This window comes from Schistocerca piceifrons, chromosome 11, assembly GCF_021461385.2.
Source record: "Schistocerca piceifrons isolate TAMUIC-IGC-003096 chromosome 11, iqSchPice1.1, whole genome shotgun sequence".
Lineage (NCBI taxonomy): Eukaryota > Metazoa > Arthropoda > Insecta > Orthoptera > Acrididae > Schistocerca > Schistocerca piceifrons.
Window position 1 is genome coordinate 44,874,669 of NC_060148.1, and position 144,179 is coordinate 45,018,847.

The 144,179-nt window shown below is 42.9% G+C and overlaps 1 protein-coding gene across 5 annotated transcripts; it reads right to left on the bottom strand.

The window, feature by feature from the left end:
• Positions 1–7,106: 7,106 nt before the first annotated feature.
• LOC124719965 (poly [ADP-ribose] polymerase tankyrase-1-like) lies at positions 7,107–113,665 on the bottom strand. Of its 5 annotated transcripts, none has more exons than XM_047245181.1 (5): positions 113,538–113,665; positions 70,701–71,277; positions 63,069–63,239; positions 44,411–44,563; positions 7,107–7,592 (listed from the first exon to the last, which is right to left on the bottom strand). In XM_047245181.1, the coding sequence occupies exons 2-5, from the start codon at positions 71,264–71,266 to the stop codon at positions 7,208–7,210; spliced, it is 1,275 nt and encodes a 424-aa protein (XP_047101137.1). In that variant the 5' UTR covers positions 71,267–71,277; positions 113,538–113,665; the 3' UTR covers positions 7,107–7,207. The 5 variants fall into 5 exon arrangements, with proteins under 5 accessions (XP_047101137.1, XP_047101135.1, XP_047101138.1 ...); XM_047245179.1 differs by lacking the exon at positions 113,538–113,665 and adding an exon at positions 104,910–105,078; XM_047245182.1 differs by lacking the exon at positions 113,538–113,665 and adding an exon at positions 80,887–80,997.
• Positions 113,666–144,179: the final 30,514 nt, after the last annotated feature.

The following is a 144,179-nucleotide window of genomic DNA, read 5'->3' on the forward strand; positions in this document are numbered from 1 at the left end:
AGGCACCACACGACATTCCAATTTCCACTCTCTTGAATATAGTTTGATGGCACGCATTACAAAATATACACGTTTCAATTCCACAGAGCGTATAATACGTCTTAACATTTCCTCGAACACATGTTTTATGTTTGACTTTTCAGAAAGATATGCGCTACAAGATGAACATATTTTTGAAAGTTCGATTTTTTTAGTAGTGACCCGGTTCGCAAATATCGTAGACCCTGGGCTGATGCGCTGAGCAGTCTGAATTACAGTGTGTAGTCTCCAAGTGACCCGTGTTTACATTTAGTGATTTTGCTGTTTCCCCCTCGTTTACTCTCACGTCAAATGAAAACAAAACGGATATCTGTGGCCGGGAGCTATGAAGTGAATTAAAATGTATTAACATAATTACGCATTAGTTTCAGATTTTATTTTATTTCAACTTTTCTGACAGTCAAGCATTAATCGCCTTGCCGAACAATGAAGTTATTTTTGTCGGTTTGCTAAAGAAATTAACTTTTATAAACTTTCCCCGCAGAGGCACTCAATGTATTTGAAACGAAATGTTTACACAGTACTGGGCTAGTTTCAACTGTTCGCTGCATTTCAAATGCACGTTCCTCTTCTAGCAGATACGGCATTTTGCCATAATAAAGAACCAAACATGATATAATACAGTACTGATGCTTCAAGAAAATTTACATCCCGAAAACCACACTGAAATGCTTAATATCAAGTCGAGGTCTACTTCATTGGCGATCTGGACATACGAATGTGCCCTTTAGGTATGCACTTCAAATGTGCACATTTTAATATGGTTCACGAAATTCCGATGCTCTTGCAGTATCCTCTCATGTCTTGTTTCTTTTATGACATAATGTATGATCTTTCAGGATTTTACGCGTACGTACATACGGGCTTCCTACGTCATGGTAGCTGAGCAAGCGCGGTGTTGGTTGGTTGTTTTGGAGGAAGAGACCAAACAGCGAGGTCATCGGTCTCATCGGATTAGGGAAGGATGGGGAAGGAATTCGGCCGTGCCCAGCATTTTGCCGGGAGCGATTTAGGGAAATCACGGAAAACCTAAATCAGGATGGCCGGACGCGGGATTGAACCGTCGTCCTCCCGAATGCGAGTCCAGTGTGCTACCAGTGCGCCACCTCGCTCGGTACAAGCGCGGTGTCGCCTGTTATCTGCGCTCTCTCGCAACTGTTGGAACGAACCTGTTTCTAACAGGTCGCGGGAAAATATTGCGAATGGTGGTTTGAAAAGCGTTACTTTCAAAGTAAATATCCTTTTACGTAAGTTGAATTATGTGGAAGAATGTACCATAAATTTATTAAATCGCAGAGCATTGACTCTCATTTGAAAATCAACTCGTCGATGACGAGCCATTTAGAAGAATTTCGAACCCTGAAGATCAGACATTTATGTCATTATTAAAAATTTTACTGGCACATTTGTGTGACATATCTTAAAGTGTAACACGCGCAAAAAAGATCATTACATGCGAAAGCTTAGCTTCTCTCGCAGCTTATTAACCCTAGAGACAAATATTATATGTGAAAGCTTTGCTTTTATTGTAGCAACACCATGTATATTAATTTAAACTATTAACTTTCGCTCTTTATGTGTTCGTGCTACTTAACAGTGACGTTGCTGTTGGCTGACTACATCACGTGTCCTATGCTCTGAATATCCGCTGTCGTCTGGAGGCGAGATCACGTGACATGAGCCGTGACTGGCCTACAAAAGCGCATCGCAATCTCGATTTCAATGATTCGGAAAGTAGCATGCGGTGTTTGGTGGAATTCCAGTGTATACTTTCCTAATACGAAAATACGCTGCGTACATGTTGCTGCACATCAAAGATATTTCGAAAACGTGTCTTCTACCCCAAGTTTCGTTTTCTAAAGTGCCGGGAAATTCTACGCCCGTGTATAAAACCATAACCATTAAAAGGATTGATTAGTGAAAATATACTCTCACTTAACACGGGAAACGCGTGTTTTCACCAGGGAGAAAGTGTATTTTTAACAGGGAAATCCGGGCAAATTCGGCAATTTTTTTTCCATTAGATTAGATTAGATTAGTACTTGTTCCATAGATCATGAATACGACACTTCGTAATGATGTGGAACGTGTTAGGTTAATAAAAGGTGTCTATACAAGATATTACATTTGACAAAATATTACATGACTGCATATGTTAAGGCAGAGTCGCCTTTCTGTGGGCCCCAACTCATGCGGGCATCCCATGTCATGAGCTGGCTGACCGTTTGCCTGGAGAAGCAGATACTCAACACCCCCCACCCCATTTCCTTTCACGATTCCAGCTGCGGATATGGGCATCTACGTCAAATCTCTCTTCGCCCAAAAGTGGAATACCATTTGGAGCACTACTACTCATAGCAATGAACTCCGCACAATCATGGGGTCTACTGCAGTTTGACGCTCTTCTTTCGACTCCTCTCTGACAGTCCACTATTTTACGCCGTTTACGCATTGGTCATACGCGGCTCACCCATTGTTCGCTCCATCACGACCCACCCACGCAATGTGGTTGTGGAGCCAGACTGACGATATCCCACATACTGGTGGAATGTCCCCTTCTTTCGGCCCTTCGTCTCAAGTATAGTCTTACCGATTCCTTAAATTTAATAGTGTTTTGTTGTTGTAAATTGCACATTTCCTTTGCCACTAAACTTTTTTCCCTCTCGTTTATATTTTATTGCTGCATTATCATTCTCCAGTAGCAGGATACAATAACGTTCTTTGCTAGAGAATCAATTCTGCAATCAAAACTACAAAAATTTAACTGAAAGCTAAAACAATGAAAAATTCCCGGGATTCAGAAAAATTCCAGGGTTTTTCCCGGTTTTCTCCCGGATGAAAAAATTCCCGGGTTTTTCCCGGTTGTCCCGAGTCGTATACACCCTGGTATTTCCATATCAAAATAAATTTCAACAATTTCTCAGGTACCAGCCATACACTTAAAACCAAGAGTTTAAATAAATACGAACACATTTCAAAAGATATGACGTTACTTTCGTCACCAGATGTATGCGGTGAATGCCGTTGTGTTTGGTGATGGGAAGAACGCAGACGGCTGTTTCCCCTCTGCTGAAGCGTGCCGTACCGTTGCAGTGTGCCGGAATAGCAGAGAACAACAGACGAAGGCCGTTAAAGGAGCGTTCCGAATTTTCGGCAGTCGCCGTTTTTCAGCGCGCTCTAGCGCCGTCACCGCTCGTTGTCAGAAAATCAGATCTGATTGGTGCGTTTTGTAGAAGAGTTTGGCTGCTGTAATTTTGTGCTGGGTTTTCAACTCCGAGAAACGCATAGTCTTCGTGAAACGGACGAAAATCTGAGAAAAGAGTGAAAATTTGTGAGATCTTTCGTTGTGAAACCGATCTCCTACAATGCACCAAACACGAAATTTGGATTTAGCATCACAAAACACGTAATTATAGAACCGCTGAGAAATGATGCTACGCAGTTCCGTTATGGGACAACCTCCAGTTTTCTGCGCTTCATTCAGTTGCAGAGATGAGAACAGACATACACACAACGTTGTATTTTAAGAATCTGCCAAAGGAAAGGGGTCTAAAACTAAACTATGGAATATTTGTAGTTATTTAGCTCCATTACTTTGTAGATTTTCCATTTTCTTCGATGGCGGTGCGCTCAACACCGATTATGTTAATTATTTTTCCACTTCAGCTCTAAGACATTTTTTGCACAATTGGATATCCGTTGCGCCATTTGAATTACATTACAGTTACGAAATTACGGTTGAACCTTTCTTCACCTGATTGTTCTGTAGTCTCCTAGAGATTTTCGCAACATGTAAGAACTGTTCTATAACTGGAGATGCGAGAAAAACAGAATGCTTTTCCTAATATCAGCCTTTACTGTGCAGCTGTAAGTAAACATATACAGGGCTGATAATATTTCGTAATGATTTTCTCATGTAGGGTGTGGGTCGTGCAGCACTGCATTCAGACTCAGTTCTGGAGACATATTGTGCTGGAACAGCTGGAGGCTGTTAACCACAGACGTATCAGTAAAAATACAAAAGGTAGAAATCACCCCAAAACCAATAACATACCAGCAAACATTTCAAATATGAAACGATGTAAACAATCATGGTGGCAAGGTGGACAATGTGTTTTGCATTACAGCACAGCACTGTAGCCATCAACGCAGCGCGCAAAATCACAGTAAATTCTCCAGTTCCTGCATGGTGAGTCGTTTTAAGTATTTTACTCGTAGTGTGTGAGCGCGTCGCACCAGGGAGTGTGCTGACATGTGTAGCTGTGAGTAATTCATGAAAGGGTGTGTTGCTGTTGTGGCTTAGTGAAGCACAGTTATACTTGGAACCTTTCTCTCATTTGTCAGTCGATAACTTCAGTTCCTCTTTTTTGGTTTTTGAGAGTTCTGTCGTTATACTAATACTAAATAGGTTGCAGAAGAAACGAAGCTTCCGTTCTCAGAGGTAGGCCAACATATTTAATTACCATTGCCCACTGTCAGATAGTGTAATTGTCAGGATATATCTGTGAAAGTACATCACTTCAGAGGTTTCAAATCGGTAGATGATCTGAGACAGGTGTTACCTTGTGAGTTTTGGAACAGTTTTAACACAAAGTTGGATGCGTAAAATTTTGTGTTCATTTGCTCTGTAATTACCATAAAACTGCTGGTTCAGTGATTCTTTGCGAGGCTGAAGATAAACATTAACAACATTCAGGGCCAACATTTTAACCCGAGTCATTTGTTTGCAATCAAATAGCACTTGTAAGTTTCATTGAAAACGCCATGCTCTCTCGCAGGAGAGTTGTTTGACGTGGTGGCTAGACTGGATTTCGCATCGTGTAGCGTGTGCTTCACATACTTCCGATCAAAATTAAATTTTAAAACAGTTCTGCTGCCCTGCTCTGAGATTAACCTATTTACATATCAGCATAAATTTTGCCAATTTCTCAGGCAGCAACCAGACATTTACATACACCAGTTTAAAGAGGAAGTGAATACCGCCGTGTTTGACGATGCGAGGAAAGGGGACGGAGTTCTGGGCTGTTCCCCTCTGCTGTAGCGTGCTGTGCCGTTCCAGTGAGCCGCAGTAGCAGGCAGCACCAGGTGGAGGGCGTCAGGCGCGTGCCGAACTTTGGGCGAGATGCATAACATGGCTCTCTGTTACCTCCATAAAGAGCGTTTAATATCACGGCGGAGGCGTGTAAGATTGTGTCTGATATGGAAGTCATAGTTGCACACCCAGCAACGAAACGTCAGCTTACATGTGCCACATGTGGGGAAGACGTGGCAAAAAGAAGCACTCGAGTTAACTGCGATACTTCCCCATGACGTTTCTCCTCTGTCTCCAGTACAACTGCTGTTTCTAAGAAACTCATTTAAAATGAAAGTGGCAGCTATGGAAAGTTTTAAAAGAAAATATCGGCAACGAGAGGGTCTGTGTGGGTAGGTGCCACGCATCCATTTGCCGAGGATTTGCCATGATTACAATGGGCGGTTGAACTTGCTAATAACCTGGACTGCGGGAGCAACACATTGAACTAAGGAGCATTAATAAGTATTTGAAATTATTGGCTGCAATAAACATACGTAAAGTTGTACTTCAAACCGGAGAAACATATTTGAAGTAGTAGTAAGAAGAGTCTCGCGGAAGAATTAAATCAGCTGAAAAATGTTGGGATACTGTTTACACATGAAGTTGCAAAGTAGCAGAAAATATTGGAATATCACCTGAACTGAATGTAATGATTGATGGCGGAGAGAAGCGGCACGGCAGAAGAAAACGCTTTGTTGATGAAGCAGCAGGGGACGATTTAAACCATAGCTCCGAGGAACAGTTTTCAGCTAAATGTTTGCCACGTTATTACACAGCTGTAGGGAACTTGACTGTACCGCGTGCAGCCACACGCAACACGGACACATTCCATTTCCCGTGGAACTACGTAAGCGAAAACGATTCTCCTGTCCAAGAGCTTGTGGGAAACGACGAATCTTGCTACAGTGTAGACGTGAACAACGAAGGTCTCGAAGAAGAAATTTTACTGTTGAAAAGATTCGTGAAGGCAATGTTGTGTCTGAGCATTTCTTCTGCACCTTGTCAGTAGTCCTTGTGAGTGAAGTGTGAGTGACGGCCTCACGGACTGTTCTGCCGTTTGCCTGCTGGCGCCTCACAAGCAGAGAGGCCGCTGACAGTTGTGGCAGGAGCCACGGAGTGGCGGGGAGCGGCGAGCTGCGTCAGCTGCGGCCGCAGGGAGTGAAGTGAGGCGACAGCAGCTGAGTTGACAGGCGTATACACTCTCCACTACACTTATTTACTCGATGTACGAGTGAAGGTAAGTGTAATTTTATTACCTATAGTTGCACGACTTGCGTCACCGTCTCAGCTGTGCCGTTGTGACCGATGAGTGCGGAGACTCGTGTGCGTCGTCGCGAAACTGCTTCCGTGTGCTGAAACTCGGGCCTCTGTGTTCTGCCTCCAATACAACTAGAATTGCTTTGCTCGTTGCAATCTTTAACGTCAAGTAGAGACAACAGTACCAGATAGAGAGGATTTCCTTCACATTTTGTATGCGTGTCATGTTGTGGTCTAATTGTGTTTAGTTAAATGTAGACTGACTGTATGGTTCCAGATGATAGTCGCATTATGTAGTGTGAATACTGCTACTACCATCTCATTGTTGTTGAACACAACAGGTACGGTAGAGTAGAATGTTTGCTGACTATGGAGAAGTAAATCGAGTCTGATATCAGGAGCGAAAATTCTGGTGATAGAACTGATAGAGCGTTAATCTCGGTATGTTGCAAATTAGAATAGTCTGATGTAGCACCTTGTAGACTGGTGTGAAATACTTTTCAGCGATCAGATATTATAGAGCAGTTGTGTTTGTTCACAATGAACTGATGACTTTTGCCATGTTTAGTCTGGAAGTTTTACTCGAGACATTTTTGTTTAGAGGAGGATTGTCCGTTGTTACCTGAATTATTTTGCTGTTATCTGGCGTTGTCTGGGTTTTGTTACAACGTTCCTTAGAGTATGTGTGTGCTGTATGTTACTTGGTGAGGGCTGAAATTAGTGAGTCACAATAGGATTGAGTTTTTTGCATTTTTATTTAAAAACTTATGAATGTTACTCTCGTACAAATTCTTTCAGTTCCTGTTTTTTTGCACAGAGTTCGCTGGACGGGCTGCCTCATGACAGCATCTCCACCAGCCGCCTGTGGTTGTTCTGCCTGGCGAGGGCCAGCGCTGTCCGCCCATCACCAGCTCTGGCCCCCCTGTCGGCCCCCGCGGCGAGGAGCGCAGCCGCCACTTGTGCGTGGCCACTGTGTGCCGCCCAGTGCAGCGGCGTCCGCCGATCATCATCCCTGGCGTCCACCGCCGCCCCCGCCCCCACCAGCAGCCGCGCCGCCTCGACGTCTCCCCTCCACGCTGCCCAGTGCAGGGCGGTGAACTCCCTCCACTCGCCCCTCGCCCCCGGGTCGGCCCCTGCGTCGATCAGCGCCCTCAGCTGCCCCACTGCCCCCAGCTGAGCCGCCTGGACCAGCCTCCTGTCCCTCTCCTCTGCAGAGGGGCTCCTGCACAAAACACACAAACTGCCACTCTCTGCTACAAACACACAACACACAGAACGAGGAGAACAGCCACACGAGGAAACAACTGTTGCGAATACAAATCTGTCCTGAAACAAACCTACCATATTCCCCCTTCCACAGTACAAAGCAGTGCGCATTTGTGTATATGTATTAAATTACAGCAAATCTGTTCTCTCCCCCTCATAAGAAAATCTTCATTCATCGTCCATTACAAATAGCATTATACAACCTCTGAAAGAATTACATTCTGACATTTTGTCGCACTCATTCCTGCGAGTCAGCTCCTTCGCTCTCGGGACGCTACACCTAACCACTCGCTCACCTCCACCACAGGACAGGCTTCTTGCAGCTGACACTGGTCTCTGTCTGCAGCTTCACTGCCAGACGTCACACACAAGAAGAATCCCCTCGCCTGGTTTTCAAACACACTTTCCTGCTATGCAGGCAAAAAAATTTCACTGCAGTTACCGGCAGTTTTCTTCATTCAGCCTCACCAAACACTGAAACTTTCTGACACACAGACAACAATTTATTCAAAACATATGAGAGATAAACACCAACTCGGCAACACCACCCCCATAAAAAACTGTGTGTGTGTGTGACATTTTATGGCCTCATAGCATACGCACATGTATTTAACATGTGCTATCATGCTCAAAATCATCTGAACGACCTCAGTTGTCGTCCATCTTAATGTTTTCCCGGCGTAAGGACTGTTCCATAAAGTTTCTGGCGTGCAGCCGCATGAATTCAGTGGTTCGGTCCTCGGGTTTAAAAGGACGGACCAAGTGCGGCAGCGTCAGTCACCTCGGCTCACTCTGGGGATGGCGGGACGGTGTTCGGCCGAAATATTAGGAGAAGAGGCTGAGTTTATGCGGCTGCAGGCCAGAAACTTTATGGAACCATCTGAATTGTGCTTCGCCTGATTTGTAATCAGTCCTCGTAACATTGTTCCTCTGCTCTGTTTTCGGTGCAGTCTTTGCCTGTACAAAATGTTCACTGCATGAGGCCACAAGGGACAACTGCTCTGTGTGATTATCAGCTTACATGCAAACTGACACTTCGATGCTGCAAATACCAGGAAACGTGTTATTGGACATTGCACTACCATTACGCTTGCATATTCAAACTTATTGTAATAAATGAAACCTCAGAAAGCAGCATCCTCCTTTAAATGACACGACAAAAGTTTTCTTACTGCGCTACTATCCGGGAATGCAATCTAACAAGTAAAGACGAAATATCTCAAGTATGGTTTCAGTCACAAGTAACAAACAGTGTGCAAGCTGAAACTTGAAATGATCTGCCATAAAGTATTGTGTTTCCCGGAGATTCGATAGCAGCACTTAATCGGATGGTTAACTAAGCACAATGAAACGTCAGAAATCGTCGTTTTTAACCAGCAATGAGATGACAAACTGAAACCAGGAGACGAAAGTGTTTTCGGTTATGCGCACTCAAACTCAGTACCTATCGACACTGACCTCTAGTCACGCGTAGACGTTCTACACTGATTTACTTCATTAGCAGCGAAATGTGCGCATGTCTGTATTGTAAATACAATGATGAAAATTTTCTGCCGACTAGGAATGGAACCCTAGACACACCGTTGTTGACTACATACAAAGATACCTCGACTGTACTATATTCTCTTTCACCAGTAGCTAGGAGTGGCATGTTTCAAACTGACACGACAGGACGAAAAGCTGCCCGTGTGACTTGGGACTCGAAACCAGTACCACTATTAATGTTAACAAAGCCCAGAGAATCGGTAAAATCAGAATAATTTCTCAGATGTATTTTGCTGTGCTCATGTTGCAACTTAAAGTGACATGCCAGGATTCGAACCCAGGGATGTGTCTTTTGTGAACGTCTTTACGACTTTGCAGACAACCAGAGACGATGAAGCAGTGGAAATGCATCATCTGAAAGTGATCAAACGTGACAAAAAGGGAGATCCGAGTTCGAATTCCAGTCCATCGTCAATATTTTCCACGTCTCAGGCTCGAATACAGTAAGAGTCAAGTGCGCTGCGGCCTTGTACAGCAATTGGCTCATTGATTTAAAAAAGATATCGCTTAAGAAAGGTGACTGGTGACAGAGTTTCGACCCGGCGTGACTTCCGCCTCTGTCAGGGCCCAACCTGTAGCGACTCTTCTCCAGGCTACCAGAGGTGGCAGAGATGCTGCTTATGCTTGTTAAAAATGATTGCCGGATGTGAGAAACGAACCCAGACCTTCAGCATATGTAGCAAGAATCATTTCAACTTTTTTTTAACTAGCAACTATTACCACGAATTAAAATTCATGCGAGTTGCGGTATTCGAATCCACTACATGCAGACTAGAAACTCGCGCCCTTAACCCCTTTTCTTTCATTTAATTTTTTAACCATTCCGAGGTCTGGCCACGACGCCTCCCCCATACCTGTCACCGAGTCGCTGCGCTATTTTCGCGCATAATTTTTTTATTTTTTTTCATTTCTAATTTTTTTTATTGTTAGCACTTCATCTGAAAGACCGTGTTTGCACACAAACTAACTCAGCTGAGAGCGACGCCTTCCAAGCTCTGTGTTAACGATGGTCTGCTTTCCGATTTATTTCTCAACATCTTGTAACTCGCCCAATGCCTCTGTTCCCGAGGCTCCTTTGGAAAGTTGGTCTTCTGCCACCCCTGAGTACTGCACGCGCTGGAAGCTCCGTGTTGCGATTCCTGATACAGCGGGTGACGATGAACGTAACGGAGAACAGCAGAAATCAGCGCAGTCGCTTCTCGTTAAAAGGAGTTTCGACATACGGAACGAAGTGAAATAAAGTGTCCTAAAAAGTACCACGTGTTCTGTCGTGAGGACCAGCTTTTCCTCCGAGATTCCTTCAACACAAAATAGAGTGCTTCTGACATGTATTTCAAATTAGATTTCTGTTTCCTTAAAAATAAATAAGTCAGTAAGAAACACCGTTTAACACAAAAGAGCTTAAGGACGATACATTATGATGTTCTTGCGTTCACGCCTTTTTCTGTTCACTTTGCACACTGCTCCACGTAACTGTGTGCACTGAAGCATGTTGCGGGGTTCCTCTCGCAGTTTCCCGCCTCAGCGACGCACACGCCGCCCCGTGGCCCGCTTGTGGCCGGCGTGCGTGCGGCGACCCACCCAGCGCCCGCCCGTCCCGCTTCCCTCTGCTGGCAGGCGGTGCGTTGTCTGTCCTCTTAGCCAGTTTACAGCATTCCTTCATTCACGCGGCACGTCGCTACGATTCAAAACAATTGGAAGGCAAGGTACTGGGAGTAGAGTTCGTGCTATTGTGGCTAACAATTATGTCATAACTCACCAGATGCCCTTCACTTGAGCGCGTACCAACCTCGCCTGCTGTCAGGTCGTAGTTCTCTCACGTGCTGCCGACCACCCAGGTGGGCTGCCTCAAGTCTCGCTTCGGTTGCTACTTTCCTGTTTACTGCCCTCTACCGAGTAGTTTTCACCCTCGTTGGTAGGTGAGGGGTGCCGACGTTTGTCCAGATGGCCCTCCAGCCGTAGTGCGGCTACTTTTGTACAGTCACGTTTCCGCTTTTGCTTCTCATTAATTCCACGTACATGTTCCTGACTTTTACCATATTCGACGGCCAACTCTGGTTTGCGTATAACTGAGTTGGAATCAAAATTGTTCAAAACGATAAAAGCCATTGGCGACGTGCCGTACATCTGTGGGTGGATTCCAGACAGTGGGAGTAATTTCGTCTGGTAAGTGCGGCGTGAGGGCCGTGTGTGTGTCTTCTTCCGCATCTAGTGTGTCGAACACACGAATATAGTTTCTCACTTTCTCCCAAAGTCGGCGATATTTAATCTCCCCCTCCCCCCTCCCCGTTGCCGCCTGAGATGGTCAACGTGTCAAACTTTATCTTAAAAATATTACCACGAGTTAGAAAATGTCTCGTAGCTGACAGAAATCTTGCTGCTGTTTCACGTGGTATGGGTAAAACATGTGGCACGCAGTTGACTTTAGAGACCATGTACATATGCGCAAAGTGTGCCCTTTGGATGTCGTCAAGCCTTCTCTATGTTCTTTGACTCCAACTGGCACGCTGGCAAGCACTTTCTTAGAGTTTGCAGCTGCAGTACGATTTACGTTAGACCTGTAGTCCAGAGCCAGAACTTGGACTGAGGTCTCGCGTCTTTCGCAAAGATATTCCGCACCCCACATTCATGATGTGTGCTTTAGTGTTGCTTAGCTTTGAACCTGACGCAAGTTGGTATTTGTTGGTGACCTGCAATGCCTTCTGCGACTCGCTCTCGCCGGAGATCACGACACCCCGTCACCTGTGTACGCCCTACACACGATATTCTGGCGACATGTGTGTGTGTGTGTGTGTGTGTGTGTGTGTGTGTGTGTGTGTGTGTGCGTGTGCGTGCGTGCAGCCCTCGTAGCTGTTTCTGCAGAGCGGCTAGCAGGGCCTCAGCGGCAGTGGCGAACGAGGCCCTCCACACAGGACCACCTCGGCGCACACAACTCTTGAGTGCGAGCTGCCTGGTTAGCTGACCACTCACTGATCATGACTTGCAAACTGCTGTTCTTCAACATTATACCAATTACCTTGACAAAATATTGCAGAAAATCCAGTACGGTCATTGTTTCAAGAAGGCACTGGTGACTCTCCCTATCGAAAGCATTCCCGAAATCGAGCGACATTACGGCGCACTAGAGCGTGACAACATGTGCCGCAGCTACCATGTCGCTATATTCACGGACAGTCTGAATACTTTATCTGCCTCTACCCACCGTAGTTCGATACGGGCCAGTCACCTCATGCATTATCATTTTCACTCTCCAGCAAGAACGCGCACCATTAATTTTGCAACCACCATTCAGGACAATAACTCATCTCAAGTGTCCCTTTAGTCAGCCATAGTGCCAGCAGTGCTAGTGTTTTCAATACAGTCCTTAGACAGGTAGTGCTTTTTTATTGTTTTCTACAAGAAGTGTGTGGTAACCACAGTTAACTAGTAGCCGCCTTTAGTGAATTAGCAGTCTAGTTAAAAGTTGATTAACTCTCTACAGTAAATTGATTCCTTAGGACGGATAGGATGTGTGACTGCTGTGTACGGACGCAGGGGGAGCTGGCCACTGTTTGCGAACAGCTGAGGGTGTTGATGGCCGCGGTCAGCCGTCTTCAGGCTGCTGCCTCGGAGTGTAGCGGCAGTGGGGAGTCTGGTGCGTCGCAAGGTACACCCCAGGTGTTACATGCGTCACCCACTGTCCCTGCTGTCGAGACATCTTCGCGGGTACCGGGCGCGGTTGGGCCACCCTCTCCCCGAGGGGAGTGGCGGGTTCAGCGGCGTTCGCGGCGCACGAGGCGGAGGGTCAATGTGGAGGCTGGCCGTGTGGCATCGCCCGCTCTGCCTGTGAGTGGACATGTGGCCGCTCCTTCAGCAAGGTCCGAGCAGGCACACGGGGGGAGGGGTTTATTAGTTGTTGGGAGCTCCAACGTTAGGCGGGTGATGGAGCCCCTTCGGTAAATAGCGAAAAAGTCGGGGAAGAAGGCCAGTGTTCACTCTGTCTGCTTGCCTGGGGGTCTCATCCGAGATGTGGAGGAGGCCCTACCGGCGGCGATAGAGAGCACTGGGTGCACCCGACTGCAAACTGTTGCTCATATCGGCACCAATGACTCCTGCCGTCTGGGTTCAGAGGTCATCCTCAGTTCGTACAGGCGGTTGACAGAGTTGGTGAAGGCAGAAAGCCTCGCTCGCGGGGTGGAATCTAAGCCAACTATTTGTAGTATCGTTCCCAGAACCGATCGCGGTCCTCTGGTTTGGAGCCGAGTGGAAGGCTTAAACCAGAGGCTCAGACGATTCTGCGGAGATCTGGGGTGCAAATTTCCCGACCTCCGCTATCGGGTGGAGAAATGTAGGGTCCCCCTGAATAGGTCAGGCGTGAGGAAGCGGCTACAAGGGTAGCGGAGTACGTGTGGAGTGCACATGTGTGTTTTTTAGGTTAGAGAATTCCCTCCCTAGGCCCGACAAGGCCCCTCTTGAGACGCGACAAGGTAGTAGTAGGCAAAACGCAACGGGGAATAACAATATTAATAAGCTATTAGTAAACTGCAGGAGCGTCTATACAAAGGTCCCGGAACTGCTCTAATTAATAAACGGTCACAATGCCCACATAGTACTAGGGACAGAAAGGTGGCTGAAACCAAATGTAAACAGTAATGAAACTCAGATAGGAATGTATACCGCAGAGACAGGCTGGACAGTGAAAGTGGAGGCGTGTTTATAGCGATAAGAAGTGAAATACTATCGAAGGAAATTGACGGAGATCCGAAATTTGAAATAATTTGGGTGAAGGTCACGGTTAAAGCAGGCTCAGACATGGTAATTGGATGTCTCTATAGGCCCCCTGGCTCAGCAGCTGTTGTGGCTGAGCACCTGAAGGATAATTTGGAAAATATTTCGAGTAGATTTCCCCACCATGTTATAGTTCTGGGTGGAAATTTTAATTTGCCGGATATAGACTGGGAGACTGAAATGTTCATAACGGGTGGCACGGACAAAGAATCCAGTGAAATTTTTTCAAGTGCTTTATCTGAAAAGTATCTTGAGCAGTTAAACAGAGAACCGACTCGTGGCGATAACATATTGGACCTTCTGGTGACAAACAGACCCGAACTATTTGAAACAGTTAACGCAGAACAGGGAATCAACTATCATAAACTGGTTACTGCATCGATGATTTCAGCCGTAAATAGAAATATTAAAAAAGGTAGGAAGATTTTTCTGTTTAGCAAAAGTGACAAAAAGCAGATTTCAGAGTACCTGACGGCTCAACACAAAACTTTTGATTTAAGTACAGACAGTGTTGCGGATCAGTGGACAAAGTTCAAAACCATCGTACAATATGCGTTAGATGAGTATGTGCCAAGCAAGATCGTAACAAATGGGAAAGAGCCACCGCGGTACCACAACCGAGTTAGAAAACTGCTGCGGAAACAAAGGGAACTTCACAGCAAACACAAACATAGCCAACACCTTGCAGACAAACAAAAATTACGCGAAGCGCAATGTAATGTGAGGAGGGCCATGCGAGAGGCGTTCAATGAATTCGAAAGTAAAGTTCTATGTACTGACTTGGCAGAAAATCCTAAGAAATTTTGGTCTTGTGTCAAAGCGGTAGGTGGATCAAAACAAAATGTCCAGACACTCTGCGACCAAAATGGTTCTGAAACAGAGGATGGCAGACTAAAGGCCGAAATACTAAATCTCTTTTTCCAAACCTGTTTCACAAAGGAAGAATGCACTGTAGTTCCTTCTCTAGATTGTCGCACAGATGACAAAATGGTAGATATCGAAATAAACGACAGAGGGATAGAGAAACAATTGAAATCGCTCAAAAGAGGAAAGGCCGCCGGACCTGATGGGATACCAGTTCGATTTTACACAGAGTACGCGAAGGAACTTGCCCCCCTTCTTGCAGCGGTGTACCGTAGGTCTCTAGAAGAGCGTAGCGTTCCAAAGGATTGGAAAAGGGCACACGTCATCCCCGTTTTCAAGAAGGGACGTCGAACAGATGTGCAGAACTATAGATCTATATCCCTAACGTCGATCAGTTGTAGAATTTTGGAACACGTATTATGTTCGAGTATAATGACTTTCTGGAGACTAGAAATCTACTGTGTAGGAATCAGCATGGGTTTCGAAAAAGACGATCGTGTGAAACCCAGCTCGCGCCATTAGTCCACGAGACTCAAGAGGGCCATAGACACAGGTTCCCACGTAGATGCCGTGTTTCTTGACTTACGCAAGGCGTTCGATACAGTTCCCCACAGTCGTTTAATGAACAAAGTAAGAGCATATGGACTATCAGACCAATTGTGTGACTGGATTGAAGAGTTCCTAGGTAACAGAACGCAGCATGTCGTTCTCAATGGAGAGAAGTCTTCCGAAGTAAGAGTGATTTCAGGTGTGCCGCAGGGGAGTGTCGTAGGACCGTTGCTGTTCACAATATACTTAAATGACCTTGTGGATGACATCCGAAGTTCACTGAGGCTTTTTGAGGATGATGCTGTGGTATATCGAGAGGCTGGAACGACGGAAAATTGTACTGAAATGCAGGAGGATCTGCAGCGAATTGATGCATGGTGTAGGGAATGGCAATCTTATCTCAATGTAGACAAGTGTAATGTGCTGCTAATACACAGAAAGAAAAATCCCATATTATTTAGCTACAATATAGCAACTCAGGAACTGGAACCAGTTAATTCCATAAATTATCTGGGAGTACGCATTAGGAGTGATTTAAAATGGAATAATCATATAAAGTTGATCGTCGATAAAGCAGATGCCAGACTGAGATTCATTGGAAGAATCCTAAGGAAACGCAATCCGAAAACAAAGGAAGTAGGTTACAGTACGCTTGTTCGCCCACTGCTTGAATACTGCTCAGCAGTGTGGGATTCGTACCAGATAGGGTTGATAGAAGAGAGAGAGAAGATCCAAAGGAGAGCAGCGCGCTTCGTTACAGGATCACTTAGTAATCGCGAAAGCGTTACGGAGATGATAGATAAACTCCAGTGGAAGACTCTGCAGGAGAGACGCTCAGTAGCTCGGTACGGGCTTTTGTTGTAGTTTCGAGAACATACCTTCATCGAGGAGTCAAACAGAATATTGCTCCCTCCTACGTCTCGTGAAGAGACGGTGAGGATAAAAACAGAGAGATTAGAGCCCACACAGAGACATACCGACAATCCTCCTTTACACGAACAATACGAGACTGGAATAGAAGGGAGAACCGATAGAGGTACTCACGGTACCCTCCGCCACATCATCTAACTTAAAACTAACTTACGCTAAGGTCGACACACACGCCCATACCAGAGGGAGGACTCGAACCTCCGACGGGGGCAGCCGCGCAGACCGCGCGGCGAACGGTGGAAAGTATCAACACAAAGGCATCAGACGTGACGAAAAGGGAGATCCGAGTTCAAATCTCAGTCCAGCACCGATATTTTGCACATCTCATGCCGAAATAAAATAAGATTCAGCTGCCCAGTGATCTTGCACGATGAGTGGCACATTCATCAAAAAACACTCTCGCGTAAGAAAGGTTACTGGTGACTGACTTTCAACCTGGCATGGTTAGGTCTCTGTCATGGCCCACCCTAGAAGGACTCTCGCGCAACAAGTAGCAAAGTGACGTCTCATATGTCCGTTTGGAAATTTCGACGTGTTATTCCGATCCGAGGTTAAACACGTCGACTGAAGAAGTTGCTGGCTCATCTGGAATAGGAGAAGAAATTCCTGAAGAGTCCGTTCATAGTGACCTATCAAAATTACGATTGAAGGGCGCAGTGGTGTATTATGAAAAGCTGTTGACGGAAAATATTTTAATTGCATCGACATCTTCGGAAGAAATCTCTCACGATGCTATGTTATTGGCCGGAGAACTTTATAATAATACACTGGAACTTTTGGGCGCAGAAACATTCGTAACTGAAGAGGAATTAATTGACGCTCATGAGGATTGCGAAGAATGTGAGGAGAACGACGAACAGTTCGAAGTGCCACAAAATGATTCGTCTCCAGACGAATATAAACAGTCACCGAAAAGATTTAAAGGTAACATGATTCCCTTTGCCTACAAAGTCAAAGTCGTGAATATTGCTAAAGCGCACCTCACGTGGTCCTTGGCGACATTGCAAAAAAAGCCAATTGATGCGAAAAGAATATCTTTCACAATGGAAGACAAATTTATCCATTCGCGTACCACCACTTTTAAAATCTGAGGCGATAGATTCGTGGACCTACGACCGTTTTGTGGAAGCAAGACAGCAACATCAGCAAGTTGCGACAATGGACATTAGCTGCGGCTGCACAATTCGTCGATTTCAAATTCAAGGCGTCTGATCGATAGGTCACGGCATTTAAACAGAAGCACAGAATTTCACAACGCAAGCTCACGAAACTGGTTTCGAAAAAAGAAGCGGCGTCAATGGAGGCCATCCAGGCGTCTGCGGATGCCTTTCGTCGGCAGACGTGCCGGTTAATCCCTCAATACCACGACGAGGATTATGCGATAAATACTGACCAAACAGGTAAATACATGTTTTGTGCGTACAAAATGTTTTTACCGATGTAAAATATATCAATTCAAATTTAATTATAGAAAAATATATTTACATACACATTCGAATATTGTTTAATATTAAAAATACTATTGTTTTAGGATACCAATATCAATCTCACTGAAAAAGTAAAACAGTTTTCGTGAAAAAGTCGGATTTGAATGAAGTGACGCATTCGTACACCGCACAATATTCAATAACATTATCCGGAAAACTGCTCCCACATGTCTTCATATGCTTACAAGAAGCGACCGGTCATTTCGGACCTCGTATTCACTAATTAATAGATGGCTATGGCAATACTTATACGAACGTCATCGTAACCATCGCAGTCCGGAAAAGGAACAACAGTTTTATACATGGATTTTTTCCGCAAATGTTTAAAATCTTTCGTCGGGGAGAGTAAATATTTGCTTCTCATTGACTCTTGGGGAGGTCAAACGATTCCGGAGACATATGATGCAATTTTTCAAGGTGACGGAAATATGCCAACTTGGTCTCTGAAAGTCATACCTCAAAAATGCACTTCTTTGGTGCAACCTTGTGATGTTTACTTTTACAGGCAAGTTAAAAATTTCGTAAACCGCTTGCAAAATTGCAGCGCATTGTAACAGGAGAATCGTGAAATTAATTCCCGGGAAGATTGCATCAAAATTCATTCTATAATTCTCCATCAATCATCGTCACCAATATTCCGAGACATGATTCAGTATGACTGGTTTGCCTCAAAATTATCAGAAACTAGGAACATTTTCGTAAATATTAATGGGGCATGTTTTTGTACAGATTTATTGCGAACGCCCGTTTTTATATGTTGCGCAAGATGTCGCAAAAATTACTGCTTTGTTTGTTTTTACGATAATTACCACTGCGGTTCTTGTTTATAATTATTATATGTATAAAAATTGAATTTTTCCCAATCGACTGTTATTCTGATTAAAAAACCAATGTTTCTCCTCATATACTTTACAACAGAAAATGGAAAACCCACCGCCATGATTTGTGTTGTTGGACAAAAAGAAAGAAATGACATAGGTGAGGTGACAGATAATTGCAGTCATAAATTACAGTGATCGAAGAATGAGTCTTTAGCAGTAGCACACATTTAGCACCTTCACTGTTACCTTCAGCTGGCGGCAGTTCAGCACGCACATTTTCTTCTTTTGCAGCCTGAGGTTCCTCATCATAATTTCCCGGACCCAAATTAATCATTCAGTAAATCCTTGACGTGTGTTCCTTCCAGGGTAAATTATGTGGACAGAGGAGCAGTCCCGAACAGCGACATCGCAAAATCCTTCACTGCCTTGTTATGTTTGTCAGTTCCAGCCTTCTAAACGCATCCTTGGGGAGTCAAGATCTTCCTTCATATCAGACACCAGATGTTTGGCGTCACATTCTTGTATCTGCTGTACTACTGATTTATTTTTCATGTGCGACTTGCAGGTGAGGTTGGGAACGTGAACCCAACCCATTCCCTCTCTACTAGGAATCCAGTTCCTAACCAATACCCATTCTTTTGAAGACAATTCGGAGCATGTTGCCACATTTCTTATTGTGATTCTGATATTTCAGTATTTTCTCGAATTCATTTTCCGTATTTTCATGCTTCCGTCTTTCAGCTAAAATCACCTTTGCTGTAACTTTTTTGGAGTTTAAAAGCTTTTTGCTGAGATAACTTAGTTCAATATTATACTCCCGAATGTGTTTTAGCTTAAAACTTATTTTTTGTATATTTATCGGCGGCTCTACACTTTCTGGCCTGACAATGTCTTATAGTTTCGCTGTAGTGCACCCTGGATCGTTACACATTATGCCCCATGTTCGTTTAACATACAATGCCATCGCTTTAAACTTTATGTCAGACCCATTACTCCATTGCTTGGATCCAAAACTGCTGTCTTCACCGGCACTCGAAACAATTCCCCTATCCACAAGAACTTTGCTAAAGTGGACATGATCGCCTTCTCCACCATTGATGGAATGGGGAGAACCTGTGCTATGTAGTAGGCATTGGATAAAATATACGTGTTGATAAACAGTATTCTCTTGAACTGGTCTATGCTACGTTGACAGTTTTCAATCAAAGCTCCCTTGATTTTTCTTGCCACCTCCCGCCAACTTATTGCGATCATTTTTAAAAGGGAAGTTGTCAATGCTATTCCAAGGGCTTTGCTTTCATTAACATGGTTCGCCCACTCAATGCGCAAGTTAGCAAGCCGCTTTATATCTAGAAATTTACTTTTGTTTCCATTTACCCTCGGCACCTGATGCGGAACAGTATTTTGCAAGTACCATCTCTAGTTGCGTCACATCTGTTTGGTCTCTGATGATTACGCCTGCATCGTCAGCGTAAGCGCCTACCACGGTCTTTGTTCCTTGAAAGGTAATGCCTATCAGCCTGTGCTGTAGCTGTCTCAGGGGAGGTTCCAGCGGTATAACGAACAGGAGCATGGATAAGGGGCTTCCTTGGGTAACACCCCTTTTTATTTCAATTTTTTTTGTCAGTTGACAGCTAACAGAGATTTGTGCAGTAACGCCCATAGCCACGTTCTCGGGGATGTCGATGGTTTTTGGCAGGAAGTCCATTCGACGCATTGTCTCTATCAGGTATTTGTGATTAATTTGATCAAATGCCTTATGGACGTCTATGAAAAGCAGTCCACATTTTATGTTACTTGCCTGCGCTAGCGCAATGGCATCGCGACACAAAGCCGCAGTTTGTAAAATCGTCCTTCTGAAAGCACAAGTCTGCTGTTGTCCTATGATGTCGGCGGTGCATGGTGTAAAGCGCTTGTTAATTACTCGAGCTATAATTCTATAATCCGAATTTAAAAGCGAAATCGGCCGTAGGTTACTTATTTTTTTGCAGCCTGTGTTCTTCGGGATCAACACGATTTTGCATTGTTTCAACTCTGCAGGCACTGGCTTCCCCTGTAAGACTTCATTGACAATTTCGGTGAACTTTCTCCTATTAGGGTCCAAAATCGTTTATAGAATTCAATGGGCAGTCTGTCAGGTCCTGGAGATTTCCTAGCGGGGGAGCTGCACACGATTTCCAATACATCTTCCTTGGTGATGTCCGAAGAAATGTTATCATCATCTCCTTGCGATATTCGTGGAAGATATGCACCAAAGAGCTCATCGTATTCTTCTTCGTTTGTTTCCCCTGACGCAGTGGCTGAGACTGTTCTGCGACCTTGTGGGCTGCAGATTCCTCGACTTGCGCCATAGGGTGGTGGGGTTTCGGGTTCCGCTGGATAGGTCAGGAGTCCACTACACGCAACAAGCGGCTACACGGGTAGCAGGGGTTGTGTGGCGTGGGCTGGGCGGTTTTTTAGGTTAGATGGCCTCGGGCAAGTACAGAAAGGGCAACAGCCTCAACGGGTGCGGGGCAAAGTCAGAACATGCGGGGACCAAGCAGCAATCGGTATTGTAGTTGTAAACTGTCGAAGCTGCGTTGGTAAAGTACCGGAACTTCAAGCGCTGATAGAAAGCACTGAAGCTGAAATCGTTATAGGTACAGAAAGCTGGCTGAAGCCAGAGATAAATTCTGCCGAAATTTTTACAAAGGTACAGACGGTGTTTAGAAAGGATAGATTGCATGCAACCGGTGGTGGAGTGTTCGTCGCTGTTAGTAGTAGTTTATCCTGTAGTGAAGTAGAAGTGGATAGTTCCTGTGAATTATTATGGGTGGAGGTTACACTCAACAACCGAGCTAGGTTAATAATTGGCTCCTTTTACCGACCCCCCGACTCAGCAGCATTAGTGGCAGAACAACTGAGAGAAAATTTGGAATACATTTCACATAAATTTTCTCAGCATGTTATAGTCTTAGGTGGAGATTTCAATTTACCAGATATAGACTGGGACACTCAGATGTTTAGGACGGGTGGTAGGGACAGAGCATCGAGTGACATTATACTGAGTGCACTATCCGAAAATTACCTCGAGCAATTAAACAGAGAACCGACTCGTGGAGATAACATCTTGGACCTACTGGTAACAAACAGACCCGAACTTTTCGACTCTGTAAGTGCAGAACAGGGAATCAGTGATCATAAGGCCGTTGCAGCATCCCTGAATTTGGAAGTTAATAGGAATATAAAAAAAGGGCGGAAGGTTTATCTGTTTAGCAAGAGTAATAGAAGGCAGATTTCAGACCACCTAACAGATCAAAACGAAAATTTCTGTTCCGACACTGACAATGTTGAGTGTTTATGGAAAAAGTTCAAGGCAATCGTAAAATGCGTTTTAGACAGGTATGTGCCGAGTAAAACTGTGAGGGACGGGAAAAACCCACCGTGGTACAACAACAAAGTTAGGAAACTACTGCGAAAGCAAAGAGAGCTTCACTGCAAGTTTAAACGCAGCCAAAACCTCTCAGACAAACAGAAGCTAAACGATGTCAAAGTTAGCGTAAGGAGGGCTATGCGTGAAGCGTTCGGTGAATTCGAAAGTAAAATTCTATGTACCGACTTGACAGAAAATCCTAGGAAGTTCTGGTCTTACGTTAAATCAGTAAGTGGCTCGAAACAGCATATCCAGACACTCCGGGATGATGATGGCATTGAAACAGAGGATGACAAGCGTAAAGCTGAAATACTAAACACCTTTTTCCAAAGCTGTTTCACAGAGGAAGACCGCACTGCAGTTCCTTCTCTAAATCCTCGCACAAACGAAAAAATGGCTGACATCGAAATAAGTGTCCAAGGAATAGAAAAGCAACTGGAATCACTCAACAGAGGAAAGTCCACTGGACCTGACGGGATACCAATTCGATTCTACACAGAGTACGCGAAAGAACTTGCCCCCCTTCTAACAGCCGTGTACCGCAAGTCTCTAGAGGAACGGAAGGTTCCAAATGATTGGAAAAGAGCACAGGTAGTCCCAGTCTTCAAGAAGGGTCGTCGAGCAGATGCGCAAAACTATAGACCTATATCTCTGACGTCGATCTGTTGTAGAATTTTAGAACATGTTTTTTGCTCGAATATCATGTCGTTTTTGGAAACTCAGAATCTACTATGTAGGAATCAACATGGATTCCGGAAACAGCGATCGTGTGAGACCCAACTCGCTTTATTTGTTCATGAGACCCAGAAAATATTAGATACAGGCTCCCAGGTAGATGCTATTTTTCTTGACTTCCGGAAGGCGTTCGATACAGTTCCGCACTGTCGCCTGATAAACAAAGTAAGAGCCTACGGAATATCAGACCAGCTGTGTGGCTGGATTGAAGAGTTTTTAGCAAACAGAACGCAGCATGTTGTTATCAACGGAGAGACGTCTACAGACGTTAAAGTAACCTCTGGTGTGCCACAGGGGAGTGTTATGGGACCATTGCTTTTCACAATATATATAAATGACCTAGTAGATAGTGTCGGAAGTTCCATGCGGCTTTTCGCGGATGATGCTGTAGTATACAGAGAAGTTGCAGCATTAGAAAATTGTAGCGAAATGCAGGAAGATCTGCAGCGGATAGGCACTTGGTGCAGGGAGTGGCAACTGACCCTTAACATAGACAAATGTAATGTATTGCGAATACATAGAAAGAAGGATCCTTTATTGTATGATTATATGATAGCGGAACAAACACTGGTAGCAGTTACTTCTGTAAAATATCTGGGAGTATGCGTGCGGAACGATTTGAAGTGGAATGATCATATAAAATTAATTGTTGGTAAGGCGGGTACCAGGTTGAGATTCATTGGGAGAGTCCTTAGAAAATGTAGTCCATCAACAAAGGAGGTGGCTTACAAAACACTCGTTCGACCTATACTTGAGTATTGCTCATCAGTGTGGGATCCGTACCAGATCGGGTTGACGGAGGAGATAGAGAAGATCCAAAGAAGAGCGGCGCGTTTCGTCACAGGGTTATTTGGTAACCGTGATAGCGTTACGGAGATGTTTAACAAACTCAAGTGGCGGACTCTGCAAGAGAGGCGCTCTGCTTCGCGGTGTAGCTTGCTCGCCAGGTTTCGAGAGGGTGCGTTTCTGGATGAGGTATCGAATATATTGCTTCCCCCTACTTATACCTCTCGAGGAGATCACGAATGTAAAATTAGAGAGATTAGAGCGCGCACAGAGGCTTTCAGACAGTCGTTCTTCCCGCGAACCATACGCGACTGGAACAGGAAAGGGAGGTAATGACAGTGGCACGTAAAGTGCCCTCCGCCACACACCGTTGGGTGGCTTGCGGAGTATAAATGTAGATGTAGATGTAGAACAGAAGCGCCACAGCGCGCCCGGTCAGGGCGGCCGCAAAAGCCGCTATTCTGGTCCCAGACAAACGAAACTTTTGTGTAATTGCTTGCCGAAAGGCTATGAACGATAATGGACACCGCCCAAAGTACAACTGTCCGTAATATAAATATATTTTTAAATTATTTAGCAGTGCGAACCAAACTGCGATCTCTGTTTACGTTGCTACGCAGAGATACGATCTACGATACGGGGCTCACTGATTTCGCTTTGAGTACTAAAAACGCAACGGAATTGCCCATTGCTCTGCTTCTTTCGATGCGTTGTATTTACATTTGACTTTTTTTCCTGGAAGGGCAATCGGAAGTTTGCGTCAATGACAGAGTTACCGCCACAATCTTATCTTTACGGATACAGACTAACATCGAATTTACTTGCGTTATTGCAGTGCCTGTAGTATTCCGAATTACGATGCAAAGTTCCTGTGCACCTCCGAAGGAACGGGCGAAGCGGCGACTACAGGTGCTATGAAATACGAGAAACGCTTCCGCAGTCGCGAATACGGACAACCATCAGATGTACAGTGGAATGACGACAGTGAAAGTTCGTGTCGGACCGGGACTCGAAGCCGTGTTTCCCGCTTATCGCGACCGGTCGCAATATCGTATTTATTTGCCGACATCAGGCAAACGACTTGCAGGTAAAATGCCTCACCTGTACAGATGTACGAGTACACGCTGTAGCCGCCGTAGTGCCTGTTCCACTGGAGACGCAAGCATATGCAGCGGAACTTCGCACTGGCCGGCCGAAGTGGCCGCGCGGTTCTGGCGCTGCAGTCTGGAGCCGCGAGACCGCTACGGTCGCAGGTTCGAATCCTGCCTCGGGCATGGATGTGTGTGATGTCCTTAGGTTAGTTAGGTTTAACTAGTTCTAAGTTCTAGGGGACTAATGACCTCAGCAGTTGAGTCCCATAGTGCTCAGAGCCATTTGAACCATTTGAACCAACTTCGCACTGTGATTCGGAATAACACGGGCTCTGCAGTGTCGTATTCAGTATATTGTACAACAAGTACGTTTAGGTGAAACTTACACCAGTTGTCTTAGTAATGTTACTGGAACCTGAATAAGCGTTACTAATCCGTACAAATATAAAAATACCAGTTATTGCTATTATACACGCGTGCCCTAATTGCTTTGTACATTAGCATTTGCAACGACAGAGTCCAATGTTATTTACACTAATGGGAAACATCTAATATTTTCTGGAATGAAACATTTTGTGAAGATCACATCAACAGCTATAAATTGTTTGCAGGCACGTGTTTGAGATGGACAATGTTATGTAGAAATTGCCCCCACAAATCAAAATCTTTGAGTGCAACTGTGTCAAACACAAGAAAAAATTGTATTTGGTAATGCAAGCTGCCAGTCCTACCTCGTACATTATGTTCGAACTTCGCCCAACGCAGTGCTGTGAGTATGTACTAACTTTAGAGTGTCTTTGGTCCTTGCGGGAGAGTTTAAAATTTCAACTTTCCCCGGCGCTAGCGGCAACAATCATTCGCTGAGGTAGCGACAAAGGTCTGTGGGCTGCATTACACGGGGAATTAACGGAAAAGTCAACTCGGCTTCTGCATTAATACCACGTGAATTTGTGATTGATCTCTGAATGTGCTCACAATCAGTAATGTGTCAGTATTCAAGTATGGTGCTGGTTTCGTGATTTTGTAGATGGTGTGCTGGCTTTCTAGTGACATGGCGGAATGAAATGAAATGATCATTTGGCATTGTCGGGCGGGAGGCCCCACGCGTGGGAGTTCGGCCGCCGTATTGCAAATCCTTTTCAGTTGACGCCAATGATGATGACATGATGATGGACACACAACATCGTCTCGAGGAAGAGAAAATCCCTGGCCTCGTCGAAAACCAAACCCGGGACTCCGAGCGCGGGAACCGAGAACACTACGGCAAGACCACGAGCTGCTGACGCTTGGCGGAATACAGGCGGACGCCCGGGTTGGCGGTCATTCAGTGATAATGCATAACGTACCTAAGAAATGAATAATTTAAGCAGTGCTGGTGGAGCGAGGTTTGCAATCCGACAACATTATAAAGAGCGCGGAAGAAGAGTTTGACGAAAAGTGTAGGGTGGATGGACAGCATGAAACATAGGAATTTGAGTATAGCAACTGCGGGATCGCAACAGCTTATTTTCGGCGCTACCGGAGCATAATCTAAAACTGTCCCGTGGACCTCTTTACTCAAAATAAAAGGTAATTCCCATAAAATGTATGCATAAACACAGTCTTTGGACTAACCAGCTGTCACGATGTGAACAAGATAAACTGAAAGCATCACATTCACATGTATCGTACTTTGGACTTCTTCAGAAATGAAAACAGTCACACGACCATGTGTCATGTATTAAAAAGGTCAAAGTGGAAATGAGTGTGCAGACATGCGGATGTGCTGATCATGTGCGCACATGTGCGGCAGCAAACTACAGTCACATCTGTTATTAGACGTGTGTCCTAAATGAACGGCGGCGGCTCCACTTCCCTGTTTATGTGGTACAAGCAACACGGCAACACACCCAGTCCCGTTTACCCCTGGTGTCCAAAACCTTGACAGAAGTACTGAGAAATGGCAGGTACTGCGAAAAAGCAAAGGACTCACCTCAGGGCGAGTGGCGGACTGCAACGCATTCGCGTCTCTCTAGGCGGAGGGCCAATGTGGAGGCTGGCCGGCTGGCCTCGCCCGTTCGTCCTGTCAGTGGGCAGGCGGCCGCTCCTTCAGCAGGGCCCGAGCAGCCACACGGGGGCAAAGGCTTGCTGGTTATTGGGAGCTCCAACGTTAAGCGGGTAATGGAGCCCCTTAGGGAAGCAGCGTACAGGGCTGCAAAGAATTCCAACGTGCACTCTGTTTGTCTGCCGGGGGGCCTCATCCGAGATGTGGAGGCGGCCTTGTCTGCGGCTATCGAGCGTACGGGGCGCAGTTGCCTGCAAGTAGTTGCTCACGTTGGCACCAATGATGCCTGTCGCTAGGGTTCTGAGACGATCCTCAGTTCGTACGGGCGGCTGGCGGATTTGGTGAAGACCGCTGGCCTCGCACGCGGGGTGCAAGCGGAGCTCTCTATTTGCAGCGTCGTTCCCAGAGTAGAATGGGGTCCATTTGTTTGCAGCCGAGTGGAGGGTCTCAACCAGAGGCTTCGTTGACTCTGTGACGGTCTTGGCTGCAGATTTCTAGATTTCCACTTTTGGGTGGGGAATTTTAGGACGCCCCTAGATAGGTCAGGGGTGCACTGCACAAAGGAAGCGGCTACTCGGGTAGCAGAGTACTTGTGGCATGCACATGGGTTTTGTTTAGGCTAGACAGTAGTGTGAGGTGTCCTGATGAACGCTCACCAGTCGACGTGCAGGCAGAGAAATCAGGACGCGCTCTGTGTAAAGACACTTCAGCTATCAAGATATCGGCAGTAAGTTTTCAGAGTGTTCAGAATAAAGTTCCTGAATTTACTGCCCTCCAGGAAGTGTGTGGCGCGCAAATTATTCTCGGGGTTGAGACCTGGCTGAACCCCAAGACAGGAAGTTCTGAAATATTTAGTGAGGGTTGAAACGTGTATCGGAAAGACAGATTAGACACCATACTAGGTGGTGTCTTCAATGCAGTTGACAAAAATATTGTGTCTACTGAGGTCGAAGTAGAGTTTGATAGTGAAGTTACTGGACACGTTTAACAGGGCTAGGGGAAATTAAGGTAATTGTGGGGTGTTATTACCGGCCACCAGGTCCCACCGTAACAGTTCTAGAATCATTCAAAGGGAGTCTACATTCTGTATCGCAGAAGTACCCGGATCATGCAATATTAGTCGGAGGCGACTTCAACCTACGTAGTATAGACTGGGATCTCTATGGATTCATTACAGGTGGTACAGACAAGCCGTCGCATGAATTACTTTTCAACACATTATCCAAAAACTGTCTTGAGCAGCTGAATCGACAGCCAACGCGTAATGGAAATATTTTAGATCTGGTAGCCACAAACAGACCAGACCTTATCTATGGTGTCAGTGTTGAGACAGGGATTAGTGATCATGATGTTGTCATTACGACTATGGTTACGAAAGTTAAAAAGTCCGTCAAGAAGGCTAGCAGAGTATTCTTACTAGAAAGAGCAGATAAGCAGTTGTTAGCATCCCACTTAGTAAATGAATCGACTTCATTGACTTCCGGTACGATGGACGTGGAAGTATTACGGGCAAATTTTAAACACATTATAAATCACGCATTGGACAAGTATGTGCCGAAAATGTGGGTTACGGACGGGAAAGACCCACCGTGGTTTAACAGCGCAATTCGGAGAATGCTCAGGAAGCAAAGGCAGTTGCACTCACGGTGCAAGAAAGATCGGGAGAATGAGGACAGGCAAAAGTTATTAGAGATTCGCGCTGCTGTAAAAAGAGCGGTGCGCGAAGCATTCAACCACTACCACCGTCATACCTCAGCAAAAGATCTTGCTGAAAACCCAAGGAAATTCTGGTCTTACGTAAAATCGGTAAGCGTGTCGTAGGCTTCCATCCAGTCACTCACTGATCAGTCTGGCCTGACAACCGAAGACAGCAAAACGAAAGCTGAAATTTTAAATTTAGCATTTGAGAAATCTTTCACGCAGGAGGATCGTACAAACATACCACCGTTTGAGTCTCGTACAGATTCCCATATGGAGGACATAGTGATAGACATCCCTGGGGTTGTGAAGCAGCTGAATGGGTTGAAAATAAATAAATCGCCAGGTCCTGATGGGATTCCAATTTGGTTCTACAGAGAGTACTCTACTGCATTGGCTCCTTACTTAGCTTGCTTTTATCGCAAATCTCCTGCCCAACGTAAAGTCCCGGGCGACTGGAAAAAAAGAGTATGTGTCGCCTTTATGTAAGAAGGGTAGAAGGGCAGATCCTCAAAATTGCAGACCAATATCCGTAACGTCGGTTTATTGCAGGATTCTCGAACATATTCTCAGTTCGAATATAATGAATTTCCTTGAGACAGAGAAGTTGCTCTCCATGAATCAGCACGGCTTTAGAAAGCACCGCTCCTGCAAAACGCAACTTGGGCTTTTTTCACATGATATCATGCGAACCATAGATGAAGGGTATCAGACGGATGCCATATTCCTTGACTTTGGGAAAGCGTTTGTCTCGGTGCCCCACTGCAGACTCCTAACTAAGGTATGAGGATATGGGATTGGTCTCGAAGACTTCTTAAATAATAGAACCCAGTACATTGCCCTCGATGGTGAGTGTTCATCGGAGGTGAGGGTATCATCTGGAGTGCCCCAGGGAAGTGTGGTAGGTCCGCTGTTGTTTTTTGTCTACATAAATGATCTTTTGGATAGGGTGGATAGCAATGTGTGTCTGTTTGCTGATGATGCTGTGGTGTACGGGGAGGTGTCGTCGTTGAGTGACTGTAGGAGGATACAAGATGACTTGGACAGGATTCGTGACTGGCGCAAAGAATGGCAGCTAACTCTAAATATAGATAAATGTAAATTAATACAGATGAATAGGAAAAAGAATCCTGTAACGTTTGAATACTCCATTAGTAGCACAGCGCTTGACACAGTCACGTCGATTAAATATTTGGGCGTAACATTGCAGAGCGATATGAAGTGGGACAAGCATGTAATGGCAGTTGTGCGGATGGTCATCTTCGGTTCATCGGTAGAATTTTGGGATGATGTGGTTCATCTGTAAGGGAGACCACTTATAGAACGCTGGTGCGACCTATTCTTGAGTACTGCTCGAGCGTTTGGGATCCCTAACAGGTCGGATTGAGGGAGAACATAGAAGCAATTCAGAGGCGGGCTGCTGGATTTGTTACTGGTAGGTGTGATCATCACGTGAGTGTTACGGAAATGCTTCAGGAACTCGGGTGTGAGTCTCTAGAGGAAAGGAGGCGTTCTTTTCGTGAATCGCTAGGAAATTTAGAGAACCAGCATTTGAGGCTGACTACAGTACAATATTACTGCCGCCAACTTATATTTCGCGGAAAGACCACAAAGGTAAGATAAGAGAGATTAGGGCTCATACAGAGGCATATAGGCAGTCATTTTTCCCTCATTCTGTTTAGGAGTGGAACAGGGAGAGCAGATGCCAGTTGTGGTATGAGGTACCCTCCGCCACACACCGTATGGTGGATTGCGGAGTATGTATGTAGATGTAGATGTAGATCTATGTTCTCAGTTGTTTAAAAATGACTGGGTACTGCAGTTCTTTTTTGTAGCCATTGGTGAAAACTCAGTGTGTGCTGTGCCACCGAATAATAGGCAGCCAGCGTAAGCTTTCAATTGAAAGACACTACAATACATATCACAAAGACGAGTGTAGTGTACTCGACAGTGAAGAACGGCAAGCAAAATTAAATGTCCTTAAGAAAATGGATGAGACACATCAACTCAATTTTACAGTACGTCGGAGTAACTGATACTTACGGTATATTGATATATTGATAATTTTTACTTATAGACCGTCTGACAGCAATTGAATAAAACACAATTTTAGTGCCATACGCGTTTCACCTTAATTTTCTGCAAGGCATCATCAGTGGCGTGGAATATGTACATATGATTGCTATTTTATTTACATTTTTGTCACTGTGCCTATAGGTTATAAACAGTTCTGGTGGTTGCTATTTCCTATTAATTACTAATGTTTTGAACTGTACTTACAGTTTGCATGGACAATTTCTTACAGGCAATACAGCACATAAAATTCAACAAAACATGCAAAAAGAACGATTTAATTCCAAGTTACATTAATGTAAAGGTTAAAAACAGTTCTACAGTGGCACAAAAGTCGAAATCATTTGCAGAACGATCTTGGTTACTACATGAAATTAAGATGCTCTATTCGAAAAAACAGCACCTAAACATGATGCTCTATGAGACTCATCTAGAATTGGCAAAAAACGTAGGAAACACCGCAGTTTTCATGGCACTAGTAGAAAAAACTAAACACAACAAATACAAAAACAAATATAAACAGAAGATAATGAAACTAACAGTAGAAAAGACGCAAAAATACATTTACATTTTAAATGTGAAACCACATGAACACCAACACACATTCCATCCACGCTTAGTTAACCTAACAGAGACAGAACTACACGAAAATGAAAAAATGCTCATGGAAAAAGGTTTGAAACACTGCACCAATAGCAAAGTGAACAATCAATACATAGAAAATCTCATAGTAGAAACTGAACACATCCTTACACGTGAAGAACAACAAAATAATTGTGAAATAAACATAGGACTGACAAGAGAACTAGTAAAAGAAGAAATAAAAGGCATAATAAAACAAACACAGCACACACACAATAAGAACAACCACACAGAAGCAGCCACTATGAAAAGGTTAAAACAAAAGTTAACAAACAATAACGTATTAATAACAAGAGCAGACAAGGGAAATGTAACAGTACTAATGGATAAAGAGCAATACATCACAAAAACCAAGGAATATATAAACACCAATGCCATACGAAAACTGAAGTCAGATCCAACTACATGGTTCCAGGCAAATGTGAAACGAACACTGAAAAACATTGAACACACACTCACAGACAAACAGAAATACTACTTAACACAGAAAAACCCACAAGCACCAACACTCCACAGTCAACCGAAAGTACATAAAGACGGAATGCCAATGAGAGCTGTTATCAACTTCAAGAAAGCCCCAACACACCACATAGCCAAACACCTCCAAAAGTTAGGTACAAAACACTATAAAGTAGAAAACAACAGAACAGTGATAAACACAGGAAACCTAATAGAAAACATACAAAACATACAGGTACCACACACAGCATCACTGATTTCATTCGATATAGAAAATATGTATACCTCCATCCCTATCACAGAAACAATAGAAATCACAGAACAAAACCTCTCATCCCACAGCAACCTCACCACAGACGCAATAAAAGAAATAACAGATATGCTCAGACTGGCAACTGAACAAAACTACTTTCAGTTTGAGAAAGAATATTATCTACAAACTGATGGACTGCCCATGGGATCCCCAATATCAGGAACACTAGCAAACATTTTCATCAGTCACCTAGAAAATGAGATATTTGAAAAGATAACCACAAATGAAAGTGTCAAAATCATATATTGGTACAGATACGTGGATGTCATTATTTGTCTGGTAGATGAGCCAAGTGAAAAAATAGATGAACTCCATTCGGAAATAAACAAAGCTCATCAGAACATAAAATTCACACTTGAAAAAGAAAATCAAATAAATTTCTTTGACATTACAATTAAAAAAGAAAATGGCAAACATACATTTAAGATCTTTAGAAAACCAACAGCCACAGAAACAATAATACATTCCACATCCAACCACCCCCACAGCCAGAAACTTGCAGCACTAAGACACATGTTACATAGATTAAAGAGAATCCCACTCAGCAAGAGAAACTATGAACAAGAAATGAGTACAATCATACAAATAGCTAGGAACAACGGGTATGACACACATGTGGTACACAGGCTCAATAAAAAAATAAAAACACAAATAAAAAACAAACACAACATTTCCAGAATACAAAATAACTTACGAGCTGAAAACTTACAAACACACTCAACAAACACACACAATAACAACACCACACAGAAAAGAACCAGATGGTACACCATGACCTACACACATAAACTAACACACAGAGTTGCAAACATCCTAAAGAGACAGGGCTTCAAAATAGCGTATAAGCCTTCAATCACGCCTAAACCAGCCAGCTACCAAGAGGGACAAATTCCAACAATCAGGAATATATAAACTTGAATGTCAAAGTTGTGATGCAGTATACACAGGCATGACATGCAGGAATTTTGAAACAAGATACAAAGAACATATCAGATGTTGGAAGTATGAAACAAACCATTCCACATTTGCAGAACATTTAAAACACTACAATCATCATCCTACAAACATGGAACAAGAAATGAAAATAATGAGAATAAGCAACCATGACAAACATCTTATACAAACACAAGAAAACTTCCACATCCAGAAAGCCATAGCAGAAAACAAACATTTGATAAATGAACAAACACACATCAGCACCGGCTCCCTACTACACTTAATAAAGGAAATAACATTACACTTAATAAAGGAAATAACATAAAACACACAGCACAAAAAAATAAAATAAAATTAATATCACATACACACACACACACACACACACACACACACACACAAACACATACACAAACGCACGCCCAAATGCGTACACGAACAGACCACAGATACTTCAATAATTACACTCATAAGTTTCGATCTTTGGCAAAAACATTTGACAGTTGGCAACAGAAACCAAAACATTGCATTAAAACAAACATTCAGTGGATAGTGCTGTGGAATGTGGAAAAAACCGCAAATTGGCATTCATAAGAAGAAGAACAACACCAAATATGTAACAGGAGAGTAATGCGTAAGAAATTGTCCACGCAACCTGTAAGTACAGATCAAAACATTACTACTTAATAGGAAATAGCAACCACCAGAACTGTTTATAACCTATAGGCACAGTGACAAAAATGTAAATTAAATAGCTAACATATGTACATATTCCTGGCCACTGATAACGCCTTGCACAAAATAAACTCAAAACGCGTATGGCACTAAAATTGTGTTTTATTCAGTTGCTGTCAGACGGTCCATAAGTAAAAATTATCAATATACCGTAATATTACACGCAACTGAGGAAGACAGGACTACAAAAGTTGAAGATGTCAATATAACTGACACTTCTTAGTTTCTTGTGTTACATTTATGTCTACTTTACTGTATGCTGTACAATGTACTGTTTCCAATTTTCCAGAATGACAACCACACTAAATCTTCACTGCAAGCAAGTTTTAGAATCGCATTAAGAATTGGGCAATCTGGGAAACCCTTTTACGAAGGGGAGTTTGTGAAAGGGTGTCTGATGCTGCAGAACTTGTGTGCCCCACAAACGTTAGCAGGTTTCAAGAAATCAGTCTATCCAAGCAAACAGTGACAAGACGTATCAGTGCTATGGCCGGCGATGTGCACAGGCAGCTAATAAATAGGGCAAAAGACTTTGTTGCTCTCCCTGTTGCGCTCGATGAAGCAACAGATCTTACACAGGGTGTATACAGGGACAAGGAAAAAAAATTCCCGGATTATTCCCGGATTTCTCCCGGATATCCCGTTTAAAAAATATGCTTTTTCCCGGGCGACCTACTGTCACTTAGCACAGAAAAAGTTCCCTCGGAACTGTAAAACTTATCAATCCTTTGAATGGTTAACGTTTTATATAATCGCGTAGAACTTCCCGGAAAAAAAAGAAAAGCCGGAGCAGAGAAGTTTTGGAAAGACCTTTGATTTGCAGCAACATATACGCAGCATATTTTCGTATTACGAAAGTGTAAATTCGAGTTGCACCAAACACAGCTTGTTAGTTTCCGGAGCGTTGCAACCGAAGTTGTGATGTCCTTTTGTAAGCGAGTCATATCTCGAGCCACGAGATCTCGCCAGCCGATGACAGCAGCTATTCAGAGCGTAGGGCACGTGTTATAGTCAGCCAGTAGCAAGATTACTGGTTACATAGCGCGAACACACAAGAGGAAAAGTTAACGGTTTACATTAATGTACACAGTACCGTATATCTACAAGAAAAGCTAAGTTTTCACGTGTAATATTGGTCTTTTTTTGGTGTGATATACTTTAAGATACATCACACAAATGTGCCAGTAAATTTAAAATTGTGACATAAATGCCTCGGCTCGAAATTCTTGAAGTGGCTGGTCCTCAAACTGTTCAGTTTCAAACACTCTGTGATTTAGATATCCATCCCACTTTCACACACGTAACATAATTCATCTTGCGTAAAAAGAAATTTACTTTGAAAGTAACGCTTTTCTAACCACCGTTCGCAATACTGTTAGTTATAGGTTCGATTTACCAGTTGCCAGAGAGCGCCAAAAACGAATTATTGTGCGTGTGCAACTGCAGTGGTGTAGCAAGCCCGCATGTTCGTGTGTATAAAGCACTAAGAGAGCTTACACTACACCATAAAAGAAACAGGGCATCAGAGGATACTCCAAAAGGCATCAAAATTTCGTGAATCATACTAAAATGCATAATTCGGCTTGAAGTGCACATTGGTTTTTTCCAGATTCACAATGAAGTAGGTCTCATCTGATATTAAGCTTTTCAGTGTGGTTTTTGGGATGTAAATTTTCTTGGAGTACCAGTACTCTACGATCTCATGTTTGGTTCTTTATTATGGCATAATGCCATACATGGCAGAAGATAATAACATGCACTTGAAATTCACCGAACAGTTGGAAGTACCCAAAATTGTTAAATTAAACACTTCGTTTCAAATAAAATGATTGCCTCAGCGGAATTTCTTTAGCAAACTTGCAAAAATAACTTCATTCTTCTGCAAGGCGATTAATGCTTGACTGCTACTAACTTGGAAAGAAAATAAAATCAGAAACTGAAATTAATAATATATTTTTGCCCTCTGTAATTATGTGAATGCATTTTAATTCACTTGATAGCTCCCGGTCACAGAAATCCGTTTTGTTTTCATTTGACGTGGGAGCTGTACACGAAGAGAAGCAAAGCAGCGGAATCACTTAACGTAAACACGGGTCACGTGGAGACTAACCCCCTCCCCACTACAACTCAGACAACTCTGTGCAAGCGCGAATCTGGCAGCTAGGGCGCGCGAGAAAAATTTTTCTCGTTTGCATCTGGGTGCTTGCTGCTACTACCGATGCAGCTAACAGCCAAACTTCAAGAAGCGGGAAGCGAGAGAAGGTACTGCTTATACGCGAGTCAAATGCGCATGCGCAACAGACCGCTGGCAACTGGTCAAACGAACCTAATGTGAACAGTTGTGACGTCATGCTCATAGCAAGCAGTTTATTGTTACGAAGAATTACAGTCTGCGCCCTACGGCCTTTAACATATTTTTACTATCTGTAGACGCTTGTGCGTGCACGGTGTTTTGTTGTCGTAAAATGCACATTTCCTTTGCCACTACAGTTTTATTTTTTTCCCTCTCGTTTATATTTTATTGCTGCAGTATCATTCTCCAGTAGCAGGATACAATAACATTCTTTGCTAGAGAATCAATTCTGCAGTCAAAACTACAAAAATGTAACTGAAAGCTAAAACAATGAAAAATTCCCGGTTTTCTCCCGGATGAAAAAATTCCCGGGTTTTTCCCGGAATTCCCGGTTGTCCCGGGTCGTATACACCATGTTACAGATACAACCAATGTTGTGATATACATACGAGGTGTCGATAATGCACTTTGTGTAACAGAGGACGTTTTGGACTTAGTACCTTTGAAAGGAACTACTACAGGTGCGGACTTACTCCAAGCTGTCGAGCAAGCGATTGATGGTGTCGGTATGGATTGGAATTGGTGAGTCTCAGTGACCACAGATGGAGCACCATCAATGCAAGGCCATTGGAGAGGACTCATAGCACGAATGCGCCAAAAGCTAGGGTGCACAAATGAGACATATGGATTCACTACATTCTGCATCGAGAGGCGCTTTGTGCAAAATCAGTAACTTTAGCAAACGTCATGCAAATTGTTGTGCATACTGTAAACTACCTGAAGACACATGGGCATACACATCGCCAGTTTCGGCGGTTCTTGGAGGAATTAGGAGCGGAGTACGGTGACATAGCTTACTATACTGAAGTACGCTGGATCAGTTGAGGTAAAATACTGAAAATATTTTTTGATTTACGTTTGATCATAGCAACATTCTTACATGAGAAGGGAAAAAGTAAACCTATGTTGGAAGACCCTTGTTGGATATCAGACCTTGCATATATTGTGGACTCTCATGAACAGCCTAAACGTCAGCTTGCAAGGTAAAAATAATTTAATTTCTGACATGTTGGAAAAAGCAAATGCCTTTGAAAGGAAGCTTGCGCTTTGGGAGCGCCAGCTAATGACAGAAAACACTGCACATTTCCCGACTCTTGGACTGGTCCATGAAAGTGCTAGATTTCAAGAATACATATCAATAATTGAAAAAATTAAGGAACAATTTCGAGCACAATTTGCAGATGATACGAGTGTCTCCTGCCATTAGCCTCTTTGCTAGACCATTGTCGTCATCAGTTGAAGATGCTCCGAATGTTCTACAGATGGAACTGATCGACCTACAGTGCAATACAAGACTGAAGGACAAGTTCTTTGCAGTGAGAAGTTGAAAAGAAATCTACGAAAATCTTTCACAACAAGAATTTCCACGCCTGCATAAAGATGCCGCAAGACTTATGTCCATGTTCGGGTTGACATATGTTTGTGAAAGGTTTTTCTGGGTGATGAAAATGAATAAATCAAGGTTTCTATCAAGCATAAGTGATGAAAATCTTCACAACTGCTTGCGTTCGTCAATGAGCTGATCTTTTATGCCCGATATTAACTATATCATTTCTCATGACCAGTGATAAATGTGTTTGGATTTATTCCTTTCATAATAAAAAATTATTGTTTACTAACTGTGCATTATTGCATCATTCTGCTCCATGGTACATTATTATCAGGAAAATTGCTCATTAAACCAATTGTTCGAATGTATACTTACATTTAGTGGGTGTAACTGAGGGCGCCGAGAATTAGTTATAGGAAACCTTGCATTAGTTTGATGTTATTTGAAATCATGAATAAGGTTTGCTGTAAGTCGCTAACTACTCTCTTTCTTAAATACTAGATCAAAAACATTACGCATATTTGCGTGCCGTCAGTCAAGCTGCCTTAATAAAAACACACGGTTGTTAACTGTATTACTTGTCTTACTGGGTTAAAGTGGTAACGTAAAAGTAGACGTCTCAATGAGTAGACTGTGACAGTATATTAAATGTTTAATACGCGAAATACCTTCCCATGGTTGGCTTGCAAGCTGTGGAAAGAGCACTAGAATGCGCTGGTACAGAGTACCCCAGCAAGTGGATAAAGCGACATCTGTGCATAGAAACGTGCACTGCATGAACGCTGGCGGCTGCGGCATGCACGCTGTGACCCAGAAGTTGCACATGTGCAGGAGCACAGCACGCGTGTAGAATTTGTGGCCAGCCCTGAGAAAGCAGAATTTATTACTATCTTAGAAAGCGACAGTAGATCATTTTCGGTTAACCCGGACTGGCTCAAAATTTTGGATACTGTATTGCAGCTATGGATCATGATCCATTCTTTGTGGAACCGAATTTGGTACCTTTTTCTAAGAAACAGGCCGTGCAGAATGAAACAGATAAGATTATGGAATGAGGAGTGATATAACACAGTAACAGCGAATATATCAGTCCACTTACCATTGTAAACAAGGATGGAGGAGTACATGTTGCCACTGATGCACAAACTCCAAACAAAGTAAAAAGAGAGGTGGACAGGCCTGAAAATCTGGACAAAATGTTGCAAAAATTTCATAATGAGGTATTTAACCAGCTTCAACATGACTGCTGGCTATTGCCAAATCCCATTAAGTCTAGAATCGCATGGATATAAAGCAATCCTGTTTACCGGGAAATGTTATCGATACAAAGAAGTTCCATTTTGACTGAATACCTTTCTGGCAGTGTTTAATTGAGCTCTGGACTTTGTGTTAGGGGAGGAGTTGAGTTCCAGGTTAACTATTTATGTAGATGATTTATTTATCTCCAATGAAAACTGGCAAAAAAGTTCCAAATTGTTGCTTTTCAAGCAGGAGGCATCACTTTAAAATTATAGAAATGTAAACGTGTAAAATTAGAAATTAAATTCTTGAGCCATATAATTACTACTACCGGCATTAATAAGGACCTCGAGAAAGCTACGTGCCTTAGAAAAATTTCCCCCACCAAAAAATAGGAAACAGTTGTAAGCCTTTTTAGGTTGGTGTGGATTTTACAGAAAATTTGTTAAGGGGCAACCCTTCAATAATCCACACTTGAACAATCTATAAAAAGATTTAGTGCTTTTGTTTGGACAGACGAGAGTCGGCAGGATTGTGAATCATTAAAGATTAAAATTTGACATGATAATGTTTTACATCACCCAGTACTGTCAGAGACTTTCAATATGAATACTGACACTAGCACCTATGGGATTGTATTGAACTTTTCCAGGAGATAAATGGTACAGGAAATTTAGCTCATAGAACTATAGCTTTTGCCAGCAGGGCATTGACAGGAAACAAAAGGAACTTCACCATATCAGAGGAGGTAGCCTTGGCCATATTATGGGACCTCAAGAAATTTATAGATACCCTGTACTGAAAGGGCTACAAGCAAATGTTGCCAAATTGAAAACAAATGGGGAATGCTTTAAATACAGAATGGGCAGCATAGAAGACTTGCCAAAGTGGGGCAAAAAAACTATATCTGTAATAGACTGCCAAAACCCAAAATGGGCAGCCAATTGATTAATGTAATATGTAATTTGTTAATGTTGTCAAATGCAGTGCAAGTTGCTATTGCAGGTAGCAAAATTATTTTATTTTCATATCTGTTAGTGTTGTATGTGTTTTGCTACAGTTTTCAAAGAGGGACTGTGTTTCAAATAAAGGCAGTAAGAAAAGAATAGTAGGTTCAGTTTAAATTTGTTTGTTTATGTAAATATCAAAGAATGGACTACTATTATTAGAATCAGCATTGATAGTTTCCTCCTTCGTAAATTCAAAATCATGCTATGGGATGTGTTGCATGTACAATGTCAGATTGCTTGTGATATATGTAGGGGGTATAGTTGTATCTGTATACCTACATTTCTTGAATGCTTACAACATGCTACTGAATATTCTTGACAATACAGATAAATTTTGCTTACTACTCAACTTACTGTTTCACAAAATGAGAGTCAGATGTGACAGGTGTACATAATTGAATAACGTTGCTTTTTTGTTTTGGTAATTAAGTGTATAGTGTTTTAATGTGTTTTGCAATGTATTCTTTTCATGCTCAGGTCTGGATGAAGTGATTATTATTTTCGACTGTTTGGTACAATTAAGGTGTTATTGATGTTTGCCTAGCAGGAATCTTCAGTGAACCATGGGGCATATGTAACATCCATTTTTGACCTACTTTCTATTGATATTTCTATTTGTAGAGTTGCTTATGTGGAGTGCTGTATCTGTCATATGTAGAGTGTTTTATCTGTCATGGAAATTCTTTGATAATGTATACATATTTCAGTTATGTGAACTTTTGGAACAAAGTTTAAATTAAGCTTGTTAATGTAAATAACTACTGGAATGATTATTATGTAATGCACTGTAAATGACTTGGTCCATATTTAGGGAATGCAGGGTTGAATGTAAAAAATGTGGGGAATCCCTGCAGCTACAGAAGTAGCCTGCAGAATGGAAAAGGTGTCGTTCACGCAAGCGGCAACTTGTCACTTGCGACGGCTAAGGAGTCTGGCTTGAGCAGTGCTGTGGTTAATATCTCACTAGCAGTAGCGGAACATTGTGGCTCATATTCTTGCAGTTTTGAGGCAGAGGAGCTGAGAGCGTTATTTATGCACCTTTGATTCTGCATTTGGTGATATCATGTATAATGGCACGGTTTTCAGCCCTGCAAAAATATAATTCAGAAGATCTATAACAGGGCGAGGCCAACAGTACTGCCATGACTACATCGCCGTCATGTTAACAGCCACTGTAAATCACGCCACCAGTGCCACAAGCCTTCCACCAAAATGTTTATATTTGGCACTCTGTAAATGGACCAGGTATTTGTGAAATTGGTTGATTTTAATAATAATCGTGGTATTGCTAAAAGCTATATCTTGCACCTGTGATTATCCCAAATCACAAACCTCACCAGGAATCCTATCCTAGTGAATTTAATTCCGAGTGTGCTAATTTATTATGAAAAGACTATTCAGCAGCTGTAAAAATAGTTGTGATTGCTTTCTAATGTGTGGAGTTGTGTTTAAAGTTCAGTTTTATAGTTTGAGAAATACTACACTGCCAGTGCATTTTTAAATCTATCTGCAATCATTTTCTTAAATAATTTGCCTTACTTAAAAAGGTACCAGTAAATAGTAAAGTTATTAGTTAAAAGAATAATTATATTGAATAGAAGTAAAAAAGATTATTAGTTATGCACTTTGATCAGAATTACAAAGCTTTATCACTGTTCATTTTATGAGTAGGTGTTTGAACTTTAATTTAATATTGTGTTGGCATTTGCACAGTCAACCATATTTTGAGAAGGTTAAAAGACTGCTTTTCAAAGCACATTTGTTATTTGAAGAGTTATAGTTTGTTGTGCTTCACTTAATAAATAATTATTCATGACAATACTCACCATTTCCCATACACACTTGTGTTGTTTTGTTAATGAGCATGGTTCATCAAACCATTAAAGTTTAATAGCCCTCATGTGCTAGGCTAGTTGGTTAATGAAGCAAAACAAAGGTCCCTCCAGAGCCACTGTAGCCAGATTTGCTTTCTGTTTAATTGCTTCAAACTGGGCTCAAGAAAGAAATATTTACTGTGTTAGCTATTTTAATGCAAGCTGGTTCATGTAATGGCATAGAGAAACTCTACTAAGCAATGATGTTATAGAGTATGATCATAATAAACCCCGATTTAAAATCAGAATCATTTCATGCTCTGCCCTGTTTAGTAATGCTATTAGTATCATGTGTGTTGGTGACTGGTTGTATTAACTGCTGCATCGAGTTCATTCAAGGTACATCGTCTTGACTTCCAAGTTAGTACTACATTTATCTGCAAGATTAGGTTACTGTGTTGTAGTGCAAACAGATGTCAAGAAAGAGTTTAGTAGGTGTTAAGGAAAGTTAGGTTAGCCCTAGCGCTGCCTTGAGCTTTATTACATTGTTTGACAAAAATGCCTAATTAGGCTGGCAACTGATATTAATATGTAATATTACGACTTGTTTTTGTGCTGGAGAACATCTGTTCCTCACCCACCTGTTTAGTGTTAGTTATACTCTCATGGAGTGTTTTGGAAATGAATCCCAGTCAAACAGATTGTTTGTACTGTTCCCATTAGGTTATCTGACGTCACAACTTTCTCAAAAATTCCTCATAGAGGTTTAATGTAATCACTGACTGCCATTTATGGTGGTCTGTGTTACCATTACAAGCACTCCCTTTGGAGGAGCCCTCCTGCACCATTCCACAACATGTGGATGGCTGACTTGCTGCAAGCCTGTGCCCTGTGTTCTGTGACATTTGTATGGCTGCTTCGGTATCTTGGCATTTTCAGCTCTTAAGGAGGGAGGCAGAGCTTTAGTTGGTAAAGACATTTCCAGCTGGAGTACATCACAACCAGACACACATTATAGAATCAGGTATTGGATTTTAAGGTGTACCCAGGACCAGATGTACAGTCAGATCACAATTTAGTTATGACAATGAGTGAAGTAAATTTTAAGAGAGTTGTTACGTGAATTCAGTGTGTAAATAAATAGGATATTGAAGTACACAGGAATGGAATGTGAATTTTAACTTCTATGAGGCTCTAGATAATGTGATAATGAATGGCGATCAAACGAATTTTCACGTTCGTCTATATAATCGATGAGAGACAATTCATAACAACAGACAGCCAGAAAAAGACATCCAAACACTACAGAAGTGACCAAGTGCTGGTAAGTGTGATAGCTTATGCACAATGAGCTAAACAGTTCATGAATCCAACTTACTGACAAAAATAACAACATCCAGAAGCATGGAAGACAAAGCTGATGATCTGTTTGAGGATGCTAAATTTGGAGTAATGGATCCAGGGAGGTCAACTTGACCTTCAACCTCATAGTGGCAGGAATGTGTGAGAAAAATCAAGAGGTATTTATTGGATTTGTAGATCTTTGCATGACATTTGACAGCATGAAATAGTGAATTTTTTTTCTCTAAAAGGTACGTATGTGGTACAACAGATAACATAGAATATGAGCAATAATCAACAAGAATTGGTACTCTGAATCAAAGATGATTAAAGATAAAGATGCAGGTAGTCTCCACAAATGTTCAGATGAACACTGAAGAATCATTGGTGGAATTGAAGAAACTTCCAGGAATTTAATTAAAACTGAAGGTGAAAACGATTTTGTTTAATAAAATTCACTGGTGATATTTCTGTGTTCACTGAAAGTCCGAATGAATCACCAGAGTTGATGAATGTAATAAACAGTTGAATGAACACTAAATCAGGATTAATGAATGGAAGAAAGAGGAAAGTATTGCGGAGTAGCAGAAATAACATTGGTGGCAATGTTTACATCGGAATTAAGGACCACGCAGTAGACTGCTTGTAGTGACTATTACACATGAAGCTAAATTACACTGAGTGACAGAGCGTGGTTGTTATAAGGAGTAATGTTGCATGGGAAAGCAGGAGATTCCTTGTAAAACAAAGTTACTAATACCAAGGATAGGCCTTAATTTGTATTGGATGTCCCTTAATGTATGTCTGGAGCACAGTACTGCATAAAAATTAATTGTGGATTATGGAAAAAAACAAGAGGGGAATCGGAGCATTCTAAATTCGGTGCTGTAGAAGGGTGTTTAAACTAGGTGAACTCTTAACAGAAGAACTGTGGAATGTCTGTGCAGAACGGGTGACGATAGTGTGGTATGTGGAAAACTGTGACAAGTACGATGGTCAGCACAGTAAGTTATATTTGAAGGCATCAGGGAATAACTGCTGTGGCACTAGAGGTAGTTGTTAAGGTTAAAAACTGAAGGGAAAGACAGACAGAGGAACGCATACCACAAATGACTGGATTCTGGGTGCTCATGGCACTGTAAATCTGTTGCTCACACAGACAGACATTGTCAACAGGAGGCAGAGTTTCTGTTTTGCATGTCTGTGGTTACTGGAACTGGCTGTTACAGCAGTGGGGCAACCAAGGTGGACCACACCCTGACAAGCTAGGCTCTGCTGATGTTTGCTTCTGGTTGGTGCTTGCAGAGAGTATTTTTGTTACTAACAGAAACTTTATAGCAAATTATTGGGTTGTTTTTCCTGTCTCATTCCTGACGAGGACCAAAAATGGTCTCATAAATGTGTGTCTATGTGTGACCTCTGCTAGACCATTCCAATACATCCAAAGTAACATACAATTATCTCATTTGACATAGTGTTACACATTCAGTGCACTCATACTCCACCTGCCACAAAATTTTCTGTGGATGACATTGCATGAATTGTTGTTGGCATTGGTTCGCTGATCTTGATGAAAATAAGTCACTGAACTGTTGACAATAGCTATTTTCTCTACCAACCTATTCTTAATTAACCTCTCTCCCATGATACTATGATCTAGTCCTGAGGATACCACCCATGAATGTATGTTCTGATGCTTTTCAGTATTTATGTCTGATCTACCATATAATGGTGTGTGTGTGTGTGTGTGTGTGTGTGTGTGTGTGTGTGTGTGTGTGTGTGCGCGCTGAGGGAACTCACCGCATTTGAGAGACAGTGGCCTCATCAGGTGGAGGAGTCGTGGGCCGCGCAGCAGCAGGTGTCTGGCGAGGTGCGCTGGCAGAGGTGGCGGCAGCGACGGAGGTGGTTGTGGTGCCGGTGGTGGTGGTCCTCGGCTCTGTAACGACTGGTGCACTGCACACACAGAGAGGCAGGGTGTGAGCTGGCTGGCATTTCCTCGAGGGGATGAGGGGGTGCCTCCCTATGGCCACTGTGTGATTTCAAGTTGTAGCATTCGCACTGCAAGTAATAGGTGAAAAGCAATTATGATTTTTAGCATTTGTGCATGCAATGTCAACAATAACAATTGGTGCCGGTTACGACTCTGAATCAGGCACAGAAACTACGGTTTTTTCTAATGTGTGAAGGGCTACGCTCAGCTGATGTCGATAAACAATAACCTTCATCTAATTGTCGGTTATTATGCATATTTTAGACGGAACTGATACTAGTATTGAAATAACAGGTGATCGAGACGTCTGCGGTTATCATTCTGTTCAGAGGTCAGTGAGACAGAAATTATGTGGGTGTAACTGAGGGCACTGAGAATTAGTTATAGGAAACCTTGCATTAGTTTAATGTTATTTGAAATCGTGAATAAGGTTCGCTGGAAGTCACTAACTGCTCTCTTTCTTAAATACTAGATCAAAAACATTACGCATATTTGCGTGCCGTCAGTCAAGCTGCCTTAATAAAAACCCACGGTTGTTAACTGTATTACTTGTCTTACTGGGTTAAACTGGTAACGTAAAAGTAGACGTCTCAATGAGTAGACTGTGACAGTATATTAAATGTTTAATACGCGAAATACCTTCCCATGGTTGGCTTGCAAGCTGTGGAAAGAGCACTAGAATGCGCTGGTACAGAGTACCCCAGCAAGTGGATAAAGCGACATCTGTGCATTGAAACGTGCACTACATGAATGCTGACGGCTGCGGCATACACGCTGTGACCCAGAAGTTGCACATGTGCAGGAGCACCGCACGTGTGCAGAATTTCTGGCCGGCCCTGAGAAAGCGGAATTTATTACTATCTTAGAAAGCAACAGTAGATCATTTTCGGTTAACCCGGACTGGCTCAAAATTTTGGATACTGTATTGCAGCTCTGGATCATGATCCATTCTTTGTGGAACCGTATTTGGTACCTTTTTCTAAGAAACAGGCCGTGCAGAATGAAACAGATAAGATTATGGAATGAGGAGTGATATAACACAGTAACAGCGAATATATCAGTCCACTTATCATTGTAAACAAGGATGGAGGAGTACATGTGGCCATTGATGCACAAACTCTGAACAAAGTAAAAAGAGAGGTGCACAGGCCTGAAAATCTGGACAAAATGTTGCAAAAATTTCATAATGAGGTATTTAACCAGCTTCAACATGACTGCTGGCTATTGCCAAATCCCATTAAGTCTAGAATCGCATGGATATAAAGCAATCCTGTTTACCGGGGAATTGTTATCGATACAAAGTAGTTCCATTTGGACTGAATACCTCTCTGGCAGTGTTTATTAGAGCTCTGGACTGTGTTAGGAGAGGAGTTGAGTTCCAGGTTAACTATTTATGTAGATGATTTATTTATCTCCAATGAAAACTGGCAAAAAAGCTCCAAACTGTTGCTTTTCAAGCAGGAGGCATCACTTTAAAATTATAGTGAATGTGAACTTGTAAAATTAGAAATTAAATTCTTGAGCCATATAATTACTACTACCGGCATTAATAAGGACCTCGAGAAAGCTACGTGCCTTAGAAAAATTTCCCCCACCAAAGAATAGGAAACAGTTGTAAGCCTTTTTAGGTTGGTGTGGATTTTGCAGAAAATTTGTTAAGGGGAAACCCTTGAATAATCCACACTTGAACAATCTATAAAAAGATTTAGTGCTTTTGTTTGGACAGATGGGAGTCAGCAGGATTGTGAATCCTTAAAGATTAAACTTTGACATGATAATGTTTTACATCACCCAGTACTGTCAGAGACTTTCAATATGAATACTGACAGTAGCACCTATGGGATTGGTATTGAAATTTTCCAGGAGATAAATGGTACAGGAAATTTAGCTCATAGAACTATAGCTTTTTGCCATTGACAGGAAACAAAAGGAACCATACCATATCAGAGGAGGTAGCCTTGGCCATATTATGGGACCTAAAGAAATTTATAGATTGGTGGGGTTTTAAGATCATCACACATTGACCATAAAGCTCAAACATTCCTTAAAGAATAAGAATAAGAATCTTTACTAGCCGTTCAGTATTTTCTTATACAATGGGCTTCGTCAGTAAGTTCAATTACAGTATAGAGATGGTTATATTCTCATAACAATGTACATATAAATCATGTGAAATTTAGCGTAGTACAATAGCACACATTTGGAATTTTATATATTATTAATTTTACAATGAAAAGGAAAGCATTAGACAGATTTATATTAAGCAGGGAGTATTCATGTTGATGACACTATGTCATTATCATATACATGTTGATAACACTATGTCATTATCCTAAGCTATTGATACAAATTTAGGTCCTACTACAGGCAGAGGTACCTTTCTCTATGTTAAAACAGCAAATCTTCCATATTACATTCTTTAAATTCATCAACTGAGTAAAATGCTTTACCTTTGAGCCATTGACCCAATGTTGTCTTAAATTTACTTTTAGATACTGTTTGTACAATTTTAGGGAGCATATTAAACAGTTCGAGGCCTACATATTTATAACTATTATGTACCTTAGACAGTCTAGAGTATGGCAGATCAATTGTGTGGTTTCGTCTTGTATTGTGGGTGTGGACAGATGACCTAAGGGGATATTGAGCTATGTTTTCTTTTACGTGTAGTAAGCAATAATAGATGTACAAACAAGGAACTGTCACGATGTTAAGTTTTTTGAAATGTTCCCTGCACATATCCCTGGGAGATAAACCCACTACACATCGAAGAGCTTTTTTTTGCCATCTGAAAATTGATATTGAACTGGGAGAATTTCCCCAAAGCAAAATACCATAAGAAAGATGGGGGTGGATATAAGCAAAATATGAATGCAGCAGTAAGTTTTGGCTGACATTACTCCTAAGCTTATAAAGTAGGAACATAGCACGTGCAAGTTTAGAACAGACGGATGTGATATGTTTATCCCAGCTAAGTTTCTGGTCAATCATCATTCCTAGCAGTTTAACGGACTTATTTTCTTTGTTTGTTACCTTCAAATTAAAGAATATTTCCTCAGTTTTTGTTTCATTTATGAATAGGGAGTTTGCACTAAACCAATGAACTGATTTTTCAAATATTATATTATTTTTTTCTCGTACAGATTCAAGAGTCTGTCCTGAATTGATAAAAGTTGTATCGTCTGCATAGAGGACTGTTTTACAGGGTAAATACTGTGGCATATCATTAACATACACTACAAACAGGAAGGGCCCAAGTATGGAGCCCTGTGGCACACCTCTTTTTATTGTTTGTGGGTTTGACAGCTGCCCATTTACACTAACAAATTGTACTCTGTTGCTTAAGTAGGATTCTAATAATTTCAGGGTGTCTTCTTCCATGCCGTAGTGTCTTAATTTCATGATCAAAGTACTATGAGATACAGTGTCAAATGCTTTACTCAGGTCTAGGAGAGTAGCACATGAGATTAATTTATTTTCAAAGCCATCATATATATCACTAACAATATTTTCAACTGCTTTAACTGTGGATAGTTTAGACCTGAATCCATACTGTGAGTTACTTAACAAATTATTCCTCTCAAAATAGTGATTCATTTGTTGGTGAACACAGTCTTCGATTATTTTAGATATTATTGGGATTAATGAGATAGGGCGATAGTTACTTGGATTTGATTTATCTCCTTTCTTAAATATGGGAATAGTTACTGCTATTTTCAAACAGTCGGGGAAAATCCCTTGCTGTAATATATGGTTGTTGCCTTCTAAATGGCAGGCTCACCCAATGGGTTTTATACCTGCAACAATTTAATTATGAAATCTGCTATGTAAAGGGTACAAAAAATTATGTGGCAATGAATTGTCCCAATGGTACAGATGAAGTACCCAAGGAATGCAATGGAGATGGAACTTTCCAAATTAATTACATGAAGAAGATCAGGCAAAAATGAATTTGAACAGATTTGCAAAACCAAGCGATATCATCAAAATGAGCAACCAAATTGGAAGAAATCTGTATAAGTAAATTTTGATTTTTAAAACTATCTTGTATAAGAGGAAAGGCTTCATTACTGAAGAATGGATGGTGTGTTGGCCTACCCAATTTGATACAGATGTCAGATTATTTTCACTAGCATTGGGCCAAAGGAGTGTCTAGATAAATTGGCTAGTGTTATAGTGATTGCCAATAGTATGAGTCTAAAGGTAATTGAACGTATTAGGTCTTGTGACATCTGCCAGGGAGCTAAGGTAACCAATAGAACTAATCAAGGTCCAATGCAGAACACGTTACCTAAAGATACCATGGATATACTGCCTGTGGACCTGTATGGACCCCTCCCCACAACTTCTGGTAATTGTAAATGTATTTTAGTGATTTCGGAAGTATTTTCTAAATTTATAAAATTGTATCTCCTGAAAAAGGTGACAGCAATGTCAGTATTCGATAGGGTGATTCAGTATTTAAGACCATTGGAAAACCCAGTGCAGTACTGCCCAATAATGGCCCCAATTTATTTTCAAAACCTGGCAAGATGGAATGGAGCAGAATGGTGTAGAAACTAAATATATTAATGAAGACCTTGCCTCATGGGTTTACTGAGTTCACACCTGGGGAAATTCTGCTCAGTACTAAGAGCAAATGTTTAAATGCGGAAAAACTAGAGTTCCCACCGTTTACAGATTTGGGATTAGCCCAGAAGAAAGAATTGGTAAAAGAAAAAACAAAGCCGAAACGAGATCTAAAACGCACAATAGCAACCTGAAGTTTGCCATGTTCAAAATTGGAGACTGTTTTTCTGAAGACCCATGAATAATCAAGTGAACTTAACCACAAAATTTCTAAATTTATGTATATATAATGGGCCATTCACAGTACAAGACACACCTCACAACAATGCCTACTATTTAATCTACCCAGAGTCGAAGAAGCTCCTTGGTGTCCATAATGTAGTGGATCTCAAACTGTATGTACCTAGGAATGAATAAATGAAGAAATCATACCAGACTAAAAATGTATATTATGCTGTAGATGAAATAATGTATCTATCTTATGAAGCTACTATACTGTATTTAACTGTAATTTATGTTCTTATAAAAATGCTGTTACCTATGTAAAATTGCTGTTACTACCTTAGAAGTTCCAGATTCTAAAACCTGTTGTAAAATATGTGATACCCTGTACTGAAAGGGCTACAAGCAAATGTTGCCAAATTGATAAGGAATGTGGAATGCCTTAAATACAGAACGGGCAGCATAGAAAACTTGCCAAACTGGGGAAAAAAACTATGTCTGTAATAGACTGCCAAAACCCAAAATGGGCAGCCAATTGATTAATGTGATATGTAATTTGTTAATGTTGTCAAATGCAGTGCAAGATGCTATTGCAGGTAGCAAAATTATTTTATTTTCATATCTGTTAGTGTTGTATGTGTTTTGCTACAGTTTTCAAAGAGGGACTGTGTTTCAAATAAAGGCAGTAAGAAAAGAATAGTAGGTTCAGTTTAAATTTGTTTGTTTACATAAATATCAAAGAATAGACTAGTATTACAATCAGCATTGATAGTTTCCTCCTTTGTAAATTCGAAATCATGCTATAGGATGTGTTGCATGTACAATGTCAAATTGCTTGTGATATATGTAGGGGGTATACTTGTATGTGTATGCCTACATTTCTTGAATGCTTACAACATGCTACTGAATATTCTTGACAATACAGATAAATTTTGCTTACTACTCAACTTACTGTTTCACAAAATGAGAATCAGATGTGACAGCTGTACATAATTGAATAATGTTGCTTATATCTTGTTTTGGTAATCAAGTGTATACAAAGTATAGTGTATTAATGTGTTTTGCAATGTATTCTTTTCATGCTCAACTCTGGATGAAGTGATTATTATTTTCGACTGCTTGGTACCATTAAGGTGTTATTGATGTTTGCCTAGCAGGAATCTTCAGTGAACCCTGGGGCATATGTAACATCCATTTTTGACCTACTTTGTATTGATATTTCTATTTGTAGAGTTGCTTATGTAGAGTGCTGTATCTGTCGTATGTAGAGTGTTTTGCCTGTCACGGAAATTCTTTGACAATGCATACATATTTCAGTTATGTTAACTTTTTGAACAATGTTCAATTTATGCTTAGGAATGTAAATAACTACTGGAATGATTGTTATATAATGTACTGTAAATGACTTGGTCCATAGTTAGGGAACGCAGGGTTGAATGTAAAAGATGTGGGGAAGCCCTACAGCTACGGAAGTAGCCTGGCGGAAAGGAAAAGGAGTGGTTAGCGCAAGCTGAAATGTGTCCTTTGCAACGGGTAAGGAATGAGGCCTTACCAGTGCTGTGGTTAACATCTCGCTAGCAGTAGCGGAACATTGTAGTTCATATTCTTGGAGTGTTGAGGCAGAGGAACTTAAGAGTGTTATATATGGACCTCGGATGCTGCATTTGGTGATACCATTATCATGGCATTGTTTTTGGCCGTGCAAAAATATAATTCAGAAGATCTATAACAGGGCGAGGCCAACAGTACTGCCATGACTACATCACTGCCATATTAACAGCCACTGCAAATCAGGCCACCAGTGACACCAGCTTTCCACCAAATTGTTTATATTTGGCACTGTAAATGAACTAGGTATTTGTGAAATTTGGTTGATTTTAATAACAATCGTGGTGTTGCTAAAATCTCTATATTACACCTGTGATTATCCCAAATCACAAACCTTGAGAATCCTATCCTAGTGAATTTAATTCCGAGTGTACTAATTTATTATGAAAAGACTATTAAGCAGCCGTAAAAATAGTTGGGATTGCTTTCTAATGTGTGGAGTTATTGTGTTTCAAGTTCAGTTTAATAATTTGAGAAATACACCACTTCCAGTGCATTTTTAAATCGATCTGCATTACTTTTCTTAAATACTTTGCCTTACTTAAAAGCTGTCCAAAAATAGTAAAGTTGTTAGTTAAAAGAATAATAATACTGATTAGAAGTGAAAAAGATTATTAATTGTTGCATTTATGCACTTTAATCAGAATTACAAAGTTTTATTACTGTTCATTCCATGAGAAGGTGTTTGAACTTGAATTTAATGCTGTTGGCATTTGCCCAGCCAACTATATTTTGAGAAGGTTAAAAGACTACTTTTCAAAGCACATTTGTTATTTGAGGAGTTTGTTGTGCTTCACTTAATAAATAATTATTCATGACAATACTCACCATTTTCCATACACACTTGTGAAGATTTGTTAATGAGCATGGCTGTTCAAACCATGAAACTAAGGCCCTCATGTACTAAACTAGTTAGTTAATGAAGCAAAGCAAAGGTCCCTCCACAGCCAATGTAGTTAGATTTGCATTCTGTTTAATTGCTTCAAACTGGGCTCAATAAAGAAATATTTACTGCATTAGCTACTTAAATGCGAGCTGGGTAACGTAAAGGTATAGAGACCGTGTACTAGCAATGATGTTATATGGTATGATCATAATAGACCTCCTGATTTAAATCAATCATTTCATGCTCTGCCCTGTTTAGTATTGCTATTAGTTTCATGTGTGTTGGTGACTGGTTCTAGTAACTGCTGCATCTAGTTCATTCAAGGCAGGGCTTAACTTTTAAACTTTTAGGTGCCGTAAGGCGCCCCCTTTTACCACTCCCCACTGGCCACAGAGAGAGACTTGTGGTAAGACTTACAATGAGAAATTCTTTCTTAAATACAGTTCTGAAATTCAGGTTTTTAAACCATAATATCTTATAATCAAAAACATAACACCACAAGGTGCCACCATCTGCCGTATCAGTGTCACTTTGCTCCATAGTTCTGCTTCACACGTATTGGCACCAAGTCATACTCACGGCATCACGTTTTCAAATGCTGCCAGCCACAAAGTTCAAACAGTTTTTTGGTAGCTGCTCTATGAACGTGTGTTCAGTATTTATCAACAAGGCATTTAGCAGTTAATGACTGAGATATTCCTGCTCCATCTGGGTCTAGTACAATTTCGATTTCCCACGTCTTCACGCAACGTTAATTCTGTGAGCATTTGGTACCATAGCAGCCGATCATTGCGTCGCGCCTGAGTTGATAACAATGCAAGATAAAGTTAAAACATTCCCCCTCCCCCTTCCTCGCCCTGAGGCTGCCGTAATCTTCCTCCTCTCCTCCCCACATCATGTTACACTGCCATGGGGAAAGACTATATGTAATGTTCTTCAGTCAGATTTTGTCACTTGAAACTTTCATGATAGTGAGTGAAAAAGAAATCACAAGTTTTATTTATACAGGTAATAAATAAATTCCCTTCTGAATGTAAAATGTAACTAATAGATTAAGAAATATCTATGACTTAACTTTTGCACTTGTAAAATAATTAAGTAGTTCCTATGTTACTAGCCAAAGAGAAAGGTCTTTACCATTTAATTAACATGAGACTCTACGTGTAAAAATTGAACTGAAAAACCACTATTGTTCCCAGAATGAGATTTCCACTCTGCGGCAGAGTGTGCGCTGATATGAAACTTCCTGGCAGATTAAAACTGTCTGCCAGACCGAGACTCGAACACGGGACCTTTGCTTTACGTGGGCAAGTGTTCTTTATGTTATACTAATCAGGAAATGATAAACTCATCATAGAGATGACAGATTTGTTCTTTTCCATAAGCCCATACTGTATTAACTGAGAGAAACATATTTCATGAGTAGCCACTCCAAACTGAATATTTATTTATTAAACCACAAACAATCAAAAGGGACCTGTTATTATAAATGTTAACACATTTGCTGCAGTCTGACCAAAAAATGTTTTACATGTAGAATACATCTTGTAGGAAAAGCAATCAATGCATTTGGCATCGGGAGAGAATTATTACAACAATAAACATGCACTTATATTAAAATCAGCTTCACAGTGAAGTCGACCATTTCAGTCAAAGTCGCACTTATAACCATCATCCATCTTTGGTGAATATTTTACAAAAATGTCAAAGCTTCTTGAGTTCCATTATAGCTCTGTTAAAATTACTTTTTCATTTCCAATAACATACTGTGTATATAAAAAAATTAGTTTGTACATTAAACCAATATTTAACGAATTTTACTTCAGCAGGCTGCGCGAAGATGTTATACTGTTTCAAGCAGCAGTTCATAACTTCAAGAATCCCACATCTCAGTAGAATTTTAGCTCGATTTGCCGTTCAACAATTAAACCTCTAATGACCAATAAACTGAATCGGTCGGATTGAGTATTGATCCGTTAACTCATTTATGATAAAATTACAAATGATTCCAAATCAAGAATACCACATTAATAATAAATTGTACCGAGCGTTAATTTTGAGATTACAGTTTTGTTCAAATGGCTCTGAGCACTATGGGACTTCACATCTGTGGTCATCAGTCCCCTAGAACTTAGAACTACTTAAACCTAACTAACATAAGGACATCACACACATCCATGCCCGAGGCAGGATTCGAACCTGTGACCGTAGCAGTCGCGCGGTTTCGGACTGAGCGCCTAGAACCGCTAGACCACCGCGGCCGGCGACAGTTTTGTAGTTGAAATATGAATTTAATTTCCCTTCACTCATAAAATAACAAGTCCTGTCAACATGTAGTATATATCTTTGACCTAAGGGTATACAACTTTGTTTAAATATTTCCCTTTAAATTTTATTACACTTTCAACATAGCGTATTAACTTAAAATGACAAACATCTGTTATCCTGACAAAAGTCAGTGGCATATGAGCAGTCAGTTTATACAGAATATACATTGTGTATTTATTGTTAAAAAGTACCTTTTTAGGATGTATTATTAACTGAACTCATAGTTTTAACTAAGTTCATACTCAGTGGCTCAAATAAAGGAAGAAAAAGTAAGCACTGTGAAATTATTTCAAACACAATCAATGGAGATGGATTACGAAAAACATTTCCATAATACAGAATTATCCTCATTATACACTTTATCACTTCGTGCTTTTGACTGTGTAGCAAGTGCAGAATGATATCCCTTCACCATCCAAGACGCCCATTTTCATATCTAGCTACAGGTGGTCCCAGAAGTCTCATGCGTAATGAACTACAAACAGTGCTGATGTAGAGTGAAGATCTAGTGGTGTCATAATTAAGTTCATTGCAGAAATGCCACGTTCACACTTTGCAATCGACACTGCAATGCTGTTTATTATTGATACAAAATTTTTGAACATTGGTGGCTGTACACGAACAGTTGGCATTTCTCCGCTTAGTACTGGTTTCAGACCCTGTTTGTACTCCCTGAAGTTCTTCATTATTTCAGAGGGCTATTAATCTTAAATCTTTCACACATTCGAAAAATCTCATTTTCTCCATAAGTGATCGATATGTTTTTAGGCCACAATTTCAGGTGAATGGCCTTCATGTAGTTCATATCATCATCGTAGCTTTCAGATGCATTCACTGTTGATAGCAACCTGGATCACAAATTATTTGCCAAGCTGCGATTAAACTGTTCATCAGGAATCTTAGAAATAATTGTTCTTTGAGAAAGTTTAACACATTGAAAGTTCATATTTTCCAGTGCAATGTTAGCTACATTTGCATGTTGTCCCATTGCATCAAACAGACTTTCAAACATTTTTAATAAAAGTGTAATGTCGTTGTGAGCTTGAGCAAGGTTAACACTTGATCTTTGAAGCTGTAGGGATAGATCGGCCAACTCTTCTAAGGCATCAGAGATTACAGCTAGGTTGGAGACGAAAGTTGTAGATGACAATGTATTACAAAGCCCTTTGTAAGAAGACCGTTGTTTTGAGTCTCGTTTCGTGTCCTCTGATACTTCTAAAAAATGACTGTACAGAGCCCTGCAATCTTTCCACACAGCTTTTACTGCCAATAAACTGGAGGCCACCCAACGAGTGTCAAAACAAATGACTAATTTTTAAAATTCTTGCTCCAAACCTTTAGCAGCAACTGCCAACTCACTGCTGTTTTTCGGAGAGCAGCTGAAGATATTTCTAACTTTATCCATGAATATTTTAAAGTGATTAATTCCCACCACTTCTTCTATCGTGTTGTGCATGGTGAGTTCTGAACGATGATTCAAACAATGCCAGATGAATAAGTTTGGAAACATCAGCTTTGCAAGGTCAGACTTTTTTCCTAACACGACAGAAGCTCCATCGCAAGTCAAAGCGATTAAATGGTCTTTCAAAAACTCACAGCCTAGTCCTAGTGATTCTAACTGCTTTAAAAGTTCTTTCAAGATGTCAGATGCTGTTGTGTCATTTAGCTCAAAAAGTCTCAAAGAAATAGTCATGGCGTTTTCCCTTTTAACAATACAAGTATACAATCAAAGCTTTTTTGTGTGAAAGAGAAGTGGCTTTATCCAAAAGAAGTGAAAATTTGGAGTCACTTTTTACTAAATTATTTATTAGATCTGATGTCATCTGGTCAGAAATATGAATCACTATATCAGATCAAGAACATTTGAACATAGTATTCGGCCCATATCCAAACCATTTTTAATTTGGAGATCTATTTCTGTCTCAAACTCATAAAACGGTCTATTTAACTTTGCTTGCTTATAAGATGTCCAAAAACACGCTCAGTAACAACTTCTTGTCCCTTTACCTAGTGTAGATACATTTCTACAAACTTGGCCTTTTTTTAATAATTAACCACAGGTTTTTAGCTTTATAATCTGTAAATTGTTCGACAGACCGACAATCTGGCTTTTCATCATCATTCCAATTATGGATACTGTCTATAGATGTTTTGTCTGTATCCATATCCACCAACTTATAGAAATTTTCATTTTGCAACAATGACATAGGAGAAGGATTGTTTGCTTTGTTGTTTGCATCTTCTTCTCCAGCCACAGCTGACGTCATGGATTCTACACCTAAACTGTAGTTTTCATTGCTCTCACTAATGTTGTGTCTTTTAGGTTTAAAGAAGTCTCTAATTTTTGTAGAGATATACATTACTATTAAACTCTCCTGTCCACTCAGTCACAATGTGTAAATAAACACTACAAACAAACCGGAACAATGCTGTCGGTTCTGAGCAGAACAACAACTGAACTGCAAGCGATTGACCTACATAGAGTGACTGAGTAATATCGTTGAACTTGAATTCCTAAAGTGCCTGTTGGATTGTCTGTTGGCTTTTCTGTGAGACAGCAATGGCTAACAAGGTAAACTGATTCAAACTGAAAAAGCCGTAGACACGGCCTGTCTGAATCGTGGACTACAAAGACTGAATTCACAAACAGACATACAGATAGGCAATTGTAACGTGAGAACCACTTATGGGATTTACATGTTTCTTTCTTTAACTCACAGACATATTCATTTACTATCTATTAGTATATATTTCGCTACTTTAGGTAGCACAAGAAATAAGCTGTGGCTATAATAGTAAGTCAAGGCACAAAAAAGTCGGCTGCCTTCGTGCTCTTTTACAGTACGCTGCTTAAACTATTAGATCAAAATCATTTGATTTTTTAATGAATTGTAGACCTCAAAAACAACCACGAAAAGTCAACAAGAGCATATGTTTGTCTTTCACTGTTGAGTCACACTCACACTTTTTCTGCTTTGTGGGTGCTGAAACAGGTGATTTCAGAAGACAAAAATCATAATTATTCTTCAACCTTAATCTTTTATTTAGGTACATCTTTTTGAGCTCTACAGTTTGGTACTACATAACGTGATGTAATTCTTATGGACTACATAATGTATTTCAAGAGAGCATGCTGGTGGAAAACATTTTTACTTCAATAGCTGATGACATTTAAACGGCTGAACAGACTTTCAGAAATATAGCTAAGAACCGTCCTGATTAAACCAGCTGTCAAGTAAAAAAAACGGGTTTAAAATTGGAACTTTCGTTTGAGAACTATGTTGGGGCAGACAGACAGACTTATGGGTCAAACATACACATATCTGTTCTGCATTGGGAGTTCAAACAAGGGTGCAGATAAAGACTGAAAGGTCAAGAGTACCGTGGACAAAGGGGCGTATCAGCTCGAAAGACTACCAACTTTTAGTCATGTTTGCTCCATACGTACATTTGATTTTTAGCTGTGACATAAATTGCAACATGGAATGACATGATTTCGTGAAAGCACATTATAAACACGTTCACATTCAATAATGGCTTACATTATTTATTTCTCATTGACACACATGAGACATTGCCTTGCTACGACATCGCTGAGGTTGTTGGCAGTTGTAAACAAAAGGCGATATGTACCAATCACAACTTTGGAATGATACTCCACTTATCTTAGGTATGCTGTACATACGCGCGCGCGCACACACACACACACACACACACACACACACACACACACACACACACACACACACAGTACCTCCTGCCCATCACATCATATTGGCGACCCATTGTCATGTTCACTTGTTCTGGTGCAGCAGAAAATTATAGTTACATTTTGATTTAATACTATTTCAAATCTCCAGTGCTGTACTGTAAAAAAGGGAAAAGAGAGAGAATTAGAAGATAGAGTGTTTCTGGGAGTTGCCAGAACGCGTTCTGACCGAAATTAAGCCCGGATTCAAGGTACGTGTTGTTGTGAGGCATATGCTACTGTTTGCTATCTCATTGGCCATTTGTTTGACTTCCAAATTAGTACTACATTTATCTGCAAGGCTACGTTACTCTGTTGTAATGTGAACACATATAAAGAAAGAGTTTTGAGTGTGTGTGTCAAGGAAAGTTAGGTTTGCCTTAGCACTGCCTTCTGCTTTATAACATTGTTTGACAAGAATTCCTGATTAGGCTGGTGACTAATATTAACACATAACTAATATGTAATTAATAAGACTTGCTTTTGTGCTGGAGAACATCTGTTCCTCACTCAAATGTTTAGTGTTTGTTATACTCCGATGGGGTGTTTCGGAAACGAATCCCAGTCTGTTTGTTCTGTTCCCATTAGGTTATCTCACGGTCACAACTTTCTCAAAAATTCCTCAGAGAGGTTTAATGTAATCACCGACTGCCATTTATGGTGGTCGGTGTTACCATTACAAGCACTCCCTTTGAAAGAGCGCTCCTGAACCATTCCACCACACGTGGATGGCTGACTTGCTGCAAGGCTATGCCCTGTGTTCTGTGACATTTGTGCGGTTGCTTCGGTATCTCAGCATTTTCAGCTCTTAAGGAGGGAGGCAGAGCTTTAGCTGGTAAAGACATTTCCAGCTGGAGTACATCACAACCAGACACACACTCTGGAATCAGGTACTGAATTGTAAGGTGTATCCGGGAACAGATGTGCACTCAGATCACAATTCAGTTATGATAATCGCTGGTAGATCATCAGCAGTCGGCTTATCTTTGGTGCGTCCCCGGGCATGAGCATCTTTGCATTTTCGGCTGGGGCGCGCAGGACGGCGAAAGGCAGTCGTTTGGGGCGGCCGGTGAGACTGGCGGAGTTGTGGCTAGGGCATAAGCACATGTGTGATGTCTGTTACGCTGGGGCTGTTTGTGAATAGTGAAACTTCTGCGGCGATTACTGGTTGCCTGGAAGGCATTTTGTATAAATTGTGCCAAGCCTCACAGTGAGAGAGGAGTCCGGAGTTGGTGTCGGCCTATATGTTTGTACAAATTGAGGTGCCTGTGTGAGAAGCACGGCGTAGGGCTGTCGGTTGCTTCGTCCTTCTGGGAGCCACCGCAAGCAGATGTTCGCTCGGAAAGTGTACAGTTTGTGGTGAGCATAGTGTGAACAAGTTCTCGTGGGATGTGCTCCCGGCCTGACTCTTGGCCTATGTTATTTGTGGGCGCCGACCCCTTGTCTGTTACTGCTTTCGGGTGTCTAAGATTTCACAGCAAAACTGTGATTTTGGGGCATTCTGTGTTTCTGGCTCAGCCTCCACCTAGAAAGGGGAAAGATTTGGAATTCCTTAATGCTGTAGTTTAAACATATAAAAATATTGTATTTTATTCCTGTTTAATGTCAGACAGATTCAAATGTAACTTCATTTATGTATTTGAAATAAATGTGTTGGATTGACCTTAATGAATTATGTGCAATCGAAGTAAGGGACCCAGTCCTTCATTAGTGCTTAACAGTGGCGTGTGGTCCGGGTTGTGACACCTGTGCTCGGACCAGTTAGTGAACTAAATTTTAAGAGAATTTTTATGAGAATTCAGTGTGTAAATAATAGGATACTGAAGTACACAGGAATGAAATGGGAATTTTAACTTCTTTGAGGCTCTAGACAATGCAATAATAAATGGCAATCACGTGAATATTCACATTTGTCTGCACAGTCCATGAGACAGGAGTCATAACAACAGACTGCCAGAGAAGCACCATCCAGGCACTACAGAAGCAACCAAGCGCCTATAAGTGCAATAGCTAAACAGCTCATGAATAGAACTTATTGAAAAAATAACAACAACATGCAGAAGAATGGAAGACAAAGGTGACAATCTGTTTGAGAAAACTGAATTTGGAGTAAAGATGCAGGGATAGTGGAAGGGATGTTCAAGAAAAATCAAGAGATCTTTATTGGATTTGCAGATCTTTACATGACATTTGACAGCATGAAACAGTGAAAGTGCATGAAATTTTTTTAAAAGGTACATATAAGATCTATGGAACAGCAGGTAACATAGAATATGTACAATAATCAACAAGAATTGGTATTCTGAATTAAAGATGGTTAAAGATAAGGATGCAGGAAATCTCCACAAATGTTCAGATGAACACCGAAGAATCACTGGTGGAACTGAAGAAACTTATAGCAATTTAATTAAAACTGAAGGTGAAAAGGATTTCCTTGATAAAATTCACTGGTGATATTTCTGTGTTCACTGAAAGTCAGACTGAATCACCAGAGTTGGTGCATGTAATAAACAGTTGAATGAGTGCCAAATCAGGATTAATGAATGGAAGAAAGAGGAAAGGATTGGGGTGTGGCAGAAGTAACATTGGTGGCAAAGTTTACAGAATTAAGGACCACACAGTAGACCACTTGTAGGGACTCTGGTACACTTGATGCTAATTTACACTGAGGGTCAAAGCACGGTTGTTATAAGGAGTAATGTAGCATGGAATAACAGGAGATTCCTCGCAAAACAAAGTTACTAATATCAAAGATAGGCCTTAATTTGTGTTAGACATACCTGAATGTATGCTTGGAGCACAGTACTGCATAAAAATTCATCATGGATTATGGAAAAACAAGAGGGGAATCGGAGCATTGTAAATGCGGTGCTATTGATGGATGTTTAAACTAGGTGAACTTACAACAGAAGAACTGTGGAACATCTCTGCAAAATAGGTGAGGATAGTGTGATATGTGGAAAACTGCGACAAGTACGAGGGTCAGCAGAGTAAGTTATAGTTGAAGGCATCAGGGAATAACCGCTGTGGAACTAGAGGTGGTTGCTGAGGTTAAAAACTGTAGGGAAAGACAGAGATAGGAATGAATACCTTAAATGACTGGACTCTAGGTGCTCATGGGGCTGCAAATCTGTTGCTCACACAGACAGACACATTGTCAACAGAAGGCAGAGTTTCCCCTTTGCATGTCTGTGGTTACCAAGACTGGCTGTTACAGCAGACTACAGTGGGGCAACCAAGGTGCTCCACACCCTGGCAAGCTGAGGCTCTGCTGGCATTTGCTTCTGTTTGGTGATTGCCGAGTATATTTCTTGTTACTAACAGAAACTATAGCAAATTATTGGGTTCTTTCTCCTCTCTCATTCCTGACAAGCACCAAAAATGGTCTCATAAATGTGTGTGTATGAGTCTGACCTCTACTAGACCATTACAATACATCTAAAGTAATAGACATTTATCTCACTGACAGTTTACACATTCAGTGCACTCATACTCTCCCCATTACTCAATTTTCAGGGCATGACATTGTCTGAATTATTGAAACTTCCTGGCAGATTAAAACTGTGTGCCGGACCGAGACTCGAACTCGGGACCTTCGCCTCTCGCAGGCAAGTGCTCTACCAATTGAGCTACCCGAGCACGACTCTCATTCTGGAAACATCCCCCAGGCTGTGGCTAAGCCGTGTCTCCGCAATATCCTTTCTTTCAGGAGTGATAGTTCTGCAAGGTTCGCAGGAGAGCTTCTGTAATGTTTGGAGGGTATGAGCCGAGGTACTGGCAAAAGTAAAGCTGTGAGGACTGGGCTTGACTCGTGCTCGGGTAGCTCAGTTGGTAGAGCACTTGCCCACGAAAGGCAAAGGTCCCGAGTTCGAATCTCAGTCCAGCAGACAGTTTTAATGTGCCAGGAAATTTCATATCAGCGCACACTCTGCTGCAGAGTGAAAATCTCAGTCTGAATTATTGTTGGCATTGGTTTGCTGGTCTTGATGAATAAGACACTGAACTGTTGTTCCATAAAAACACGGGAGAACTGCCGGATATCAGTAACTTCCTGCCACGATATTTCGGCGCAGAGTCTTCTGGCCATCTTCAGGTGAATGCCACTGTAGTAGTACTGGCGAGTACGCACTGAGCTCCGCTATTTAAAGCCTTCTGAGGTGACATTGCGCATGCGCTGCTCAGTGTGCGAGTTCATAACGGCTCCGTGCGCTGCGCCTCGCGCCCTCCACTGCGAAAGCCTGGCGTATCAGTGTCAGGTCGATTTCCATCTTTATGCAGATAACTACGTCGACTACGAAGTTTCTCTATAACAGGATTCCAAGCAGAGTTCAGCTGATAACCGCTATCTCGATTGATGAGAGTCTCGTTGTCAGACAATCTTATTTCCACAGATTCATTGATAATTGAGCTCCAAAAGTTTGATGTATGGGCCAAAATTTTTGTGTCGTTGTAATTCATGGAATGGTCTGTGGAAATACAATGTTTGGCGATTGCGGACTTGGTGGGTTGGAGAAGGCGAGTATGCCGTTGGTGTTCCACAATGCGTTCCTGCACAGTTCGTGTTGTTTGCCCTATATATGATTTGCCGCATTCACACGGAATTTTGTAAACACCTGGTTTACGCAGGCCCAGGTCGTCTTTAACGGATCCCACCAGTGATGAAATTTTGGAAGGAGGGCGAAAGATGACTCTCACTTGATACTTTCTCAATATTCTGCCTATCTGTGAAGAAATATTCCCAATAAATTTCATTCTGCGCCAAAATATCGTGGCAGGAAGTTACTGATATCCGGCAGATCTCCCGTGTTTATATGGAACAATCAGTACGCCGGGAAAGCTTTAAACATCACTGAACTGTTGACAATAACTATTTTTCCTACCAACCTATTCTTAACTAACCTCTCTTCCATGGTACTATGATCTAGTCGTGGGGATACCACCTCTGACTGTATGTTTTGATTTTATTCCCAGTTCACTTTGCTGACCCTCATTAAGTCTAGACTGAGCATTTACAATTTGCTTTTCAGTATTTATATCTTATCTACCATATAATGCTGTGTGTGTGTGTGTGTGTGTGTGTGTGTGTGTGTGTGTTGAGGGAACTCACCGCATTCGAGAGACAGTGGCCTCATCAGGTGGAGGAGTCGTGGGCCGCGCAGCAGCAGGTGTCTGGTGAGGTGCGCTGGCAGAGGTGGCGGTGGCAGCGGTGGTGGTGGCGGTTCTCGTTGTGGTTGTGGTGCTGGCGGTGGTGGTTCTCGGCTCTGTAATGACTGGTGCACTGCACACACAGAGAGGCAGGGTGTGAGTTGGCTGGGCGTGTCCTCGTGGGGATGTGGAGGTGGCTCACCATGGCCAGCACTGCTGAGGGACCGGACCATCCACACAGGGGATAGGGCTCCAGTTAATACAAATGAATTACCAGTAAGCTAAGCTAATAACAATCAGTCGTACCATCTGAGCTTTCCATGGCAGTCGCTCAACCCCATACAACAGGTAGTTCAAATCTAGGTGCAGCCAGAAGGTACATACAACGCCCAATACTTGCACAAAACATAATTACAGAATTACTGGACATGTTAGCTCAGGTGCTATCGCCATCAAAACTATCCAAACGGCCTGAATTCCACTCCACCTAAATTGTATGATGATGATGAAGTGCCATATTCCTCGACAGAGTGTAGGGGAACGACGAATGCACCCACATAATGTTACTGTCTTGCAGTTCCTCTGATCTCTTTTCGATATGGACATTTCACTCTACAAAATGATTACTACAAGACCCCACTTGAAGCAACTGATTTGTAACACTGAGTCCACAATCAGACTAATATCACGATAGTGTGAATATCGAAACCTGTTATAGTTAGATGGCAGCTTGTAAACTCAAGTTTATTGCAATAAATGACTTTTTGGAAACTAAGTTTCAACTTGAAATTAAGTGACGAAAACATTTGTATTAAGACTACCATCCAGGATTCGAATTGAGCACCTATTGTCTCTGTTAACTAAGTACGAAAGATCTTAAATATCATTTCAACCACAGGTAAGCATGTGTGTGTGGGTGCATGTTGAAATGACTTGGCATTGTGTTTGATGATTCAAACCTAGCAACTAATAGGATTGTTAACTAAGTGCAATAATACATTACATATGCAAATATAGCAAAATGAGAATCTGAACTGTCGAAAAAAAGTATTTTGTTCTTTTACTGGGATCTGAATCCACCACCTCTCATTGTTTTCTAACCACAAATACATGTTAAACATCTGCTTAGTTTAGCTGTAGCAGGATGTGCCCATATATGAACTGGAAATAACCTAACGGAACATTCTGTGTAGGTTGGGAATCTATCCCCGCGTGCTGCATGCACCATCGTTGTTGACTGCACACAAGATGATAATGATTATCGAATTCTTTTTCGCCACTTGCTACGAGGTACATGTTTTAACTTTTCAAGCAATCATTTAAAGTTTTGTGTGACAGACTTGAAATCGACACCAGGCATCATAGTTGACAAGACATGCAGAGGCGATAAAAATCTAAATTGCTTTTCTCCTCTGGTTTTATGTACACGACACAATGAAAATCTTTGCAGACAATCATGAATACAATGGATGCTAATAACTATGGACATATCCGTGGGAAGAATTTCTTAACACAAAAGAGCTTCATTACACCAGATGTGTACTGTTACATTCTGAGGACTCACATTAGCCTTTGATTTTACGTTTTTTTGTCAGGACCAAACATTTTTGTTTTATGAAGGTAAAGCCAAATAGTTCCTGTTTTAAGTTTTCCTTTATTTTCTTAAACTAAGCAATGCAAATACTGTGACCTTTCCTTTGAAATGGCACTATCTATTTCCTTTCTAACATTTGAGAGCTGTAGATTCTACTTTGTCTCTAATGGTCTTGCAGTCGATGGGATGTTTGACACTTAATTACTTCTTTCTTTCTTCAACATTTCCTATTGAATTAAGGTGCCGCATGATGGCTAATTGGTCACATTTCATGACATTTGGCAGTAATCGATTGAGCCATACTGGTAAACCACCACATCAAAACTAACCAATTGAAAATGAGAAAATTATTTCCTGACGTAATTTCTTTGACACACTTACCACATACGCGCACAAAATAATACAACAAAACAAACACATTTCCAGAATACAAAAGGACTCACAAGCTGAAAACTTACAAACACACTCAACAAACACACACTGAGAGCACCACACAGAAAAGAACCAGATGGTACACCATGACCTACACACATAAACTAACACACACAAGCAGAGCCAAAATAAAAAAAATACCACACACACACACACACACACACACACACACACACACACACACACACACACACAAACGTGTACACAAACAGATAAACCAAAACATTGCATTGAAACAATCTTTCAGTTCATAGTGCTGTGGAGTGTGGGAAAAAACTGCAAATTGGCATTCATAAGAAGAACAACACCAAAAATGCAATGGGAGTGTAATATGTAAGAAATTGTCCACACAACCTGTAAGTACAGTTCAAAACATTACTACTTAACAGGAAATACCAACCACCAGAACTGTTTATAACCTATAGGCACAGTGACAAAAATGTAAATTAAATAGCTAACATATGTACATATTCCAGGCCACTGATAACGCCTTGCACAAAATAAACTCAAAACGTGTATGGCAGTAAAATTGTGTTTTATTCAGTTGCTGTCAGATGGTCCATAAGTAAAAATTATCAATATACTGTGACGCACAAAATACTTCATGCACAATTTTCGAAGGTTTAAACAACAATCCTCATGACCTTCAAGAGTACAATATTCAATAAGTCACTCCATGAATACTTTATAGCTACAAATAAAAAATTATGATTGATAAATATACTTATTCCAACCTGCATGACAACATGTCAGACAAAAGTCTATGATATTATGCATGAATCTACCTGTTTCAGTTAAATTATGGGTGGTCCTTTTAGGCTACATGCATCAATGTAGTATGCTTCATGAGGAAAATTTATGGACTTTCTTACGCACTTGCACGGTACATTTTTAGGCCTCCTTTTTCCACATGGAATTTATATGGAGGGATTATCTGTGCTACATGAGCTACATTTACTAAAGACAAGCCTCGTCTTTGCCAAGATTGATGGTGTTAATAATAAGAGAAGAAATTCTAATAATGCATCTCTTCTTTTAGTAAAATTATAAGCCTCTATCACAATAATAAAGAACTAGAAAATAATTAACGTTCCTTGACACAATGGCACTCTACTGCAGTTATAAATGTGACAATGGAGAACATTCTGGAAGTTTGATTGATACTTGTTGCTGAGTTTGTTTTGTACGATCTAGTGTTGGTGTAAAACTCTTACAAGATCACAGCAGCTCAGGTGGGAAAAAACACTTCCTGCAGAAATTTCTGTAGCCTACAATAATGCCAGTAGTGCAGCTGACAATTATGTGATATTATTTCAGTGATTACAAAAACAACTCTAAAGTACATATTAGGTAGCTGAGGCAACTAGTGACCATTGATATGGATTAACAAGGAAAAGAATGTTTTGTAAAGGCTGTAATGAACCTCCAGGGAAACGGAACGCTCATCCAGTGACGAGCATCCTTCGTTAACAGCAAAACAGTGGCACTGCATTGAAAGTAGTTTGGTGGTCTGTTAAAATTGCTCTGGCTTCATTTGCTTAAGCTCTATATTCGAGTCACTGATCAGCCAAACACTTGACTAGTATTAACAGACCCTCTTTGCCTCCGGTGACTTCTGTTTAACAACATAAGGTTCCACTTTCCTTCCTAATCTACAATAAAGCCGACGCTCCTTCACTACCTGCTGGAGGAGAGTCGGTGTATGTTGGGCCATGACAGAGGCAGACGTCCAGCTAGTGGAAGCTCACCATTAACCTTTCTTGCACCAGAAATTTTATTTCATCCCTGAAACAATTGTCATGTAAAGTCACAGCACACTTATTTGAACTTGTAATGTTGAAAATGTTGGTGCTGAACTGGGAATCTAACTTGGATATCTCTTTCTGCCATCTTTAACACTTTTCTGACAATACAGTTCCATCGTTTTGTTGAGTCCCCAACATTCCACAGTTTTCCAGGTTTCAATGAAAGGGGAAGGTCTGGTTTTAAATACTGGTTGGGTACAAAAATTTTCGCTGTGTGATTTCACGTTGTAGCATTCGCACTGCAAATAACATGTGGAAAGCAATTACGATTTTTAGCATTTGTGCATGCTAACATCAACAATAACAATTGGTGCCAATTTTGACTATGAAACAGGCAGAGAACTTTTTATCCTATCATTTCAGATTTATAAATTCCACTCCTAGTGGCTGGTGGAAAAGTATTTGACAGGTGTGTAGCCAGTGGTGATAGCACATACAGGGTTAAGAGTCCCAGTCAGCACAGAACTTTTCCTCGCATAATTTCTAGTTCAGACATGAGCATATCTCACTGGTGGTGAAATGAACTGACATTGTGTATCTATATGTGGCTAGAAAACAACATGATACATGCTGGGTTCGAAATGCAGCAGGGGAATACTTTGTTGTATAATCATTTCAGTTTCATCATCCCTCTAGCGGTGAAAAATTTTGATAGATAAAATTATAACAGTTTATTGTGCTTCATTCACAATCCCTGCCCAAAACAAAACTTTATGCCCCATCATATCAAGTCTGAAAAAGTGCATATGATGTTACATGCGGTTAAAATGATAGTTAAGATCTGTAGTGACCGGATTGGAGTCCTGGATCCCAGTCCAATACAAAAGCATGTAGTTTGAAGCTGAATCTTGCTTTTTGAAATCTCATTTATTGTAATTCACTTCAGTTTACAAGCACTGAGGACCGTCATCTCTGATAAAGGGTTTTCTGATATTTACATTACTGTGGTATTGGTTTTCATATGGACGATAATAGACGAAGTGCAAGAAAGTTATGTGCCTGCATACAAACCAGGTGGAACGCAGTTCAGGAAATTTGGCTGCTTCTGAGCATGGTAACACACGCATATAAATTTGACAGGCACGACACTCGTCTGATTGTCAAACATTTCGTATTGTAATTAATGTGATACTTTGATCATCAGACATCGTTCAAAGCCTGTCTTAAAACTGGTCTTTGAAAGGTACAGCTAATGAAATGGTTTACAGCGTGTTTCAAATTGAGCTGGAGAAGGAAATCAGTACAGCGGGCAGTAAGGCACGGTGAAACTCGTGATTTGACAACAGAAAGAGGCTGTGGGTGTGCAACAGTTACATGTCATAACAGTATTACCACATTCATCTAAATTTCATTAATTAAATACGGTTGACAGGAATTTAAGTATTTTTCAAGTGAGCATCCTCACAGTGTAAGCACACATGAAACCATGGGGTAGTTAAAGTAAGCTGTGTCATTCCCCAGTGATGGAAAACACACACACTAATGTGTGTGTGGGGGGGGGGGGGGGGGTGGTTGATGAGCAATGTTTGTGATTGATGATGTAAGTTGTGCTGTAAACTTGCTACTGAAATAAAATTAAGTTTGTCCTCCACAAACAGTAGGTATGAATGGTAAATTCCGTGAGAATCTGAAGTCTATCTAGAAGGGCTGGCATGGGTACAAGGGGGAGTAGGATGAACATGGGATAGTGAGACATCCTCCCCAAAAAATGGGAAAACACTGTATGAAGTAAAAAATAATTCTGCTTACATGTGGTTTTATACGTCTTATTTTAATTATTAAAATCATATGTACCTGTGGTGTATAAAATTTGTGTGTAATACTATGTATAATTTTGAGAGGCTGGGGGGGGGGGGGGGGTGTCAAGTGGAATCAGTGAAAGACAGAGGCAGTTCCAGAACCAAACATTGTATATCTGTCTGTAACTGACACCCAATAGTGTGGGAAGTATGAGGCAGTGAACTAGGTGAAGATCACGACAAGAATCTATTATACATCATCAAGAGAATTTTTAAAATGTACAGAAAGATAACTGTTAGTAAAAAGATTCCCGTTAACAAAAATTTTTTCAAACATAAGAGCTCGAGTCATTTCCCACAGCGTGCATAACGAGTTTGGAATAATGTAATGTTTTACATTTTTTTCAAGAATGTAAATAACAATTGTAATACGTTTATTGCTTGAACAATGAATTTTGATGTTAATCTTTATAGAATAAAAGAGAAAGACACTGAATGATTTACAACACTGGCTCTATGTTCATTACAATTGGTTCAGGGAATGCACAGTGTCATCTCGAACACAAGATTTCCAATATGTCAAATAGCACATAAAATACTACATAAGTATTAAAATCTAAATGAAAAATAAATGATCATTTATCAGTGTTAGTGGCTATTAGACTCGTATGAACATATGTAACTGTAAGATGGTGCAGAAAAATGGTAACTCTGGTCGCACAGACACTTTAATGGTCACAGACTATCAGAGTTGGAACAGCAACAATGGATGGGACAGATAATGTCATAAGGTGTGCCACAGGAGAATGGAAGCCTGTAGTGTTCACTGGGTGGCTATAGTGAAGCCATAGATCCACTGAAACACACCCACACAGGGTGGACACCTGTTCATCGAATACACAGTAAGGCACGGTATTCTGTGTGTCACAGAAGGGAACGTATCCAAGCACTGCGTGAGCTTTACGTAATGCTGAGTACAGAGGTGAACAAAGCGAGGTGGGAAGACTCAACTTTATGGGACCAGCTGGAACTGCTGCTAGGTCTGGCCTGTGATCCTGCGAGGTGGTCTCAGGCTGCAAGAGGTGTGAGCAGTCAGCCACTGGGGCACCGATGCTTACTTCACCTGGTTTTCTGAACATCCTCCGTACAAGCCCTCACAGCAGAGCATTCTTTTATATTTTGTGCCTTTAGAGCAATTAACATCTTCCGTGTACTATCTGGATTTGGAGAGAACTAAGAATTATCTTGGGATAGTTACTGGCATATGGCTTGCACGTGGAAAGAAAGTGACCGACAACTACGTAAGAGCCAAAGCTGTAATACTAAGGTGTGAATAGTGATTACTCCGATAATCTGCTTTTATACAAGACGAAACTTCCACAGGTCAACATCAGCCATCTAAATTTGTAAAAATGTTACCACCATCCTCTATAATCATTCTGCAGTACACTACCTTGCTCGAGGTGTCGATTGTAAGTGACTTTGTCATCATCTTCATGCAGTGTGGCACTATTCAAAGGTGTCATCAGCCACAGAGGCAATGGACAACTTTAGAGACCACTTCATGGGAACAGGCCTACAGCAACCAGTACAGGCTGCCGGTTGCAAACTACACCCATCACTGTGTCTGAGCCTATGCTGGGCAATACAGCTTTGTGTCCACAGCAGTCTGCCTCGTGCTCTATTCACACAGTGAGTGTACCCTCTGTCATGACAGTTGATGCTAAAACCTAAACAACCACTTTCTGTATACATGTAGTTTAATATAATACCCACAAACTGGCTCTTTGATGGTTTTTGTTAGCTAACATACCTGGTAATGAACACTGTTCAGTTTAGGGGTTCACTGAAACTGCTACACGAGGGTAATGATAGCATTGTGAGCTATCGTGAAATGACTGTCTACGATGGTGTATTTTACAGCAGACACACATCTGCGAAAATTCAGTGGGAAAAATTATACAGTTGGAAATACACACACCTAGAACCGAGAGACACGAATGAGTTGGTTGTCTCACACTTACCTGGTTTGTGGTGGTGGATCGTACAGCAACCGGCTCACTTCGATCAAGTCTTTAGGTTGATGAAGCATCGCATCTGCCCACCCCTGAGTGGCCATCACCTCGTGGGTACGAGCCTTAATAAATTCGATGGCGGCTCGCCTGAGGTCACTGCAGGAGTGGCGGACTGCGAGGGCGGCCGCGGCCGCCGCGGTCTCCACGGTCAGCTGAGCTGCCACCTGCCGCTCGCACTCCGCCTTCAGCCCCGACGCCCCATACTTATCCGCTGCAGTCAGCAGCTGGGGGGCCGTGCCGGGCCGCTGGGGGGCCCGCTGGGTGTACAGGTAGGAGACCAGCTGCCTCAGCACCGGGCCCCCGATGTCGGCAATCCTCACCACGCCGCTGCTGGCCTCGAGGGTGTCGTGGGCGAACATGGCCGCAAATACGGGGCTCCTGTCCGCGAGGACGGCCCTGTGCACCACCAGCCGAGTGTCACCTGCCTCGAGTATCACCATGGCGTCGTCCCCGACGTCCAGCAGGTCCCCCAGGTCGACAGCCACCGTCTCTGTGATGTCCTTAACTGCTTCCATTGCGGACGATTCTGAAACACGGCAACACGGAGCAGCCGTTTCAGCATACAGGTGACTGACAATACTTCTACGAGTGACAGCCACATCTGTTTCCAGCGACAGTTGATAAATACAGGGTGAGTCACCTAACGTTACCGCTGGATATATTTCGTAAACCACATCAAATACTGACGAACCGATTCCACAGACCGAACGTGAGGAGAGGGGCTAGTGTAATTGGTTACCACAAACCATAAAAAAATGCACGGAAGTATGTTTTTTAACATAAAACTACATTTTTTAGTTGGAACCCCGTTGGTTTTGTTAGCACATTTGAACATACAAACAAATACGTAATCAGTGCCGTTTGTTGCATTCTAAAATGTTAATTACATCCGGAGATATTGTAACCTAAACTTGACGCTTTAGTACCACTCCAATGCTGTTCGATCGTGTGTATCGGAGAGCACCGAATTACGTAGGGATCCAAAGGGAACAGTGATGGACCTTAGGTACAGAAGAGACTGGAACAGCACATTATGTCCACATGCTAACACCTTTTTACTGGTCTTTTTCACTGACGCACATGTACATTACCATGAGGGGTGAGGTACACGTACACACGTGGTTTCCGTTTTCAATTACGCAGTGGAATAGAGCGTGTCCCGACATGTCAGGCCAATAGATGTTCACTGTGGTGGCCATCATTTGCTGCACACAATTGCAATCTCTGGCGTAATGAATGTCGTACACGCCGCAGTACATCTGGTGTAATGCCGCCGCAGGCTGCCACAATACGTTGTTTCATATCCTCTGGGGTTGTAGGCACATCACGGTACACATTCATCTTTAACGTACCCCACAGAAAGTAGTCCAGAGGTGTAAGATCAGGAGAACATTTTCATTTATGACATCGGTAGCACCTATCATCACAGTGGGTAACGCAAAGTTGTTCAATGCGCTAACAGTTTCGCAAACCGTCGACTTTTACACGCATGTTCGGCACAAACTGTTCTCCTGGTTTTCTGACGACCGACTTTCTCTCTCGTGGTATTAATCGTGTTTCGACGTCTGAGCTCCTGGTTCGGTTCTCGCCTGATTGGTTCGTGACTGCAGTCCAGAAAGGACTGCCGCTTCGATCGGGTGGTCTGTACGACCGGCAGAAACCTTTTTGTACTAACTTAATCAGATTTTTACGTTTTGCACAAACTGCAACACCGTTACAGGTTTTCACGCTAATTAAGGCCGTGTAAGCATGGTCTCTTCCGAATGTAGTTTTGACCAAAATGCGATGCCGGTAGCTGGAGTCCAGAGTTTTTCTTTATCGTGCCTTTTGCGTTGCTCTGCAGATATTTCCATAGCAAGTTTGAAACGCGTACGTTTCATAGGCAGCGATGGCGAGCCACAGAATCTCTGACCAGAGAGCATGTAGTCAGTGCAGTTGCGAGAGAGTAATAGCGCGCGAGAGTTCAGTTCTGCTGCGAGGCAGTAGTGGTACGTAGCGAGTCGCGAGAGCATGTAGTTGCTGTTGCGAGTTAGCAGTTGTGTGTGAGGAGTCGGCGGGCGTCGACATGGCTCTATGGTCGAGATTCAGGACGAGGTAAATTTTTTAAATAAGGTAATGAAGCAGCTTTGCGCACATCTGATAATGTAATGGATCTTAAGTGTAATTAATTTGTTCAAGAATCGCCCCAATAATAATTTTGTTTTCAGACCAAGCATTTTAACAAAACAAAGAATCCCTTTTTGAAATAATATTTTCCTTGCATTTCCTTAAAGAAAAGTCTCCCTTAAATTAAAAAAATATATATATATATTTGCGATGCATTTCCTCCAAGCTATGCGAAAAATAAGAGCAGATGCAGTATTACTGAGGTAAGAATTTGAGTTTAATCAGGGCCTAAAGATCGACATTTCGGTCTATTTGTGTTTTCATTGTCACTGAGATTTCATTTTTTATTGAATTCATATCAGCTGAGATTTCATTCATTTTTTGTTGAATTGACTTAACATTTTTGTGGGGAGGTTACACTTTGCTCCATTTATATTTAAACATTGTCTTTCAAATGTCACGGGGGAGGTTACAAGTTTCATACCGTGACAAATATTTCTTTATACCTAACCCAGAGGTGAAACAGCAACTTTCATAAATGCAGCTTTGAAACTTTTTAATGCAATGAAATATTTTCTTAAGAATTTTCATCCCCTATTCCACTCCTTTAGGGGTTGAATTTCGAGAAACACTCAAACACGTATTTTTTTATTTTCTGACTGAGAAATCAAACACTAGTTTTTGTAGTTCTAGCTCCAAAATTACCTTAATAGAGACATTTCTCAAAAATCCTTCATCCCAATTTCACCCCCTTATGGTTGAAATTTCGCGCAATCTTCTTACACGCACCTCCTGGAGATTTCCAGTTTCGGTTTGGGCTGGGCGATGATGGGTCAGACGGGCAGGACATTCCCTTTTATGGAGAGAGATTATTAATTAATAATCATACAGTAATTTTTGCTCACGAATTGACCTGGTGACCGATCTCGAGTTATTTTCCGTCTAAGCTTATGGCTGATGCCGTTTATTTATTCCATACTTTTATCTTTCGTTACTGTGTAAAACCAGTCGCACAGTAACAATTCGTTTACAAGTGTATCTGGATTTTTTCGTATTTTCATTATTCCTCGGAACATACGCGTTCCCAAAGTAACTGGGAAAATTAGGCGCACGCCTCATGTAAACATCCTAATTAAACGGAAGTCCAGCTCCGTTATAACTTGCGTAGTTACAGTTTAGCGCAAGCCGCACCTCGACACATGTTCAGTCATTCTGCGTATATTTCGGGTGACCTAACACAGTTATACAACCGCTGTGAAGAACCGTAACCGAACTACACTCCTGGAAATGGAAAAAAGAACACATTGACATCGGTGTGTCAGACCCACCATACTTGCTCCGGACACTGCGAGAGGGCTGTACAAGCAATGACCACACGCACGGCACAGCGGACACACCAGGAACCGCGGTGTTGGCCGTCGAATGGCGCTAGCTGCGCAGCATTTGTGCACCGCCGTCGTCAGTGTCCGCCTGTTTGCCGTGGCATACGGAGCTCCATCGCAGTCTTTAACACTGGTAGCATGCCGCGACAGCGTGGACGTGAACCGTATGTGCAGTTGACGGACTTTGAGCGAGGGCGTATAGTGGGCATGCGGGAGGCCGGGAGGACGTACCGCCGAATTGCTCAACACGTGGGGCGTGAGGTCCCCACAGTACATCGATGTTGTCGCCAGTGGTCGGCGGAAGGTGCACGTGCCCGTCGACCTGGGACCGGACCGCAGCGACGCACGGATGCACGCCAAGACCGTAGGATCCTACGCAGTGCCGTAGGGGACCGCACCGCCACTTCCCAGCAAATTAGGGACACTGTTGCTCCTGGGGTATCGGCGAGGACCATTCGCAACCGTCTCCATGAAGCTGGGCTACGGTCCCGCACACCGTTAGGCCGTCTTCCGCTCACGCCCCAACATCGTGCAGCCTGCCTCCAGTGGTGTCGCGACAGGCGTGAATGGAGGGACGAATGGGGACGTGTCGTCTTCAGCGATGAGAGTCGCTTCTGCCTCGGTGCCAATGATGGTCGTATGCGTGTTTGGCGCCGTGCAGGTGAGCACCACAATCAGGACTGCATACGACCGAGGCACACAGGGCCAACACCCGCCATCATGGTGTGGGGAGCGATCTCCTACACTGGCCGTACACCACTGGTGATCGTCGAGGGGACACTGAATAGTGCACGGTACATCCAAACCGTCATCGAACCCATCGTTCTACCATTCCTAGACCGGCAAGGGAACGTGCTGTTCCAACAGGACAATGCACGTCCGCATGTATCCCGTGCCACCCAACGTGCTCTAGAAGGTGTAAGTCAACTACCCTGGCCAGCAAGATCTCCGGATCTGTCCCCCACTGAGCATGTTTGGGACTGGATGAAGCGTCGTCTCACGCGGTCTGCACGTCCAGCACGAACGCTGGTCCAACTGAGGCGCCAGGTGGAAATGGCATGGCAAGCCGTCCCACAGGACTACATCCAGCATCTCTACAATCGTCTCCATGGGAGAATAGCAGCCTGCATTGCTGCGAAAGGTGGATATACACTGTACTAGTGCCGACATTGTGCATGCTCTGTTGCCTGTGTCTATGTGTCTGTGGTTCTGTCAGTGTGATCATGTGATGTATCTGACCCCAGAAATGTGTCAATAAAGTTTCCCCTTCCTGGGACAATAAATTCACGGTGTTCTTATTTCAATTTCCAGGAGTGTATGTGTGGCATCTGGAGCAGAGAACAAGTTTTCCAAGCATTTCTCAAGAGAACTTTCAGGGATTAACGATCTCTAAAACGTCGCTGCACTGCTGTTACGGTTTTCCGGCAGTGTCAGACGGCGTGCATCGCGTCAGCCCAGAGGGAGCGGCAGGGCAGCCGGCTGTGCTGGGGGCGGAGCCTGTGCGCATGCGCAGCGCCGGTCAGCTGGCTCGCCAAAAGGAGTCAGGCATCACGTACCGCTCATGGATCGCATCGGATTTATTTCAGCCACAGACGACACGAAAAGAAGTTTCATCGACATGGACTTTTAGTAACTTCCAATTTGGGTAGAAAATTCGACGTTGGCTACATAGATTTTATTTCTCATTTTATTATTTGTTGTTATGCAGGAAAGCTCCCGAACCAGATACGCATGTTGAATGCGACATTACACAAGTAAAGGCAGCAGAATGGGCGTTCTGTTCCTACTTGTCTGCGTTACTTGATGCACTGTTTTGTTTTTTTTACATCTTCACTCCCCTCCCACACACACACACACACACACACACACACACACACACACAAAATGCGACACTGTAGTTCATCTCATATCTGATACCCGTTGTCAATATTTCGAAATTCTGCCGTCCGTTACCGCTTTAACACACAGCATGTGACACAGCGTGTCCTACAGAGACTGGCATTCACGATTTGTGCAGCAGTTTCCGCAGTCCATGGTCTCGTGGTTAGTGTCCCAAGTTCGATTCCCGACCGAGTCGGTGTTTTCCCTCTCTACGGGTCTCGGTGTTTGTTCAGCCACAATCATTGCCGGTCGGTTTCACCGCCGCGCAAACCGACAAATTCGAGTGAAACAGGTGGTCTTTCTCCTAACGGCCGAGCAACCCCAAACGGGATCATCTCCCGGTCAGTTCACTTCATTTTTAGGGTTCCAGGCTAGGCGCAAATTGAGACGCATATAGCGCGTGTGGCGCGACGCAGCGCAGCGCGCATTTTCTTAACTTCAGGTTCAAATGGGGCCGCGCAAACTGCGACGCGACGCGACTGGGACGCGACGCGCGGCGTTGTGGTTGCGGCACAGTTTCTGGCGACGCGCGTCACGCGAGCACCGCGGGTGGTGGTGAGGGGGGGGGGGGGGAGGAAGGCAGTCCTGCCGTGTGCTCACCCCGGCATGGCGCGTATGGGCGGTGGAAGTATTGCCCGTCCGAAAAATACAGCCTTATGGTAAACCGAATTTTATTAACACTGAGTAGTGTTTCGTCTTTCGCCGTTCAAGAGCTCCATCTATTTACGTTACTCCATAATAGTTTTCAGTTGCAAATATCTCTACAGTTCTTTTGGTTTGTTTCTTCTTTTGTCAAGAACAATGGACAGTTCAGTAACTGGTGAGCCCTTATCCACTGGCATTATTATCTTCTGCCTCGCCATGTTTTCAGGTCGTAAGAAGGGACAGACGATTCATCCTGAGAGTAGCGAATAAGGAACTAAGGAACAATTATAAAATCAAGTGATTTAGAAACGAGGCAGGAAATTAAAATAAGGGTATCTACTTGCTGCCTGTAATGCTGACGTATCTCTACGATCTGCTGCAAGAAGTCGAAAAGGCGTTATTTCCACAGGTATGACCTCTTTGTGCTTCTGATAAAACGTCGAAGATATGAAGTACGTAGCTTTGACTGTCGTTACTTGGATATAGGTGTAATAAGAGACATTATAGTATGTACCTGTGGACATTACATGTCCACTGCAAGCTAGAAACACTCGAAAAGCAGTCAGAAATAACAATGTTTCAATTGGCTCGCCAAGATGAGAAACAGCATTGCAATTGTTGCATGCGCATTATTCAGCATTAATAAACTAATTATACAAATGAAAAAATGGTATTATTACGAAAGTAGGAATATCCTAAAAGAGTGTGGCGCTTAGATATATTTAATTTGTTGAAATGTACTGCTGACAAACGGAGATCTACTTTCATGACAATGTTCTTCTAACTGCAGCTCACCAGGCACACATGGCCAGCGTCTGCATTCCTGTCGCCCGTATTATCCTCCGCTGCTGGCAATACACTGACCAGTGTGTTGTGCGACAGATCAATTCTTTCCTTTTCTCAGTAACAACTATTTCATTCGCGATCACACAGTTTGCCCAGCCGTAGGTGAGTAACCAGCATCCGGCAGGTGCGTGTTATTCCGCCTGAAGGAACGGTCGTCATTATTTTACTAATGCTCAGACAAGAGAAGGAATAAAATCCTTTGGTAAGTTTCCATTGCAGTCGCTCAGTGTTAAAAATACGATGGGTTACGGGCATTCGACCAAAACTCCAACAGAATTGGCAATTAATTTTTGTGTGAAACTTCCTGGCAGATTAAAACTGTGTGCCCGACCGAGACTCGAACTCGGGACCTTTGCCTTTCGTGGGCAAGTGCTCTGCGCACACTCCGCTGCAGAGTGAAAATCTTATTCTGGAAACATCCCCCAGGCTGTGGCTAAGCCATGTCTCCGCTATATCCTTTCTTTCGGGAGTGCTAGTTCTGCAAGGTTCGCAGGAGAGCTTCTGTAAAGTTTGGAAGGTAGGAGACGAGATTCTGGCAGAAGTAAAGCTGTGAGTACCGGGCGTGAGTCGTGCTTCGGTAGCTCTGATGGTGGAACACTTGCCCGCGAAAGGCAAAGGTCCCAAGTTCGAGTCTCGGTCGGGCACACAGTTGTAATCTGCCAGGAAGTTTCAAAAATTCAACATGTTGGCTAAATTTCAAACGCAACAACATATGGTGTAACCAAACGCAAAATCGTAGCGACCCTTATTTTTCATTGCAGGCTTTTCGAATTTTGCGTAGCGTCTTACTATAATGTGTATACCGCAATAAGTATGACCATTAGCGAGATGACGGGCACTTGGCCACGAAGCTGCCATATAACGCTACAAGCAAGTAAAAAATGAAATAATGTTACTGAGTAGTTTCTGTAAAATCGTTTGAGAAAGAGTTCAGTGTGCGCGCGCTTCGTTTCTGTCAGCGTGGAGCGCCGTCAGCCGGCGCGTGCAAAACACGTGCACGCGTCTCGACCTGCGCTGGACACGCGCGCCACGCGTGATTCGTGCGCGTCGCGCTGTAGCGTCGTGTCGCGCCTAGGCCTAAAGACGGCCCTTCCTCAGCAGGGCGGGCTGGCACCAGCGGGGCTCTGGTGGGAGTGCCGTGGACTCGGTGGCGGCAGGAACGCACTGCGGAAGCGTGGAGCAGGAAGGAGGACGCTGAACGCCAATCGACGAACCACACTCACCACAAAACCGTACAATTTGTGTTGTCAAAGTACGCCAGCATGTCAACAATTATATTATTTATACGAACTGAAGGAAACTGTTGTTCCACCTGTAAACCGTAAATTTTAAGTGGTCCCAGTGTTTCCTGTTACGAATGTACCGGTATACTCTCATCTGCATAATTGTTAATTCGTTACATCGCCCTTTACCCGTAGCAATCAAATCTAAACATGAAGTACTAAAAACTAATATTGCGATGCATAATGTAGCAGGAATGAGTTACTACCTGCATCTTCAAACCTAAGGCCACTTTACGGTGTGTGGTGGAGGGTATTTCGTGCACCGAGGCCATTCTACTCTGCGCCTCGCTGGCTTCCCGCCCACCCCCGCCGACTATCACCAGCGTGACGGCGTGACGTCACCTCCCGCCGCTGCCGACCCTGAACTGGCGACACGCGCTTATCTGCACCCACCGCGCGGACGCCCGCTTCCTGCCGACAAACCGCAGTGCCGCAGTGCAAGCGTGTCTCCTCGACGCTTTCAGGCCTGCAGCGAAATGAGCGAGACGAGAAAATTCGAGAAACTGCAGCCTACACACGGCCAGCCACGTACCACTCGCGAGCGGCACAGCCAAGGCGGATGGGAGCAGTCAGTGGTACCAGAGTACCCTCTGCCACACACTGCCACGCGGCTTGCCGGCACGTACATACAGACTTAGGTGCTGGACTTGCAAGTTTGCTGAAAGTCCTACAGCGGCATGAGGTACAGTGCAGAGGTCTCACAACCAGTATAAACCCCACGCCACGCCCGATTCTGTCAAGACTACAACTCGCACTTATACTACACGTGTAATCTATTACTTTACAAATGCGCCACTGTCTCGAATATTTGACGTTATGCATGGAAGCGAGAGAAACTTTTGTGAAGGTTTGAGATAATGTTCAAACTTTGTTGCAAGTTGCCAAGTGGTGTCATTCCCAGACAATGGATGAACGTATCGTGGGTTATTTGGGCTCCACGACATGCGATGGCAGTCTCCGTATCTGTCTCGTTCAGCGAAATACTTGTCTCGCTGTAAGAGGGCTTTAAACACAAGTTTGTACCTCTTAGCGAGCAGTTTACGACATAACTTTTAAATTCGCCCGATAACAGCGTGAAATACTGAGAATAAAATTTTTGTTGCCTCCAGAAGTCGTTTGAGGCGCCTTACTTAACGCCGTAGGTTCACCTACGTGATATTTGTAAGAGGCTTGTACAAACGACGTGGGCCATTTCTAGTTTCATGTAGGCTTGTCCATAGAAACGAATTTTATTTAGTCAAGACGGAGTCCGAAGTATCCTACTTACTTCACCAGAGTACTTTCAGCCACAGTTTCACTTCTAAACATGGAATAAAATTTCCAGAGTGAAATTTTCGCTCTGCAGCGGAGTGTGCACTGATATTGAACTTCTTGGAAGATTAAAACTGGGTGCCCGACCGAGGCTCGAACTCCCGACCTTTGCCTTTCGCGAGCAAGTGCTCTACCACTTTTTTTTTGCATTTTGTTCGTTGTTGATCGTTGTGTACGTCACTACGTCACATGACATTCGGTCAGGTTCGTTTGTTGATCCTTGGACTCAGTTTTTTTTATTGCAGAGGCTAAACAGCTCTCTGACCGAACACGCTGAGCTACCGTGCCGGCTTACCTGAGCTACCGAAGCACAACTCAAAACACCTCCTCACAGCTCTACTTCCGCAGCAGAGCACTTGCCCGCGAAAGGCAAATGACCCGAGTTCTCGACTCTCGGCCCGGCACACAGTTTTAATCTGCCAGGAAGTTGCGTGCAATAAAATTTGTTTCGCGAGAGGCCGTGTCTGAGGTAACAAGTGATTTTCTTTCATTTCTATTCTGTCAGTTAGTAGCAAGCTGAGTTTGTTCTACCTAAATGAGATGTGGAATGCATGTTCCTGCCTTTTCAGATCACTACAACGAAAAAATTTGTTTGTTTTGAGATTAAACTGAGTACATACTGTCAATTGTAACAGCTGTCTGTACTTTGCCGCTATTTATACTGAATTCAACTATTAGTACCGGCATCAGTTGCAACATTTTTTGCAAACAAATCTTGCACTCTTCAGACAGCACGGGGCGACTGCGCGCCGTCCCCGCCTGCTGCTGCGCCCACACGCACACTCGGCCGCCCTGCCGTGGGAAAGCGACTGAGCGCCGCCTCGCTGTCCCACAGGGGCAGCGGCTCTCAGGTCACGTGACCCCCCCTCCGCCGGCAGCAACGAAAGCCGCAAGCCACGACCTTGGCGCTTCGTGGCAGCGTTTCATTGCTTTTTCCGAGAAGCGAGCACACGCAACGCTTACTGCGACAGAACGCTGCCTAACGAATAAACAACTCCGTCGCTCGCTTCTCCCTACGTCATCGCCTGTATTTTCCGTAGTTATTTTGATTTCAGTCTTAACCGAGAAGCTCATAGGTCACAAGTACATAACGTAATTAATTCGCATGATCTGGCCATTCATCTTATAGTGTTTCAGTTGACTGCCTGCTGCCCTGGTGTCCATGCAAGAGCTTAAAATTTTCTGTCTGCTCCTATGTACTGCGCCAAGTACGACGGTCGAAATGTTTATTTTGCAGCAGCAGTTTTTGCAGTAAGCGGTAGTAATTTTTAACAGTTCGTAATAAGAGAGTGTCATCTGTGCTGTGACTGGCTGAGGCGGAACACACTGAGCAGTCGCCGTATCCGGTTTCATACTATCCACGCTTTGGTACCACATTTGCTCACTTTGTATTGAAACTTACGTGCAAAGCAAAAAAGTCCACCGAACACTCGATATACCTGCGGAATTTCTTACAATACAACGGCGCAAAATAACGCAATACCAAAACGTCATCCCCGTAAGCTGCAGTTACTTTAGGGTCAAATACAAAGTTTAGTTTCCGCCGCTTCAGTGTAAGGCCAACACTGTGGATCACCGCACAAAACTGTTGACGTCATAGTAGTTTTGTACACTCCTGTCTGAAAAATTTCGTTCCAGAAAAGCCACGTTCATAAACTTTTGCATCAACTGGAAACACTGTACTATTCGTCATGTAAAGGGTGGGTACTGCATCTCATAATGCGAGAGAAGACCCTACCACACCAATTACTACACTTTTTTCAAGACCTTCCCACTGACCTCTGCTCGTGTTGAGACAGTATCTGACTGCCGTGTCCTCTACAGAGTCCTGACTACTGGACCGACGTAAGGGGTCGTGGGTTCTCTCCCAGCAGTTGCTTTCCCGCTCAGAAATCCGCGCCCCGCCGTGTTGTGTCAGAACGTGGCGGTATCTGCTGGACCGCGGCCGCACAGGACGGGCCTGGGAATTATTTTTGCATTCTTCATTATTATTCACTATCGTTGTTGGTTCGAGTATATAGCTTTGCTGCCACTCGTTCTCGGCCGACGATAAACTGCTACAAAGATAACATCAAATAAAAATTTGATTAATAAAAAGATAAAAAATCAGCTCCTTATTCTCATATCAAGTAGACAGACTTTCACCCCAATCAATTCTGAGACTGCGTACTTCCGCAGGTGATGTACATCGAAGATACCCCTAAAATATAGATACGCTTCTCGTCCAATTTCGCATCAAGAACTTACTTACATTTCACCATGCAATATGCAACAAAGTTTTCCAGATGAATCATTCATATAATTAATGCCACACAACGTTTTCACCGTGTACATGATTACGGCGCGATTCACTCTTAAGAGCCTGGCAGAAGGTTCATCGAATTACCCTGCGACTAATTCTTTCCCGTTATACTTTCCCAAGAGCGCACGAGAGAAATGCACACTTCAAGACGTTCCACGACAACTTTAATTCTCTTGTTTTATTGCGATGGTCTTTTCACTCCATGCAGCGAAATATTCTGGTATTGGCAGGACAAAACTGGTGACTGAAATTTCGTGAAAAGATCTCGCCCCGACGACATGGCCTTTCACTTATTGTCATCGCAACTCGCGTGTCATATCCGTGGCACTTTCTCCCCTACTTAGTAATAAAACAAAACAAACTGTCCTCCTTTGGACTTTTTCGATGTTCTCAGTCAATCGCATCTGGTAAGCACCCCTTCTCCACAGCAAACATTCCGAACGAGGACACGTCAAGGGATCACCAATTTAGTAGCGTGGTGTCGGCCGTCTCTCCAGTAGCTCTATTGTATCTACTAAGTGTTCTGCCAATAAAATGCGCTCTTTGCTTCGCCTTCACAACAACATTTTCTGTGTGTTCTTTCAAATTTAAGTTGTCCGTAATGGTAATTTCAGTCGGTTTTGCATATAGCTTAACATGTCATTATGTAGGATCAGTTGCCAGTATCCGTACAAACAAGTCACCGTCTCCAAATCATTTTGCATTTGGTTTCGATGTTCTGCTGACCTTACCTGCCGGTAAATGTCATCATTTTATACAGTCTAAAATGGCTGCTCAGATTATCTAGTAAAGCAATTACGTACGTCAGGAACGGCAGAGGACCTTCAACACTTCCTCGGAGCACCATAGATGCACCTTCTGTTTTACTCGATGACTTTCCTCGAATGACTACGAACTGCGACCTTTCTGCGAGGAAATGACGAATCCAGTCGCACAACTGGGAAGGCACTCCCTGGACACGCCGTTTCAAATGGTTCAAATGCCTCTAAGCACTATGGGACTTAACATCGGAGGTCATCAGTGCCCTAGACTTAGAACTACTTAAACCTAACTAACCTAAGGCCATCACGCACATCCGTGCCCGATGCAGGATTCGAACCTGCGACCGTAGCAGCAACGCGGTTCCGGACTGAAGTGCCTAGAACCGATCGGCCACAGAGGCCGGCGACACGCAGTTCGATTACAAGTTGCATGTGAGGACCGCTGTCATGAGCCTTCTCGAAATTCATAAATATGGAATAGATTTGAGATCCTCTGTCGACAACGCTCATTATTTGGTGTGAAAAAAGAGCTAGTTGTGCTTCACAAGAAATTTTTTCTGAACAAATCGCTTTCTTTGAGGTAACTCATTTTCGAACAGGGTATATCTTCCGAAATTATTCTGCAGATTGATTCCAGTGATGTGAGGCTGTCTTTCATCGCATTACTCCTATTTCCTTTCTTGAGTATTGGTGTGACCCGTGCGACTTTCCTGTCTTTAGCTACGGATGTTTCTTCGTGTGAGTGGTTGTACGGGGTCCATCAGACGAGCCTTGATGCTGACTATTTACTTTAGTAAAGTAGAATGTTCAACAAGTAGAAGATTAATCACCTCTGAAGTATCACTGCACTGTTGTGTTCCACAACAACGTCTGAAGCAAGAGATCAAACTGGTAACTGTATCTTTCAGCATCACTCAGTACGGCTGTAAATACGCATACAGAGGCCGGCAGGTTACGTGGGGGCTCAGCATGTAAATACCACCAGCGGCTGTCTTGAGCTCCAGTGGGCAGAGTTCGGCAGTACTGTGCGACACGGCTCCGGCACGGCTGCGCCGGCCAGAGTGGTGAGGGAGGAGGGCCGACACGCGCCGTGGCTCCGCACCAGCGTTAGGAGGCAAACACAGCTCCACTGCAAAACTACGCGCGGCCAAAACCCCACAGCAGAACTAAATTAGAGTAAGGAGAGCCTTATGTGCAGCATTCTACGAATTCAGAAGTCAAATCCTGTCTACCAACTTCACAGGATGTACTGGTACCAGGAAGTTTTAGTCCCACTTTAAGTGAATAAATAGGTCGAAAACATCTGTCCACTCCAACCCCCGTTTTTACACTTCCCTCCACTACTAAGTTGGGGATCCTTGCTGTCTGAGAATGTGTCCTGTCAACTGATGCCTTCTTCTAGTCAGGTTGTGTCACAAATTTCTTTGCGCGGCAATTCTATTCAGTATCTCATTACTTACGTGATCTACACATCAATTCTTGTGCATTCTTCTGTAGCACTGCAATCTAAAACCTTTGTTCCTTTCCTGTCTGAATTTTTTATCGTCGACATTTCACTTCCAGAAAAGGCTACACACTAATACTGTCAGGAAAGACTTCTTAATATTTAAATTTATACTCGAATTTTAAACATTTCTCTTTTTCGGAAACGCTTTTCTCGCCCTTACCAGTGTGCATTTTATATCTTCTCTACTGTGTCTACCATCAGTTAAGCATAACTAGCAAAGGTCACCTACTACTTTTAGCGTCTCTTTTCCTAATCTAATTTCGTCAGAATCGCCTAATATAATCTGGCTACATTATATCGCTTTTGTTGATGATCTTGTATCTTCCTCCACGACACTGTCCATTACGTTTAACTGCTCTTCCAATTCCTCAGAAAACCTCAAAAACTTGGATTACAGAGAAAAGCCCCAAATACTAAACGTCCTTTTCCAAAACTGTTTCACTGACGAATATTGGTCCGTAGTTCCGCCTTTAATAATCGCACAAACGTCAAAATAGCAGATATCGAAAGATGCGACCATGTGATAGAAAACCAAGTGGAATCGCACGAGAAAGTGCTACTGCGGTTTTTCTGAGAACTGTCTTGAGCCGCTATTTCGGGAACCCACACACATTGGGAATGTTTTAGACGATGAAACTACAAAGTGACCTGACTTCATAGATATTGTAACTACATGGACAGGAATTGATGATCTCTGTTTCAACGTAGGGACGATGGTTACTGAAGCTAATACATGCTTCACGAAGCCTAGGAGAATATCTATGATGGATATAGTAGATAAGCAGGTATTAGTATCTTAAGACAATGAATAGGCATCATTTAATTTCGATGTGATGGACGTGAAGGAATTATGGACAAGGTGTAAAATAATTGGAAATTGCGCTCTGAAGCAGTACGAGCCGAGTGAGTGGATTAAGGGCAGTTTAATCACAAAATTGCGGAAAACCCAAAGCATACAACTTCCATGTCATAACTCAGTTTGCCAAGTACCTGAGAAAATTCTAATCCCACGGCACAGCTGGGGTGTGATCCAAAAGGAGAAAGTAACCTACTTCCAGCCGCTTTACGGTGTGTGGTGGAGGGTACTTGCAGCACCAGGGCCTTTCTGCGCTCCGCCGGCGCGCCGCCTTGTCTGCCGCACATTCCCCTTCCCCACTACTGCCAGTACTTTTCCGCGGGTGTGGCCGCACTGCGTCAGCTGCTCGGGGAAGTCCCGGCCTCTGTGCAGCCCGGGCTGGCCGCAGCGGACGCAGATGTCTCCACCGGCGGCAGACCGCTCTCTCCCGGCGGCTGTGCTGTGTGCCTCCCCAGTGTCCAGGCTTGCAGACACAGTGTTTACTTCCGCGCCTGTCTGTCAACAGGACGCCAGCCGCACCCGAGTTGTGTCGTTTGTGCCCCGAAAGAGGCTTCCAGCGCGGAACCTTCACTCTTGCCAGCTGAGCTAGCCGCCCACGCCTTACGACACAACTTTAAACATGTCCAGATACGCAAGCTTCATCTGTCGTGCGTCACGAAATTAAAATGTCAACAAGTTTTACAACAGTATACGCAACCCTGCAGCGTTCACGGTTCATTCTGTTACCTCCTTTACACGGAAGATATGCAAGCGTCACATCTGACACAATAAAAAAGCTTACAAAACTGCAATTTGTGATGTTTTTCCGATAGACAATCTGTTTGCGTGTGAGAAACATAACCTCAGTAGAAACGTTACCACCGATCTGTGGTTCATCTAGCTTGGAAAGAGTTTTACATTTATTGTGAAATTTATTCCCATTTCGCGAATCCGAATTGACGACCGCTATTTGCGAAACATTAAACGTTTTGCCGGAGCGGGACTCGAACCCGAATCCCGCACAAACTTCCATGTGCCACAAACGGCTCACGTAAATCCAGATTCGTGAAATGCGAATCCATTTCGCTTTATTTACGCAGCTGTAATCGTGAGACGAGAGTGTATGCATCTCCCAAGGGCAGTGTAATGTGATACAGAGATGGTATTGACACAGCCATTGTAACCATCGAGTTCTATTTGTTTCAGAATATCTAGGCGTTACTTTAGCTCGATTAAGGATCTAGTTGAATACACTGGAATATGCAGTTGGAACTATCGTGCATTGACGGAGACGGAGACTATTGGGTTAAGATTTCCCACAGCAGTCTTGTGAGGGCGCGAACAAGCGCATACATCTGTGACGTGGCCCACTTATACTTCGATAATGATTTGTCTCTACTTCGAAATTACGCTGTCTGCTTCGCGAGCGGTAGTTTCAACTCTCATTCCTTGCACAGAAGGACGCAGATTTCATTTCCATTCCGAGCTTAGTAGCAAACTGCACTCGTGAATGACGTCAGCAGGGCAGTGTCGTACACATTGATGTCTTCTAATGTCACTTAAACGATGTGAAAACGGCGTCTTCCTTACAGGTAAAACACAGCACATGTCGATAATTTTGAAATTCGTCTCTGCTTGTACGTATTTAAACTGATGTCTGCATGTAACTGCCGAAAACAGGAATCACGTTTTTGTGAATAAAGTTAACACACTAGAGAGAACAAGACGGGCTGCATGTCGTACAGAGAAATGTGCCCGCCGATATGCAGCATGTGACACCGTAGCTCTAATGCTCTACTGATTCATTTTGCCTTTTGTTTCATTTAATGTCACATCGTTGAGTTTCTGTAAATGATGTTTGATTGAATCGATGGCAAAATTGTATAGTCCTTTCTTTGTAAAAACTCTGATGTCATGGTTTGATTCTATGCAATGTAGTGTATCTATCATTTAAATTCTTTGTCTCCTTCGGAGGGAGACGAAACTTAATGTATATAATTGTAATTTTGTTTAAATAATTTTTTGTAGAAATGTCAATATATGCTAATGTTCTGTTTTTTTTTAAACGTTTTTTTGCTGTTACGTAAACTGCTGACCCTCACTTAGGGTTCTTAAGTTATTTCATATGCAAAAAGTGTTGTGGTTCCCCTCGGGAACGGAACTTTGTAGCACGCGCTAAACGTGGTGGGCATGGACAGAAAGGTGGAACCAAGAGTCAGTCGGGGCCGAGCTACCAAACTGTCAACTGCTCACGTAAAAGTTGTGTACTGTGCTGGTACCGAGAGAGGCTTTCCGTGGCGCTTTCCAATGCCTCGGATGGGTGGATAAAGAGCTGGAACTATTCTTGAATTGATATCTATCATCGCCACCAAGAAATGACAGAGTCCAGCAGTTCTACCTGCAAATCCACCTACCTACATGCAATCGCCACCACATTGCGCAGCCACTGAAAAGGAACCAAGGAATAGTAGAAGTGTATGGTGAAGGATCAGCTCATTGGATGTTTTAGTGTGGACTTATACTCTAACTCTTATACCTACCTTGATTTTTTTATCCTTAGTCACACAACCACTTAGGGTCCTTCCCATGCTAAAGTGATTACCGAGTGTCTTTATTGAAAGAACATTAAAGCTCAGTGTTTGAGCAGAACTGAGTAATATAGTAAATAATGCTTGCTGAAAATAATTTCTCTATTAAAACTGCTTATTAAAATTTTATTGCCAACTTCTAAAGTGAAAGTCCTCAAAACTGAGGCTTATGAAGTTTGCTTAGTAAATGATGACAGTGCAGTCTGTTGAAAATCAAAGGCGAGCTATTGTCTTATAACCACATCGAGTTGTGTTCTACTGCAGTAAGAGTTGAGAAGTAATACTATTGGAGGTTTACATGTTCATACTTGTTAAGGCCTTGTTTCTTTAGTGTATTGAAATTGTGTTTAGTATGCACTCAAAGTAGTTTCTACTATTCTTGCTATTCAAGTGAAATTCTGTACAATATTGGGTTCCTCTTGTGTATTGAAAGTGACCATTAATGGTGTAACAGGAGCAACAGTTTGTCTATTGTGCTCATGCTAGATAACGATTCATAGAAAGTCCACTATCTATTAAAACAATTTCTTTGTTCAAAAGACAGTGAGGAGTAATCTGTTAGTTAATTCCATTTAATTTTCATTTTAAGTAGAAAGGTGCTTAGTAGCGAAAGACTTAATCTACGCAGAGTAACTAAATTTGCTGTGGACCATATCCATATTTCATGTCGGATAGGAGTTTGTTTGAAAAGTAATATTAAACCTATGTCCAATTTATGATTCTACAGTGAATATTAGTAGTAACGATATTGAGAGCACTAAGTCTTCAAGGTAATAGTGTGTTTTGTTATCTGTTATATTTGTGCAAATAGTTTGTTCTGATTTGGTAGCTCCAGCCTTAACGTGAACATGCTGTATTCAGGTTCCAGAGTTCATTGCAGTCACGTGTGGCGAAGTATAGACCGTTTTCTTTATTCTTTGAACAGTGTAGATCGGTAAGATATTGTTTGTTACTGTTTAAATATTTACGTACTTTTGTGTTTCACTTCCGATAAACCACCTCCGTTAGGTACAACACGGTCAACATAACAAAATTCCTGTCAGAAGGTAACACTGCTCTTCTGCTTTATACTATAATTGCGTGAATAAAAATAATTTCATCATACGAACTGCGTCCAGTTTTGAGGTTATGGTATAACAGTAGGTGTATTTGACAGAAGTGTTATACGTGGCTTTTCCGGGACAGGACTATTTGCTCTTTTGGGGCATAGTACGTAATATACCAAATTTTGTATCTGATTGCACACGCTACGTACAACCGGTTGCAGTGTTACAAGCAGCCTGTGTCGGCAGCTTCGGCAGCGTTTGGTCTGGACTGGGGATACGCCGCGACGCTGCAGAAACAGTCTGTGTGTGCCTCGCGCCGCCCTGTACGACCGAAGGTGTACCACGTGTGGAGCAGCCGCCAACGGCACTCTTAAACCTCAACTCCAGAAAGTAAGTTGCTTATATATGAACGCTAATGAAGAAGAGATGATATAATGTTTTCCTAACAGAATATATGAATCAAAATCAACTGACAAAGTATTCTACATCTACATTTATACTCCGCAAGCCACCCAACGGTGTGTGGCGGAGGGCACTTTACGCGCCACTGTCATTACCTCCCTTTCATGTTCCAGTCGTGTATGGTTCGCGGGAAGAACGACTGTCTGAAAGCCTCCGTGCGCGCTCTAATCTCTCTAATTTTACATTCGTGATCTCCTCGGGAGGTATAAGTAGGGGGGAAAATATATTCGATACCTCATCCAGAAACGCACTTTCTCGAAACCTGGCGAGCAAGCTACACCGCGATGCAGAGCGCCTCTCTTGCAGAGTCTGCCACTTGAGTTTGTTAAACATCTCCGTAACGCTATCACGGTTACCAAATAACCCTGTGACAAAACGCGCCGCTCTTCTTTGGATCTTCTCTATCTCCTCCGTCAACCCGATCTGGTACGGATCCCACACTGATGCGCAATACTCAAGTACAGGTCGAACGAGTGTTTTGTAAGCCACCTACTTTGTTGATGGACTACATTTTCTAAGGACTCTCCCAATGAATCTCAACCTGGTACCCGCCTTACCAACAATTAATTTTATATGATCATTCCACTTCAAATCGTTCCGCACGCATACTCCCAGATATTTTACAGAAGTAACTGCTACCAGTGTTTGTTCTGCTATCATATAATCATACAATAAACTGACAACTGACAAAGTATTCTACATCTACATTTATACTCCGCAAGCCACCCAACGGTGTGTGGCGGAGGGCACTTTACGTGCCACTGTCATTACTGTATTGGCGCATTTGTGGACGTCACGGACACACGCACTCTGAGAAGAGAGATTGGCCAATGGCGAGTGTCTCAGAAACAGCCGTTCAGCAGCGATCCGGTAACATTCTCGCTCGCCACCCTGTCGTGACACGGGAATATTACTATCCGTGAGTTCAGCAGCGCAATTCGCCTGGAAGGGCTGAACAAACTGGCACTCGCCACCCCACTGCGTGGTTCGGCCTCTGCCAGCCCGACTGCCGTCCCTCCACTCCTGAGGGCGTCGAGCGGCTCCCACTCCCTCTCTCCCTCCCTCCCTCCCTCAGCACGTCTCTGCGCTCAGCGTCCCGGGCAGTTTCCCCGTCGGCGCTATGCGAAACGGCGTTTTACCGCAGGGGAAGCTGTTAGGGCGTAGGCGGGAGCGCGCGCATTTCCCGCCGCGGGTAAATCGTTCGTACGAACCGCTGTTCCACAGGACACTTTCTCCCGGCAGAAAACGCGCGGATTTTCGGTGGCACAACCGCTCGACCGCGGCTGCTCGCGCACCGACTGTCAGCCTGCTGTGTGGAGCGGGGCAGGGTGGACGGCGACGTCGTTTGGCTGTCGCTGTACGCACTTCCGGTTCTGAAACTATACTGCTGCTCGAGCAAGAAGAGGAGGAGGACACCAAAATTTTCGACGAAGAAATGGCTGCAAAGAAGAGAGGAGAGTCTCTCAAATTACCTAAGAATGGATGGAGAAACTTACCAGCACTTGCTCCCCCTTCGTGAGCCCTTTACTACAAAGACAGGAGACACAGATGGGGAGAGCTGCGGCACCGCATGAGAAATCAGCACCAACATTAAGATACTTAGCTACTGGCCCTACATACCGTCATCTGCAGCATAGTGTTGCTATTTCACAACTGGGTCTCTCGAAAATTATGCCAGATACTTGTGCCGCAATTTTGTATGCTTTGATAAATGAACACATGGAGGTAGGTTGTAAATTTAAAAAAAGTTGACGTTATATGTAGCTGTGTTTTTCCTTCCTATGTTACAGTTCCCAAGGTCTCAAGAGGGAGGGATTTACAATGCAAAACAGTTCCGAAATGTCTCGATCATATCGACGGCGAACACGTGCGCGTTTATCCTCCCTGCTCCTGGAGAGTGGTAACTACAATGGCTACTGCAACATGGTGCTGCTTGCAACAGTAAACGCAAATTACGAGTTCACTATGGAGGCTTTGGAACCAATGACGGGATACCTGATGGTGGCGTTGTGCGAAACAGTATTTTGCAACAAACCGAAGAAAAGTAAGTTAAGAATACCGTGTGAATCTTGTGTCATAGGTCACAAACTGCCGTATGTTTTTGCAGGAGAGATGCCTTCTGCGTAAGGCACGATTTTATTGATCCCTATAGTCTCAAGGTACTAAATCCTGAGAAGGTGGTTTGCTATTATCCCCTATCCCGTTGTCGAAGAACTGTGGAGAACGTGTTTCCGACTCTCTCTCTCTTCCACATTCCAGTCCTTTAAAAAGTGATACAGAAAATATGCAGAATGCGGCGCCTGGCTGCTGTGTACTCTGTAACTACTTACGACGAAGATGCGGCCAGCTCTACGCACCACCAAGCACGTTTTACGCACAAAACCCGGAGGACGGTGCTTTTGCTGAAGTAGAGGTACCATGTTCTGAATATTGCCACGATTGGATGTGGGGAGCAGACTGGGCAGTCGCTGGGTTTATCTACCTGTTTGCGAAGCTATAATTTCGTATTTAATACTTCTGTTAGTCTCACTTGCGTATTACGACGATATGCAGTTTAACTTGTACACGACATTTCTGAACTCTTCAAAACGGGTAATTTTCATTACTTTTTGTCTTGCGTATGTCTCAAGATATGTAATGTCAGCGGCTGCCCATGTTTCCAAAACAGTGACTGACCATCAACGGTTAAGCCTTAGAGGGCTAAAAAAAATTTGCTATAGATTTCTATCGAACATATGTAGCAAATATGTGCCCAAATGTTTTAATTCTGACGCCATTCAGTCTCTTCAGGAAAACTAATAACAGAGTAGTCTACGCCTAATCTTGCCGTTATTGCACTGGGAATGACAATTCTACCGTCGTTGTAGGCTCGACGTGAAAATTTACACTGCTCTTTAATCGTGTCATTTGAACCTCAAGTAAAGAAGTTTGTGAGTGACAGCGTCACAGTCGTCCATTCTTTCCTAACAAAGGACGCTATTAACGCCGAAGCACGATTGCGGCAAATTTTTTGCACAAAAAGCCACACAGAACTCGAGGCGTTTCGGAGATATCCCTTGTGCTTTGCTTTGTCAACACGCCTTGGACTTCTCACGCAAATTTTAACACGAGAACAGCCAAAACAAAGCACTGCAGCGTTGCATAGTACAAAAAAAGTGTGTCTAATAGCTTCCCTTTCATCAGCTAATCTCAAAGCAGGAGACGTGACGTCACAGATGGAAAGAGAAGTATGCAATATTTGATTTCACGAAGCAAAACATCACGACAAAACTTCGAGAATCCGCCTGCTGCTAATCCAGCCTTCGCCTCAGTCTAACCGAGGTGCAGGGGAGCGCAGCAGGTCTCTCACTCACCACAGCCTTAGTTACATAAAATTGTGAAAATACTGAAATGAAGAAGGTTGTATACATAGAAGAATCCTGGAGATACTAGAAGGTATCAGATAGATTATATAATGGTAAGACAGAGACTTAGGAACCAGGTTTTAAACTGTAAGACATTTCCAGGAGCAGTTGTGGACTCTGACCGTAAGCTATTGGTTATGAACTATAGATTAAAACTGAAGAAACTGCAGAAAGGTAGGAATTTAAGGAGATGGGACCTGCATAAACCGACTAAACCAGATGTTGCAGACAGTTTCTGGGAGAGCATAAGGGAACAAAGACAGGAATGGGGGAAAGATATACAGTAGAAGAAGAATGGGTAGCTCTGAGGGATGAAGTAGTGAAGGCAGCAGAGGACCAAGCAGGTAAAAAGACGAGGGTTAGTGGAAAACCTTGAGTAACAGAAGAAATATTGAACTGATGAAAGGAGAAAATATAAAAATGCAGTAAATGAAGCAGGCAAAAAGGAATACAAATGTCTCAAAAATGAGATCCACAGGAAGTGCAAAATGGCTAAGCAGGGATGGCTAGAGGACAAATGTAAGGATGTAGAGGCTTATCTCACGAGGGGTAAGATAGACACTGCCTACAGGAAAATTAAAGAGACCTCTGGAGAAAAGAGAACCACTTGTATGAACATCAACAGCTCAGGTGGAAACCCAGTTCTAAGCAAAGAGGTGAAAGCAGGAAGGTGGAAGGAGTATATAGAGGGTCTATACGTACTTGAGGACAATATTCTGGAAATAGAAGAGAATGTAGATGAAGACGAAATGGGAGATACAATACTGCGTGAAGAGTTTGACAGAGCACTGAAAGACCTAACTCGAAACAAGGCCCCGGGAGTAGACAACATTCCATTATAACGATTGACGGCCTTGGGAGAGCCAGTCCTGACAAAACTCTACCATCTGGTGAGCAAGATGTACGAGCCAGGCGAAATACCGTCAGACTTCAAGAAGAATATAATAATTACAATTCCAAAGAATGCAGCTGTTGACATGTGAAAATTACCGAACTATCAGTTTAATAAGTCACAGCTGCAAAATACTAACGCGAATTCTTTACAGACGAATGGAAAAACTGGTAGAAGCCAACCTCGGGGAAGATCAGTTTGGATTCCGTAGAAATGTTGGAACATGTGAGGCAATACTGACCTTATGACTTATTTTAGAAGCTAGATTAAGAAAAGGCAAACCTACGGTTCTAGCATTTGTAGACTTACAGAAAGACTTTGACAATGTTGGCTGGTATACTCTCTTTCAAATTCTAAAGGTGGCAGGGGTAAAATACAGGGAGCGGAAGGCTATTTACAATTTATACAGAAATCAGATGGCAGTTATAAGAGTCGAGGGGCCTGAAAGGGAATCAGTGGTTGGGAAGGGAGTGAGACAGGGTTGTAGCCTCTCCCCAATGTTATTCAATCTGTATATTGAGCAAGCAGTAAAGGAAACAAAAGGAAAATTCGGAGTAGGTATTAAAATCCATGGAGAATAAACAAAATCTTTGAGGTTCGCCGATGACGTAGTAAATCTGTCACAGACAGCAAAGGACATGGAAGAGCAGTTTAATGGAATGGACAGTGTCTTGAAGGGAGGATATAAGATGAACATCAACAAAAGCAAAACAAGGATAATGGAAAGTAGTCGAATTAAGTCAGGTGATGCTGAGGGAATCGGATTAGGAAATGAGACACTTAAAGTAGTAAAGGAGCAAAATAACTGATGATGGTCGAAGTAGAGAGGATATAAAATGTAGACTGGCAATGGCAAGGAGAGCGTTTCTGAAGAAGAGAAATTTGTTAACATCGAGTATAGTTTTAAGTGTCAGGAAGTCGTTTGTCAAAGTATTTGTATGGAGTGTAGCCATGTATGGAAGTGAAACATGGATGATAAGCAGTATGGACAAGAAGAGAACAGAAGCTTTCGAAATGTGGTGCTACAGAAGAATGCTGAAGATTAGATGGGTAGATCACGTAACTAATGAGGAGGCATTGAATAGTATTGGGGAGAAGAGAAGTTTGTGGCAGAACTTGACCAGAAGAAGGGATCAGTTGGTAGGACATGTTCTGAGACATCGAGGATGGAGGATATTAGTGTTTAACGTCCCGTCGATGACGAGGTCATTAGAGACGGAGCGCAAGCTCGGGTGAGGGAAGGATGGGGAAGGAAATCGGCCGTGCCCTTTCAAAGGAACCATCCCGGCATTTGCCTGAAGCGATTTAGGGAAATCACGGAAAACCTAAATCAGGATGGCCGGAGACGGGATTGAACCGTCGTCCTCCCGAATGCGAGTCCAGTGTGCTGAGACATCGAGGTATCACCAATTTAGTGTTGGAGGGCAGCGTGTAGGGTAAAAATCGTACAGGGACACCAAGAGATGAATACACTAAGCAGATTCAGAAGGATGTAGGTTGCAGTAGGTACTGGGAGATGAAGAAGCTTGCACAGGATAGAGTAGCATGGAGAGCTGCATGAAACTGTGTGTGTGTGTGTGTGTGTGTGTGTGTGTGTGTGTGTGTGTGTGTGTCCGCGCCAGCCCACAGACAACTTTTACTATATCTAAACAGGAACGAAAAATTTATACAATTACTGTTGTCAAATTATGCCAACATGTACACTTCTGTATGATTTATACAAGCTGAAGGAAACGTTCTTCCTGTGGCGTACACATTTTACGCCCCAGTGTTTTCCGTATCAGCGTGAAACATCTTTCAAACGATATGAACCACACTAAATGCACCGCCATTAATGTACCTGTATACCCTCATGTGCATAACCGTAATACGTTATAGTGCTCTTTTCCAACACACTTCTCATGTATGAATCAAATCTAAACGTAAGCACCACAAAATTAATGTCTTGATGGGGCATGCAGTAAAACTAAGTAACCACCTACAGATTCAAACCTCACACGACTTTGCGGAATATGGAGGAAGGTACTTTGTTCACCGAAGCCGTTCATCGCTGCGCCGTGACGTCAGTCTCGCTGCTGCCCCCCCCCCCCCCCCCCCTCTTCCTACCACTGTGTTTCCCACTGCAGCCGGTTTCCACCAGCCTCGCCGCGTGACGTCACACGCTGACCCTGGACTGGCGACTCGGGAGTTGTCTGCACTGCGCGGACGCCCGCTTCCTGCCCACAAACCGCTGTTCCGCAGCGCCAGCGCGTCTCCTCGAAGCTTCCAGGCTTGCAGCGAAATCACGACGACGAGAAAAATCTAGAAACTGCGGCCAATAAAGACGCCTTACCGAAGATCACTCTACCCACGCGCCATTCGTGGGCGGAAGAGGAACCTAAATTTTTCCTGTCTGTTCCCTTGTGCTGCGCCGAGTACGCTGGCCAGAACTTATTTTGTGGCGGCTGTTTTTCTTGCAGTAACCCTTATATATTAGGGCTGGTCACTTTCAACAGTTCCCAGTAAGTGGCTGTTGTCTGCGCTCTGATTCGCTGATGCAGAGGAGACTGACCGGTCGCCGTATTCGGTTTTACACTACCGGAGCACTGGTGCCCCATTTTGTGGCTTTGTATTGAACAAAGAGCAAGGAAAAAATCCCTCTAAATCTCGTAGTTACAGGTACGAATTCTTACAATATAACCGCGCAGAATATCGCTATATGACGTCATCCCCGCAAGCTGCACTTACTTTAGGTTCAAATACCAAGTTTAATTTCTGACGCTTCAAACTAAGCACAGTAAGAAACTAACTACAGTAAGGTGCGAACTGTGAATCACCACACAAAATCTATCAAGAGTTGACGCCATCGTTTTGTTTAGTCCTGTCTCAAATATTTCGGTCGAGAAAAGTCACGCTAATAAATCTTTGCGTGAGTTTATAAAAAACTGCACCGTTCATCATGTAATGAATATATTTTTAAAGCACCTACATGAAAGAGACTACAAAGATGGTAGTAATTCTCTTTTAGCCAATTTAGAGACTAACCGTCCATGGATATAATTTTCATGTTTTATGTTCATCTAGGTGGTAACGATTATTCGCATATTTTTATGTAAATAACTAAAAAGAGGAAATTATTTGTACACGCAATAAGTGTAAAGAAATACGCAATACTAATTTCTGTAGGAGAAAAAGAAAGAGAAACAGCTGTTTGAAACTGACAGATAAGGGGACTGAAATCCCTGACTTGCCGGTCGTCTTGTTTCCTTGGAGTTGGCAAAATTTACACGACAGAAGAAAGAAGGCACGAAGGTCGGGGGCATATTTAGATAAACAGTAAGGAGAACGACATTTGGTATCAGCAGATATGACCAAGTATTAAGCATTTTAATCGTCAATAAACGAGAGACGGAATTATTCGTGAGTGGTAACGAAAATTCATTGTATCAGCTGTGCAACTCAAGAGACAAGCAAAGGTCCTGCAGTGCTTTATAGAGGGCGTTACTTCACCTACTGTGGCATTTCGTAACTTGTAATCGCAGTTTTACGTGCGGAAAGGAACGGCGCTTCAGTGATACTATAAATTAAGTAAGGGTAGGTAGGGTGTGAATTACAAGTTAATGAACAGCAACACTGACAGCTCACCATACACTAGGTATTTACGCGTTAGAAAGCACTTGTGTATAAATTTCTCAGCATTATTTTGAAAGAAGAATAAAGCCACTGGTGCAGTGGTTTTCCGTACTTGGCTCTCCACATAACGAACTTCTACATCCAATTTTAGAATTCAAACACTTACACTCGACGTATTAACGATACCTGCGTCTTTGTATACGTCAGTTACACGCGGAACTGCATCGGTAACATGTACGTACATAATTAAATTGTGTACCAGAGAGGAGTAATATGGGTGCAATATAAGTAGACACATACTCTTCATTTACGTACATTATCTTTCGCTGCTTACGGAAAGATTCCCGACACTAAGGTACACAGTGTATGTACTGGGATTAAAGTCAGCACGTGAAGTGTAACCAAGCGTGTTCAGAAAGTACCAGATTCTGTGAATTAAATATTAGGCGCTGCAGTGATTAATTGTAAGGGCACAGAAGTACTTTGATGGTTAACATTTCACACGTGTTCCTGGAGACACATTACGTGTACAGATATTACGTACGTTATTGAAATAATTCGTAAATGCAATATTGTCAACCAGACTGACTAAGAATTTAAAGACTTCCTGGCCCTGTGTAAAATGAGCAAGGGGACCGAGACCACGAGTTGGGCTGCTCAGCACCGTACTGGTGCAGAAACTAAAGACGACAGGTAAAAGGCCAAACACAGGGCTACCAACAACGATTCACTCGTTTCCAGAATTCGAATTTTTCCGAAGTTAAGTGTACGAATATGATTGCATGCCATTACGAATTCAGCGCCTTGCCAAAATGCCGACAAGGCAAGGGAAGACTTTTCGTGTGTTGGAACATGCGAGGTATTTGACCAAATGTGGCAGCTGCAAAAAACCGTGTAAGGGGGTGGGGGCTGAACGAGATTTTTGTACGCGGTCCACACAAGTCAACAGCACGCAGAAGCCACGAACTCTGGAACACCGCAGCAAAGTGTGTGGAAGACAGTGCGTCGGCGGTTACACTCCAAACCGTACCGTCTGGATCCGTTATAACAATTAAAAGCGGACTGTTACGGCAGGCGCCTTCAGATTTGCGCCACATTGCAGGGATCAATTGAGGATGGACATTTCGCCCCCACGCTGATATTCAGCGACAAAGCAACTAACACTTTACTGAGAAAGTTTATCTCCGCAATGTGAGAGTGTGCCGTACTGAAAAACCTCACGTAATTTCGGCGCATGAAGGAGATTCGCCGAGGGTTAATGTATCCTGGGCTGTGTGACAGGCGAAGCTGAATGGGCCGTTTTAATACTGTGAGACAACTGTGGCGGGTACATCTTATCTCGATATGTTGCAGTTGTGGTTGTTTCGACTACTCATTCCTTCAGGGAGCATCGATGTTTGTTGCTACCTAAACGACGAAATTTCGCATCGCTGGATTGGCCGTAGGCGGTTAACGCAAGTACTGATCAGCTTGCAAAAGCACTTAACAATGGATGCTTGAAAATCTGAAACTGGTCACGGGTTTGTGTAATTAAACTGTGTGTGTGTGTGTGTCGTAATTGCGGTTGGCTCCTATATTGAAGTTATAATGTTTATAATTCTACTACAGCCCTATTTCTCTAAATGTTTATTTTCGAAAATTTAGCGATTAAAATAGGGTTTCATTGCGCTGTGGCTGTCTCAAATGAACTTGAAATATTAGCAGAAGGCCACTCCATCACTGACTACACAAAGTAGAGGCCATACTGGATGTTACCGAGAACTCGCGTCACAGGTATGTATGCACGATGATCTTCAGAGCCATTTTGTTTCTCTTTAGACCACTCGGCCAATGGGCTTGCGAAAATTTGAAAGGGCGCGAAACACAGGAACGTAACAGTGAGACGCAGTACAAAAAACAGACAAAAAAACACCGTGGACGGCAGAGAGCGCGGTCTGCGCCCGTCCGGACAGTGTTGGCTGCCGCTGTCTGCCGTGCTCACGTGTCGGCTGGCCGGCCGGCTGCACAGGTGTGGACCTGACCTGCCCCCACACCGGGGGCAAGCGGCGCCCAGCACCGAACCTGCCGATTCCTACTGTGCGTCACCAAAACGGACATACGACACTCTTAGAAAGCTAACATGCGCGAAATACGTGCCACACAAAAATTGTTACTGTAACATTCCATTTCTTTGGCTCCGCTGACTGACAACCATACTGTAACCTGACAACCTGTACCAGAACTCTGGCCAAGCAACGGATCACTTTTCCACCACAACACTTTACAGAAAATAATATAGCAGCCACGCGTTCTGCTGTATCCGTGAGTGTGTGTGACGTCACGCAGCACACCATTGCGCCACGGGTCAATGTCGACGGCCGCCATCAGCAGCTGCGAGCTGCTCCAGGTTAGGCAGCCGCCTGTACTGGAAATACGGCTACTTGCAGAGCCTTGATGCTTTGAGAAAAGTTAAACACACGACGGAAGTCTGAGAAAACTGCAGATTTTTTTAACTGATTAACTACTGAATGGTCTATCACCAAATGGACCACCAAGGCGACAGCGAAATTTTCGCGAACCGTTTTTTTTTCTCCGTCTGAGACATTCAAGTACCAGGTGCTCGTAAGTAAAATGCAGCTACTGACCGAAGTCCACTGTGGTCTGTGAGTATGGTAAGGCAGCGAAACACTGTAGACGTGCTAATGCGTTAACGCGAAACCAGTTGGCGCCGGAGGAAATCAATTCCAATGTTGGTTAGCAGGTGCGAATCTGTCACTGTGCAACACCTCGCGGGAGTCTCCGGTGCTCACACTGAACAAGTTCTGCAAGTGGCGGTTAATAATATCGACATTCTGCCTTTCTCACTTGTTTGTCCCTTCCTGTCCACATTCCGTTCGCAATCCATTAGATATGGGAACATTTCTTTCCAGTGTAAATCGGTTCCGCAAGGGCGCATTAGCATACCAAGTTTCGCCGCCATACAGCAGTTACAGCCCACGATGGACCTCTGTGAGTGGCTCAACTTCAGATTACAAGCACACAGTGGTACAGCGAATGACGGACATTTTCCACGCCGGACATTTGCCACACTTGCCCCTTCGCCAGGTAGCTTGACTAGCGATCCCTCAGGTTAGGGACGCCCTTCCTCGTACTACTTCTGTCCGCTTTCAAACCGGCGTCTTCCCATCTTACTCGATGCAACCAGTACGTAAGGGGGAAATACAGAGCTGCTTCTCCGAAATCGAAACATTTACAACATTTGGGAAACGAAAGCAATACCGACGACTAAGTCGGTATGTGATTAGTTGTGCCAAGTATAAATACAGATCCCTCTATCTGTACGGGCCGGCCGGTGTGGCCGTGCGGTTAAAGGCGCTCCAGTCTGGAACCGCGTGACCGGTACAGTCGCAGGTTCGAATCCTGCCTCGGGCATGGATGTGTGTGATGTCCTTAGCTTAGTTAGGTTTAATTAGTTCCAAGTTCTAGGGGACTGATGACCACAGATGTTAAGTCCCATAGTGCTCAGAGCCATTTGAACCATTTTTTTTTTGTCTGTACGGTAGCTTCCTTTCACGCTTACTTATTGAGATAGAAACAGTCTATTGCCATGGGAACAACAAGAACGGAAAGATGTAAAAGGGAGTGCGAATGTACGCTAATCATTTCTTTTTGGTCACTGCAATGTGCCTACTTTAATTACTACAACTGCATGCCCAAAAGACAATAAGGAAAGAAGAAATGGGTATGTGAACGTTTGACAACAAGAACGACATACTCCATATTAATTTACTCTCTAAAATCCGGTATCTCTTGCGGCGAAACATTAGTTAATAAAGTGTAGCGGGACAATGTTCAAAACATGACTGAAAATACGCTACTAAATAGACATAAGAACTTCTATGATGACATGTCATCTAAAGTCTACGTACATTTTGAAAAATGTTAGAAATAAAGAACTGTAGTAATACAGAATGCTATGCTTTTAACGTACGTTGTTCTACATTGTTTAGCTCTGGTATTTACAGAGTCACAGAGAAAACATCCTAGGTTTTGGAGGGAAAAACCTTAATTGTAATGATCTACACTAGAGCAGAAACAAGAAGCACAACGTAAGCAAAAATAATGTAATGCCTGTTCCAACTCACAAGTGACATTGAAGCAGATAGTTCCTGTCACTTAGGGTGGGCAGCGGTTATATTCGACAACCTGAATAAATTAATAACTGGCTCCTTTTACCGACCCCCGGTCTCATATGAAACAGTTGCTGGACAGTTCAAAGACAACTTGAGCCTCATCACAAAGAGGTACGCTACTCATACAATTATAGTTGGTAGCGACTTCAATCTACCTTCCATATGTTGTCAAAAGTTCATTTTCAGACCCTATACAAAACAACTTCTGTAATTGTTCTAAATGGTCTCTCTAAATTATTTTGAACAATTACTTCACGAGACCATTCATATTGGAAATGGTTACGAAAACACACTTGACCTCTTAGCCACAAATAATCACGACCGATACAGGGATTAGTGAACACAGTCGTAGCGAGGATCAAGTCCATAACAAAGAAATTCACCAAAACTAAACGCGAAATATATCTATTTATAAAAGCTGCTAAAAATTCGGTAGACTTCTTTCTAAGAGACACTCCCCAATCCTTGCAAACTATGTAAGTGAAGACAATATGAGGCTTAAAGTTCAAAGAAATGTTATCAACAGCACTCGAGAGATTCGTACCAAATAAATTAATAAGAGACGGAACTGATACCCCATGGTACACAAAACACGACAGAAAGCTGCCGCCGGAGCACCGAAAAAGGCAAGTATAATTTAGACGAACGCAAAATCTCCAAGATTGGTGAAGTTTTACTGAGGCTCGAAATTTGGTGCGAATTTCAATGCAAGATGCATTTAATAGTTTCCACAACGAAAGTATCTCTAGAAATGTGGCGCGAAATCCAAAGAGATTCTGGTCCTATTTTAAGTAAATCGGCGGAAAGGCTCAGTGAGTAGCTTTACTACGCGGCGGGTGAGGGGGAGGAGGAGGGGGGGGGGAGACAAGTGACCCAACCCTTCGGAGCAGCTAAAATCGTGGCGAATGTCCGCACACCGGTACAGCACGGTTCCTCCTGCACGCAGGTTACCCTCAGCCGCGTGTCAGGGCGACACCTCGCCACGGTCTCCACGTTGAGTCACGTTTACTGCCGGCCGAAGTATCATGTGAGACACCACAGTGAGAAATTTTATGCAGCTATCACATATTTTACTGGTGGACAGAACACCTAATGAATTGAAAGCACCCGGAAACACTGTGCACATTCCCAAGTCACGAGTGACCTTACTCCATTATTATTGGATATCTGTGTGCGAGCTAAAGAGCTGATTCCACACAATCGCGATTAAATGGAGGCCTTTTTAGGAAACTGTTTTGGCTGCCGCTACTGTCCATCCGTGAACGCCACAATTTTCTACAATTCAGCAAATCTTATCTATACGTTTTGAACAGGTCTTTAATACGGCGTGCATCAATTGCGTTGTATATTTTGTGAGTACAAATACGAAAATCACCACACACAGTTCCATGTCACAGAAGTGAAGGGCATTTACAGCACTGATTCCGGGTTGCTTTTTATACATAAAATTCGTGCAACTTTTATCAAATCATCGTGTCCCTCACGTGTGACGACAGTCACTTTTCCGTGACGTCACGCGTTCTGTGCTGCCATTGGATAAGAGGAGCACGCTAAACAGTCATCGTGTTGATCTACCTGTCTACGACGATAAAATTGTCAATTTTATGGTTTTGGTATTCAAATTTGCGTTTTACGACGATGTGCAGTCTGACTGACACATGGCATTTCTGAACTCTTCAAGACGGGTCGTCTTCAGTACTTTGTCATGCCAAAGGGTCTGTAAATGCGACATCAGTGACCACCCATGATTATGAAACTGTGACTTACCATCAATAACGGGTGAGGCTTCTGTAACAGTATCTGGCTAAACGAAATAATGTTTACTGTAGGTTTCTGTCAAACATAGTTAGCAAATGCCCCCACAAACGTTATAATTTTGACGTGATTCAGCCCTCTGACGGAAACTAACAACAAATCTACCTCGATTCTCGCAACTGTCGCACTGGAAATGGCACAAATTAAATCTAGGTTCTGCCGCCATTAGTGCCTGCACATAGAAATCTACACTGCACTTTAATCGTGTAATTTGAACGTGAAATGAAGAAGCTGGTAAGTGACGGCGTCAGAATCACCGACATTCACTCCTCCCTCACATAATACACGACTGAAGCGCAGGCCGCACAGAACACGGCGCGCCTCACTGATGGCTGACGCGTCGCTTTGTCGACACACCGGGCTCTCTCATCAGGCAAATGGTAACACGAGAACAGCCAAACAAAGCGATGCAGCGTTGCAGAGTGCTAAAAAAATTTCATCAGCAAATCACAAACGAGGAGACGTGACAGAGCGATAAAAAATACGAAATGTTTATTTCGTGAAGCACAAACATTACGATAAATTCTGAAGAATTTGCCAACTACTACGCAAATGGTCGCCTGTTTTGTGGCCGGGTAGGGGGGGGGGGGGGGGGGGTAGCGGAAAAATCTCTCCACTTTTTGTAGTCTCGCGTGCAGTTTCTTGGAAGTCGGTAACTGCCCTCATTCTGAAATACTGTCTGACTAAAGATCCGCGTATTTCAGCGCCCTTAGTCACGTTACCTCGCGACGCGCAATGTTTCCAACTGCGGTACTTCTCTTACTGTGTGAAAGCCGTAATTTAAGATTATACTTCCGAATCACGACATTTTAGATGTCTGAATTCGGCCACATTACGCGAAACATTAAAAAATAAATTTCTGCCACGCCTGCAAGCCGCTACACGCCTTGTCGCATTAAAACTCGCTTACTCCAAAGTTCTGCGTTTGATGGTTTTCGTAAAATTGCGTCTTACGAACTTAAGAACGCGAGGTTTTCATTTTAAATACCTGTGCTACGTGAATTCTGGGGAAATCGACAGTGGCAGATCGGAACACTAGCCGACTGAATGTAGCGTTATTTTCCATTCGTTCTAAGATATTCTCGCTCAAGTTTTCCCAGACTGGAGCAAGGCCATAAGTAACGACCAATGAATCACTGAACAGTCAAAACGGTAATTTAACACACTGTTAGCCACCCCTTTGTTCGTAGCGGCCGTAATTTTTCAAAGTAAGACAAAGTATTAGACAAGAGCAGTAAGTGAGATACGCGACAAAAACCACACAAAAGCGTGCAGAACATCCGCCGCTCCCATAAATTCCTGCCTTACCTTTCTGAGGTATTCCCGTGCAGACACAAGATACACAAGCTATGTCTCGGTAGGCAGGACAACGTCGCACGCTGCTTCCCTCCAGGCTGCTGCGTCTCAACTGGACCGCGCACACAGCCGGCTGCCCACCCCCCACCCCCAGCGCTGACGTCATGGGGCAGCGTTGCCAGCTCGCGCGGCAGGCGAGGGAACGGCTGCAGCAGGGCGTCTACGTCTGTGTCGGCACTGCACGCAGACTGAATGCACATTTAACAGCACATGACGATTCTTGCTGCACGAATTTCGTGAAAGAAAATACGGACCAGTACTCTACGAGATGTGTCCACACTAGGAATAAGAAAATACCGCACCTGTTGCTACCGCTGCCCATCTTCTTTGACCGAGGACGAAGGTGCCGGATAAACCACTAATCAAAATGCAGTACGCGTAAAATACGTGTAGTAACAAGGACTATTTAGTTTGTTTCCATCACAGCACATTCATACACTTCACCAAATCACAAACTGCCCTTTCAGTCGCAGCTGCAGAAACGTGTCAGCACACCCTGCCTTCCAAGCAACGACGTGGGAGGGAAACAAAGGTCAGTGTTGTGTTCTGCCTCTGTACTGGGAGTAGAGAGAGTCCCGTGAAACTACGGCACAGGTCGAAGCCAGTGTGTGGCGTTGCTAGGACACTCGGTGGGGAGTCTTGTTTTACGGCACATCGTTGTGCCCTAGCAGTGTTAGATTTTAAATTGGAAGGCATGATATATACGGCAAAGTGCGTTGAATGTATTGCAAATGTGGACATCGGACTATAGTCCGTTCATCACAATAAACTTCATGTAAACATTACACTATGTACTCTTCCGCGTTTGCTGGAACCTCATTAGATTTAGTTTCAGGTGGAGCGGAAACCAAGCGGTCAGAAGTGCAATCAAGTACGATGATGAGGGTTCGTTTTATGCTGTGCCTATCGACTTGTGCTGTAATACGGGGCAACAGCTTTACCGGCGCGTTTGGCTCTGACAGCGCTGGCCGGGCAAGTGGTCCAGCTAACGTGCACTGGTGTGAGCAGTGGCGGTTCAGGCGTAGAAAGAGACGAGCAGAGGACAACACAGCTTTGGATGTGAATTTTTAAACAGAAGGAAATAATATATGCTGAAACTCGGGTGAATTTCTCCTCAGGTGACCGGACGGAAAGTATAACATGCCATCGACATTAGCGAACATAGTATTTTAATTAAAAGCAGAAGTGATGAAAATTCGTGACTAACGAGGGTAATTTTTCTACATGAGCTGTGTGTGGCGTAAAAGCGCACTGTAGCAGCGCAATGTAGTAAAATACGTAAGCCACTGAAGGTATCGGAGTCAGTTGTCTGGTAATCTCTGAACTCCTACCACATCGGCCACCGCTGAACACACTTCAGTACAGCTAGGTTGATAACGAGTCTATCAGAGACAGAACCCCCAAGCCACAAAAATGTCCACATTTCCTCCTCCTCCTCCTCCTCTTTCGTGACGTGCTGTTCTGCAGTTCGCCATCGTTTGGCAGTGGCGTGTCACAAAGCTTCGCGCATTAGTTGCAGTACGTTTGACAGCGTAGTGTCTTGTTATTTCTCGCGACAAATCCCTTAACTTGGCTCCATATCAATTCTGCTGGGTTTAGACTGCAGTGTTACGACCACAACTCTAAAAATAATCCATTTGTACAGCGTGCTCGACGCCGTGAAAATTGTCTTCCATCTTTCTGCGACATTTATCACTCTGGCTCATGTGAGACCACATCTGTCCTACAAAACAATGGGCATATTCAAACAGTACTTTTTAATTTCTCTCCAAAAAATTTAATCACTTAATGTTTTATCTTCAGCCATCTTTTGCAATCTTTTATAATATATCTCTAATTAAGAATGTATGAAAACCAGAAATTTTCGTGTGATATGTAATTGTAAACTACAAGATGTGCATTTTTTTAAACATTGGTGATGCACAAGTTAATTGCCATATATGGCTCAAAACCATATCAACCAAAACCACTAAAAATATACGCAAAATATATCTATTTAAAACAGTAGATAAAAATTCGCTTGATGCCTTCCTAAGAGTGTCTCCATTCCTCCCAAGCTAATTATGTAAGTGTAGACCAGATATGGCTCAAATTCAAAGATACAGTATCGACAGCAATAGATTCATACCATCTAAGTTAATAAGAGACGGGACTGATCCACGATGGTACACAAAACGTCAGATCGCTGTTGCATAAGCAACGAAAAACGCATGCCAAATTCAGAGGAACGCACAATCCCCAAGACTGGCTAAGTTTCACGGAAGCTCGAAATTTAGTGCGGACGTCTATGCGAGATGCTTTTTGTTGTGGATTGGCAGGTGAGCCAACCCACGAAGTTTCGAGGAAGCCGAAAGGCACGCGTTTAAGCTAACGCAGGCTGGCGTGAGGTCTGGAACAGGACAAGGAAATTAGAAAAACTCACTCAGATGGTGGAATACTTAACTTTAATCCATTAATGTTGAACGTAGCTCTTGTCTGTACATTACTTACAATATCAATAGTAACTGAACATGGCGCCTTGCTAGGTCGTAGCAAGTGACGTAGCTGAAGGCTATGCTAAGCTGTCGTCTCTGCAAATGAGAACGTATGTAGACAGTGAACCATCGCTAGCAAAGTCGGTTGTACCACTGGTGTGAGTGCTAGGAAGCCTCTCTAGACCTGCCGTGTGGCGGCGCTCGGTCTGCAATCACTGATAGTGGCGACACGCGGGTTCGACATATACTACCGGACCGCGGCCGATTTAAAGGCTACCACCTAGCAAGTGTGGTGTCCGCCGGTGACACCACACTTTTGATAGTTTCCACAATGAAATATTGTCTCAAAATATGTTAGAAAACCCAAAGAGATTCTGGTCGTATGTAAAGTACACCAGTGGCAAAAAAGTCAAAACCGTCACTGCGCGTTAGGGATGGAAAAGTTACCGATGATGGTGCCACTGAAGAACCACAGCAGCTGTTAGCATGAGTGACATAAAAGTAGGTATCTTAGGTGTTGCGACAACTCAAATCACTCAAGAAAGGCAATTCTTCCGGTCCAGATGGTATACCAATCAGGTTCCTTTCAGAGTATACAGACAATACCGCCTTTCTTGGCAATCACATACAACTGCTCACTTGACGAAAGGTCTGTTCCTGAAGACTGGAAAGTAGCACAGGTCATACAAATACTCAAGAAAGGAAATAGGAGTAATCCATTTAATTACAGACCCATATCACTGACCTCAATTTGCAGGAGGATTCTGGAGCACATACTGTACTTTAACATTATGACTCACCTTGAAGAAAATGACTTATTGATACATAACCAACGCGGATTCAGAAAATATAGTTCTTGTGCAACACAGCTAGCTCTTTATTCAGATGAAGTAATGAGTGCTGTCGACAAGGGATGTCAGATCGATTCCATATTCCTAGATTTCCAGAAGGCTTTCGATACCGTTCCTCACAAGCGACTATTAATCAAATTGCGTGCATATGGAGTATCGTCTCAGTTGTGTGATTGGGTTCGTGATTTCCTCTCCGAGAGAGGTCACAGTTCGTGGCGATAGACGGTAAATCATCGAGTAGAACAGAAGTGATATCAGGCGTTCCGCAAGGTAGTTTCATAGGCCCTCTGCTGCTCCTGATTTACCTACATGATCTAGGAGATGTCTGAGCAGCCCCCTTAGATTGTCTGCAGATGACGCTGTAATTTACAGTCTAGTAAAGTCTTTAGACGATCAATTCCAACTACAAAATGACCTAGAGAGAATTTCTGTATGGTGCGAAAAGTGGCAATTGGCACTAAGCAAAAGAAAAGTGCGAGGTCATCCACATGGGTACTAAAAGAAATCCGAGTAATTTTGGGTATACGATAAATCGCACAAATCTTAGGGCTGTCAATTCGACTAAATACCTAGGAATTACAATTACGAGCAACTTAAATTGGAAAGAACACATAGATAATATTGTGGGGAAGGCGAAACAAAGACTGCGCTTTGTTCGCAGAACACTAAAGAGACAGCCTACATCACACTTGTCCATCCTCTGCTGGAATATTGCTGCGCGGTACGGGATCCTTACCAGGTAGGTTTGAGGGAGGACATCGAAAAAGTTCAAAGAAGGGCAGCTCATTTCGTGTTATCGTGAAATAGGGGTGAGAGTGTAACTGATATGATACGCGAGTTGGGCTGAGAGTCACTGAATCAAAGGCAGTCTTGATTGAGGAGAGATCTATTTACGAAATTTCAATCTCCAACTTTCTCTCCCGATGTGTAAATATTTTGTCGACACCCAACTACGTAGGAAGAAATGATCATGATAATAAAATAAGAGAAATCAGAGCTCGAACGAAAAGATATAGGTGTTCCTTTTTCCCACGCGCCATTCGAGAGTGGAATGGTAGAGTAGTAGTAGTAGTAGTAGTAGTATTAAAACGGTTCGATGAACCCTCTGCCAGGCACTTAAGTGTGAATTGCAGAGTAACCATATAGATGTATATGTAGATGTGATGAGTTTCATATTTAAATGCTTTAGGTATTCAAACCAAACAAAGAAAATTACGCACCACGTGGAGCGTAGAACCACCGCCTGCCGGCACACACGATGGTCAGTCTACGACCCTGTCTATCACGCCACGCATACAGTTAACACCTCCCTTATTTCTGATACATAGTCCTACTCGAAAAAAGTCAAAAGCTGATTTTTGTCTGTAATCTTGTGAAGAACATTAACTACTTGTTTCTCGCCATTAACGGTGTTCCACGCGCGCGTTTCACTACGAAGCAGGAAGCAGTGTCGTCCATTTTCGCGGTACGTATGAACAGCGAGACAATCAGAGCACAAGTACTGGTTACAGAGACACTGTGACTGTACACAATTTTTAAGATAAAAGTTACGTAGGTAAAGTGCGATTAAGATAGACGTTGATGGCTGTTAATACGTCAGAATGACAGGTTCTTCCGCACTGACATAGTAATAAGCTACCGAACACCTAAGTTGGACCTACTTCCAAGAGCGGAGCACCACCAGTGGTAAGAGAGCTACGGCTGATGACCAGCCAGCGCGCTTGTGTTTGTTTACATCTGGTTTGCTCTTTATGGTTAAGTACATGCTACATACGAACCCCGTACCCCCACCATTATTTTCGCATTCACGTTTATTCTCTTATCCGTCCCTCAACCGTATCATCTTATTCCACACCAACCTACACCTCTTTCTGTGCTACAGAGTACTGAAAGCTTGTTCCCAACAAATAAGTAGGATTCTCAGCCACATATGAATTTTTCCAGATGGACTGAAATACGCTGTTGTTCAACAACGGCATAAAAAAGGGGATAGGTCTGATGCTAACAACTACCACCCAGTCTTAGTTCTGACATATTTATCCAAAATTCTTGAAAAAGTCATGCATTCAGGAGCAGAATCTCTTATCTGTAAAAATGGCGAACTAATTAAATGTCAATTTGGTTTTCAGAAAGACTCTTCAACAGAAAATGCTATATATGTGCTTTCACTGATCAAATATTAAATGCACTGAATAACCGAACTTCATCCATTGGAATATTTTGTGACCTCTCAAAGGCTTTTGATGGTGTGAATCATGAATTTCTTCTAGACAAGCTTAAGTATTGTGGCATGAGTGGGACAGTGCACAAATGGTTTAATTCATATTTAACTGGAAGAAATCAGAAGTACAAATAGTCTGCGAAAATACATACATTAATGACTCGCCACTCTATATTCATGAAGATGCAAAGCTAGTTCTTTTTGCTAATGATACAAGTACAGTAATCACACTCAAGGAAATTGTAAATAATATCTTTCACAAAATTACTAAGTGGTTCTCTGCAAGTGGACACTTATTAAATTTTGAGAAAAAACAGTGAATATAATTCTGTGCAGTAAATGGCACAACACTGATAAATATAGGCTATGAACGCAAGTCTGTTGCTAAGGCAGGGTATTCAAAATTTCTGGATGTGTACACTGATGAGAAATTGAATTTGAAGAAACATCAATGATCTGCTGAAATAGTTAGGTTGAGCTACTTACGCTACTGCTGTTATTGCAAAATATTGGTGATGAACATAATTAAATTAGCCTACTATGCCTATTTTCATTCACTGCTTACACATGGTATCGTATTTGGGGGCAATTCGTCACTAAGAGGAAAAGTATTCATGGCACAGAAGGGTGTGATCAGGCTAACAGCTGGAGCCCACCAAAGATCACCTTGTGGACATTTATTCGATGAACTTGAGATATTCACAGTACCTTCGATGTACATATCTTCATTTATGAAATTTGTCATTAATGACCCACCCCAATTCAAAAGTAACAGCGAAGTGCATAGCTACAACACTAGAAAAAACCATTATCTTCACTACTCTGGATTAAATCTCACTTTGTCACAAAAAGGTGTGAACTATGTTGCCACAAAAATATTTGGTCATTTGCCAAATAGCATTAAAAATCCGGCAGATATCTAACCAACATTTAAAAGAAAATTATGGAAATACGGAAGCGTCCAATCCCGCCCGTCTGCTTTGACCCATGACGTCACAAATACGGCGGAAACGACCATAAACCACGATTCCAATATGGCGCGTATAAAGTCGCTATGTACACATTATGAGGACGAAAATACATCGAAAAACACACACACACACACTTTGCATAAGAAGCGTAATGACACTAACGGGACAAGCGCGGGAAATGGGGTGTTTTGGGTGGGGGGCAAACTAAATATAAACAAATTTAGACGCCCACCCCCATACAAAACCACACACAATATCATCTGGAATCGGACAGTTCCCTTGACCTTACTGAACATATGAATCTTTAGACATTAAGTATTAACTATAAAAACATTTACTATTTTGTGTAAAGAAAACTTATGTTCAAGTGACACATTCCACATCATTACGAAATGTATTAATGCTCTATGCAACAAGGATCAATGTATGTATGTATCTATGGATGAGGACCAACTTATCAACACAACCCATATTTCAGGGAGGTGGCTATCTTATCAGCCCTTCTTTGTGGAAGTTTGTCTACAACCACCTGCATTGCTATTTTTCATTTCCTTACACAAAAGACGATTAAATTACTCCCAACGTGTTAATGACAAGAGATCCGCTTGCTGTGATATAAACTGTGTATTCCTTCCTCTACGCAACAGCAACACACTTTATACTGTAGGCAACTACAGATGTAACAATGCGTTCTTCTTAAAGCCGCAACAGTTGAATAATTCTTTATTTGTCCTAATAAAGTATTACTCAGGAGCACCCGTTTGGTTTGACAGGAACATGTATGTGAATCTTCAGTTTCTCTCAACTTATTTTTTGATGGAACAGTCCACAGGTGAACTGCCTGTTCGTAGTGTCCAGCGTGCACGCTATGAACCGAAAGTACAGCTATGGACTGTTCCATCAAGAATATATGTAACAGTCGAGTTCTGCAGTGAGATTTGTAACTGATACTCTGTATCTTGATATCGTTCTGAGCACTGACAAACACTTATCAGAAAGGATTCTGAGGGTGGCTGGTTTTACTGCCAAAGTGTTTCAGTACTGGTCCTTTACGTGGGGCACTGCTTCACACATCCAGATACCCCCTTAGCAGAGAACCGACTACTTTTTTGGTAAGTGTACAGAACAGTCACTGCCTGGAGATGCACGATTATTAACAGAAGTGAAGACTAAGCCTGTAATGCCGGGAATTTCGACAACATTTCTAGCAAGAGGATCAATTTTAGGTCAACGTAATAACTCATTAATTTCTGTACTAACACATATAGTCTTACTGACTACCCAACAGACTACCTTGTCACCAAAAACATTACTCTAGAAAAGTGAAGATATCGAAATTCAATGGAACAGCGTTCTGTATTAAAACACATTTGCGTGACTTAACGTGCTGGCGATTGCTAATGCAGGACTGGGGGAAAGAAGCTAACAGATCAGTTGTACTAAATTCGGCAGTTTTCGTGGAGCTGACTGCTTCGGGAATACCGGATTCAATGCTCCACTATGGAACTGTCAAAATGAGTCTCACTTGGTTTGATTTCAAACCATTAGCAATAGGATCAGACTGTCCCTAGGTCTACGCACTATCCTGACGTAAAGTAATTGTTTAGTTCCTCATTAGTCGAAGTTGCCATAGCATCTTATCTACTTGCAGAAGCAGTGTTCCGTCATTCTGTTCTGTTATTCCTAAGACGCACAATAATTCTTTTATGGATCACATGTGTACAAATACGAACCTGTATTTCGGGAAAAAAAATTCAACAAAATGGCGCGAATACGAGTACAAATCTCGTCCGAGCCTATGCTTTTCACTCATGCCTAAAGTCCGTAGAATTGCAGAATTAATAGGAATGTCGGTAGGACTTTAAAATAACAAGATTTGTAATACGAAATTCGTTAGTATTTTGAGAGCGTAATAACCGAACGCGGTTTGCTTTATAAGCGATAGTCTCCATAGTGAACGTAAATGAAACCTTACAGCTACCGTGACTTTGCAAAAACAAACCAAAAGAAAACAAACAAAATAATTCAACACTACAGGAACGCATGAAAACAGTCGTCCTTACCTTATTAAGGGTGTGGGTGTAGCAGAAGAAATTCTCGGCGCAGAGACAGCAGCACGAAACCCCAACGCAGAACGTCACACTGGACACGACTCGCTACAAATGCGACAGACGCCTGCGCTTTTTTTGGCACGCAGTCAGTGCTGCCAACGGCTGCGAGGCCGGCAGGTACCAACTGCAGTCTGCTACGGGGGCCTCACACAGGGGGCAGCGCTTCCAGGGACCCCGCGCAGAACATGCGAATGTAATACGAAGACTGTCGTCCTAATTTTGTTATTGCGGACAAGCTGAAAAAAATAAAGTAACATGTTTCTGAATGTACTTTTAACGTAATGTAATCCAATTCTACGCTCACTGTGACACTGCTGTGGCCACTTGAGTACCTCTCACAAGGGAACCTCCCCATCGCACCCCCCTCAGATTTAGTTATAGGTTGGCCCAGTGGATAGGCCTTGAAAAACTGAACTCAAATCAATCGAGAAAACAGGCAGAAGTTGTATGGAACTATGAAAAAAATAAGCAAAATATACAAACTGAGTAGTCCATGCGCAAGATAGGCAACATCAAGGAGAGTGTGAGCCCAGGGGCGCTGTGGTACCGTGGTAGTTCCGCTTGGGACGCGACAGCGATCGGACGTGTCGGTACTTCCGCGTAGTCGTAGCGCCGCAAGCCGTGTTTATAATAATTCTTGGATTGTGACCTGTGATATTCTCAGTGCTTCTTCACTACCGTCGTACACAAGCTTCTTAATTTACTCACAGCGGTCCCGACCGCGCATATAGTGCAGTTATGGCTCCCAGTGTACCACGTAAAAATACCCTGTGTTTTGCATTTGAGAAATCTTCCAGGAATGTGCAACCGAGTTCTCTAGAAATCCATGACTGGATAGTAGATATTATTGGCATCACATCCGATCAGGTCCACACAGCATATTATGACATGGCGGAATACTGTTTCTTTGTGAAGTTTTTAGACAAGATACAACTGGAGAAAATTTTGGTGAATACTGGTGGGAAAGCAGAGTTCCGACATCGTGATCAGTCGGTGAGTACAGTTTCAATAACTAACGCTGACTTTGAGTATAAACAAGTGCGAGTGTTCAATTTGCCACCTGAGGTTGAGAATTGTTTTCTTAGAGATGTCCTCGCCAAATACGGTGACATCCGACAGATTAGAAACGAAAAATGGTCGAGCCGTCACAAACTCCAATGTTATAGTGGGATTCGCTCAGTTGACATGGCCGTTAGAGTCAATATCCCATCCTATATAATGGTTTGTGGTTATAAGGCTCATGTCATTTACGAGGGGCAAGAAGGTACTTGTTTCATCTGTAACACGAGTGGCCATTTGCGAGAGGATTGCCCACGGCGAGTTGTCGTACTTCGAAACAATCTGCAACAACGACAGAGATTAACATTGGCTGATGTCCTAACTCATAATCAGACGCCTTCTGTGACTGACTCCCAACCGAGTGCATCTGTGTCAGAGGACAACGATCTCGGCAACGGCACCTTCCCACCCTTGCCTCAAAAACCCGTGGCCAGTCACCCCTTAGCCACCGGTGTTGCATTATCTGTCGGTAACAAACGACGACGTACTATAAGTGACGGTAGTGGTTCCGGCGAACAGGCAGTAAAAAATCAAACCGATGACGCGGAGCCACGGGCCTCCACACAGGACACGCATGTGTCGGATGGCTCAGTTACGACCCGCCAAATTCCCATTCAACCGCCCGACGCAGGAACCGTCAATACGAGTGCAGCCGAGTGTTTACAGCAATCCGTTCCGATGCCGCTTGCCGACTCGCCGCAGGTGGCCAACACACAAGAGGCGGCAGTCAGTCAAATGCAACTCGTAAACAGGGCGGATGAAGCACGCGGTGTAGAGCATACCATAAACAGCCGCCACCTCGAAACTGCTTCCACACAACACGGGGGGGGGGGGGGGGGGGTTAGCGTGAGCAGCTGCGGACTGAGAGGTCCTTGGTTCAAGTCTTCCCTCGAGTGAAAAGTTTAGTTTTTTTTATTTTCAGGCAATTATTATCTGTCCGTCCGATGCGACGTAACTGCGCCGTAGTATGGGGACGCTACACCTAAACAAACATCGAAACACACGACGTCAGTCGACTACTGCGCACGGAGGAGAGAGTATTCCTGCTAACGAGGCTCCCTGGCTGGCAGCTGACTGTTCGCTACTTTGGACGGGAGTGCATTAAATACGTGAGATGTATTCCGTGGGCAATATGAATTCAGCGATTATAGCTCCCGACTTCAATAACAATCGCACGGTTTTGCGGTGCGGTCGCAAAACACAGACACTAAACTTATTACAGTGAACAGAGACTTCAATGAACGAACGGACAGGTCATAACTTTGCGAAAATAAAAAAGTAAACTTTTCACTCGAGGGAAGACTTGAACCAAGGACCTCTCGACCGGCAGCTGCTCACGCTAACCACAGGACCACGGCGCTCCTGAGCTCAGATGCTCCTTGTTGTTGCCTATCTTACACATGGACTACTCAGTTTGTATATTTTGTTTATTTTTTTTCATAGTTCCACACAACTTCTTCTTGTTTCCTCGATTGATCTGTGTTCAGTTTTTCAAGGTCTATCCACTGTGCCAACTTATAACTAAATCTGGGGGGGGGGGGGGGGGTGAGATTGGGAGGTTCCCTTGTCAGAAAATTATGCCCGCACCGGAGTCGAGGGAACCAGGGTTTTTAAGATACCGACGCGCTACAGTACCGTTTATTGTCAACACATGGCTGTTACCCATGCATATATTCGGTTCATTGCTTCTCAGCCCCTGTCCGCGCCATTCCTACTCATTGCTGTGGATAACAATGAAGCATTACATCCCACTCGTCAGCCGGTTGTTTCCCCACAGAATGATTGTTTTATTGTTGTCAGTTGAAACATATGCCTGCCGTACTTTCCCACTTCACGTGTTGTGTGTGCACTGTGTGTGAAGATACAGTGTTTTTCCCTGTCCTGTGGAGTTCAAAGTGCCAACAGGGAAACCTTTCCTGAAAGGGACAGATTTAAAAAATACGATTCACGTGCTCAAAAGATCAAGAAAAAGCTACAACTGAACAGTTTTTCAACTCACAAGAAGGCGCTTCCGAAAAATTTCTCCGACCAACAACGTCAGACAGTGAGACTTAAGCGTGCTTAAAAGGCCATGTCCTTAACAGCAGCCTCTCATCGTGTGGTGCTCCAGATGCAAGTGAACACAAGCACTGGAATACGGACCTCCCGCTGTCCCACATGCGGGTAGGCCTGCTACTAGCAGTTGTGAAGCAATCACGAGTTTGGACCCAGGCACTTGGCCTAATAGCTCAACATCCACAATGACAAGTGAAATTTTACATAAAGGCCCTACTAAAATTGTAAGTTTTGAGTATCCTTTAAACGAGAATGGAGGAAAATTTTCAACTCATTTTTAACATAAGAAGTTTACCAAATTGAGAAAAACAATGATCGTAAATGGCTTATGTATTCGAAACCTACCAACAACGTTCTTTGTTTTTATTGTAAACATATGCGATCTCCTTCAAGCAAGCTATCAGGCGATGGACTCTGTGGCTGGGTTCATTTAGGAAATCGGATTCAAGAGCGTGAACAATAATTTAACAACATAAACAGTACAAGAAACTGGATAGAATGCGAGGTAATTTGAAACAACAAAGTGTTATTGATCATACTGACCTTGAACTACTGGAAAAAGAGAAAGAACATTAGCGTCAGTTTCTAAAATAAATTATACTCACCCTCAGGTACCTAGCTCAAAGTAATATTGCCGTAAAGGGAGGCAGCGACAAGCTGTATCAAGGAAATAATGGTACTTTTCTTGGTTTGATCGAAAGACAGCAGAATTTGACCCTGTTTTGCAGCAACATTAGAGGTGGCTAAAGGCTCAAGTAAGTCATGACCATTTTCTTGGAAAAAAACATTCAAAATGAACTCATAAATTTGCTTGCCAACAAAGTAAAAAACAGCAGTGTTAATTCTGTAATCGAAAGTAAATATTTTTCTGACGTGCTTGATTGTACTCCTGGTACATGCCACAAGGAACAAATGACATTGATTGTTAGGTCTCTAAATTTATCAGAAGACGCAGCAACTGTAGAAGATCACTTCCTCGGCTTCCTGAACGTCACTTCAACAACAGGAGAAAGTTTTACTGAAACAGTTTTGTCGAAATTAGATAAACTAGGGCTCGATATTCATGATTGCAGAGGTCAAAGTTATCGGATATGAAAGGTTATCGAAGTGGTGTTCAAGCCAGAATATTAAGGTGCAGCCAAGAGCATTTTATATGCCATGTGACAGCCACAGTCTTGTGTTATCAGATGCGGCGGAATCTACTGCACAAAAGCAATCAGATTTTCTGGTGTAATTCAAAGGATATACATTATTTTCAGTGCATCCACTCAGAGATGGGAAATCTTATTGCGCAGGGCGCCAACTTTAACAGCGATGAATCTTTCAGATTCAGAGTAGGGTGTAGAGTGTCAAAGCTGTTAAAGTGCCAGGCGAGAGAAGTCAGAGGCGCCCTGCCTGAGGTGAGCGACAGCGCTGTTGAAACGAAAACAAAGAGCGGAGCTCACTCGCCTGCTGTGGACGATTTGAAAAGCTTCGAGTTTATTGTAGGCGTTGTCGTATTGTATGGTCTTCTCTTTGCCATTAGCACAACAATTAAGGCAGTTCCAGAAGCAAACGTTGACGTGAAAGTGGCAACTAAATCCCTCGAAAGTGTAATTACGTTTATTGGGAATTTCTGCAAAGGAGGTTTCGTTAATGTGCAGTTAATAGCGAAAGAGATACCTGAAACTTCGCAGACTTGACCAAAATTTGGAGAAAGGAGAACTGGCAAGAAGGCGAAGCAATTTGATTATGAAGGTAACGACATGGTTTGCACATCTCAACGTACAGAGGAGAAACATAGAATCGATTTTCTCTACCCTGCCGTTGAGACAGTGTTAAAAAGTTAGAAAGAGGGGTTTGGCCAACTGGCTAAGCATTCCAAAACACTCGTTTTTTGTTTTATCCAAACGGTTTAAAATACATACAGGACGAAGAACTGAGGATATTATCTAAAAACCTTGAGAAAGAGCTAAGTGTAAACACAAATTGTGAAAGTTCGAAAGACATCGTTGCTTCATCTCTTTTGACAGACATTAATGTGCTCTGAGAAATGGTGCCCGATGACGTGAAAACTCCTACGTTAATACTGAAATACTCGACTGACACTGCAAACCCGTTTCGCGGCGTTTATATCGCCCACAGAATTTAGCCAGCCGTGCCAGGAACTGTCGCCTCCGCTGAAACAAGCTTTCCACGTTCAGAGCTCGTCAAGAATTATTTCCGAAGCAGCATGACGGGCATGTTGTCAATAGAACACGGCGTGGTTCCAAAACTGAGTTCTTAAGATACAAGCCATGAATTTGCTCTTCAAAAAGCGAGGAAAAGATGTTTTGTGTATACCCTTTGTGTTTATAACCTACAACTCACTCAAATTCTTGTGAGACAAGGAGCAGAAACAAAATTTGTGAACCTTACCTGGTTTTCAATTTCATTGAATTGGAAGCTTTCCCGTAGTAGTCTTATTATTAACATTTTAGTAATAACCATAACTATTAAGATTTCTTCTCCAATTAACTATTTTCCTACAACGACAGTAGGTCCCCTGCGGTAACAGTCTGCTGATGGACTGATACTGCGTTAATGACGGAAGTTAGAATTCTTTTGAAAGTGACGGAAGTGTGTGACCTGTGTTGGAGGAGGGACTGGGAGTTTTGGGGGGGAGGGTGTGGGAGAGCCCCTCGCAGAACCTGGCCACACGCCCCCACGCCGGCTGAGCCCTGCTCACCCACTGCTGGCTCTGGAATTTCCTGTAAGCAGGCTTTCACGCAAACACTCCTTTGCCTATTCGCATTACCCTTCTCTGTACGCGTTCAATATTCCCTGTTAGTTCTCTTTGTAATGGATCCCACACACTCGAGCGATAGTCTAGGATGGACCACACGAGTGTTCCGTAAGCTGTCTCCCTTGTAGACTCACCGCATTCACCCAGTGTCTCGTCCACTCTGCCCTCTAGTTTACCTACAACTGAGCCTATGTGATACTTCCATTTTATATCACCTCAGTGTGCCACACCCGTGTCTTTGTATGAGTTGACTGATTCCAGAAGTGACTCATTAATATTACAACAACCTTAGACTACGACGTTTTTGCGTGTTTTTAAGAGCACAATTTCGTACGTACCTTCTCTGCAAAACAGACTGAAGTGGATGGCAGAGTGTTCGTCGAACCACTTTCACACGATTTTACATTTCTGCCGACTTAAAGCAATGTATCAGATCATGCTTTACTTTGAAATCATGTGAAGATATGAATAAAAAAATTGTACAGCTTCTTTCAGACACTCCTTCATTATAGAGAATGTATCATCTCAACAAACTGTGGCCTGACTCTTAACATTGCCTCCAAGGTCATTAGCATACGACGTGGACAGCAGTGCATGCAACACACGTCCCTGAGGCGTGTCTCAAGCTACTCCCACACCTGTTGGTAAGTCTCCTTCCGAGATACCATGCTGCGTCCTCCAGATACCTAGACAGATAGACAGGCAGATGGACAGAGACGGGGAAAGTGGGGGGAGGGAGGGAGAGAGGCAGAGCTGGTGACAGAAGCGCCTCATTCGCGTGCAGGGGGCGGCCCCCGCCTCTCCCCCCTCGTGGTGAATGTCGCCGCAGTCCGACACACACACTGCCGACACTCCTTCCCGCTCTCTATACACCCCTGACAGCAGCGCTCCAAGCGGACACTAAGCTATAGTTCTGAATCTGATATACGAGGAATGCGAATAGCATCATTTATATTCATTTGTAACACAGTTTTTCAACAGGGAACGTCTGTAATTCTGTAAAAATCTGCAGTAACTAAAACATTACACCTCATTTTTTTTTAATTTCCTAAGGACCGTGGGAGGTATGAAGTAGTACATTTCGGAACGTTTTACTTACTATTCTCTTGTAAGTAACAGATATTTAATGAAGGATGTCGTTTTCTTACAAGGGAATCAAAAAGGCTAGTAAACAGCGGAATACTTCAGCAGAAAGACGTCTTATATTTATTCGACGACGTGAAGTTTTGTTCACAACACCTCCAGTCGGATCAATGAACGCGAGACATGGGAAACTTCTATGGAATGCAGTATCTGCGTTACGTAAGGTACCAAATGAGCCAACACAACTGTTGATGAAATGAAAAACACACAAATGTGGTAATAAGACATCAAAAACAATGAAACTTTTTCCAACACGGATGACATCAATTCCGCAATTGTTGCTACATCTCTGCCAAAAACGGCAAGAATCTTACAACAGATTCGCTCTTGAATCAAAAACAATTACATTGAAAGAAATATTCGTCTATTAGAACGTCGATAGAAGTGTAAGAATCTGTGAATCATTACACTAAATATAAAATTGTTATGTGTCAAAGAGACTGTCCATCATGACAGGAACAGAGAGCAAACGAGATATGTTTTCTCATACTTCAAATATGTGTTTACGTTCTCTTCCTTTAAGGGGAGCAAGCTGCAGTTATACAAATTATTGCTTCACGAGTAAATTGTAGGTTATGTCACAGAATCACCTCGGTCGGCGCTTTGGCGCGAGTTTTTCAAACTGGGCGACTGTTATTAGAAAACAGCTTCCAGCTTTCCACAATATCGATCTTTTTATAAAAATAAATATAATTCGTATTTGTTTCGATATTCTGAGGGAGTATTATATCGGTGGAATCAGTGCATGTACAGTTCTGTCGAACAAATTCATTACAAAATAGTTTTTGTATGGTACAGTTCAAAGCATCGTGTTCCACAAACCCCAACTTCACACTCTACACAAAACACACGTGCTTAAAATGTCGTCCCATTTTCGCGTCGGCGCCTGCTTTTACGCGAAAGACTGTGTGTGTTATTCTGGAAGAAGTCGGTACTGACACCTGTCAAGGTTCCATGCTGAGAGGATCAACTGACGTCGATACTGCCTCTTTCTGTGAGGTTCATTTGAAACTCAAGTCTTCGGAATTTTACCACCAAGTCGGTTGTACAACAGGTACGGATTCAGACCTGCTACGTCCATGAAATGGCCAAATCACTGCATATATATTTTCGAAGACGTTTGCTCGTGGCCGAATAACTGGTCCCGTATTGGTCAGCTGAATCAACGCCAGCCGTTCTGTCCCTGCGCTCCACTATCACTGCAGGTTTCCACTGCACTTTTATCTCCTCAGTCTGCCGCAGCTCGCCGCTGTAAACACAGGGAAGCGTGTACACGCCTCTGCTGTCTCGCCACCGCACTGCCATCAGCTTCCCTCTGTAAGAGGTCTTACATTTACCTCTCCGCAGTTTTGCCTCCTTCGAAGCCGTTGGCATTTCTTTCCCGTTAATACTAACAGTTCCAATGCAGCCACTGCTTTTAGAAACGAGAAAATCGAACCGCTCATTAATAATATGGAACCTGTCGGTAGACAAAGTATATCCATTGCTAAAACATCGGTGAAGCAAAGACTTTAGACACTACAGGATATTCACTATATTGTGGCTTAAACACAATGTCTTTTCAGACGTCCCGCCCTTTCCACAATTAACAGCGATTCATGATTGGATAACTCATGTCCGGGAGTAAAAAGCCTCCTCAAATGTTTTCTATAGATGATCAATGACAGATCTGTATCTACACAATTCAGCGGGAATACCAGAGTCATTTTGAATAAACACTCTTGTAAGTAAAACGAAGGAACCTCAAATAGTACATTTCAAAATTCACTCTGTAAATAAACCCTGAGAGGAATAAGATAGCGAATAAAAATTGCAATTCCCCAATAATTTTTTCTACCCATTTGCGAACAAACGATCGCTGTTTTAATGTGTCCTGCGTGTGCGTTTATGAACTGTTCAGCACATTTGTTCGTCTCGCTCGCCATCTTTGCTAGCAAGCTGTCATAAAAAAGTGATGCCATTAAATGATTGCGGAGAATCTCCAAAGAAATTTTTACATCTAGATTTCGTGTCGAACGGAATTTGCTCCTATCTACACTGCAATTAGCGGACCACGAAATTACCGAACCGGAACCATTGTAATCAGTTATCACTTCTTGTCTGACGTCCCCTTCACATCTTGACGTTTCTGAGTCATTGTCACTGAGTATCATCATCGCTCTGTTCACCACTATTCGACACTCCGTACCGTTTATTTATTTACTTTTTCACTCATCACTCTTCTGACTGGTTTGACGCGGTCCGCCACGAATTCCCCTCCTGCGCCAACCTCTCCACCTCAAGAGTAGCGCAGGCAACCCAGGTCCTCAACTGTTTGCTGGGTGTACTCCAGTCTCTGTTTTCCTCTACAGTTCTTGCCCTCTACAGCTCCCCCTAGTACTGTGCGAGTTATTCCGTCATGTCTTTACAGCTGTCCTACCATCCTGTCCCTTCTTGTTGTCATTGTTTTCTCCATATATTCCTTTTCTCGCCGACTCTGCTGAGAACCTCCTCATTCCTTACCTTATCAGTCCACCTAATTATCAACATTCTTCTGTAGCACCACGTCTCATATGCTTCTATTCTCTTCTGTTCTGGGTTTGAGACAGTCCGTGTCTCACGGTCACATAAAACTGTGCTCCAAACGTAAACCCCAAAAAATTTCTTCCTCAAATTAAGGCCAACTTTTTCATACCAGTAGACAAGCCAACATCTCTTTTTCTCAACACATACTAATCGTACGGGGGTAAATGAGGTATCGTTAGAAAGTTTTTTTTTAACCGGATTCTGACACTGCATATTAGCATTGCACTAAGAGTTTGCTACTTGCGGAAAGTTTAGCTTAAAGGACACTTTCAACTGTCGCACGCGAAAGGGTATCGCGGATGGCGAGCATCATACCTATAGTCTACGAAGCTAAGTTATTAAACAGGAATAACAGTCTCCCTCTTCATACCACCTTGCTACAAAAATAATTTTATTTGTTGTAAAGCACTTATTATCTGAACAGTTTATATACAGCACTGTCACAGATAATGTCTGTGGCCACTGCAGTTATCCGCTATATCTGCCATTGTACAAGTTGACTTTCCTAATCGAGTACACCTTCTGAAACGACAGACATATCTGCCATTGCCACCTTCAATTCTGATTTACCTAGAGCCACCATGATCTAACGTGCTCACTGTAACTGAAAATCTCTTTCGAGAGGAAGTTACGGGTTACGTGGATGCACTGACAGTCCCTGACCTCTGCCACTCGTACAAACCGGGACAAACAGTCCGAATACACATTTCCGGAAACATGAACGTATCATACATAATCCACGATTATTATTTCACGTCGCTCGCTTAGTTTTTAAAAATGTTTCCTCTTATTCCCACAACTACCCTTATACCAATGACTAAACTTATTCGAAATACTGACATTATTTAAAACTGTAACAGCGAGCGTGTTTCGCACAGGTCCCGTGGTTATGTTGTGTATTCCATCGTCTTTGACATTGATAAGTCGGGGATTTTCCAGTCGATTCCATATAGGTTTCCCAAGCTTTAGGGGACCTTTATAGTAATTCCAAAGTGCTTGAGATTTTAACGGGGCTGCACTATAAAGTTTTTGTACGAGTTAATTTCAGGTATCGTCTTAGTCACAACCCTTTTAGCTATTCGGTGTAATGTGTCTGACCTCTCTACCGCCTTTCTTCACATCCTTTTGATGGCACTATTCTTTATCAGACGATTCAGGTACGGTTTACATTGATCAAACAGTAACGGTAAACATGTAATGTGTACTCAGGACTAACTGCCTTTTCTAATAGCTAGGGTCATTGACATCTTCACTTGACAGGTACACCTTTCGTGCATGAGAACTACCAAGTGTGGTACCGACGTCGCAAGACAGAAAAAACGCAAAATCGTGACTGGCGATGTCCTTACTGGAGCTGGAAATTTAGCGTGGAATTCTACGCGAGATGAATCTAATAGTTCCCACAAAGAAAGTGTGTCTCGAAAACTGGCAGAAAATCAGGTCGTAGTAAAAGTACACCAGCCCAAAGACACAGCCACCACCCGCACTCTGCGATAGGAATTCTGATGTTTCCTATGACAGTCACTGAAAGCGGTTTCCCAAATTCAGATGATGAAGTAAATATTCCAGAATTGGAGTCAATGACAGCTACAAATATGAGAAACTTTGAAGTCTAGATCCTCATAGTAGTTAAGCAGTTTAAATCACTTAGTGAGGGCAGGTCCTCAGGTCCAGATTGTACACCAGTTAGTTTCCAGCTGTAACAGCCCCGTACTTAGCAATCGTATACAACCGCTTGCTCGACGAGAGACCCGTACCTGAACACTGGAAAGTGGCACACGTCACACCATTACACAAGAAGGGGAACAGCAATAATCCGCTGAATTACGGACCCACATCAGTGGCGTCGATTTGCTATACGATTCTGGAACACACACTATGTTTGTAATCAAACTGCACGCCTACGGTGTACCGTCCAAGTTGAGCGACTGGATTCGTGATTTCCTGTCAGAAAGGTCACAGTTCGCAGTAAATGACGAGACGTCATCGACTAAAACAGGTGTCCTACCTGGCGTTACCCAAGAATGTGTTACAGCGCCCACTGTTGTCGTTAATCTACATCAGGGGTGTCCAGCGCACAGCGCACGAGCCGCATGTAGCCCAAGAATTCAACACCTCTCACGCTATCGGAAAAAATCCGTTTGTGTGAAGTTACGATAAACAAAAGTTTTCAATTTGAAACTCTCGCCACACGAAGCTGCAAAGTACAAAATATCTGTCTGATGCGAGAAGCGGCAGTTGACACGATCCACACGAGTACTAAAAGGAATCCGGTAGTTTTCTGTAAGACGACAACTCACACAAATCTGAAGCACGTCAATTCTGCTAAATACCTAGAGATTACAATTACGAACAACTTAAACTAGAACGATCACACAGATAATGTTGCGGGGAAGGCTAACGAAAGTCGGCTTTTATTGGCAGAACACTTACAAGATGCAGCAGGTCTTGTGAAGAGAATGCCAACACGAAACTCGTCCGTTCTCTTCTGGAGTGGCCGGCCGCGGTGGTCTAGCGGTTCAGGCGCTCAGTCCGGAACCGCGCGACTGCTACGGTCGCAGGTTCGAATCCTGCCTCGGGCATGGATGTGTGTGATGTCCTTAGGTCAGTTAGGTTTAAGTAGTTCTAAGTTCTAGGGGACTGATGACCAGAGATGTTAAGTCCCATAGTGCTCAGAACCATTTGAACCATCTTGTGGAGTGTTGCTGTGCAGTATAAAACCCTTACCAGATAGGACTGACGGAAGACACCGAAAAGTTTGAGAGAAGGGCAGCTCATTTCGTGTTATCGCGATATAGGGCCAGAGTGACACGGATATGATAGGCGAAAATATTTTGTTGACGCCCACCTACACAGGGAGAAATGATCACCGTGGTAAACTAAGAGACAACACACCACATTTAAGTGGTCGTTTTATCCACGTGGTGTTCGAGAAAGGCTCGGTGCAGACAGAGTGCAGACAGGCGGTCCGGCGAGTCCTCTGCCAGGCACTTAAGTGTGAATTGCAGAGCAGTCGTGTGGACGCAGGAGTGTGTGTAGGTGGGACAGGGGTAACCAGGAAATGAAAAAAAAAACAGTTAGAAGACATTGGTTAAATGACATTAAAACATGTTAAATTTATTTTCATTGCAACACACAAATTGTAAGTTATTTTCACTTAAATTTTGCCAAGATACGGAAGAAGTACAATGGCTTTTATACAGTGAAATAACCGGTGGATTTAATTTTAGACGTATTCGTACATTGTTTGTGCTCATCAGGACCACACAGGTGTCCCTGCTGAATTGTTTACTTTGGCCGAAGACGAACAAAAGGAAGTAATATCACCATAAGGACTCACCATTTCGAAACAAAGGTGTTCAATTTCTTTCCGTTTCCTCTTCCTATCTGACATCGTTGAAGCTCCAACAACAAATTAAACAACAATTTTGTTCAACAGTTCTACTTTACCCACCCTCTGCAAGACAACTATCTTGCTGACCGTGGACACAAGCACGTCCCTTCTCTTTGACGTCCCTGTATACTCGCAGCAGATGGGCCAATAGAGGAAACTACACAACTCGGTGTTGACTTGTTAACTGCCACTGCGCTTGGATCTCTGTATGCCAGTGGCTGTATTTAAATTCAATGTTTGTCACCATCGATTGTTCCCTCTGCAGTATCCAATGATATATAGTTATTCAGAAGAGCGACATATCTGAATGAAGGAGGGTCGGGTAAGTGAAGTTCTGCTGTCTCCGCACCTGTAACCACCTGCCTCCCTTGAGACAGGAATCGTTACATTCTTCTTGAAGTCTGAGGATACGTTGCTTGCCTCATATGTCTTGCACACCAGGGGGGGAATGTTTTATCCTGGCTGGCGTAGCCAAGCATCTTAGTGACTCTGAGGGAATGTCATGTACTCCGCAGAACTTGGGTTTCTGGTTGTCTTTTGTATCGCGAGGATTTGAAAGCAAAGTGCATAATACGTGTTAGTGATTAAATGACAGAGGCCACAGCCATCCGGCGCCAGAGTCACTTTGCCTTCAATCACCGAAGGATCGCTCACATGTGGAGCAGTAGACAGACGGCCATAAAGCGAGTGAAGCCACCTGTAGCACACTGATCATTCATCCCAAGACACGCAGTGATACAGCTGAGCACCACAAGTCACATTTCTGGACTCGTTTAAGATACTGTAATACGATTTGCCTCCATATTAAACACTGTGAGAAAGGCTTCAGTGAACGACGTACAGTCTGTTTTCATAGTTATATTAATCGCAGGGATATCGGTATCAATTTAGCTTTTTGCAATAGGACTGTTGTAGTTTCTGCTGTTAGTATCGTAGTTCTGAAACAGACCAAGTCTACAGCATTTCGCTCTTCAAAATCTAGTTAGTACTTTCGGAGTAATTACAGTATTTGTAATTTAGGGTTAACCAGAGGCATTAAGTAAGTAATGCAGTACATTTGTTTTCCTCCGCCACTTTTTCTTGAAAGAAATGAGGAATATGTTGTGGGGAATCGTGGAATACTTCCGCTTGAGCCCTCATAGTTTCATGAAGACCCGATAGGTGGTGGCACGATACGCACCCTTCAAAGTGTAAAATAGTAAGTACCTGATGATTGGAGGAGAGGAGACATTGTTCCCATCTTAAAAAATGGCAATAAAAGACTTTGTAGAAACTACAGAGGAATAACACGTATGAGTCATATAGCCAAGATTTTTGAAAGAATTTTACTAAATCGAATAAGTGAAAGATAGAATAGGAGCTGAGTGAAGAACAGCATGGGTTTAGGAAAGGAAGAAGCACAATCGACCTAATATTTTCTATCTGTCAACTGATGGAAAAAAGTTGGGAATATAACAAAAGGGTGATAATGGTTTTTATCTACATAGAAAAGGCATATGACTCACTTACCAGGGAAAGACTCTGGGAAGAAATGAAGAAAATAGATATAGAAGATGGATAAATTAATGTAATGAAGACAATGTACAAAGGACACTATTGTAGAATTAGAACATCATTGGGGAACTCTGAATACTTCGAAATAAGACAAGGACTTGAACAAGGAAGTATTCTACCTCCTGCACTTTTTAATGCTGTGATGGAGAAATGAATAGGGCAGTTAAAGATATAGTAAAAGAAAAAGACAAAAAGATGGTTTTTGCAGATGATATGGTAATATGGGGCGATAAAGAGGCACATGTACAGTTGCAACTTCATGTGTGGAAGGAAATAATGAAAAGGTATGGATTAAAAATAAATAAAGATAAGAGTGAAGTAATGGTATTTGGAAGAGACCGACGGATCAACGGATGTATTACTTTGAATGGGGAACCCCTCAAAATGGTAGACACTTTCACTTATTTAGGGAGTGAAATGTCTAGTGATGGAAGAATAACAAACGAAATTAATAGGAGGTTACAGAAGGGAGGTAATTTCTACCAAACAATAAAACACCCGATTTGGAATAATGAAGTTTCAGAAAAAGCAAAACTCCTTATGTATGAGAGTTATTGCTTCCCTATTGTTACCTATGGAGGAGAAACATGGACAGTGACAGGAAGGGACTGGAGCAAACTGCAAGCAGGGGAAATGAAATTTCTCAGAGGAGTTAAGGGAAAAACAAGAATGGACAGAGTAAGGAACATAGATATCAGAAAGGACCTTAAACAAGAATGCATGAGAGAAGAAACAGAAAAAAAGATGTATGATGTGATTCTTGAGTTTCTCCCGGCGTATTTGATAATCAAAATATCCACGGGTGTACTGCCGGTCTACAGTGTCCAACGGGCACAATATTTCGGCGATCATACATGTCGCCATCATCAGAAGTTGTGACGACCACGGCGGACAGAGCCATCACACCGACGTCATCTCAGACGCCGTCGCAATCTGTTCCACCGCGCGACCGTGGCGCGGGGCGTGGACGGCGGAGTGAGCGCGCCGCGGGCGGAGGGTATTTAAATCGGCCGCCGCCGCGACCGAACCCAACCCCATCATGGATAGACGACCAAACATCCAAGGCCTGACAATGTGCGTCTTTAACGCAGACGGCATTGTTAATCAAGAGGTCGAGTTCAGAGAACTCATGAAGGAGTTCTCCATCGACATATGCATGATGGGGGAAACCCACCTAAAACCGGGAACAAAAGCGACAGTCCCCAACTATGTTAGCTATCGCAAAGACAGGCCAACCCATGGCGGAGGAGTGGCCATATACATAAAAAGAGGGATCCCCCACCACCAGGTATTCTTACCAGCTACCAATAAAATCGAAGCAGTGGCAGTGGAAGTAGCCACTGCCACTGGACCCCTAACAATCGTTGCAATCTACCGACCCCCACAAGACCAGATAGATGAGGGAGACATAGCTACTCTAGGGCAAATTGAAGGCAAACTCATAATAGGGGGCGACTTCAATGCCAAACATCCTGATTGGAATTCTAGAGTAACCTCCAGAGCAGGCGCCAGATTGCAACAACTAGCGCGCAACCACCATTTCGAAACATGGGGTCCAATCGAGCCCACACATTTTCCAAAAAATGGAGGCAGGCCCGACGTGTTAGACATAGCTCTCACTAGGAGGATTACGGGTTTTGTGACCGCGAGGACGATCAACAGAATGTCCTCCGACCACAACCCAGTGATCCTAGAGGTAGACGTGGGAGAATGGGTAGCACTCCCACGGTACCAGACGTCTTACAAACGTACAAACTGGGAGCGATACCGAGAAACTGTCGCCTCTGATATCGCTCGCGCTCCGCCACCTACTGCTGAAACAGTAGAACAAGCGCTACAAGACCTAACAGGAACCATCCTGCAGGCAGCAGAAGAGGCCACCCCTCCACAAAGGGATGGCCCGCCGCCACAAATACAGCTCCCGGAACACTTGCTAGCTCAAATTCGACATAAGAACAGAGTGGCAAAAGAGTGGAAGATAACCAGAAACCAGGCCACAAGGAGGCTGCTCAATCGTCTACAGAGAGAACTGAAGGTAGCGCTCAATGAGCACAGAAACCAGCAATGGCAAAACCGCCTCAGAGCTCTCAAAGTAGACGATCATACACTATGGCAAGCGACCAAACAGTTTACAAAAAGACGCGCTAGAATGCCGCCACTGCACGGCGAACAGGGTATGGCCTACAGCCATGCTGCAAAGGCAAACGCCCTCGCCGACACTTTCGAGAAGCAGTTCCAAGCGGCTGAACCCCAGGATGATGAGCATGAGAGAGTGGTCCGTCGTCAACTGGCCGTCTTCCTCAATGCTGAGGAGGACCCAGAAGATGAACCCACAGTTTTTGCCCCTGAAGACGTGGCAAAAGTAATTAGGTCCCTCCCCTCCAAAAAGGCGCCAGGACATGACAATGTCACCAACCAGTTAGTCAAAAACCTCCCACCCACGGCGATCGAACACCTCGCGAACGTCTTCAACGAGATTACCCGCGAGTTCCCAGCTTGCTGGAAACACGCGGAAGTGGTCGCGATACACAAACCAGGGAAAGACCCTCTATTCCCGCAGCACTACAGGCCGATTAGCCTCTTGCCAACTCTCAGCAAGATCTATGAGCGCCTCCTGCTAAGACCCATACAAGAACATATCACCAGAGAGCAAATTCTGCCGGATTTCCAATTCGGATTCCGGCAGAACCACTCTGCCCCACAACAGATCATGAGAGTGGTTGAAGCAGCCACAGAGGGCTTCAACCACAGAGGCTACTGTGGGATAGTGCTACTAGACGTAGCCAAAGCCTTTGACTCGGTATGGCATAGAGGGCTACTCTACAAGTTGTACACTCAAGGGTTCCCCGGGAGAATACTTAAGCAGATCAAAAGCTATCTCTCGAACAGAACTTTTTCTGTCAAAGTAGAAACAGCCACCTCCACCAAGAGGCGTATTCGTGCTGGGGTGCCACAGGGATCGGTCCTGGGGCCCGTTTTGTACAGTCTGTACACTGCGGACACTCCAACGGCCCCCCTGGTGCACACCGCTCAGTACGCTGACGATACAGCCTTCTACACAAGAAACGCGAACAAGGACCTGGTCATCCGTAGGTTACAAAGGGTTTTAGATGACACAGAAACTTGGGCCCGTCGCTGGCGAATCACCATCAGTTCTGAAAAGACGCAGGCGATGCTGATTACCCGTAGGCTCGGAAGGCGCGAACCTCCTCAACGCCCCCCCCTTCACCTTCACCTAAACGGAACCCAACTCCCCTGGCGCAGAACCGCCAAGTATCTTGGCGTAACCTTGGACTCTCGTCTTACGTGGAAACCCCACATAGACGAAGTCCACAGGAAGGTCTGCGCCAGAATGTCCATCCTGTACCCAATCCTCAACTCAAACAGCTCCCTTTCCTTCTCAGTAGGAGTGAACGTATACCAGGCCCTGATCCGGCCAGTCATGGAATACGCGTGTCCTGTCTGGGGATACGCGGCGAAGCAGCACCTGGACAAACTCCAGAGGCTGCAGAACCGCGCCCTCAGGAGGGCACTGCGTTTACCTCTTGGATTCCCCATTGACGATTTACATGCCGCTGCGGAAATCCCACTCCTGAGAGAGCGTTTCCAAGACCTGGCAAGGGCCTTCTATGAGGGTACCTCCAGGTCGCGAAACGCCCTCATCCACTCCCTAGGTCGGTATGACATGTCCCGCGATAAACACAATCGCCCCATGACGATCTTCGACGACTAAGTCGAAGAGAAAAATCCCAATACCCATCCCCAAATCCTACTCCTACCCAAAATACTACAATTATCTCGCCAAACCTCAGGCAAGTACCAGACACACACAGAACAAACATCACATCTCACAGACATCAAAAAAGTACAGAAATAATCACACACACAAGTACACAGGGGAGTAAAAGCCGACAGGCTACAAACTCCCCCTCACACTTCCCCAAAGAGGGGAAAGTACTAGATGTAGGCAGCAGCGACCGAACCCAGTTCCCTCTGAGCAGACATAGCGTACGGATCTCCGTGCCGGCACGTTCACAGGAGCTCAGTCCGTCACTTCACCTGATGATGGCGACATGTATGGTCGCCGAAATATTGTGCCCGTTGGACATTGTAGACCGGCAGTGCACCCCTGGATATTTTGATTAGAAAAAAAGAGATTAAGATGGCACGAGCATGTTAAGAGGGTGTGTGGGCAGACTCTCCAAAATTATGGAAGAACTAAAGATGGATGGAAAAAGACCTAGAGGGCGCCCAAGAACACGGTGGAAAACGGGAGTGAGAATATGTGTGGAAAGGACAGTTGTGACCTGGCAGTATGTGGAGGAAGAAAAGTGGTGGGAGGACCGAAACAAATGGAGAGGACCCGTCAGCAGTCAGATCCGGCAGTAGCTGTAGCGGGATCCAGATATAGATAGACCTAGGAATCACAATTATGAACAACATAAAATGGAGAAAACACACAGGAAATGTTGTGGGGGAAAGCGAACCAAAGATTGCGTTTTACTGGCTGAAGATGCAACAGATCGACTACAGAGACTGCCTACACTACGCTTGTCTGTCCGCTTTTGGAGCGCTGCTGTGCGGGGTGGGATCCCTACCAGATAGAATTAACGGACTTCATCGGGAATGTTCAAAGAAGAGCAGTATATTTTGCACTATCGAGAAATAGGGGAGAGACGTGATGCAGAATTTCGGACGGACATAATTAAAAATAAGGCGTTTTTCGTTGTTCTAGAAACTTCTCACGAAATTTCGATCACCAAGTTTTTCCTCCAAATGCGAAAATATTTTTTTGACGTCGACCTCCATAGGGAGAAACGATCATCATCTTAAAATAAGGAAATCAGAACTCGCTCGGAAAAATATAGGTGTTCGTTTCTTCGCGCGCTGTTCGTGATTGGAATAATAGAGGATTATTGTGAAAGTGGTTCGATGAATCCTTTGCTAAGCACGTAAGTGTGATATGTAAAGTGTCCATGTAGATGTAGAGGGCTCTAAGCACTATGGGACTTGACATCTGAGGTCATCAGTCCCCTAGACTTAGGAACTACTTAAACCTAACTGACCTAAGGACATCACACACATGCTTGCCCGAGGCAGGATTCAAACCTGCGACTGTAGAAGCAGCGCGGCTCCGGACTGAAGCGCCTAGAACCACTCGGCCACATCGGCCGGCATGTAGATGTAGATTACGAGTTTACTACGAGTGATATTGCAGTGGACTTTGAAGGCCGTCTATGGTTCTTTCACTTGCTCGTGTAAACTGTGATAATAATTTATTTAAGGCATGTATGTTTTTTATGTTGTTACTTTCTTTTTTGTCACCCCAATTTCAACAATGTAATTAATCGCGTGAGATGCAATGTGATGTTATTGTATGTGTGTGTATTATCTTTCTTTTCTGAGATGCCTTCTCTGGTTTAGGAATAAACCTCATTGCCTTCAGATGACGCCTCTAAGTAGCGTCTGTGACTCAGATATGACGATGGTCAAAGCCACAGAGTAGATAAATCTCTGGAGTGTGCATCACGTGCTACGCATGTTGTCAACATTAAACTGAAATTGTCACATGATCTCGGGATGACTCTTTTTAAGACCAGTTCACCTTGGCCGTCAAATCGTGTAATGTCAAGTCAAAACATTCCACAATGCATTTGAAATGGCGGCATTCAGACAAGTCATCAACTGACCGTCACGTCACGTCACGGCAGGCCATGGTTTCCCGGGAAGGAAGTGTCGACGGTATCATCGTCTGCTATCATCTTAAGTTTACGTATTTTGCCGCGCTCGCTCGTCTTATAGTAGTGCTTTTGTATCTTCTTAATCTTTATTGAATTATTGTACTTCGTTTTCGTGGCAAATTGTAAATGTTTAGAGTTACTTCCACTAGATGTTTTAACACAAGGAATGTGAGATATCTGGAAGCAAATTATTCAGGTATGACAATAACAGAACAGACGCCCTCTTTTCCATAACACAGAAATGTCGATGTTTTGAAATATTGCTCCACGTCTCAGCATTTCAACAAACATAACTGATCAAGAACATATATTATGAGGTTTGGTTTGGCCATTAATAACCGTAGTTCCTCAGTTGCAATACTACACTCTGACACGGACTAAGCGAATTGACGTTACATGACGTGAGAGACAGTGTGAATACAAGCTGATGTGACGGTGCTGTGACGTGATGCCAGCACATCTTGCTCATCAAAGGTGTGAGAATAATTTATTCTAGGTATCAAATGCAAATTGATAAAGTGTCTACAAAACACCTGTCCCAAATACACAACACATACGAAGGGAATCTATCTGTACTAACGATATGGCCGCATTCAAAATTTATAGGACGTTTTATGGAGAAACCTACGCCGCCCCAACATCATATGTCCGCGGTGGCAGTGTATATCGACAACAGAAAATAAATTTTGTGCATCTGAATCCTCATTCTGTGGTCAAAGCCGAGAGTGAAATCGGACACTAGAATTTATTCATTGTTTTTTCTGTTAATATATCATTAAATGGGGCATCTTTATCGTCCTTGTGCCAATGTAATTCGCATCCTTAACACCAGTGCAGTACTGCACGTTATCTTGGCTTCTCATCTCGCTAGAACTGAATTAGCAGAGACTGCACGAATTCGAGCTGCTAAATGTTCATTCATTACACTATCAACTTTGTCATTCAGGCCATAGGCCTGACACTATAGTGTTCTGCAACATATTGGTTACAACGAAAAATATTTTAATGGCAAACTTTCGCAATTCTCTGTAGCATGGTATGTATGACATATGGACGTGTTTCTCATTTAAACCTGCATGCGACGTGGGTATTCCTTTCCGAATGATACCATATTCTTCTTCTACAAACATACTGTTTACACCTTGTGGTCACAGATAACACTGTTCTTCCAAAGATGTATTTATTTATAAATGTATTCACTGATAACATAGTTCTTCCAAAGATGTTTGATTTTATGTACCTATGATCTTCCTGTGAACATGGATTGTCCAACATAGACATGTTATTCCTGTTTAGCCATGTCTACCAGTATCCTCCATAGCATATTTTCAGATGAAATTCATTACACATGTAACTGCTGTACTGATGTTCATTCTGTGGCTCGATTGTTTAATGACTGGACAACACATATCCTACCTGGCTGTCATAGATTTAGACGATTTTGCACTATCTGCACGATGGGACATCAATTTCAATATCTCTTGACGATGCCTTCACATACACTATGTGGTCAAAAGTATCTGGATACCTGGCTGAAACTGACTTACAAGTTGGTGGCGCCCCCATCGGCAATGCTGGAATGCAATGTGGTGTTGGATCTGTTATTATTCACAACTCCAAATGGATTACGCGCTTTCTCTTTAAAGTACTTTAATCACGATATGGGGTCTTAGTAACTTTGAAAATTAATTGTAAATGGTCTTGGGAAATCGTAAATTAAAACGCAGGAGATCATTTGTGCATAATTCGGGCTAAGCTCGGTAGAACTTACTCAGTCATATTCCACCCAAAGTGGGAGGACAGAAGATTAAAGAGAAATGAAACAGAAATAAACACACAAGCACTATGTAACACAACGTTTCTGCCAATTGACAATACAGTGTTGGGCCCCATTAATTGAAAAGGCCCTAAGTAAGTCTTGGCACCACGCGATTCTGCCAAAAGCCCTCAGAAATTCACAGGTATAAGGTATAAACCTCGGAAAAAAGTACACTGCATCATGTGGGGTAAACGTTGGTTACAAGTAGTGTTGCTGTATTTGGGATAGAATTATACATTTCGATTTGCAGCTTCAGAGTGAATAACGTAACAATTTCTAAAACAGACTGTTGCAAGCCCAATATTTGCCGCCAACCAGTGGGAAAATTTCTGAGCCGAATTACCTCACTGAGTGTGCGTCATCATGGTTTGGTGCAACACAAAATCGAGACCTTCGGTCATATGAATAAAATGGAGAGTCTACTTTATATTCTAAATTTTGGAGAACACTCCCAGGTTCGCACAAATAAAGCGAGTCGGAGGATACACTCCGCCCGAGAACGTCCACAGCTTGAGTAAAGGGGTGGGGGAAGTCGCTCAAAACAAAGAACATGCTCTGATTTCGCATCAGTGAAACTAGAGGAGCGACTCACGAACCGAGAACATTCTCCGTTTTTTGAAGTGATCTCTGAATCATACATCGACCTGAGTAAGTTCTGTTGAGGTTAATTTTTACCGACTTCTTTGCAGTAAAGGCAGAGTTTACATTTCCTGGCAGGCAAGAAGGCATACGTAACCCAAAGAAATACAAAAGAAAGAAACTGTAGAAGCTAATAGGGGTTTTGCAATAAAAAACGTCACTTGCCTGGCGAATTTCCTTCGAGAAAATCATGAAAAAAAAGAGGGGAGACCTTCCAAACGAAGTGAATATTACAACATTTTTTCCAAGTGATGCACGAGAAGACTTTGGTATACACAGTTAGTTAGTTGTGTATTCCATTGATCAATAGCATGGAAAACCATTATTATGTGGAACATGTGAAATGCATAATAAATGTGCACAGGAAACAGGTGTTTTTTTGTTTACATTGTAGTGTTATACTTAAATATTTCTATTATCTATCCCATTCCCTTAAATGGCACAAAATGCATATATTATATCTCCAGATTTATTTACTCATATTCAAGAATTCATCTGTGGTATAGAAGAAGTTGTCAAGGAGGTATGATTTCAGTTTCTTTTTGAAACTATTACTGCGGTCTGTCAGCAGAACAACTGTGCCGCTGACATTTCCAGATATTCATCATCATGTCTTCTCACAGCATAAATCTTATGTCTTGTTACATTAAAAATATAGGCGGATCAGAAAAATTGATAGCTGGTTGCTTACAGACCTAGCGATCTGTTTCTCGTAACGAACCCCACGGGCGATCGCTTGCGTCCTTGACACGCGAGCACACCATTCTGCGTCGTATTCAACCAATATTATCTCGTGTTAGAAAACTCTGCCACAGTTCTGGTTTGGAGTAGATGAAAAATCGTGTAATTTTAAGATTTCATTCACATAATGTGTTCACCTAACTTCAGTAACAGAAGAGGTTCCCGCATATCGTTAATTCGATAAGATAGCAGAAAACCCATTTTCTTAAATTGTCATTAATCGTCTGAACAGTTCGTTGTCCCAAGTAAAAGTGAAATCGAAACATAGTGCAACTGTTTACAGAACACACTGAGGCCAGTCCCATCTTCGTACACTGAACGGTTTGCCTGTTTGAGCGAGCTGAATGAAGTCTGATGTTACGCGTGCGTTCTGTGCGTGACACGGCAGACGACACACACAGAGAACCTTCTCAAGGAGGTGGAGAGGAAGTGGGGATGAAACTCTCTCGTCAGAGAATACGCTTCCAATTTTTGATTCATAGGAACCTGCAAGCGTTCTCAGCGAATATTCTTTTGCTCTGAGAATCTGTTTTGGTGAATAACCTCGTTTTATTCATATGACTTCTTATCCTCAAGGTTTGTCCCCATGAATGTGATATCGAAGGGCGTACCCACGATATAAACTAGTGGAATTGGGTGGGGGAGGGGGGCAAGTCATAGTATTATCGACGAATAGGGAGTAGGCAAACCAGGCATTATTTCTTGATAAATAAAACGGAAAACTGGTGACACACGGCTTTCAACAAACATTTTAAACATAAGAATGCACTCGCATAATAATACAATAATTTAAATTCTTGGATCAGTCTCAGATTTTTCTCATAATTCCTTTTCTAATATTCTGCCAGTAGGCGGACAAGGGGGACATCACCCCAAGTCCGGCGTCGCGCCAAAGTAGGTCACCCCAGAACAGGACGTCGCCCCAAAGTAGGTCACCCCAAATGACGTCCGTGACGTCACTGATGACGCAAGTGTCAGAAGCCCCGTCACACCCCCCTGGCGGGACGTTTGAATTTTGGCGATGGAGTGCCACACTCCCTTCCATCACCAAAATGGCGGGAAGTTCAAATTAAAACAGGATAACTCATCAGACCACAGTTAAATCTACTAAGCTAAGAAAATCGCGGGAAGATAGGTCACTTGGGCTACCTCCAGTAACCTAAGCCGCCTGACCGCCACCTCTTCCTGGGAACTGGCGCCAAGTTTGAATTTTGGCTAAGAAAATGATGAGAAAGAAAGTACACTTGGACTACCTTCACCAACCTCGCACCTTATCCTAGGAGCTGGTGGGAGGTTTGAATTTTGGCGGGAAGAGAGGTCAATTGGGCTGCCTCTGCTACCGTAAGAAAATGGCGTGAAAGAAAGGACACTTTGACTAACCTAAGTCACCCGACTGCCACCTCCTCCTAGGGATTCGTGGGAGAAGGACTCAGCCTGCACTGGGATGGTGGAGAGAGGAAGGAGTGTGCTTTATTTATTTTGGAACAATTTATTTAAGGATGGAGTATATTTATTACACTGGTACAAAAAACACACTCTGACATGCTTGGGGTCATGTCACACAGCCTACAAGCACGCGAACCACTAAAAGACCAGTCTTTACTTAATCAATTTGAGGCACTACCGCCATCCGGTGTGTTTGCCACGAGGTCCAGAGCCCAACTGAGATAGTACACAGTACCGGCATCAGATGACGCTATCATCCCTCACGTCTGTTCAACAGCTCTCTCTCTATCGCCTTTCTAATGGGACACCTCTGACGCGTGGATACCGATGTCACAGATAGTGCTGTTCCACTGCTCGTGATGTGTGTGTGTGACGCGCATATCGACGTGAGAGATCGTGCAGTAGAAATCTGAACGCAATTCAAGTGGAACACTCGGCCACTGAAGCCCGCGGCCCCGACACCTCCTCGGCCGCGGCCGCCACAGCATCTCTGTGGCGTCCATGGACCACCCCGCCGTCAGCTGTCAAACCACACACAGGTGTCCGTTTGGGCGCAGCACGCATGAGGTGGCAGCATCCCCATCATACTTGACACACCTGAGAAATTTCTCTCCAAATGCGTGGTCGCCTAGGCGCCGTTGATGCTGCGATCGTACGGGAGCGAAGACGGAAATTGTATAGTGTCCCATAAATAGTTAACGCTCTCTTTCTTGATGTCTCAGCTTGTATGCACGGATATTCTTGCCCTAATAGAACCTGTTTAGGAAAATAGCGCAGAATAACATCGAATACAGTCTCCCTTGCGGACCTAATGAGGTTTCTCTTCCTGCTTTCAGCACACACAAACGTCCCCTTCGCTATGTAGAGGCTCCTATATCCCTGCACAAAGGATGCGAATGAATCGAGCATTATGATCGCATCTAATCGAATTTACTCATCGAATTAATGATGCCGCTGGTATCAAAGCACTGTCCACCCTTCTTCCTTCTGCAGTGGATACTTCCAGCCATTATTTTACACAGTTCGCCATATTGTGCTGGCAATTAAATCTTACAAACTACCACACATATCATCAAATACAGAAAGACTCTTACTCATTCACACTGCTATCGCACTGAGGACAGGAGCATGAATATTAGAACGTGTAGTTTTTGATAAAAAATTGTCAGAGTGTATTGTTAGTCTGTCTGTCCATCCTGCCCTGAAATTTTGGTTGTGATGAAAGACTAAACTGTAGCACAGCCCAAGGTGTAGGTCAGTCTGGAAGGTTGTGCGTTTTAACGTTGATGATGTGCAATTGCCAACAGAAGAAATTACAGATTCCCCAAGTATATATTGTCGTCTTGTGAATTTAAAAGGGATGCTAAATAATTGTGAAATACACTATGAGTAAATAATGAAAATTCTTTTCTCCTCTCGTTTTAGCTGTCTGATATGCAAAATTTTTTGTCGTGAGGTTACTGACAAATACCTGTCCGAGTGTTTTATTGGTCTGTCTGTCCATCCTGTAACGAAATGTTGGTTGTGATGAAAGACAAATCCGTAGCAAAGCCCAAGGTCAGGGTGAGGTTGGTAGGTGGTGTGTTTTGACGTTAATGTTGTGCAAAAGAAAACACTAGAATTTACTGATCTTCCTGGAACAAATTGTCATTATGTGAGTTTAAAAATGATCATAAATAAATGTGAAATACACTGTGGGTAGATACTGAAACTTCTGTACTCATCTTCTTTTAGCTGGCTCGTACCCCAAAATTGTCTGTCCTGCACTTACTGATAAAAATTTGCCCGAATGCTTTATTCGTCTGTCTGTCATCCTGCTCTGAAGTTTAGGTTCTCATGAAAGACAAACCTATAGCGTAGCCCAAGGTCTAGGTCATGGCCGGCTGGTGTGGCCGAGTGGTTCTAGGCACTTCAGTCAAGAACCGTGTGACCGCTACAGTCGCAGGTTCGAATCCGGCCTCAGGCATGGATGTGTGTGATGTCCTTAGATTAGTTAGATTTAAGTAGTTCTAAGTTCCAGGGTACTGGTGACCTCAGCTGTTAAGTCCCATAGTGCTCATAGCCATTTGAACCACCTAGGTCAGGCTGGGGTAAATATTGTTGTCTTGTGAATTTAAAAGCAATGATAAATAAATGGGAAATACACTGTCAGTAAATAATGAAAATTCTGTCCACCTTTTGTTTTAGCTGTCAGATACCAAATTTTTTGTTGTCTATTTACTGATAAATACTTGTCAGAGAGTTTTATTGGTCTGTCTGTGGTTCTTGCCCTGGATTGTTGGATGTGATGACACGCTGTTCTGTAGCACAGCACAAGGTGTAGGTGAGGCTGGAAGGTTGTGGGCTTTAACGTTAATGTTGTGCAAATGAAGACAGTAGAACTTACTGATGTTACAGGTCCAAAATTTCATTATGTGAATTTAAAATGTGATGAAAAATAAATGTAAAAACACTGCGACTAGATATTGAAAATTGTAATCTCCTCTTGTTTTCGCTGGCTCATACCCTAAATTTAAATCTCCTGTAGTTATTGACAAAAACATGTGTGAGTGTTTTATTGGTCTGTTTGTCCATCCTGCACTGAAATTTTGGTTGTATTGATATACTAGCCTGTAGCGTAGTCCAAGGTCTAGGTCAGGCTGGAAGGTTGTGTGTTTTAATGTTCATGAAGTGCAGTTGCCAACAGTACTAATTACAGACACCCCAGTTAAATATTGTTGTGTTGTGAAATGAAAATGGCACAACTTTTATAGAAGAAGGGATTGGTTGGTAGGACATGTTCTGAGGCATCAAGGAATCACCAATGTTGTATTGGAGGGCAGCGTGGAGGGTAAAAATCATAGAGGGAGACCAAGAGATGAATACACTAAGCAGCTCCAGAAAACTGTAGGTTGTAGTAGGTACTGGCAAATGAAGAATCTTGAACAGGATAGAGTAGCATGGAGAGCAGCATCAAACCAGTCTCAGGACTGAAGATCACAACAACAACAACAAATAAATGTGAAATGCACTGTGAGGAAACAATGAGAGTGTATTCTCATTTTGCTTTACCTGTCAGATACGTAAAATTTTTTCTGTGTACCAGTTATTACTGATAAATACATGTCAGAGTGTTTAATTTGTCTGTCTGTCCATCCTGCTCTGACGTTAAGGAGGTGATGACAGACTAAACTGTAGCAAACCCTAAGGTCTGGGTAAGTTTGGAAGATTGTGTGTTTTAATGTTGAAGTGCAATTGCCAACAGTAGAAATTACTAATCTCTCAATTAAATATTGTTGTGTTGTGAAATAAAAACGGCACAACTTGACTAGATGAAGGGATTGGTTGGTAGGACATGTTCTGAGGCATTAAGCAATCATCAATTTAGTATTGGAGGGCAGCACGGATGGTGAAAATCATAGAGGGAGACCAAGACATGAATACACTAAGCAGATCAAGAAGAACGTAGGTTGTAGGTAGGTACTTAAAATTTTTGTTGTGTATTTACTGATAAATACATGTCAGAGTGTTTTATTGGCTAGTCTGTCCATTCTGCGCTGAAGTTTAGTAGGTGATGACAAACTAACCTGTAGCAAAGCCCAAGGCCTAGGTGAAGCTGGTACCTTGTGTGTTTTAATGTTGATGAAATGGAATAGCCAACAGCATAAATTACTGATCTCCCAACTAAATATTGTGTATTGTAAATTTAAAAGAAATGATAAATAAATGTGATACGCACTGTGAGTATATAATGAAAGTCTGTTCTCCTTTTCTTTTAGCTGTCAGATACGCAAATTTTGTTGTGTATATTCTGAGAAATACTTGTTAGAGTGTTTTATTGGTCTGGCTGTCCATCATGCCCTGAAGTATGGTAGTGATGACAGACTTAACTGTAGCAAAGCCCAAGGACTACTTCAGGCTGGAAGGTTGTGTGTAATAATGTTGATGTTATGCAACTGCCAACAGTAGAAATTACACATCTCCAGGTAAATAGTGTCATAATGTGAATTTGAAAGGTTTGATAAATTAAAGTGTAATACACTGTGTGTAAATGATGAAAATTCTGATCTCCTTTTGTTTTTGCTGTAAGTTACGCAAATTTTTTTATTGTGTATTTACTGTTAAATACTTGTCAGGGTGTTTTATTGGTCCGACTGTCCATCTCGCCCTGAAGTTTAGGAGGTGATGACAGACTAACCAGTTGCAAACCTCAGGGTCTAGCTCAGGTTAGAAGGTTGTGTCTTTTAACATTGATGATGTGCAGTTGTCAACAGTTGAAATTACAGATCCCCCACCCCAGTAAATATTGTCATATTGTGAATTTAAAGTCAATGATAAATAAATGTGAAATTCACTGTGAGTAATTAATGATAATTCTGTTTTCCTTTTGTTTTAGCTGTCAGTTACGCAAATTTTTGTTGTTGTGTATTTACTGATAAATACTTGTCAGAGTGTTTTATTTGTCTGTCAGTCCTTACAGCAATGAGGTTTATGTGGTGATTGCAGACAAATCTGGACCTAATCACAAGGTCTATATCAGGCTGGAAGGTTGTGTGTTTTAGCATTGATGATATGCAATTTCCAACAGTAGAAGTTACAGATGCCCCAGTTAAATATAGCTGCCTTGTGAATTTAAAAGGAACGATAAAAAAATGTGACATACACTGTGAGTAAATAATGAAAAATCAGTTCTCCTGTTGTTTTACATGTCAGGTACGCAAATGTTATTGATGTGTATTTACCGATAAATCCTTGTCAGTGTGATTTATAGGCACTTCTGTCCATTTTGCTGTGAAATGTTGGTTATGAAGACAGACTGACCAGTAGCGTAGCAATAGGTCTGGGTAAGCATGGAGGTTTGAGTTTATTACTGTTGGAGTTGGGTGGGTTGTTAGGGGAAGGAGACCAGACAGCGAGGTCATCGATCTCATCGGATTAGGGAAAGATGGGGAAGGAAGTTGGCTGTGCCCTTTCAGAGGAACCATCCCGGCATTTGCCTGGAGTGATTTAGGGAAATCACGGAAAACCTAAATCAGCATGGCCGGTTGCGGGATTGAACCGTCATCATTAATGTAGGAGAATTTCAATTGCCTACACTAGAAATGACTGATCTCGAAGTTAAATATTGTTGTGGTGTCAAATTAAAAAAACATGGAAAAATATATGTGAAAAGCACTGTGAATGAATAGTTCTACTCTCGTTTTAGCTGTCTGATATGCAACTTTCTTTGTTGTGTATTTCCTGGTAAATACTTGTCAGTGCATTTTACTGGTCAGTTTGTTCATACTGCCCTGAAGTTTAGATGGTGATGGCAGACTAACCTGCAGCAAAGCCTGAGGTCTAGGTCATGCTGGAAAGTTTTGTGTTTTAATGTTGATGATGTGTAATTACCATCAGTAGAAATAACAGAACCCTTAGGTAAATATGGTCAGCTTGTGAATTAAAAAGGGGTGATAAATGAATGTGATATACACGGTGAGTAAATAATGAAAATTCTGGTTTCCTTTTGTTTTAGCTGTTGGATACATAAATTTGTTTGTTGTGTATTTACTGGTAAATACTTGTCAGAGTGCTTTAATGGTCAGTCTGTCCATCGTGCCTTTAAATTTACGTAGTGATTACAGACCAAGCTTTAGCAAAGCCAAAGGTCTAGGTCAGGCTGAAAGGTTGTGTGCTTTAACGCACATGATGTGCA

Excerpts from the sequence above, each read along its gene's own strand:
- LOC124719965 (XM_047245179.1), bottom strand. The coding sequence starts at position 105,063 with ATGACGTCAGCGCTGGGGGTGGGGGGTGGGCAGCCGGCTGTGTGCGCG. Across the intron at positions 71,278-104,909 it reads CACGGGAATACCTCAGAAAG|AATCGTCCGCAATGGAAGCA; the intron begins GTAAGGCAGGAA and ends GCCGTGTTTCAG. Across the intron at positions 44,564-63,068 it reads GCCACTGTCTCTCGAATGCG|TGCACCAGTCGTTACAGAGC; the intron begins GTGAGTTCCCTC and ends CTGTGTGTGCAG.